Below are 144,179 nucleotides of genomic sequence, written 5' to 3' on the forward strand. Positions count from 1 at the left end.
CTCATGCACAACCAGCCACCGCCTCTTTTTTCGACCTGCCACCGATGTAGCACAGAGGGTCCCCAGCTCTGATGCACTGGCTAGCAGACACCCGTAGAAAGCCATCTACCCACCCGGAGAGGTCTAGAATAATTGTGCTCTCTCTGGCTACGGCTGCTGATGGCAGGCTGCATGACCCGGGATTCAAACCAGTGATCCTTGGGCCATAGTGGCAGCGCCTTGTTGACAAATGACTGTGGAGTGGTTTAGGTGTGCATTTAGCAAGATGCTAACCATAATCTTCCATCTTCCATAAACTCCATCTGAGCTCCAGTTGCAAAAGCACAGAAGCAAATGTCAGGCACTGAGCACGCCTTGGTCGACTGGCTGACTGTTTGAGGTAATTAGTGGTCACCTGCATGGTTCCTGTTACGGCACTGCTTTTGCAATCAGTAGCTGCGAGCAGCTTTTACACAGTAGTTAACAGAAGTATCACATGAACCAAAACATGAAGAACGTCCTGGTGAACAAAGAGGAGATGTGAGCATTACATCAGAATACAGTGAAACGATGTAACAGCATGAAGAACCACTTCTTCACCACTGGAAGATGAACTTCCTGTCAGAACACACGCATACAGAGTTTCATACCATATCAGGGTATGGGATTGCATTACTGGTGTATATATATATATATATATGTATGTGTGTGTGTGTGTGTGTGTGTGTGTGTGTCTGTGTTTGTACAAACATTTATTTTTGCCACAGCTGAAAGTCTTTCAGGTCTTGTATTTGAAAGGCAGTTGAAGGCCTCTAGTTCTGTTCTGAGATGCTCTTGTTTAAGCTCTGTCCACAAATTTATGTGACATTTAGGTTCAGGAGGTTCTGAGAGCCTTTCCAAAAGCTGTAGTTTGAGTCTCTTCAGGTGGTCCATGGTGGATTTTAAGAAGCCATCCTCTTTACAGCTTTAAAAACCACAGAACAGTATTTCTAGTGCCACTGGCAGCAACACAACCCTTGCTTCACAGTTGGCAAGGTGTTTTTTTCATTGAATGCAGTTTCCCAGCTGATTGTGGCCAAGCAGTTCTGGTATGACTTCATCAGCCCACAACATGTCTGGTTTCTCTAGATGTTTTGCATCATGTCTCTCTAAACCTCTCGTAATGTGGTCACAGCTAAGTCCTGTCCTCCTTATGACTCTTCCATGAAGAGGATGCTTGTGCAAGCAACACTGCACCGTGGATCAGTGCACCACCTGCATAACCCATGTGTATTATACATACACACTATATGTCCAAATGTTTGTGGACATTGCTTCTAATATAATGCATTTCAGCGATATTTAAGTTGGAGAGAAGTACTGCCAATACAATAGGACTCCCTGGAAAAGATAAACGTGAACCTATTACCATGCTGCCGAATGCCAGGTGTGGGCTAGAGGGGTATAAAGCCCCCCATCAGTTTTGAGCTGTGGAGCAGTGGAAGAACGGTGTTCTCTGGAATGATGGATGGTGGTGCTCCAGCCAATACTTTTGGAATGAATTGGGGTGCACCCTGAGCTCACTCATGCTCTTGTCTCTGAATGCAATCAAATTCTCACAGCTATGCGCCTCCAACATCTAGTAGAAAGCCTTCTTCCCTGGACAGTAAAGACAGGTCCTCCAACTAAAGCAGGATCATCTCTTTTTTAATACTCTTGATTTCAGAAGAAACAGTAAATGAGCAGGTGTCCCAATACTTTTGTCCATGTCGTGTATGTAATAGCCTATGTAAAAAAAAGCATGGGGAGAAGCCAGACGGCCCTACAGGGTCACTTGGTTTCATGCTGTCATCATTCTGGGGACTTTTGGTTCTTACAAAACATCAAATACACACACACACACACACACACACACACACACACACACACACACACTTTTGCTTTCCTCCTGTTAATGGAAATAGTTAACCATAATGCTTTCAGTTGAACTACCTACATCATTTCACACATATCACCATAACGTAAGTGATACACAAGCACAACACAATAATTTTAGATACATCTACGTCTAAATGTGGTAAAAACTTGCTGGCTGCTCAGAAACCACTTGAGTATTTAAAACAGGTCAGGTCCATAAATATTTGGACGGTGACACATTTACCGCTGTTTACCCTGTGTACCAGAACACATTGGAGTTGGCTGAAATTAAATAACCCCTAAAAATAATTAGGGCTGGCCGAAATCTACACATTTACGGACCTGACTGTACGCGGCATGGACAAAAGTATTGGGACACCTGCTCCTTCATGGTTTCTTCTGAAATCAAGGTTATTAAAAAGAGTTGATCCTGACTAAAAAACTGTCTCAACTGTCTCAACAAAGAAGACTTTCTACTAGATTTTAAGTACAGCATTGCTGTGAGGATTTGATTGCAATCAGCAACAAAACCATTAGTGAGGTCAGGATGTTGGATGGATGATCACCACCCCACCTCAACCCACTAACTTATCCTAAAAGTACTGGATGGAGCTCCACCACCATCATTCCAGAGAACACAGTTCCTCCACTGCTCCACAGCTCAATGCTAGGGGGCTTTATACCTCTCTAGCCCACACCTTGCATCAGGCAGCATGGTGCCAATAGATTCATCATGTTTATCTGGTCCAGAGAGTCCTATTCTATTAGCAGTACTGCTTCTTTACTGGGTCTAGACAAGCTGTGCGTGTGCATTTGCACATCTGTGTCAGCAATGGGTGCAGCTCGTTAAAAGAGGTTAATTATCCACCAACTACAAGCGATGTGTCCAAGCATTTGACTGCATCAGGATGTCCCTTGTGTCCATCTCGTTCTGGACAGTTAGGCCTCCTCCACGGTTTGGTCCTTCGTAAGGGCCCTGTTGCTCCTGGCAACCTCTCAAGTCACCATGGTGACCTGACAAGGGCAGCTGCCGGAGATCTAGGAGTAATTTTGAATCCGAGAGCTTCACAGAACAACTACCATCTGTTCAGGAGAGGAGAGGAGAGGAGGGCAGGGTGTACCAACGTACCCCAATCCCCATTAAGCCGGTAGTTCAGAGTAACCTTGTGTGGGGTGGAAGGTTACCCCATTTTCCTCAGGTGATCCGCCACGATGAGTTTGGTGTCTAAAGCTAGTGTCTCATGCTTACAGTCATTTGGACCAAATTAGGACACCCCATGACATCCCTTTATAATCTTTAACCCCTGTGAATACTGGCAAGTTCATCCGCCAAAAAAAGTAGTTCCATCACAGAAGCACTAAGTGAAGCATCTAGTATTGTTACTCAGCATCCGTCGGTCAGCTGTGACAAGTATGAGGTAAACCTGACGCTCCATGACTTTTATTACACCCTAAAGCTTACTAATCAGAACTACATGCAAAGCAATGGAAACGGGCTGAGGTTTTCCTGTGAAATAAGCCAGGAACCAATAATGGTTCCACAGAGTTTAGGAGGTGAATGCAGCCTTTGTCGTTGCAGTCCATACAGTGGCCACCCTTGGTCAAAATTCTGTCTTTGTGAATTAATAAGTGAGTAGTAGAAGATACGTTGATCTTCAAAAAAAAGGGCATCAAAGTAAAGATAAAAATATGTCAACATTTTAGAGTGAAAAGATTCGGGCGTCCCAAGATAGCCTTAAATTAGCTCGTTAGGCCCTTTAGCTCATTCACCCGCCATCGTTAAGAAAAGGCCAGGCGATGCAAACCTCGTCCCAGCATCCAGAAGCTGTGGGCTCCTCTAAGCAGCTGCCGAGCACTCTGAATATTAACGTAACTGATGCCCACAAAGCAGGAGAAGGCTATGGTCAGGTGGAGGTCAGGTTGAGGTCCAGAAGACTAAGAAAATAGGTAGAGACTGCAGAGACAGAAATGCTGGTAGGCTTGACAAACCAGGACCTTCAGGAGGAGGGGTCATTAGAAAAGAGTCAAGTAATACAGTTAGACGTTTTCACAGGAACATCAAAGCAAGCCTGATGCATCTTGGGAGAAGTCCTATAAACTGACCAAGAGAAAATCAACTTTTGGATGCAGTGGGGGGTGTGATGCAAGATTTCATGACAAGAACACCTTTCCAACTGTTAAGCATGGGGGTGGAGGGATCATGCTTTGGGCTTGTGTTGCAGCCAGTGGCACAGGGAACATTCCACTGGTGGAGAACAGGCGTGGCCTAATGTTCAGGCAACAGTTGTTTACTGTGCTGAAAATAAGCTGCTACGCCGACACCCAGTACAGTGGGATCATGAGTGTGTGTGTGTGTGTGTGTGTTGCCTTGCAACACCTCTGAGTTAGAGAAAAGGAAAGTAGCACATTTCCTTTCCGTTGTTTGAATGCGGATGCACTTTGTCGGCCAGCCGATCCGGTGCGCATCGCTCTGCTGTGACATTCAGCGAGCATCTGCAGAGCCTCGGCCTTCTCTCTCAGGCTGGAGGATTGCTGTTGGATTGCTGCCAAAATACCACTTTTAATGACGGCTGCAGTCTCAGAATGATTCAGCCTCTTCATGACGAGCAATATTTAGCATATTTAACTATGTTTCATAACTAAAGCTACTGAAGATGTCCCCTTATGACCAGCAGACTTTTCTACCTGTTCGGCTCAGTCCAGTTTTACGTAGCTTTAATGTTTTGAACCAGCAGGTCTGACCAGCATAAGAAAAACGTCTGTCTGAGGGCATGAGCAGGAAACAATGAGAGGAACTAGGCCTCAAAAAGGGAACCTATTATTCTTTGTAAGGTGTTGCAACACCTTACTACCTAACACACCCACAAACACTTCCGTCATAGTAGAGCCAATATGTCAAAATGCTAATATAATGCTAATGCTATACTGCTAAACTCCCATTCATTTTAAGATACAATTGGTTAACCCTTAAACACACCAAAGCGTATTAAATACTAAGGTGTATTATTGCAGAAGTAACTACAGGGGCTATTTACTTGGTAACAGAAGGACCACAGGCTTGGGGTTCAATCCTAATGACTACTGGGCAAATAAAATATCATTTTCCAGATTTTTATGATGCTATAATGTCACACATGCAACTCCAAATCTTCTTTTGGTATTAAAAAAACATATTGAACAAGAAGTAAATCTGAAAAAAGAAAAAAAAACATTTTTCCTTCATACAAAAGAAAATTACTACTTTTTAAACCTTCCATTTTTATATAAACATAACGAATTATTCAGCATCTAAGAATCTAAGATTCAACAATGATTTAATTGTATGAATTAGCTTGGAGTTCTGCTTAAGCCTTGTTTTTTCTGCCAGTGTTACGTTGTCCTTACCAGTCTTTCCAACCATAGCTTTAAAAATATATAAAGAATATACGACCCTAAATCAACACAGAGAGTTCTCACTAGTTTTTGAGGAACATCTGGAGTTTTTTTGGGTTTAAACTGTGGAGGAACCATCAAGGCACCTTTTTCTTCTGAAAACCTTTTCTTGAAGGTTCCTAAAAGCAGCTTAAGAGGTTTAATAACCTCCAAACGTTCCCCAAGGATCTTATACCCTTAACAGTGTAGGGTATGATTTTGCCACCTTGAACATCAAAGACCAGCTTAGACCTTGTAAAAACATATATGTATACATCTTTTAGACATATACGTGACATATGTATATGTTTTTGATATATACATGCAAATATAAAACATAGACATGCATATTTAAAATGTATAAGAATTACATAAACATACAGAATTGCTGTATTATACATACAAATACATAAGACATACATATACAAAATTCTGCATGTATAAACTTGCGTATATAAACTAAACATGTATGGCTACATGTAACATGTCTATGGAAACACCACTCTGAGCTCCATTCCAGGATGTCCAAAAGGTGTGACGCGGGCCGTTTACTGAAGTGGATATCTTCATGTAAGCGAGGACGGAGATCAAGAATTTGACCTCATTTGTTTTGGAAATGCAGATTTACAGAAGCCGAAGCCGCAGTAGATACCAGGAGATGCAAATGGTTAAAAGTCAGGCGTGTTATTTTTAGAGAGCGTGTAACTTTAGACCTAGCAGTGGGTTTTATGACTGGCTGTCAGATGTAGGAAGTTTAAATAAGAGACTGTTAGCCATGAGCTGCTACCATAAACTCTTCAAAGCGTATAATAACTTACTTATTATTGAAATAAATTCAAAATGTAAATAGTTATGCTGCTGCAGAGGAGAATTCATAGCTGTAGACCGCTGATAAATCCTCTCCAAACATTTTGTACTTGGAAAAGAAATCGAAATATATATGTGATATATATATATATATATATATATATATATATATATATATATATATATATATATATATATATACACACACACACCCATAAAGGGAGGTAATGTGTATGGAGTATAGAATAATATATAGAATAATCACATTATATATATATATATCTGTGTATATCTGTGTTTTCTAATCCCTACTCTCTGTTATCTGGATCACCAGGTTCAGAAGTGAACACACACCGCCAATCGTACTTCCTGATAAAGATATCCTTGTATAAGCAGGAACAAAGGTATCACAATTTAAGGGCATTTTGCATCACAAATTCAGTGCCATATGAAGAAAGTCAATAAACCTGCATTTGTGGGAGTCTGATTCACATTAGTGGCACATGGAGGTCATGGGACTAACATACAAAGTGGGTGGAAATGCTTGGATTCACCTGGTCTGACTGAACGTATTTCAAGCTGGGGTAGTTTCGCCTGCCTTACAGCTGCCGGTTAACAGTTTTGACGTTGAGCTGTTAGTGTGGTCTTCCACGTTACTTTAATCCAACAATGTTCTCAGCTTTTAGTGTCGTAAAGTAGCATCCCCAACCGCTAATTGATCTGGATAGTGAGTATCGGAGTTTTAGGTTTGTTCTGAGGTTTAAATATATCTGCTATATATATTATATATAGCGTATATATATATAGTATATATAGATATATAACTGCTGTGGAAACAACCAATGTATTTATTTGCACCTAGGCAAAACTACTCTATAGTATATTTTATAATATATATTTTTTATGACCTCTCCGTACAGAGAATCAGTGTGCTTTGGGTAAAATAACAGGGTGGTAAATAGGCTGGTAGTCATTTGAACGTGTATAATAACTTACTCATTATTGAAACACACTCAAAATATTGATATTTACAGTGCTGTAGAACACTGATACACCATTTCCAAACATTTTGTATTTGAAACGCTGTAAACATAAAATATGATCAAATATATGAATGCATATGAAATGTCACATTTCATTCCACAAACATTCCATTCGATTCCAGATGTGCTTCTTAAATCTTAAATAATCCACATGTATATATTCGATTCTATAACGTACATTCTGCAAGCAAGTTTTTTTCCTCCTCCCCCAGGTCAGTGTGTTTTATTCTATAAAAAAATATAACAGGGTGGTAAAAAGACTGGTAGATACAATATTATATACTTGTGTATAATAACTTACACATGATTGAAATACATTATTATTATTATTATTATACATAGTGCTATAGAAGACTGCTACTCCACATCCAGACGTTTTATATTAAGTCTTTTTATATTAAAATTTATATTAAGAAACAGTAAACATACAATGTGATTAAAAAACAAAACAGAAAAAATACATAATATATATATATATATATATATATATATATATATATATATATATATGTTTAATCACATTGTATGTTTATGGTTTCATATGTGTATATATATATATATATATATATATATATATTCAGGTCAATTGCGGTCATATATAAGTATGTATATGTACATACACACATATATATACACACACATATATATATATATATACATACACATACATATATTCCATTACATTCCAGATGTGCTTCTTTATCTTAAAAAACGTATGAAAAAAGTATGTTCTATAACATGAATTATCTGCAAGTCATCTCTTATTGTTTTTTATTTGTATTTTTTCATGACTCCTTTGTAAAAGGAAAATCAATGTTTTTTTTCTAAATAAGATACAATAACAGGGTGGTAAATAGGCTGGTAGTTATAGAGTATTATAAACCTGAAAGTGTAGAATAACTTACTCATTTTTTCTTACTTAAAAATGTATATATTTATGGTGCTATAAAACACTGATACACAGCTTCTAGACTTTTTATATTTGAAACAGTAAAACATACAATATGATCAAATATAGAAATGTCACAAACTCCCTATTCCATTCCAGATGTGCTATTTCAATAATCCATATGTATATCCATATGCAAGCAGTCTCTTATTAGTGTTTATTTCCCCCCTACGATGCCTCTGTAAATAGATCAACAGTGTGTCTGTATGACATCTGAGCTTTTTGTACCTCAACCAACATAAACACTCAGTAAATCTGCTCTACTCTCCATTTCAGTCCTCAGGGTCTTCACGCTGCAGTTCTGAGCTGTCCCTGCTCATCGTTGTCTCATTCAAATCATGGAAAATGATGTTGAATCAGGTGCGGTAGAGCAGGAGTCCCCGAGGAGTGTGACAGAAAGTCACCCATATGCAATAAATGAGTCATTCAGGGCTGGGGGGGCGCAGAATTGGCAGCATGTGTGAGTGTGTTTGTGTAAGAGTGTGGAGCTGAGGGGTGTTTGGGTCCACGCCACAGACTCCTCAGGTAGCTGTGATTTCATTAGCATGTCTCCGTCTCCCCTCACAGCTGGTGACATTTACGCACCCAGAAACGGCACTCACTCGGCTCACTGAGACCTCATGCTGCAGAGACCAGTGGTGTGGGCCTTCTAGTTTGGCTCATTCACTGGACCAGGGATGGGAGGGTGGTTTGAAGGTTCTCACACTGTAACCGTGAAAAACGCGCTGAGATGACGGTGCTGACTCGGGCTTGTGAAAGCCGAGTCTAGACGATGACGACTGCCGTGGGACACAGGCCTAATCTCGCCACATGGAAAGCTGACCGCAGTTGACCGTGTTCAGGGACAGCTAAACCTTGGACTGAACTACGGAAAGCAGAACTACTCCGTGCATCAGGCCATCCTCCCTCTCCACTTCTCCACTTCTGGAGAAGACCCTCCATCACCTTAGGCATGTCTCAGTATCTTGGGATCTGCCATAAAGCCTAAGATGAACAGACACTTGCTTTCTGAACGTCTACCAGGTAGAATGCTCCTGAAGCTGGATTCAGGTCAGCAGGACTCAGAGACCTGGGGTCTAGTCTGCTTTTAGCTGCTGAAGCTGTAAAATACCTAGAAAAACATCCCGGCCCAGACCTAGTTCGTTGAATTTGGGTCAGTATGATGCAATTCAGAATCACAGGCCATGAATAGATCCGAATTGAGGTTATTCTGCAGTATTACAGATACCAGTACGTTGCATGCGTTGAAGGTGCACTAGGGCCTGGCTGATATATACAAATACAGTATACATCCACAAACTTGCATACAATCAGCAAGGAGTCACCCAGAATTTATTAAAAAGAAGTACTGCCGAAATAATTGGACTCTCTGGAGCAGATCAGTATAAACCTATTGGCACTTTGTCTGAAGTCAGGTGTGGGCTAGAGGGGTCCGAGCATTGAGCTGTGTTTTCTGGAATGATGGTGGTGATGCCCGATCCAATACTTTTGGGAAGAGCTGTAGAGTTGGGGGATCTTGACCTTACTAATGCTCTTGTCGCTGAATGCAATCAAATTCTCACAGCAATGCTTCTTCAAAATCTAATGGAAAGCTTTCTTTCCTGGACAGTAGAGGCAGTTACTCTACTGGTGGCTCAGTGATTGGAGCTCCGGGCTGTTGATGACAGGATTTCGGGTTTAATACCCAGGCTTAGCAAGCTGCCACTGTTGGGGCCCTTGAGCAAGGCCCTTCACCCTCTCTGCCCCCCCCATGCGCTGGAGTTGGCTGCCCACCGCTCTGGGTGTGTGTTTGTGCTCACTGCCCCTAGTTCACTATTGTGTGTGTGTGTGTGTGTGTGTTCACTACCACAGATGGGTCAAATGCAAAGGACACATTTTGCTGTACAGTGACAGATACATGCACCTTTACCTTTTACAACAAAAGCAGGATCAACTCTTTTTTTTACCCTTGATTTTTAAAGAAATAATAATAATAAGAATAAATAATAATAATTATTTTTTTTTGTATTGACCATGATTCCATTCATACAAGCATTAAAAGTGGAGCTCATCCAAGAGGGTAAATACTTTTTACAGGCCCTGTAGGTGACTGCTAAGATTGCTAGGATCTTGACAGGATGTAAACATACGTACGTGCTGTTAGTAGTTTTAGTTAGTAGTTTCAATTCTCATCATGCCTCACACCTTTACTTCCCCACCCTTATGTCACCAGGTCGGCCCCAAGGTCAACTGTTCTTATACATGGTCAACAGGTGCTTTCCTTCGGACGAGATTAGATGATGGTGCGATGATGAAAGGAACGTCATTGTCCGGTCCTCACATCATATGTTAACCCTACAAGCCCCTACAAGCTTCTTTCTGGAGGCCTTGGAGAGCTCGCTGGATCTTCACCGAGATCAATCCAGAGCAGACCAGACCAAACATCTGAGGTTTCAATAAGACAGACACCTCCAGAACCCTCCAGAACCATGTTCTGATCATCCGCAGATGATGTTCTGCACTTGGTTCAGACATTTATTCAGACAGTAATGATACATGTTATGATACAAATGATTTGTAAATGACTTTTCTTTTAGTTTCATTGGCTTAAATCTATTACCTTCACCTCAGAGTATTTGTCATATGAAGATCAAGAGTCCAGATGTTTAAATATGTTGTAAAAGAAAGGCTGTCATGGGATCTGCCTTGCTGTGAGCCGTGCTGTTACTAGGTTTTATGAATCCGCTCCAGTACGTATCAATATTGGTACAATATAGTATATTGGCCAGTATATTATATTAAACCTCCCTGATTAGGATGGGCCTAAGCTCAGCCCAGTTAAATGAAGGCTGTCCACTCTGATGTGGGGAGCCTGTGCAGCCACCTACAGGCTGAGATTTTGGATCTTTGCGTACTCCCCTTAAATATCTGCAGGCTCTCGGGAGTGTGCGGGAGTCTGTAATTGGAAGATTAAGGCCGTCAAGGATGTTAACAGAGCTCCGTTTACTGAGAGAACCGAGTTCCGTTGTACAATCAAATGCAAATTGGCTCTGAGAACAGATACCTGCAATGAGACCGCTTCCCTTCGGCCCGAACGCGTTCCGGATTTGCCCGCGAACTGCATTTGTATGTAACAACACGGCCCACGCTGGTCGTTCATGACCCCAATTTGCATTCTCGCTCCTGCTCATGTCCATCCATCTTCCTGGTCGCTGCGTCGTCATGGAAACGGATGGCGGGGAAGCCAAGCTGCTGCTCCATCCAATAGGCCACCGTCAGCAACTTCACGTCCTGGAAGGACTGTCCAATCAGCTGCAGTCCGACGGGAAGGCCTCTGCTTGAGAGGGCTGTTGGTACGGTAACAGCGGGAAGACCTGGGGGAAGAACAAAAGAGGTGGAAATCATCTGTCCAGAGACCTGGACCATCGTCTCCCATGAAATTTCAAACCCGCTAGGTCTCATTCTGACGCTAGATGCCGTACTCTGACCTCAGCTGTGGTCAGAGCTAGCTGTAGATTTTCGCGGCCATGTCAGCAGTTCTTTAAAAACATGGTAAACGATTGAACGGACACTGGGATGTCCGATTTCTAAAATGTGAGATGTTTTTAAACGCCACTCCTCTGCATCTAGGAGGAGTGCGATCGAGGACGCATCGTAATCGGATGACTCGGACCAACATTCGGAGGTGGTCTGAGACACATATGACCATGTTATTCTTGCAGTATGTGAATGCCAAAGCGCCACCCGCATCAACCTCGTCACTGCCCAGCCGGAAAATACACAATAACCGCAAGACCACACCATCCACCGTCCCCACGTCTCCTGTGACCGCTAATTGGATTTCTCACATCGTTTCCATGAGCGTTCCAATCCAATAATTCCAATCCAATCATTAGCGGTCACAGGAGATGCATAAAACGTCTGTGAGCGTGTGAACGAGGCCTAAATCTGTGGTCTGGAGACTACGAGATGTTCCTTGATATTGCCATTAATATCTTTGCGATAATTCAGCACGGAAATACGGATCAACCACTTCCAGACTCTGTAGACTCCGCCCTTTCCATTGCATCTCATTGCCGGACAGTACGTGATTCACATCCGGAGTTACGAGGCTGTGAAGACAGGCCAAGATGCTCGTCTCTGCCTCTCGCCGGGCCTAACTGATGGAATTCGCAGGTCCATCATCTGCCGCTCATCTGCAGTTGATGGACTTCTGTGTCAGTCTGTGATTTTGTGTAAAACTGTGTGTAACATTTTTTAAACTGTTTGATTCATACGTTCCCCTGCTTCAGTGACGCTGAGACTCGTTTAGTTTCGAGCACCAAAAGTATTCGTACACATAAGGACAGGTATGATTTCACAAGTAATTTGAAGAATTTCTAATACTGGAGTTTTTAGTTGTTCAGGTTTAGGGTCAGTCTGTCTCTTTACACAGTGCTCTACATCACATGAGGTCTCATTACAGCGAGAGCTGAGACTGTGCTGAACAGTTGGATATAACACATGTGGGTTCTATCTTATATGCAAATGCCTTTAAAGGTGAAATTAGGAAGATATGCAAAAATAAATAAATAAATAAATCGAAATAAACTGAATACTGAACCGTGCAGTGGAGTGGGCAGCACTGGGCAGCACTGTATAAACACAGGCTAATGACCGCCTCGACTACTGGCTCGATGCCAAACACTCTTTTGGGACAACTGTTCCTCTTTAACGTGGGTGAGCGATTGACCCAGCCCTTAACTCTCCTCCCGATGATCATTCAAGGGTAATTGGCAGCTTCAGAACAATGCTGTTTGCCAGGGTTTGTGTGTTCAGTGTGTTTGGTCAATAGCCAGAACCGAGGGGAGTTGGTGGAGATTACAGTGTGCGATTATCAGAGAGGTCAGAAAGGTCAAGGCAGGACAATAGAGGCTTATCATTAAGAGCAAATTCCTCAGGTTCCCTTCTGGTCATTGCAGGTTGCAGGTTATTGACTGTGGCTCATAATTACACCTTTTATACACCTTTTGTTAGCGCTGTGGTCACTTTTAGCACAAACTAGGGAACTAAATGGTTCTTTTGTCGTGTGGATGTATTTACTGGGGAACTTCATTTGTGTTTTATAACCTTTGTTAAAAGTAGTGGCATAATAAATAATAAATGAAAGATGGAAATGAGAACATGATCTGCTACGGGGCCCACATTAGTTATCTGCAAAGCTGATCAACCTCAAACAAAACAGACAATATGAAAGTCAAATGTGTGATGAGGTGGCATGATAGCGCTCTTCCTGGCAGTAGAATAGCTCATAATGAAGAGCTCAGTGACTTCTTTTTTTTTTTTTGCCCCCTTTGGCACAAGGCAACGCGTGGCATTTGTGCCCTGCTAGATCTGCCCCAGCCAACCGTAAGTGCCATCATTGCCATCAACTCTGAAAAATAGCTCCAGCCTATTCTCCTCCACCAAACTTTACTGCTGCCGCTCTGCAGCCTGGGTTGGTATTGTTCTTCTGGCTTCCACAAACTCCAGATATGTCCACTAGACTGCCAGATAAGTCTCCAGAGTAAAATACAGGTCCATCTCTTCAGGTCCAAACTAATTCATCAGATAAAAAGATAAAAAGATAAGATTCAGACGCGTGGTTTCCTAATTTTGAATGAATTCAAGTTCTAAATATATACAGCATAAGTATTATTATTATGTATTATGTGATATGGGTGTCTTTTATCAATCATTTATAAATAGTTCTGATCAGAGGAGGTGGGTCGGGTCCCCCTTGTGAGTCTTGGTTTCTCCCAAGGTTTCTTCCTCCAGCTCTGAGGGAGTTTTTCCCCTTGCCACTGTCGCCTTTCTTAGGTTATCATGTCTTCTTATGTTGTTGATTTCGTGCCTTTTTACTGCTTACTGATTCTGTAAAGTTGCTTTGTGACAACACTAGTTGTAAAAAGCTATACTTATAAATTTGATTAGGTTTGACTGCTTATAGTCCCTACGTCAACAAGGGGTCCAACGTCTAAACTTGCCCTGTTAACACGTTCACTTCTGTTGCTTTTGGACAGTCCAGCACCTGAAGACGTACAATATGTTTACGCATTTCCAGGCCAATTTCTTTCATGTTAAGTCGTGCGAGTTCGACGAGTTAACACAAGTGCAGTACTTGAGGTTATGGACCAAACGTCTAAGAAATCAGAGTTTGCAGACAGGATGTAGGGTTATGTTTCTATCCATCAGATTCTTTGTCGTCCAGCAACCCATGCCTGAATGTTCTCGACAGGTGGCTATGGCGCCGCAACCCTGGCTGCGAAGCGTGACCCTCTGTGCATCAATCAAACAAACACTGAGTTTCCACTGATCCTGGGTCGTGACGTGTCGGGGGAGATCATGGAGTGCGGGCTGGACGTGCGCTACTTCAAACCAGGAGACGAGGTAAAGCACTCCAGTAGTCCTCAAATTTGTGTGCTTTAATTAATGGGCAAAGCATCTGTGAAACTCACACTTCCAATCTCAAGAGTCTAAAACTCCATTTAGCCATTTAGCAAAAGTAACCATTAGGAATAGTAGTGTGAGTGTACGTGCCTTGCTCGTTATAGCTCCACTGCAGCAGCAAACCATGGACATTTCACTTCTTGTAAGTGACCATAAGGGCCAGCTGTACGCCTGATGGAACGCGTATTCACAGATATACCCTGAGATTTTCAGTGTCTGAATTTTGCTTCTGTAGTTTAGCACTGGAGATACAGGGCTAATGTAGCCAACAAGCAACACAAGTCAGGCTGCACACCTGCAAAACTTGCCTGGAATGAAGTATTATGTAAATATAATACTGTGCAAAATTCAGAGACCCTTTAAAAGGTGTGCTTATACGATCAACAAAAAATATGAGCTTTAAACTGCTGTTTATCTGATGGGGGAAGGCCTGTATGGTCTATCTGGTCAGTCTTGCACGGTTGCTAGGAGTTGCCCTTATTCATTATCAAATGACGTTGGAAGTTCAATAAACGTGAGTGGTCTCCGAGCCCCTCACAGTACTGGAAGCCTGGATCACACTCTCCGGGTGTGGGTGCTGCGTACCTGCCATGTTGACTGGCTGGGTGAAGATGTCTTCCTGGGCACTGCGCGTGCGATTGTCTTCCTGGATGAAGTCTGAGTAGCGTGCTGCGTCGCTCAGCGTCGTGGGCGTGAGTAGCACATCTACACCTGACTGGAACACACGGCGGAAATCTTCTGCGATCAGGCGCCTGATCTGCTGGGCCTTCACGAAATAGCGGTGGTAGTTCCTGCAGGTGGGAACAGAAACGATCGCAGCGGTAAACAGAGCTGATCAATGGGGCCCCCTTTCAAATTGGGTCATAATGGGGCGGTCATAATATTTGGATATATTTGTGAGGGTATATACGTATACGTGCACGCAATCATGGTCTGCGCTTGCACTGTGCTGGTTATAAGCGTCTCACTGTTTCAACAGAAAGTAGTTTCCAGAGAGGACTCGACTGCGGACCACGCTGTTGAAGCCCTCGTGGCGCGTGGTGGCATACAGCGCTTCAGTGGAGCTGTCCACTGTGCTCCGGTGACCTGAGGAACAGCACGCAGAGGAGGACAGTCAGCAAAATGCTTCATCTCACATCACAGTCGTGGAATGGAAGGACTGGCCGAAATGACAATATGCAAACAGAGGCCTGAGGCAAAAGTTTGGGCACCATGCACTGAAGCGATAGCAGCATCAGCAGCATCAGCAGCGTCAGCAGCATCAGCAGCAGCATCGCTGCCACGGCATTAGCATCACTCCTGCGCCTGCTGCCAGCCTGGATCAACAACGCTACCATGGCGCTCACCCACGCCCAGCATTGCTGTCACTGGCCTTGCCCAGCATCGCTGTCACAGCGTTAGTCACAAGCCATGTCCATGAGGTCCTGGCTGCTAAGGGGAGTCCGAGTGGCCTTTCCTCAAATGTCTTTGGGTGTCCAAACTTTTGAATGGTGCGCCTTTTCTCTGTGTGGTTTTTTTTTTTTGTAACCGTTGCGTACCGTACTGGAGGCCGTCGAAGCGGGCCATGTTGGACGCCACCTCGGCGCAGCAGAGCACGTAGTAGCAGACGATGGAGCGCTGTGTATGTGGGAGCGAAACCTCTCGGACCCGCGCCCCAGCACGCTCAAACATGGCTGCCACACGCCCCCACTGCGAAAGAGTCTCAGCCGACAGCCCCGGAGCGTGGTATTCCTGCAGCACAACAACGCAGGAATGTCACGGACAACTGACGTTACCAAAGCAAGGCGAGAACAGATTTGTTCACCAATCTCTATTCCCTGGAAGTGTTTACGGGTTAGTGTTCTGATGCTATCAGGGCTCCAGATGAGAGCTGAGGAGAGGGAAAGCAGATTCGTTTCGGGTCATGGAAGGAAAGGGGGCGGTACCTTTGGAATGCCGACACAAATATCTCGGACATCAAAGTCCTCGGGAAGGCTGGTGGCTGCGTTAGGAGTCTGTACTGTGGTCGAGTCTTTTTCATCGCGGCCCTGGAGGACACCTGCAGAGAGAGAGAGAGAGAGAGAGAGAGAGAGAGAGAGAGAGAGAGAGAGAGAGAGACCTTTAGCACTACACTACAGCAACCAACCAAGACTCTTCCGTAGTGGAGAGCAGGGCGTAACCTAATTTAACAGATATGTGCTTCAGGTCGAGCTCATTAATAATAATAATTTATATAATAAATAATGTATATATATATATATAAAATAATAATCATCATTTTTCCTAGTGCTAGCTAAGCTGTTGCTATGTGGTTGCTATGGTATCCCAGGTGGTTGCTCTGTGGCTGCCATGGTGTTGCTAAATGGTTGCTAGGCTGTTGCTATACTATTTACAAGGGGTTGATATGGTATCCCTGTTGGTTACAATGGTGTGGCTAGATGGTTGCTGTGGTGTTGCTGTGGTATCTCAGGTTGAAAGCTGTGCTTTGTTCCTAAGTGGTTGCTAAGCTGTTGCAATGCTGTTGATTAGTGGTTGCTAGGTGGTTGCTACAATATCCAAGTTGGTTGATGTAATCTGCATAAGTTGTTGGTATGCTGTTACCATGCTATTGATAAGTGGTTGCTACGTGGTTGGTACGGTGTTGTTAGCTGGGTTGCTGTGGTATCCCAGGTGTTTGCTATGGTGTGGACACTAGATCGGTGCAACAGTGTGGCAGGGTGATTACTATGTTTTTTTAGGCATTAGGTTTAGTGGTTGCTAGGTGGCTGGTACGGTGTTGCTAGCTGGGTTGCTGTGGTATCCCAGGTGTTTGCTATGGTGTTACTAGTGAGCTGTGAATGGCTGTGAATGATGAACAGAAGAGGGCCTAGGACTGAGCCCTGGGGAGCTCCTTGCGTTTCAGCTTCACAAAGCCAGTTAGCAGCTTTGGAGCTTTTGGTAATTGGTGAACCTACATACCCAGCACTGTAGCTACATCGCAAACACTCCTGGTAATGATGCCCGGGACGTCCATGGAGTTGACCAGAGGGATGAGGCCGTGGCGGGAGAGCAGGCCATAGGTGGGCTTCAGAGCCACCACACCACACAGAGAGCCAGGGTTACGCGTAGAACCGCCTGTGTCGGACCCCAATGCCCTGAGATGAACACACACACACAGTCGCGGGTTAACTGGGATGCTAATCATTTTTAGGTGCTGCCATGGTGAAGGAAGACCCCTCCTGAAGACCCATTACTCACATGAAGCTGCTGAGAGACGCCACAGCAGCCGCACTTCCTCCAGAACTCCCGCCTGCGATCACCCAATCAGAGTCAGGGTCCTGCGTCTGGCTCTGCTCACGGTAGGGGACAGCGTAACTCCAGGGGTTCCGCACTGGACCGAACACACTATCCGTACTGCCCGATCTGAAAGTGAGGGAGAGCACTTTATTAGGAACGTCACGTACACCTACTAATGTTTGCATTTATCTAATCAGCCAATCGTGCGGCAGCAGCCCAATGCAGAACATCTTGCAGATACAGGTCAGCAACGTCATGGAAATGTTCACATCAACCATCAGAATGGGGTTACACTGTGATCTCAGCATGATGGTTGGGGTCAGAAGTGCTGGTTTGAGTATTTCAAGAACAGCTGACCTCCTGGGAAACTCCTTGTTATGATAGGTCAATGGAGAATGGTCAGACTCGTTGGGCAGCTGACAGAAAGGCTTCAGCAACTCGGATGACCACTCTGTACAGTAGTGCTGAGCAGAAAAACGTCCAACCTCGAGGTGGGTGGGCTACAATTGTAGAAGACCACGTCAGGTTCCACTTCCATCAGCCAAGACCAGAAAGCTGAGGCTACAGTGGCTCAGCACAGGCTCACTTACACTGGACAGTTGCAGCCTGGAGAAACGTAGCCTGGTCTGATGCATCAGGATCTCTGCTGAGGCTCACAGATGGTAGGGTCACAATTTGATGCCGACATCAAGAATCCATGGACCCAACCTGCCTTTTGCCAACAGTTCAGGCTGGTGTACTGGTTTGGGCCTGCTATTACCCGTCATTCATTGCTTAAATGCCACAGCCTGTCTGAGTATAGCTGCTGACCATGTGCAGCACTTCATCACCATGGTTTACCCATCTTCTAACGGCTGCTTCCAGCATAATGCCTCAGTTCTTCAGCTCTTCGGTGGCCTTCCCAGTCACTGGATTTGAAGTTAACGAGATGCCCTTGGGATGATGGTAGAATGGGGGATTCGGTGACGCAATCATGTCAGCATGGACCAGAGTCTCAAGGGTATGGTTCTAACATCTTGTGGATTCCATACCATGAAGGTTGGGAAGGTCTTTAATGCCTAAGGGCTCAATCTAATGATAAGGTCAGAGATTTTCACCCCTGCTACCATTAGAAACTAGTTGTGCAAGCTGACCAGACATAAAAATAATAATAATAAGTGACGTTACCCCATGGCAAACTCGTCTAAATTGTTCTTCCCTACGAGCACGGCGCCCTGGTCCAATAACTTCTGCACCACTGTGGCGTTGAATGGAGGACAATAACCTGCAAACAAACAACAAACACATGAGAAGAGGCAGGTGAGTCAGACAGACCTTCACCGATTGGCCTTCCTTTGTCTCATTATTTGATTACCTCTTAGCATGTGAGACGCACAGGTGGTCTCTATGTTTTCCGTGCAGAAGTTGTCTTTAACAGAGAAGGGAACACCATCCAGTGGGCCGAGAGGTTTACCTGATGACCGCAGACAGACACAAACAAGGTCATACGTTAGAATCATCTCCGTCAGTTCAGTTGCCTCCAGCTCTGATGCACGTTATGTGGGTAGAGACGAGCCATCTACTCAGCCAGAGAGAAAGAGAGCAAGGCCAATTGTGCTCACTCAGGCTCTGGATACTGATGGCAGGCAGCATCCAAGGGTCTCTGTGGTCCCATCTACATCGCAGCTCAGCTGTTTCCACAACCCACTGTTGTAGCAGTCTCTCTACATTGTGGATTTGATGTTTCCAGGGCTTGCAGGTTTTTTCTACATCCTGACTTGGAGCCCTCATGTGCCAGCCGCTGGAGGGAGTGTACTTGTAGTCTGAGACCTACTGGGCTGAGGGAGAATTTCCTCCTGCTCATAAGGACTCTGGGCCAGCGAAGTGAGTAAGTAAGTAAGTTCGAGGACTAAAGGTTTCTCACCCTTACCTGCTGGGGTACTGTGGGTGTCTTGGTGGCTATTTTTGTTTTAATTGATGTAATTATAAGTTGGTCTAGATACTGGACAGTGTCATGCCATAGCTATACAAGGTCACACACCTTGGAGCAGCCTGTGCTCGGCCTCTTGTGCCTGCTTCATGGCCAGCTCCTCTGTGACAGTGATGTAAGAGTTGAGGTAGTGCGTCTTCTTGATGCGGTTCAGGCATTTTCTGCACAACTCCGTGGCCGACAGCCTTCCCTCCCTCAGGGCCACAGACACCTGGGAAGCGTCACACAATTGACATCTCACTGCTTTTTATCTTTTATCAAACCCCAGGCTACGGGACTGCAGCATAGGTTTACATTTGGCACATTCATAAACGCAAGAAAACTCTATATATATATAGCACAATATTCCAGTATTAAAGGGAAACTAATCAAAATTAAAAAAGTGTAAAAGCCGCAATCGCACTTGTCACAAACACGCCTACTCGCCTCTGAAAGTGATCCTGCAGCAGTCTCTTGATTTTTTAATTAAATTAAATACTAGGAAAACACCCTTCTGATGATGCATCTGAAAGGTGGGAGGAGCCTGTGGAAAAAACTACAAACACTTTCCGGCTAGCTAGCTGGCTAACGCTGAAGGAAGCCAGATAGCTAGGAAACAGACCAGCTGATTATGCTATGAGTGGCAACCCCATCAGTCAGGATTTCTTTAATCACCCCAGTAGCTGAATGTTGTGTTTTTTTTCCGCAATGCTTTCTGGGTATTGTAGTACCAGGCCACTGATGTGTGAAATCACTAGTTTAACAGATACAAAACTGATTTCTCAAAGGCTGAGGCTGATGGATGCTGGTTTATACTGGTCCCCAGCACTTGCAACACAACATCTGTTGGTTCCTGCTGGACAACAGCACTTAAAAACACAGCTGATATTGTCCACCAGCACCTTAAGACCAGCTTAAGACCCCCTTCAACAGCACTTAAACGATGACATACTATTTAAGGCTTATGATGGCCCAGATCTAAGCTTGAGGTATTCTCTGTATTCTAGCCCATACAAACTAGCTGAGGCTATTTTCAGAACCACGGACAGATCGAGTAGACACACACACACACACACACGCGCGCGCACACACACACTCCTAAGGGCATCTCTAGGTGGGTCGATTACCTCCTTTATGGTCAAGCCCAGCATTACTGCAGAAAAGCCTGTCCTTGGTCTTATTTACTCTCCAAAGTTCACACCACGACTCCTCGACTGGGCGCTGACATGTTTGCTCCCTGCTGACCCGAGTGACGCGCAGGATTCCTGCTCTGTGATTCGTCGAGAAAGCGCCGAGCCGCACTCTGATTGGCTGAGGCGACGGCGCTGCTGAGCGGGTCAGTCGAGTCGACGCCGGCTAGCTAGTTAGCCAGCTAGCTTCCTTCCTTCCTTCGTCTCTGCCTTTATTGCCATTTTTTAAAGACAAAAGCAGCCAAGACGAGTGTTTAACCCTTCAGAATCGACACACTGCGAGATTAACTAGTGAAATAGCTCACTACCCGAGGCTGTACCTCAGCGAATACGCTCCAGCGGGCAGGGTTTAGCTCTGAGGCTAACCGCTAGCTAGCTACGCTGGCGTTAGCGTTAGCATTAGCATTAGCTCGGAGGACAGCTGTCTCCAAGCGTCAGTTAGGGAGTTAGGCAGTTAGGGACTAAGGGAACAGTAATAAAGTGGTAGTAATAATTTCTCTCAGGTGATGATGCTTGTTTTAAGAAAGGTGGCGTGCGCTCGGTGGCTCAGCCTCCATAAGCTGGCTCGGGGCGGCTCGAGAGCTGCAAGGACGCTCAGCACCTCGGCCAGAAGGAGCACAGTAATGCCCGCCTGGGTCATTGACCAGTATGGCAACAACAGCGAGTTAAGATTCACCCAAAACGCCTTACTTCCCATTATACACTACCCCAACGAGGTCATTGTCAAAGTCCATGCAGCTGGCCTGAACCCCATTGACATAAACATGAGGGGTAAGTGGGACCTTCCTGCATCTTGTTGTGATGTTCGCTAGATAGCTGCTGTTTCCCCACTAATGCATGCATGCATGTATATATGCTGTACCACCATTGGAAGTGCTTGATGAACCCATGTCCATTTCAGAAAAGCAGAGAATCAGTGTGGCTGCGGTAGAAGTAAGTACACTCCTAAGCTCCTGAGACAGCGAAGACTGGCTTGTGGGACAGCTTAGACTGCAAAGAAGCCAAGATCCAGAGCCAGGTTCTGGATTCCCACTGTCCTGCACGTTTCAGCTGGGAGCGTTTCCATGCGAGCTTCATCAGGTGTGAACGCCCACCCAAACATAGTCAGAGTTCATGCTCCTGGCCTTGACCCCGTTGACATAAACATGAGGAGTGAGTGGGACGTCCACCCGCTCTAGCACTGTCTACGGCTTTCCCAGGCATGCGTTAAAGCCTTAGGCCTGGTCTTAGACACGATTACAGGTCCAGTGTTGTCTCACCTTTGACGTGCTCGATCCATTTATAGTGTACAGATGTTCAGCAAGTGTCTGTTTCAGGCTCTTGCAGGATTGTAAAGCTCGGGCACGTCCTAAAAATGTGCAGCTGCAGTTATTCAAAACTGCATTTACTGCAGTTAACCCACCTGCACAACTGGACTGTTCCAAATACACCATCGTGACCAGTGACGTGTACGATTTGTGATGGGTAGGAGGCGCTAGGAAGAGCTCACATGGCTAAAACGTAGGGTCCACATGACTACCCTGTTTCTTTAGCTTCTCCGAGTATATGGCCGCCCTTGGTCATTCAGCACGACCTGTTAGAAGACTGACCGCTGGGGTCTCCTCTACCTGCGTCAGACCAGCTGCCACCCACCAGTCCGACCACCAGGCTCTACCACTGCCGGTGCCAGACCAGCTGCACACCCTCCTGCCACTGCTACCTGCCTAATGGACTCTTAACTATCGGCCACTGTTGTTATTACCACCATTAACCGTCATTACTCTCATTACTCTGACCATCATTACTTGTACTAAACCATCATTATTATATAGACTTATTAGGATTATGCTGCACACCTGACCAGTACACCAGGTTTGATGTCTTTTATCAATCATTTATTAATAGTTCTGATCACAGGAGAAGGATGGGTCGGGTCCCCCTTGTGAGTCTTGGTTCCTCCCAAGGTTTCTTCCTCCAGCTCTGAGGGAGTTTTTCCCCTTGCCACTGTCGCCTTTCTTAGGTTATCATGTCTTCTTATGTTGTTGATTTCTTGCCTTTTTACTGCTTACTGATTCTGTAAAGTTGCTTTGTGACAACACTAGTTGTAAAAAGCTATACTTATAAATTTGATTAGGTTTGACTGCTTATAGTCCCTACGTCAACAAGGGGTCCAACGTCTAAACTTGCCCTGTTAACACGTTCACTTCTGTTGCTTTTGGACAGTCCAGCACCTGAAGACGTACAATATTTTTACGCATTTCCAGGCCAATTTCTTTCATGTTAAGTCGTGCGAATTCGACGAGTTAACACAAGTGCAGTACTTGAGGTTATGGACCAAACGTCTAAGAAATCAGAATTTGCAGACAGGATGTAGGGTTATGTTTCTATCCATCAGATTCTTTGTCGTCCAGCAACCCATGCCTGAATGTTCTCGACAGGTGGCTATGGCGCCGCAACCCTGGCTGCGAAGCGTGACCCTCTGTGCATCAATCAAACAAACACTGAGTTTCCACTGATCCTGGGTCGTGACGTGTCGGGGGAGATCATGGAGTGCGGGCTGGACGTGCGCTACTTCAAACCAGGAGACGAGGTAAAGCACTCCAGTAGTCCTCAAATTTGTGTGCTTTAATTAATGGGCAAAGCATCTGTGAAACTCACACTTCCAATCTCAAGAGTCTAAAACTCCTTTTGCCAGGTAGCTCTTGGAGGCGTCATTAACACAGAGGTTCACTTACTTTTTCTAGCCTGCACTATAGATGGTCTGTAATTGTGACTTGGATAACGATCAGAACACAGGAACTTCCGAAGGCTTCGCCTACTTTTTCTTGCCGCTGCACACATGGCCAGTGCCTGTAGTGTGATCAGCTGCTGCAGACTCATACTTTGAATAGAAAAAGACAGAATGGATGCACATACAAGCTAGGCAGCCTTTAATAACTTGACAAAGGTTAAAGGGGACACACCTGTGCACACCTGTTTAAAATGTATTCCCCCATGACTTATCCAGACTCAACAAGCTAGCTCATATGTCAGGGTCAGTAATAATACTAATAATAATGAGGACCTGTTTGAGCCTCCGGCTGTTTCTTCACATTACAGGTGAACACATGAAGTCATGGCAACGTTTTGGAGTTGGGGATGTGGTGTTAGTGAAGGTCTAGCGCCTCTTTGTTCGGCTAATGCTGCAGCCAGGTGAATGTAGAGCAGGTCAGCCTGATGAGGCATCGCACAAAGGCGTCTCCAGGCGTCTCTCATCCGAGCAGGCTGTGTATTCTCAGTGTCACAGTGGAGGGTGACCTGATTTTGAGGAATGTGAACTGACAGAATAAGAGCAGTAGCTCTCTTTTACAGCAGACACATTAACACTTTAGTGTAGGGTGTCCGATATCTGGGCGTGAGGAACTGAATGGTGCCTGAATAGCTGGATCTTCAGACTAAATGAATGCTGAGAAGTGTATGTTATAGAGTAGTCCTTGAAAGGGAAGGAAATGGGCTTATTTTTTCTGACCATCCAGGTAATCTTCAATTTTTAATGTTAATCAGATCAAGTATTATGTGGGTGACTAGCGAAAGACGTTGACCTCAGACAAACTTTAGGAATATATCAAGGCGTCTAGTGACTGGTGAGGAACTAAGACTCCTCTTGTTGATTCCAGATGCCTTTTAAAGAACAGTAACATTTGTCAGAATAATAAACATAGAAAAAACTAAGATATGCAGTCAGGTCTGTAAGTATTTGGACAGTCACACAGTGTTTGTAACTGGTGACAATAGAACAGTCTAGAACCATCACTTCTCTGGACACTAATATTGTAAATAAATGGTGTCTGTAGGAAGATCCCATCATCTGTCAAACATGGTGGAGTCACTGTTAAGGCATGGATATGTATGGCTGCCAGTTGAACTTGGCCACTGGTGTTTATTGATGATATGACTGTTGATGGAAGTAGCTGGGTGAATTCTGAGCTGAGCTGATAGATGGATAATGACCAAAAATGGCCTGTCAGTGAACTGCTCTTTACGCAGTTGAGCAGGTTTTTCCTTTGCTAAAGACAAAACCGATGGCAGAGAGATTGACAAACAAGCAGCAGCTGAAGGGAGGACACTCCGTATGTTGTGATGTCTGTGGGATTGGCATCCAGGTTTAAAGATAGCATAACATTCACTTTAAATGGATGTGAAAGGAAGGCATAAATTTGCTGTTGTGGCCAACAGTCCACTGTGTTCCCCCTGAGAGTAAGAAGCGGTCATTTGATGAGGTCCCGGTGGTTTCAGCACGCTAAACACTAATTAAACCACTTTATATCAGGTCCACTAACCATGCAGTGCCGTGGGCCTTCAAGATCAAACGGAGTAGTAACTGAATTCTCAGGCTTAGTCTTATGATGAGACCTAATAATGCATTTGGTTGTTGTGATGCAGCTGATGGACTCTTGTATTCTGTTTCTTTTGGCTTTCAGGTGTGGGCTGCTATTCCTCCCTGGAAGCAGGGCAGTCTGGCCGAGTTTGTGGTGCTCAGTGCTAATGAGGTGACGTCAATTAAACCAAGCAATATACTCAGCTGTATGCTCTCAAGTGCTTACATAAGCCATGGCCAAGCAGTATGTACACAGTCAGTGATACTACTGTACAGTACCATGTATGTGTGTATATGTATGTGTGTGTGTGTGTGTGTATATATATATATACACACACACACACACACAGTCATATCACAATATTATGACCACCCCACTTCCCAGACTGTAGTCCATCTGCTTCTCTGCATACTCTTCTTGGTGAACGAATTGATTAATTCAAATTATTATTAAAACGAACTTAAATAATTTAATAAAAACAATTGATATATTTTGTCACTTTTATAAGTGCAACAATCCACTCAAGGCCATGCCTCACAGTGTTTTAACCACCTGCTGTGGCTTATTACTTTATTTTAGTATTGTATGTATTCCCCCCAGTTTTTTAGGCTAACCTTTAGTTCCATAGCCTTTTGTGCTGCAGTTTTCCCTCATAATGAACTCCCCTTTTGTATTGTGCTCTTCCAAATTAGAGCCAATTACCACACGCAAACAAAGGCTCCAGTGTCAGGGTGGTGTTTTCCTATGCAGGCTATAATGAGTCACTGGGCATTGTGTCTTCCTCTTTAATAAAGCATGAGTCAAACAATGAGTGTCTTTGGATGAATCGTGTATGTGTGTTTTTGTATATGTTTGGATGACTCAGGTGTCGTGTAAGCCGAAATCGCTGAGTCATGCAGATGCAGCGTCTATCCCATACGTAGCAGCGACAGCCTGGTCTGCTCTCGTCAACACAGGCGGTCTCAACAAAGACAACTGTGCCAAGAAACGGCAAGTACCCAAATACACTTTGCTGTCATTTCCACCACTTCATTGTCTCTCTGTCGCTTTGACCAAGCCACCCAAACACACAGACACAGTCCATGTCCTCAGTTGATCCACCCAAACCCCACACCACATTTTGTCTGCAGCCCCAGGTTGTCCTGTTGTGTTCAGCCACCCCAGAATCGCACCAAAGCTCATTCCAGCTCATTGTGTCCCAAAGAGCAGCTTCAGAAAGAATTGTAGCTAATAAAAGGCACAGAGCCAGGCAGCTCCCTGATGTAAGAGTCCTGAGAGACAGGACGACCCAACACCGGGACATCCCCACAACACTCCCCCCCCCGGGGGTTTCACTGACCAGCCAAACAACTAGTCTGGCTCTGAGGACGCTGTGAAGCTGGGGGTTAGTTGGTGGTCATTCAGTTTGGAGCTGGAGGGAATAATCGGACAAAATCAAATTCGTCCCATAGTTAAAAGTAAGATAAAATGTAAATTAAATGTAAATAATGTTTAGATAAGTATCTGAAGCCTGATGATATGAAAATACGTACCTTTTATTGCTTTCAACTTTATATATACATATTCATATATACCAGATGCAGAAAAGTACTATGAAAAATTATGAATGTCATTTTTTTAATTCAATAAAAAAAAATCACTCCTTTTATATATGTTTAACGTGTTTCTTATTTTTAAACGCAGTATTCTTATCCTGGGGGGCTCGGGAGGAGTTGGAACCTTTGCCATACAGGTAATGGATGAAGGGTTGGTTTTATTGTCTTGCCACTAACTTAACAGTCTAACTTAAAAGTACATTATCTTAAACATAACATTACGAATTCCATCAGTTACTCAAAGCAGAGCAGTGTAGAAAGTAGCTTTACAACTAAAATGTCTTTTAATGTTAATGAAAGCAGTAGTGCATTTACTCACTGTTGGTGTGATACTTTACCGTTTACAGTAGCTTTCCTGTGTCTTTTAACAGTTGGTGAAGTCGTGGGGTGCCCATGTAACGGTCACGTGTTCCCAGGATGCCGACCGCCTCGTTAGGGGGGTTGGAGCTGATGATGTTGTGGACTACACTTCAGGGCCCGTGGAGACGAAGCTGCAAGCTTTGGAGAAGTGTGTTGAGCTCAGGGCACAAAACATGACTCAGCGCTTGCTGATGATAATCAGAAATTAAGCAGGGCTGGTTGTTTAACAGAGGAGGTGTTGGCCATACAAACCTCTAATGAATCTTTTCACGTCTCTGTGATGGTTTAGGGCTGACCACAGCTTTACGATGCTCAAAAGTAATCTTTTTGTTAGGGCTGCATGATGAAACATACAGACGTTTTCACTAGATGTCAATAATCCAACATGTGATTAATGTATTATTATTAATAATACACATTGTGTCTCCAAGATTGGAGCAAAATAAATGACATTAGTATAATCTGCTTCTGGTAGATTTAGTTTTGTATCAAACTGCAAAAAAGCATCACACATTAATTTAATTTAATATATATACATACATACATAAAGGATAGTTATATATATATAACTATCATTTTCATAAAGTGTGTTGTGAAGGCTTTATAAGCCAGAGTAAACGGAATGAAAAAGGAAGTGAAGTAGTTTTAGGATTGTTACTCTTTATAATAGAGGAACAGTTTAATGGTTTCCCTGTTTCGTTTCAGTTCACCTCACTCAAATCCTCTGTAAATTGCCAGGAATAGTGGTAGATGGATTTTGAGTAAGGCACTTTTTGAACTGTGCTGGACTCCAGACCTCCAGGACTGGAGTTGAATACCCTGCCATGAGCAGTGGATATTGAGGAGAACCTGCAGAGTGTTGACCCTCTGAATTATTATAAAGATGTTTATTATTGTAGCCAAATGTTTGATAAATGGTTAAACTCCAGGCTCAAAATTTTAGCTTTTCCAAAAAGCTGAAACAATGGCTAAACATGCAGTATTCTTACAGGGGCCATGTCACGGAAAAAGAGATCTCTATTTTGAAGAATTTGATGATATAAACATTGGAGAAAAAATGAAAAAATCACCGTATTCACTGCCCAGGTCACACAGTCCACGCCCAGCTGCAAAAACTGCCTTTTTGTAAGGTCAGAAGAACTAAAGCTTTTACATAAGTCTGTTCAGTTCAGCCTACTGAAGGTTGGCTCTGCCATTCATGGTAAAATGATGAGATCTAGACTGGATGACTAGAGATCACTTAAAGCACAGTAGCAAAACAACAGCTTGTCTAATTCTTGGGGATAAGGAGATGGTCATGGTGAACTATGAGTGAATTATGGCTATTTTCGTTACATTAAACCACACAAATGTAGTAAGTGGGCTTAAGGTGCTAGACAAATGCAGGATTTGGGCCCTTTTAGACAAGGGACGAGGTTGTTGGTCAAAGGGTAGCATGCTCTTTCTCTATGATATAAAATATAACGTATAATGATTGAATAAATATATACAATATAATAAATATAATATAATAATAATAAATATGTTGAGAAGCACATGCAGTTAATAATTGTTTAAGAGCATGTTGTGTAAGATTTGCCCTGTATGTGTGTGTATATGTATATAAAAGATCTCCCTGTCTGTACCCCCCAGGTTTGATTTGATTCTGGACAATATTGGTGGTGAGACTGAAAACTGGGCGCTCGGCTTGCTCAAACCCTGGTGCGGCGCTAAGTATGTTACCTTGGTAACCCCCTTCTTGCTTAACACGGACCAACTGGGCCTCGCCGATGGAATGATGCGGAACGGAGTCACCATAGCAACCAAGGCTCTGAAGGTAGCAATTGTCCCAAACCTTTTCTTATAGTGCAAAAATTGGCTCCCGTTGTGCATGGTGTATGAGTGCATGGTGCTGCCTTCATGCTTAGGTGCTTGTGTGCATACACCACACATGTATGCACATGTGTGGTGTAAAGTGAGAGAGAGCTGTGGTAAACCATCCTTTTTCTTCTTCTCATACGGAGTTAAAGAGGCAGATTTGTACCCTATCATCTTTAACTGCTGTGTTCTCCGCCGCCCACCTCCTGGCCACAAAATCCGCAAACGTTCTTTCCGAGAAAACAGGGACCTTGGCTTCTTTCTTACTTGCGTGTTTTTCTTCTTTTACCTCAGGAGTGCATTCTTGCTCATACTCTGGCTCATTAGTGTGTGGGCTTAACGTGAGAGAACTTTTAGATTTAGCTGAAGTTAAGCCGTTAGATTAAATTTGATGATTGGTGTGAATGAATAAGGCAGCTGTTGTGCTTCTCAACAAATCTGAATATGCAGGACGAGCCTGATCTTAGAGTGCTGGGGAATGTAATACCGTGGTGGGGCACAAAATACTGATTTTCAGTTGTAAAAGTACTAAGGATAGTTTAAAATAATGGCTAAAGTAGTGGCTCAATTTCCTTTCCAGAAACGTGGAAAGGTTTCTGTCTTGTTAGCGTTTACAATAATGTTAAAGGTTTGCGATACCGTCAAGCAGAGTTGTCACGATACCAGATTCTTGATTTTGATACCAAGTATAGTATCACAATACTTGGAATACCAAATGTTACACATGCTAATCATTGTTTGAACAACACATGTTTATTGGCTTGAACACAGAAAACCATTCACACCATTGCTGCTTAATTAGTATGTCTGCTTTTTAAATAGCTCATTTTTAATCAATGGGAACTCTCTAAAGGTGCGATTTGAGTCGTGTAGATTTGAGAACACATTGATTTTTATGGACTTCCATATCTCTGAGAGAAGCCACAGTTTACAAATCCCACTGCAAGTGGCAAACATCGGGGACCAAGCACTAGAGCACAATTGCACCGTTGATGAGCAGTGCTTTTAGAGTGACCTCTTTTTTTATTTTTATTTTTTTTATTTTTTGAAAATTAGTGTCTCTTTTTCACTGCTCATGAGTTTTCATATCAGAAAAAGAACTGAAAGTAAGGTAAGTGAGCTTTCAGTACATTGTGCAACTCCAAACAGTATCAGATTTTTTGAAGAATGGCAGCACGCAGGGAACTTTACATTTCTTCTGATAACATCACTGTACTTTACAGTACTGCCCAGGACCGTCTTTCCGATGCTTTTCAATTATGCTTTTGTTGTTTTTTTTTTGGAAAATGAAAAAAATAAAGAAATGAAAACTGAACATGTCAAAACAGTCACAGTAGATGCATGCTGATTTCATGCGAATCAGTGAAAACCTCACCCATAGAAAAACAACTGGAGTATTCTAATGCTCATTTCCAGAAGCATTTTCAGAAAATGCTGGCATTTGCGTGAAAGTGGGGGAGATGTTTCTGAGGCAGGGATTGCCCCACCTCATCGTCAGCTGCCTTTTTTTTTTTCAGATGTTTTCAGATGATTCAGTTTCTGAATAGGTGAACTGTCTTATTTTTCAGACTAGGAATGATTCAGTCTGATTACGGCATTGTGGGTGTAAAGAGAGAGAATGGGGAAGACCTAAAAGGCTACGACTAAATTTATGTCCCTGATTGACATCTCTGGCTGTATGGGGGGGGGGGGGTATGTGCCTTTTTTTGCGAGGTGGATGGTATCTCTGATCTGATCACACTGAGTTAACACCCACATGCATACTTGCTGTAGTGTGGGGTAGATGAATATCTTCAGCAAGTTTGAAAAAAACAAGCAATGAGACCGCAGTGTTTTGTTTTTCTGGGCGTGTGTTTTATCGTTTTAGGAAATTTGAGCACTTTTCAGAGCAGCAGCTTCTTCCATGAAATGCATTTGTCTGTAATATCTCCAGACGTTTATTCAGCACTTTTGAAATGTGCTGCATGTGGAAGATATCCTTGTTACACTTTTGAAAATACCAAATTCTTCTTTTAATTTAACATTTGTTTTAAGACTCTTTAGAGTAACATTGTTCGAATAGCATTCACAGGATTGTTCATGTAGTGTTTTTAATCCCAGTGTGCAAATCAGGGTTGAATTGTCCACAGTATATATAAAAATGTTATTTAAAACTAGCTCTATTTTCTCCACAGTTTGGAGCTCTGTTTGGTATGAGTGTGGTACAACGGCAGGAAAAAACAAAGCAAAAAAAAAAAAAAAAGCTAGACTAATTGAGGTTTCTTTTTAGTTTGGTGCAGTTTGTTCCATCTAGTGCTATATAGCGCCCCCATGAGGGAGGTCATACAGCGTGTGGTTTGGGTAAACAAGACTAAAGTTACAACAGCAGTCCTCCTAAACCGCTACAGCTCCCACAATACCATGCAAATCCGCAGGCTTACAGCTTAAGGTTTCCAGGTAGGAAATGAGCTTGTGAAACAGTGTTTACTGTATATTCTCCATTATATTCATGCAACTGAACGTGCACTGAGCCGTGACTGGTACAAATACACGTAACAGCCGTACAATATACTTTTTTCATATGAGAGAAATACATGAAAACCAATATTTGACTAGACGACCAGCTGTCAAATGATTTTTCCATTTTAATTTCTTTAAGCATTCTTTAAAATTAAGAAGTTCAAACATTAAAAAATAAATAAATGTATTTTGTATTTTATTAATCACCACTTTACTCCAGTAATTACCACCATTTACCCTCAATAGCATGTGCCGTATATTCTCGATATGAATATGTACTGTTGCAGCCCTACAATATACCTTTATTACATGCCTGTTGGGTTGCCAAGTATATTGTACATTTTTCCAGATGACAGAAATACATGGAAACTGGTATTTGACAAGGTGTCAGCTGTCAAATGTTTGATGATTGATTTGATTGATAACTAATATAATAAAAAATAATTGAGAGATGCAGTTAAAGTGTGGTTTACACATTTTCACCCAATTATGAATTTAAGACGCAGAAATCGTTTGGGCTAAGGAGTTAAAAGTGCAAGATCCTCCCGCAAAAATGTGTATATATATAAATAAATAATTAATAATCCCTTCATTTGTTATCAGTGTTAAAAGTGATGCATGTGCCAAATAACATCAACCAACCAACTGGGATTTATTTTTTGTTATTCAGGCTAATCAGAACGTCATGCAGTTGTAACACACCTCGTCACGTCAGTGTTAAAACGATCTGTTTGGGTTCTTGTCGCAAAAACCTGCTTAGGATGCCCAGTTTAGGCCACCTGTTCTATTACTTTTAGTGACTAATACCAGATTTTGAGTCAGTGCTTCCATTTCTGAAGCCTCTGTGGAGGTAACCTCTCAAAGTTAGAGTTTCAAAGTAAGAATTCTCTTCTAAAGAGATTATATTAAATATAATATATAATATAAGAATAAATGAAAAATGAAGGGGAGGCTCCTACATGCCTTTGGCTCTTAATGTGAACTGAAGCTTACTGCCAGAGTATCCGTTTCACTGACCTTTTATTTTATGATGATTATTCATTGTATTATATTAATCACCACTTTGCTGTAAAGGTACTCGGCATGTTGAGTGGATCGGTTTTCAGTGCAAGACAAATGACCACAGTTTGTGAACGGTAGCCTCATGCTTAACTGAAACATCTTTTGGAAAACATTTTTGTTGTAGAAGTGTTCACTGTGTAAAAAGAAAAAAAGACGAAGGATGTTTGTGGGTTTTTTTTGGGCAGGAAACTAAAAGCTTCTACCCGCTGCTTTCCGCCTACTCCAGAAACATGCACGCATCTAAAGATTTTACCTTACATTTAAAAGATGAAGGAAGCCACCTGTACTACAGTCTGTATTAGCAGCACTGCTACTTCTGCTACTACTATACTCCACTGCAGCTTCATAGACGTTCGTGTTTTGTTGGTTTTTGTGTGAAAGTGATGAACAGTTTTGTTGAACTGAGAGAAATGCACAAAGTTCTGCAACATGTGAAGAGACAAGTGACGTAACGTCGCTGTCATGCCAAACTTTTAGTGGAAGTCAGTGTATAGAGATTTTTAGATATTTTCTGAGTCATTTCTGAGCTTTTCTATTGGCCCGTTCATCATGAAATCTTGACACAGTGTAAAAACAACTGCCAAATTGACATAATTTGAATGGAAAAATGGAGATACAGGTTTTTTTGTGCATGACAGTGACGATGAGAAGTCTTTTAAGGATTAATTATACTCCCTTTACATTCAAAAATTAACATTAAGCAAAACGTACTTCTCTGTGTCCTTCACATTGGCGTGGATGTTAAACAGAACATCCTCTAGAGGGCTTTAAACAAACATGGTGTCGGGGGAGAAAGTTGTGTTTTTGTGTTACTACAAAAAAGACAAAAGATGCGAGAGGAGTTTCTTCTTCGCCTTCGTTTCGGTATGGCAGTGGTCGTGTTTCACCTTGAACTGTCGGCTACACTGCCCCCATGATTTCCAGTGGAGCTGGAATCTGTACCAGTAAGCTTTCACAGAACCTGCACAAATATAAACAAAATGAACGCAGAGTACGAACAGAAAGCTTCGCCCGAATCCTTGTCCGTTTTTATTGTTGAGCATAAACGAGCCCGATAACCCACTGATGTCTCATAACCAGCTGTTGCACACATTCCACCCCACCTACCAACCGTACTTCCAGCTGTACTGTCTACAGGGACTGAACAAGCTGCTGAATTTACAGAATGGGATGTAGATGAAGTGAATGGGATGAGAAATGCTTTGTTCAGTGTTTAACTATGAATTATTTAATTGTTCTGTTATTAATCCTAATTAAACAACTATGAACGGTTTGAGTTCCTTGAGTCCCTCAAGGTTCTATTTTAGGGCCTTTGAAACTGATGTTAATTATGGCTGTAATGTAGTTATAAGAGTGAAGAATTGAAGAGTGGGCTTAGGAGGAGGAGTTACATGCTTTTTCTTCTTCTTCTTCGTTACAGCACTTAACCAAAGGCATCCACTATCGATGGGGATTCTTCGCTCCCAGTGGTCCCACTCTGGACGACATCAGAGAAATGGTGGATGCAGGAAAGGTAAAAACTGTGTGAGCGAGTGTGTGTGATTTAAAAAAAAAAAAAAACTCTCCTAACCCTCCTATTTAGCTTTCAATTTGACCCCATTGAATTTTTAACGTATTAAAATAAATGGTTGACAGATTTTTTTGCCTCAAATTTAAGGATAGATATATATATATATATCCTTGGGGTCAATTTGACCCCATCAATTTAAACCTCCAGAAAATTACTATAATTAAAATTATTACCTGAGTTTTAAATTTATATATATGTTTTCTCAATAAGATCAGTGACACCACTAAAAGAGGAAATACTTCAGGCCACACAGAGCCTCATTAGAGAACGGCAAACTGTCTGGTGAGGAGGTGCACTTGGATGTTGTTGTCATACGGTGCAGATTTGACCACACCAAAGATCAGGGCTTCTCAAAGTCAACGCCGCCAGAGACTCACAGGTTTTATATTATTAGTTTTATTGTTTTAATATTTTTATTCCTTTCTTTCACCAAAATCTTTCTGCTGGATTTTCGTGTGATGAGCCGTCCTGCGGTTCTCATGATGTCAACAACCAGTCTGGAGCATTCAGACTCACCAGGAATTGGGGGCGCCTTTGATTCCACACACTGTTTCCATGCAACAAATACTGTTTGGTTGGAGGTTTTCCATTAGAAATGAGGGTGAGACTTTTTTTGTGTTATGCTTTGCGTTATCCAAGGTGCTACACTCTTAAAAATAAAGATGCTGACAGTAGATCTACTTTTGGTTTCCTAAAGAACATGTTTGTAAAAGTGATGTGTGAGGATGACGAACCTTTACATTCTAAGCTATAATAAAAACCTTGGCATCAAATGAAGGTTCTTTAAGCATATAAAAGGTTCTTCCCACTGGCACAACACATGGTTCTTTGTGAAACCAAAGGTGATTTATCTATAGCAGAGGATCCTTTTTCCAGTCCTGGATTTTGTAATCTTTGGAAGGTGTGGCCAACACCGCTGTGTTCCCTTAACTATCAGGGAAAACCAAAAAAAAACAGCACTGGAAACCGGATTCAAGGGCCGGATTGGACGATCTCTGAAGCATTGCTCCAAGAAATTTGTTGCAATATCTTTATTTTTAAGAGTGCAGTAGCAACACCCTTTTAACCATGGATATCAAAGCAACACCTTAGCAACACCCTAGCAACCACCTACAAGAAATCATGCGAAGTAGAAACTGTGTGGAAACACCAAGGCAACCACTTGCAACAACCACTTGTTTCTTTTGGCTCGTGTCAAAGTTTAGATTCACCCAGAGAAGTGTGGACCCCCTGCCCACCCCATTCTCCCCCTCAAATTAAACATGATCTTGAGTAATTCTTGTAAGGTCGGTAAAACTTGCAGCACACAGTCTGTGTAGTTTATTAATGTTGAAATGCTTAAAACTTCAATAATAGAAATATTATGAATAGAAATAATCCATAAAATTTACATGGACAAAAGCTTGTGGGTTTGATTCCCACGGCTGCTCAGCTGCTACCGTTGGGCCAAAGTGCCCCCCCCCTGCATCAGTAGTGCTGAACCTGAGCTCTGACCTGGCTTTCATCCATCCACTTTGTGCCTCATGTCCTTTACCTGACTGGGTTGTCGCGGTCATGAAGGCTAGGGGACGTGTAACGTACGAGCCGAGAATTCCCAAAGAGTTTATTGCCTGCAACTGCTTTTTTCGTCCAGTGAGCTCACGTCTTGATGCGAGAGCGTGTGAATAGTGGGAAATATATTGTGATATATCGTAAAATTGAGGCCACATCGCCGTCACGAGTAATAGCGGTGGAATTAGATGATAGAACAAAATTCTCAGTGGAAAATATGATAACTGTGGGTTGACAACCGAAAAGATGATCATCAAAGGAAGCAAGACGAGGCTGTTTGTGGTTAAAATATTAAAGAGGAAACAAATCTAGACGGTTCTTATTTTGAATAATAATAATTTATTCTTCATATCCGTCACACAAACAGACCATTTTTAACCAACTTTGAACAGAATGTCAAATACAGTACAGCTAGAGTGGAACACTGTTGATGGGTGGGGTGGGATGTGATGTGTGCAACAACTGGTTATACAGTATTACTGTATGGGTTACTGGTCACTCTCATGCAAAATCCTTGCATTGCCATCTTTGCCGTTTCCCACATTTGAACATAATGTGAGTCTTGCATTTGTTCTATGCTCTGTGTCAGAATTCTGACGAATGAGCCAATAGAAATGCTCCAACCATTGTGTCTTCCATTGGAAGTTAAGAAAGCGTAGGTTATAAATGGGGAGCTCCGCTCGCTGGTTAAATATGAATTTTCTCGAGTTCTCGTAACGCTCAACACTCCGTTTATGGAGAAAGTCAATGAAAAAAAAGGGCCGATCGGCTTGCTGCTTAGGCTGTGCCTGTAGGGGAAGCCCCTCTTGATGTGGAGATCTATACAAAGCCGGTAAATCAGGTGTTTTTCAGCATTATTGAGCGGAATGCTACAAACTATTCATGAGGTTTCTGTCAGATTTTATCTGTGATTTTAAAATGTGTTTTAATGTGAAATTTCATTTGAACCGGGCGACAGTATCAGTGCATACAGTGCTAGAAACCGCGTAAGCAGGTTGTGACAGATGTGTGATGGATTACTCATATATAGCAAATTTAAGGGACCCATGGGATGAGTTAGTGCTGCATGTCCAAAAGGGTCAGGCTTACGCTGACTACACACTTAATGCTATAAGGTATAACCTATATACTAAATCTCAATAGTGTGGGTAGATGCGTTGCTATACCCACATACGTGACTGCACGTTTTTCAGCCACTGTTGCCGCTGCACTTGCATCGCTATCCGACTTTTTTTATTTTTTTATTTTTTATAATTGTCCCAGGCGTGAGTAGCTCATCCCTTTCCGTTTTGCATTGCATTGTGGGATAAGAGTGTCTTTTGTAACCACACTCAAAAACTGACCGATTCTGATGATGCTTCTTAGATACTTTTATCTATACTATACTACCTACTAAATACTCACATGCTAGTTAGTGTTAGTGTTAGTAATTATGAAGGCGTCTGGGACGCACCCTTAGTTTTCCTTTAACTGTTGGCATCGTAGCTCCAGTGCAAAACTGAAGAAGTCAGACTTCAGACACCAGGCGTTTTGTTGTTCAGCTGCATTTAGTTGGTATAAGGGTTAAAATAAAACCATGGGACCGTTATCTGATCTGAACTGAGACCAGTTGTCTGATTTAACGAGAAGCATTAAGCTAATCAAATGGTCCGAATGATTGATTGGTTTTGATTCCGCAGTGCAATGAACTCGTATCTACACCGTACACAAGGTCAGAAATAGCAATCGGCCGAGAGGGAGGGGCAGATGAAACGGGCTGGGGATTGTGTGACTGACAGTATAGGATGGCTCAGTTGGAATGCCGGCATAATCCCAGCGCTATTCCTGCTAATCGGGCCCTTTTGTTCCAGCGTGTCCCGGTTGCCCCATTTGCGTGAACGGCAGTGGAATGTTGCCTCCGTCAGGTCGTTCCAGCTCCAGTTCCGCCATGACATCATGACTGCGTTCTCCATGAGGTGATGAGGTGATGCCACAGGCTGATAACACCACGGCCTCGACGCTATCTGCTGGGGCAGTTGTTGTTTTAGACTGCAGGGGAGTCACTGATATCTGGCCCTCTGTCTTTTACGCCATTTGCATGGCTGTTTTTCCTCTGTTGCTCAGGCACAGCTTCAGCCGGAGTTCAAGCGATGGTCTGGACGGATCAGTGTAATTAATGATGCTACAAATGAAGCGCTAATGAACGTGCCACCTAATGCCTCCCTTTTTTTTTTACATTCATAGTGCGGAAATCTGCTAGTGCAAATGTTTGTGGACACCCCTTCTAGTGACTCATTCAGCTACTTTTAAGCTGCACCCGTTGCTGACACAGATATGCAAATGCACACACACACACACAGCTTGTCTAAACCTTTGTAGATAGAATAGGACTCACTGGAGCAGGTAAACATGAGCCTATTGGCACCGTGCTGCCTAATGCCGGGTGTGGGGTAGAAGGGTATAAAGCCCCCCAGCAGCGTTGAGCTGTAGAGCAGTGGAACAGTTTTCTGAGGAATGATGGATGGTGCGCCGTCCAATACTTTTGGGATGAGGTGGGGTGGTGATTATTCAACATCCTAACCTCACTAACACTTTTCTTGTGGCTAAATGCAATCAAATCCTCACACCAAGGCTCCTTCAAAATCTAGTCAAAAGCCTTCTTCCCTGGACAGTAGAGAGTGTTACTCCAACAAAAGCAGGGTAAACACTTTAATACCTTTGATTTCAGAAGACACACATGAGCAGGTGTCCCAATACTTGGATCTAAATAATCCCTGTAAATTTGTCAGTATTTTACCATCATCATCATCATCATCATCACCACATATAAGATCATCAGAAGTAAATATGATGGCTGTATTTGTGCTGATTGCATCTCTACTGGATTGAGTAGAAATGTAGAAAAATGAGTGAATTTATCCTTTAATAACTTAACACTAGGTTTGAGACAGGTATGTGATGTAGGTAATTAGGGTGGGGGTTGGTGGGGGTCCTACATTAGACTTGTTGCTCCAGGACAAAACTACAGAAGCAAACTGTGGTTGGGAGTATTGTGTTTTTGTGAACAGTGTTTGACTCCAAATTTGAACAAAAGCCTCTGATAAGCAGATCAGATCCACCTGAGGTTCAGTAGAAGAAATGATGTGTAAATGTCAATTTCTTCATCATTTTACTCTTTCTTTCTCTGATTCCAGCAGATTTAGTGTCGGCGTGGCTTTATTGATCTATATTTATGTTGTGAACTGATGGAAAATGTCCCTGAATTAGTTCCTCGCTGTCGTTCTGCCTGACCCTGGATTCCTTTCAGTCTCTCCTTCTCGTTCTCACCATTGTTCTTCTCTCCCTCTCTCTTCAGATCCGTGCCGTCGTGGAGGAGACGTTCTCCTTCGCTCAGGTGCCTCAGGCCTTCGAGAAAGTGGAGAAGGGCCACGCCCGTGGAAAAACCGTAGTTGCCATTACCAGGGACCAGCAAGAGTGACCATGGCAACAGGAATGGGAGAGATGGTAATGGCATCAGATATGTCACCCTGGAAACAGAGAACTGCATGCAGGTTTTTGAGCACAGATGACTAAGGATGTCAATGACTAAGGACTGTAGGCTGTATTTCCTGCTATACTTTAGGCACTGTCAAGGGTCTTAACTCGCCCTTCGCTGCCATGATTGCAGGTGTTTTTACACTCTTAATAATACAGAAGGTACAAAGGGTTCTTTGAGTGATGCAGCAATTTGGCCTCCTTTTTGTGAAAAGGTCTTCAGGTGTAGATTTCTTGAACATGTCTCTTCTGCAGAATCACTCAAAGAACCTGTTGTAGAAGGGATGTCCAGATCCAGTCTATGTTCAGCATTTTTAATGGATTGGCCATCGGCTTTTAAAGCCTGATCCACTTCCGATACTTTTTTGTTGTGGCAAAGCGCCCTCTGGTGTCCTTAAGTTGCCATTAACAGACAAGATGCTCCGAAACTGCGGTAGACAGAGTTAATTAGCAACATTATTTTTGTAAACAAACTAAAAAAAGGGCTTTATTTGAACTGATAAGTGTGGAGATGTTTCCAGATAGCAGCCAAATTTGCAAATTTTCTGCTTGTTTACAAAAATAATAATCCAAAGTTGGCTGCTAACCGGTAACGTCACCGCACTGCTCAGTGTTTATTAACAGCACATTCAGGTAAGGGGGCTGTATTGGCTTGTGTGAACACAAAGGTCAGAATTGGGGACTCTGATTGGAGAGAAACTTGATCGGGACATCTCTATTTTGTTGCACCTTTATTTTTAAGAGTGTAGTTGCAGTATATGGGGGGGCAGCAAGACCCCTTACCATTTCATTATTTCAATTATTTCTGTGCACACATTTCACCTTGATTAAAGACAGAGTTCTTTAATCAAGTCTAGAAGTTTAGCACTTTGTCAGTAGCCTGGGTCTAATCTGTGGTCTAGTCTGTTGGGTATTTGAGCATTTCAGCATGACTCTTAATAAGACTTATGGTTTCCATTGAACGGTGTAGAATTTTATGGTCAGTGTCACAACTTAGGCTTTTGCAGGGAGATGGACTGTAAATAACTGAAATGACTATTTATCATGCAGGGATTTCATATCTGCTGTTCTCGGTGGTCCTGCTGTAGGTGACCTAATAATGACGTTGACTTAAAAATGTCAAAAGTACGAAGCAATGAGGGAAATATAACATTTTATTGCTAAGAAAAACGTAACAGTTATCTTTACAGTGTCTGAAAATATACAACAGGCAAGTCTGCATATACTGAAGTGAACCATGGAGTGTAAGAATAGGAAAATAAAGTAAGGCACCTTAAAAGAGAAATTCGATTCCACCAGCTGTGCTTCTTTTCAATCTAGACCTCATTTGGAGTTTAACACTGACGCTTCTAGTCAATGGCAGCTGACGTATTCATTAGCAAGTGCATGTGTTGTGGAAACGCTCCAGTCTCCCCTGCAGTTACGTTCATAATGAGTGGTGTTTGAGTGCCACCAGTGGCTGTCTTGTGGTACTACACATCTGACATTCATTTATTACAGGGCTGTGTGTCCGTGGGGAGAACTGGACTCTGAGTGTTTTAAAAAAAGAACATTCTCAGAGGAACTGAGAACATGGAAATAGGACAGACTCCGGCTGTAACCAGCAAAGTCTTTACAACCTACATTAGCAGGCCTTCAACAACCTTGATGTAGTCCTTGGACTTTAATGAAGTCTGTGAAGTGCTGAACCCCTTGACATGCTGTCTGGCATGTAGCGTTCCTCACAAAGTCTCGAAGTCTTTTGCTTCATAGAGCCCTGCTGTGGCCCTGCTGGAATGGTTGAAGTTGTTGTCTAGTCCCCCCTTATGGAGCTGCACCACACAGCCCCATAGGTGGCGTTATTGCACTGGCCTCCCTCAGCTTGACCTCTCCAGTTGTAGAGGTCAGTCGGTTGTATGTCCAGCATCACAGGATTTCCACTGTCCACCGCTGATTGGGCTTCCGCTCATCAAACGTGTTCAGGATCACCTGGTTTTTGTCGTACTGTTGACCACCTGCACGAAAAGACGGGTTTGCATTAGATTCTCATTTTTTATGTAAACAGAGAAACTAAGAAAGATCAGTTTAACCTAAAGAAACTACAGGAATAGGTGAAACCGAACTTTACGCAACAGTGTAGCGCTCCAGAGTACTGAAGCGTGGTCACTATGATCAGAGGGTCGCCAGTCTGAATCCCAGTCATGCTGCTAGCCATGGCAGCCAAGAGAGCACAATTGGTCTTGCTCTCTCCAGGGTGGGTAGATTTTCAATCAGGGATCGCACAACCTCTCAGTGCACCCCTCACACTCATGTAGGACAGTTTGTCCACAAGCGAAGTCTGAGACACCTCAGCAACAATCACCCAGTAAAGATTTTCCACAGATTTAACTAGCTCTTTATATATATACACATACATACACACACACACACAGGGTGCCAAGCACTTTCTTAGTGACAGTGCCTTGGGCCGCTCCTATTACTATTGCATAAAGTTTGGCTTTACCTATGACCATAGGGTCACCGGTTCGAATCCCAGTCATGCTGCTAGCCATCAGCAGCCTGTTTGCATACTATTATACATTATTATAATTTTTTTTGGGTAAATTATAGGTTAACAGTGGGTTATTTATTTAATACACTTTTTACTTTAAAGACAGTCCTGCTGTTTCTAATAGGATTCTACTGGCAACAATAAGTGATATGAATAAATTGCATTACATTTATGGCCTTTATCTGACGCTCTTATCCAGAGCGACTTTACTTTAGGTTACTCGCATTACAGAGGAGGGCCAGTGTAGTTAGAAGTCTTGCCCAAGGACTCTTATTGGTGTAGCGCAGCTACGGAAAATCGAACCCCAGTCTTCCACATGGTGTGGCAGCTCAGGGGCAGGTAGTGGTGTTATTTGTTGTGCCACACCAACCAGCTAGTTCTAACAGTTGCTAAAAAGTTTGGTAAACTGGTCCGGGCATAAATACGTCAGTGCAGTTCTATTAAGTTTGAGCCAAATTAAGACTGCAATAAACCGTGAAACCACTAAAACCTTGAAAATACAGTCATTAAACATTTGTGGTCATACCGCCCAGCCCTCAGTAACCATGAATTAACTGTATAAAGGGGAAAACGAAAAATCCGCCAGGGCCAGGTAAAAATTTACTGCGCTTTGCTGGGTAATAACTCCTCACTGCAGGCGAAAGGGGTTATCTTTGCCCTGAGCCGAGCAGCAGGGAGTTCACAGCACGCTAAATTTCAATCAGGGATCACGCAACTTCTCAGTGCGCTCTAAACACGCATGACTGCTCTCTCTGCACAGGTCATTGCTAACGGGTGCACTGGTGAACCGGTTTCTGGGTGGAACCTGTAATGGATTCACATACTGAGACACCCCTATTCCCAGCAGTTTCTATTAATTATTTAAATGTTAATGCAGAGATATGATGCAGATAATTACCTTTCAACTGAATTTGCTACTTCTCACATTTGTTCAGATAGTATGGATTTACTTCAGGTTGAATTAACAGCATTTAGCATCAGTTTACCAGACCTCTTACTTTCTACAGGCACCCGCCCTCTCTTCACACTTCACCCCGCCTACAGGGTAAGCTGTAATGTCAGACCTTTAATGTAAAACCTGAGGACGTCCTGCCCATTTCTCCCCTTACTGCTAATTAACAGATTACGGACCTCCATCGCCACCTGCTGGTGCATGATGTAAACATTCAAACGCATTACCAACTGTGGCCACAAGATGGGGATAAGTGCTGGATAAGTGTTTAATAAACATTAACTACAGCCCCTTTGCTAAAAGTGCCAAAGCCGTAAGACAAGGTGTGGCTGCAGTAAAACTCTCAGGGTGTGTTCTGAACCCTGTCACCAGCCTCATTATCATCATACCAAGGCTGCCTTCACAAGAGGGAGTGATAAGAAAAACATACAGCTACAGACATGCCCAGTACACGTGTTGGCCTATCCTCCTTTTGTTTCCGTCCTGCAGCCTGTCGCTCGCTGTCTGGCTCTCAGACGTGCAGTGTGCGATCTTTAGGTGTGTGAAAATGTGAGCTCAGTGATGATCCTTTCAGTTTCCTTTATTAAGAACTTTCACTTCCCCACACTTGCATGTCTCTTTCTTACCCCATAGGCAGGATTAATTTGGGGGCCGAGCATAAATACGCCAATGCAGTTCTATTTAGTTTGAGCCAGATAAGGTTCCCCAACTTTAATACATAAAAGATCTACATCCAAATATCACCACACGAATCATTTACCACTATAGTGCATTTCTAATATTAGCCGTGGCAAAAAAAAAGCTTGACATTGAATGTATACTATAATGGACAGATGTATTGGGACACCTGCTCATTTAATGTATCATCCGAAATCAAGGGTATTCAGGTCTATCCTGCTTTTGTTAAGTTAAGCTGATCTGCATATAAGTTGTATTTTCTTCAAACTATCCTGACTGAGCCTCAAATCTTGATAAATTAGGCGTGGAGCCACTCAGAAATCAGTGTGCTTGCTTATTATTTTTTTTTTACTTGGGGTTGGGCTGTGTGTACACCAGCCATAATTGAGCCTACATATTCAGAAGGGGCAAAGCTAGCTAGAAGCAGGAAAGTATACAGAAACTCTTGAAAGAGTTACAGTTAGGTAGCCTGTGATAGCCAGCAAGAGCCTAACCACTAAAAGACTAAGACACTATATGGACAAAAGTATTGAGACACCTGTCTATTCATTGTTGCTTCCAAAATCAAGGGTTTATCTTGCTTTTTTTGGAGTGACTCTGTGTCTCTACTGCCCAGGGAAGGTTTCTGTTAGATTTTGGAGGAGCATTTGATTGCATTTAGTGACATCATATTAAAATACAATCAAAATGGAGCAAATTGTTGTTTGTCAATACCAGGTGAGAAAGCGTCTATGAAGGGACTCTATAATAATAGTGATAATAGTGAAACTGGGCACCTTTTGCTTTAAACTAATCTGCGAGTTCACACCAGATATATGAGCACTGCTGTTACCATTAGTCTGTCCTATCAGGTGTCCTATCACAGGTGAGACCAGTGCTGGGCGCTATGACCTTAAATCAATATTCGCGATTAAAGAGACTATATGTGGAACCTTTCATTATCTCAAATTAGAGCCGGTCAACTGATTCATTCATAGCCAATTTAGATCATTATATTCAAATTTTTACTCATGGTTTGATTTTTGCCTTTTTTCCTTCCTAAATAGTTAATTTCTAAAAATGCTTTATTTAATGTGGAGTAACGGTCTAGCTGGTGTCAGCCTGGCAGAATCCAGGTGAGTTCAAATGAAATACTGTGATATAATCTGTGTCTCGACAAGGCCTTAAAGTCCTGTAACTTCACTTACCCTTAACCTCCAGCACCAGGTCAGGCTTGAGATTTGAGCGTATGAGGCCGTCCGCTGTGACGTTCCAGAACTGGTTGTCTTTGCCGTGTTCAGGGGAGATGTTTAGACGTCCACCCGCCATCATCACACTGCCCGACGTCTCTAGACAGCAATCCTCCAGCAACTACAAAACAGAGAGAAGAGGGAGGCCGGTCAGTGCTGAATCTACTCACATATACCTGCTCACCAAAACACCCCTCAAATTTCAAAGCTGGAGGCAGTCAGATCTCGAAAGCCTCACCTTAATTCCCCTTAACTTTTTTAAACCCGTCTCTGCCTTCATAAAAATGTTCTCTGGAACACCTACAGAGACCTGCCTCATTAACTGCCTCTGAAACATGAGCTTGTAGGTACTGGCAGCATGTCTGCGGATGTAGACCCATTACAGCATTTGGCACAAGTTCAACAACATGCTTTGCGTTGCGCAGATTTAAATGTTTTATTTATGCCTGAAAGGAAACTGTCTGTTAAGCTGCAGTATAGTGAAGTTGAGCCGAGCCACAGTTCACTATACTCTAGAACGACTAATTCAGCAGCTCATTCAGCCTAAAAAAAAAAAAGCAGATGTGGCCGATCTGGGCAGAAGTGAAATCACAGAGGAAATGACTGCAGAACCCTGTGTACATTCAGTCATATCTGATCTGGGCTGAGCGTTGCATGACTGGAGCACCCTTGGTTTAAGTACAGACGGAGCGTACCTTGCAGCGCAGCAGTCCATCCTGGTAGAGCCAGACTTGTTCGTCTCCTCCGGTCTCCTCTAGTACCTGTACCCTCACCAGCTTAATGTCGTCCAGCGGCCCAGACAGGGACATCACACAGCCGGTCTCCGCGCTACGCAAGCGGAAATACGCGGGCTTCTGCTCAGACAAACACACAAAATATCTGCAGCTTTAGACGCTGTAGTTACCGATGTTTAAACATGCTGAATAATAATAAAAAAAGCAGCAGTTCCCAATCCCATAGTTTACTGCAGTGGTCCTTCAGGGCAAACTGGGCAGGTCCTGGTCCTGTTAAGCCCTGAACAGTCATGCACATCATTATCTCCACTTCAGAGGTTTCCAGTCTGTAGAGATGTACTCTCTGGAACAGCCTGGCAATACTTCACTCAGCATCTCACACACCCTGGAAAAAGCTTAACCCAGAGGTTCTCAAACTGGTCCTAACAGCCCCCTGGACAGTCTGCATTTTTGCTGTGCCACAATGTGTTGGGATAGAGAACAAACGGAGCAAGAATGCGGGTCGCGTGGGCGGTGGGGGAGTGGGCTGGGCTGGAGGACCAGTTTGAGAACTACTGGTTTAATGTTTGCTTGGTGTGACCCACCCAAGTGTCGAGCTGAACGGAGCATGACCAAACCGTTCCAGAGAGTGCATCTCTACAGTACGGGTAACCAGTGAAGTGGAGATAATGATGTGCATTCCTGTCCTGGACTGAACGTGCAGCTGTACCTGCTGAATCTGCCCTGCACTACCGCCTGAAGTTCCCACGTAATGACGCTTCACACCTCGGCGCACAACCATCAGTCAGCCCTGTCAGTCTAAGCGGACACTGGGCTCACACACACACACACACACACACACACAGCCAGAGATCAACCTGCATAATTAATCAGAAATGTGTGGAGAAGAAAAGCAGATGGCATCTAAAACATGTGAATTTCTGGAAACTGCTGGAATCTAAAACATTTACACAATTCCCACAGAGCACGACACCCTCTCATCAGCTTCAGAAATCAGGAGATAATTAGAGACACAAGGCGACAACTTTGATTTATGAGCTGGAATGTGGGCATCTCCAATTTCACAGCGGTGACAGAATTACAGGAAACAACAACAACTGCATTAATCCTCTTCTTTTACTTTTGATTCTACTAGTCTACTAGTTTTACTGGATTATTAGATATTAGATTATTATTATAATAATAAAAAGCAGAGACTCAAGAGCTCAGGCCTCCAAGCATACCAGCATTTCGTAAATGAGGTCACATGCACACACATTCACAAGCTGTCCTGTGACTCATCCAGACTGTTCAGTTTGTGTCACACTTCAGGACCTCATTAGTTACAGTGAAGGACAAAGTGCTGTAAGAAACTTTCCACAGCTATTAAAAGGGTTTGTGGCACAGGTCCGTCACCATGGGCAAAAAAAAAAAAAAAAGGAAAACGGCATATAGGAGTAGATCAAGAACACGTGGTACCTGCAGTAATGGACGCAGAGATCCGATCTGTTGCCAACCACTGAATTTCCGCCAGTCGCCAATTTCACTGGGCTGGAGTAAAATCTGACGGCCATGGAAGTTCTTCCCTTCATATAACACCCACCTGCAAACACATTACAGCCAAATTACTCCAGTACTCAAGATCACTTACATTAGTAATTACATTAACTGATCATTTTTACAATGAAAATATGATATTACCCAAAAAAATACATGTTTTATTTATTAAAGTGACTTTACTATTATTATTATTATTATTATTATTATTATTTTGGCAGCCCGGATTGTGTTTTATCAACCCTGCCACCCGAAGGCCCCCATGCAGGCCCTTCAAATTATCTTTCTACACCCAATATGCCAGGGTCACGGCCAGCCACATCTCCACTGCGGCCTCATAAACGTAGAAGTGCGATATTCACACTTCCACCAGGCATTTAGTAAAGCTGCAGCCCAGCAGGCTGAGAACGTGGGTTCTGTCCCACCTCATAACACCCTACTACTGTATTCCAGCTTCTATAATTGGTTGTTGGTTAAAAAACTGGACTGTCAACTAACTGAATCATCATTCAGACTAATTGTGTTTTTTTCTGCCAGCAAATTGACAACTGGCAGTCGTACATAATTAAAATAAACATTAAAGGGGAATTCCTTTATTTTCTTTTCTGAACCTCTACATAATTCTGCCACAGAGATGTAAACATGCTCATTCCCTGTGGTTTGAGACGCTGCATTGTAGAGAATTTCTCTCTCACACCAGGTTTCTCTAAAATGGAGCATTTCACACCAAAATCCCTCAGAATTACTTCTCAATCTAACTGATTTACTCTCCAGAAAATCGGAGAATTTGCTGGAATTCCCCTTTAAACCAGACTTCCACTTCTTCATCAGCAAATTACAGACCCAGGCTCCGTAATTACTGACAGAACAAGGTTCGGCCACGTTTGAGGGAGCGAGTGTGTGGAATTTTCCAGGCAGTGTTTGGATATTAGGAGCCACTCACATTCCTCCGTTCACCAACAGGGACTGGACCCGCCCATCAATTCCAGCCAGCGACAGGCTGATCGCTCCGTCCGTCAAAACGACCTTCCGCCCCGTGAAGCTCAGCTTACAGAAGAGCGTGATCGAGGGAAGAGAGAACTCCTGCCCCGGCAGAGGAGGGAAGAAAAGCAGGAGAACAGATGCTTATGATTAGAACCAAAGACCACGTGGGTTCTCCTAAAACCTCTTTGTTTGGTGGAACAATAAAACTGCTGTGCAGACGGACGACCCCGACACGTTTCATCTTTGCTTGTGGCATTTCTTTTCCTAATTTGTCCACATCTCTCTCCCTCCCTCCTCTCCCTTTCTTTCACTCTTTCCACCCTCAACCTCTCTACCCACTCGTCTTCTTCTCCTCTTCCCTCTCGGCCTCTGATTCCTTCTCTTTTTAATGTCCAGCTCGCTCTTTCTCCTCCTCTTCCACTCTCTACTTCTCTTACTCTTCTTTTCCCATTCCCATCCCTTCTCCTTCTTACTTTACTTTCTCTGCCTCTCATCCCCTCTCACTTTCACTCCCTCTTCATCCATCTTTTTTTCCGTCCCTGCCTCGCTCGTTCCTCCTTTCCCCTTTCCCTCTCACCCTTACTTCTCTCTTTCATTCAGTCGTTCCCTTCCTCTCTCTCCTTCCCTTTTTTTGTCCCCATTTCTCATTCTGTTCCCTTCCCCTCTCTCTGTACTCACATGTCCTACAGTGTGTAGAGACTGGATGGCACAGTCTGGTCTCAGGCAGCCCATAGCCTCAGTGTCTCTGTATTCTCCTTCCTCCAGCACGTACATGTTCTCCGTAAACTGAGGCCCTTCAAACGCCACCCAGCTGAAACACAACACAACACAACACACACACACACACACACACACACCTCAGTCAATCAGAGCATGTAGTCCATCATATAATCCATGTTCAGTGTCTGAGCTTTGCTTCTTTAGTTTTCCTCTGGTTGACAAATAGGATCTCAGTTGTGTAGTCGTGTGTGTGTGTGTGTGTGTGTTTGTGTGTGTGTTCTGACACTCCGGGACAAATGCTCAGACAAAACGCAGGGATAAAACTGCCTGCTACGTCTGTTCAGGTCAGGCTGTGTTTCCATTTCCAACCATGTCTTGTTCCATACAGTTTGTGCACAAAATCAGCGACTCATCTGCAGAATTACTGTCATGTAAACATAGAAATTCCCTCCAGAAGACCAGATCGATCTCCTGATCTTAAACAATCATCGGACTCATCTGTGCTCCGTCAACCGACACAAAAAAAACTGCTGTTTATTATTGTGTCTGACAACACGACAACACTGCTGCACCTCCTGATCTATCCACCTGATCATCCATTAAAGCTCTTTGTGACGTTTGTGTTGGACGTCCGGCGCTAGAGCGGATCCACTGATACGGAGCGCAGCCTCAGCGATGATAGACAGACAGTGAGCAGCAGTGTAATACGCTCGGTTAGAGGAGAATTTCGCCTGAAGAGCTGCGGTGGTACAAACCCAACACGGAGAGATCGGAATGCCATAGAACTGTCCGACGCTTTCTAAAGAAGAGAACCTGTTTCTGTGGTACTAAAAACATCCACCCAAGCATCCCTACGTCTGAGCGTATTGTTTGGTGGAGAAGAAACCAATACCAGAACATCCTCACCCAGAGAAACGTCTCCGGAGCAGCGGACGCTTCAGCCGTTTTGAGGCTCTTAGGTAGGTAGATTAGCTCTTAGGCTAACGTCTTACCTGACAGCCTCACAGGCACCTGATGGGCCCAGAGCTTCATTCTGTGGAGTTCCCCCTCCACCAACTGGTAAGAGCAGGCGTACGGACGTTTGTGTGGATGCTTTAAACCATAGAGGCAGGTTCTCCTAGTCTGTAGACATGGGGTTTCAGCCTGTTGGCATGATGGGTTAGCATAGCTAGCTACTTTATGATCAGTGTCCACAGCAGTAGCTACTTCACACTGCATTCGATCTGAATATGATACGACTGTAAACCATCTGATGAGCGGAAATTCTACCGCAAATGTGGAAGAAACGAACTCTTGCAGGTGGGCGTGGCAGAATAAGGTGGGCGTGGCAGAATAAGGTGGGCAGGCTTATTATTCAGCTGTCAATCCAGAACCCTCTATGAACCCTTAAGTATGTAGTAATGAGAGTCAGGAAGGGGTGAACAGTGGCTAATACTGGTTAAGGTGTTTGTTGTTTTTGTACTACATGAGGCTCACCTTCCAGCGAGAACCTTACAGGAACGTGGGCAGAACCCGTCCGGCAGGAACGCCAAACTCTCCTCTAGAACCACAACCTCTCCCTGGAAGCCAGGCTCAGAGAACAACTGGATCTGGAACCAGAAAGAACCAAAACAACTACATTAATTATACCATACACTCCACTTTACCCTCACTGGCCACTTTATTAGAAACAGCCATCCCACAGTTCCACTTTAAAGGAGCACAGTCACTACTTACTGATGTGACACAGTTTTACTGAGAAACCATCACATTATTAGTTAGCATGACATGAAACACAGGCTCACCTTAAATCTGGGTAGCCCTCCGGTCTGATCCTGCAAGCAAATTAATATATATATAAATAAATAAATACATACTAATCTAATAATACTATTTAAATATGCATCAAGCCAGTAGACCGAGGAGGATGCTGGTTACCAGAAATACAGGCTGGAGGGAGGAGATTTTGTGGTTTTGAGCACCCCAGTCCTCCGGGCTTCCGTACAGACCTTTCTCCAGGACGTACATCTCGCCAGAAAATGCAGCGTTCTCAAAAGCTACCCATCTGAGAGAGAGAGAGAGAGAGAAAGAGAGAGAGAGAAACCATTATCTCAAGTGACATCACTCAACCTAAAGCGATATTAGGTTAGAGAAGGAGGCTAAGGACCAGAACATTGTGGGTTCAATCCCCTGGACCAGCAGGGTAAGTAAAAAAGTGGAGAGTGAGGGAGCAGCACTTTCTCCTTCCTCAACATTCACAGCTGAGGTGCACTTAGTGTTCTCTGGTTTGATGGTTGGCGCTCCATCCAATACTTTTGGGATGAGGTGGTGTGATGATCCTGACCTCACTAAAGCTCTTGCTCCTCCAAAATCTTCCCAGGACAGTGGAGTCAGTTACTCCAACAAAAGCAGAATAAACTCCACCACTGATTTCAGATGTCCCAATACTTTTGTCCATATAGTGTATATCAAAAGTATTGGAAGCTTAAACCCAACCAATTAGCACCGTGCTAACTGCATGGCTAAAGTGCCGCACCCTCAGCTCCCACTGTGCTGAGGTGTTCAGTAATCTCGAACAGACTCACTGATGTGGGTTTCTGACACCGCAAACGACACACTGAGGCCCGGGGTATAAACTTCACAGCTCCAGTGCAAAGCTGAAGAAGCAAAGTCTAGACCCCAAACATGCCTCGACTGATCCTCTACATTCGGGGAAGTCTAATTTTCTGGCTGTTGCTCTTCATGCTGCTGGATAACACTCAGTCCAAATCACTGTGACTGTAATTAAGCCATAAAGCTCTTTCCACAGGCTGTAAAGCGCTGAACTTCCCTCAAATCAGCGGAGCGCCGCTTCCTTCAGTTTAACACAAGCCTCTGGCAAACGCCTCACTTCACTTCACCTTACAAACATATAAACAAATACTTCTAACAGCCAATCAGACACCAGCTTGGGCAGGAAGGCCTGGTATATAAGCCAGGTCTGTATAGAGGTGTGCAGTCAGCTGGGTGTCATCACTGGTAGACACTCTACAGGTAGTTACAGAGCCAAGAGGGCTACCAGTGAGAGTCTGAGGGCGTGTCCAATGCACAATCAGGTGTCACTGCAAGTTAATATGTGCATCTCGGAACAGGATGTTGCATAAGAGTGCATGTTAGAGTGTGCGTCAGACATGCTTGTTGCCTCTTTGACCCCTTAAGCTCTAAACCTAGGGCTTAAGATCCCTACTCGGGCCTATCTTTGCATTTCTGACCTTGTGACACATTTACGACTGACTAAAGCATACATGAATAAATAAATAAATGAATGTTAACCATTAAAAACAAAGGCAGGGATGAAGGCTCACTCTTTAAGATGGCAGTTCTGGTTTTACCAGGCTTCAGTAGCACTTAAACATAATAAATTGAGGAAGAAATGCTTATTTTAATTTTGGCTGAGTAACAACTACATCTGCTCACAAGTATGAGCGAAACCATCATATTTCACAGTCCTGGTCAAGCCAGAAATCACAGAGCCTCAGTGGCTTGAACCGTTAATGGAGTTCTCAAGTCCCAGTGTAACAAACAAATGCCCAATTACCTGGATTACCTGGAGCCCTAAATTTACGACACCATCATCCGGTGACCTGGATATTCAGATTCAACACAAACTAAAAAAACCCAAACCAATAAAACCTTCCTAGAGTTCATCAGAGTGTATAAAAGCTGGGGGGGAAACACTCATCTCCAAAAAGTTCAGCTTCTTTGAGATCTCAGAAGAATGCCTAATTGATAAAAGTTCTTCAAGTCTGAACAGATCGCGCCGAGTCCAGAAGTCCTAAAGGGTTAACGGTTAGACTGATTGAGGAAACGAGCGGCGCTCGCTGCAGGATATGTGCCGCCTCATCCAGCCTGTACTGCAGTAAAACCACACCTTTTCTGCTCCACCCTCCCCTCCAGCCTCCGCGTCTACGTTCCTGAAGAACAACAACAATAACTAACACTTCAACAACAGCGAGGACTCGTTAGCGCCAGGCAGTCCTACAGAGCAGCTCGGGGGGGTGATGATCTGTAGGGGTTCTGACCCGAGCTGCAGAGCTGAACTGTACTAAAAACATCCTGAACTTTTATGAAGCTCATCCTGTTGTGCACACGGCCGGCCTCCTGTATGAACCAGAAACGGAGGCACGCAAGAATGATCTTATCTCTGTGGACAGCTGTACATGTCGACAGTTAGACACCTGAATGAGAGATTTAATACTTTCCCTCAAGGCGGAGGACAGAGACACTGAGGGGACGGGGAGAAAGGACGAGAGAAATGCTCAGGTAATAAAAAAAAAGGTAATCCAAACCCATTGGATCCTGTCCTGCCGTAAACCCCCTCTAAATTCTGCTGCGCTCCTCCTGACCCCTCGTGTTTTTCCCTCCCTTTGGCTTTCCTTCCTCTTTCCCATGTATTGAGATGCCCAGTTCCACCCGTTCCATCCCGATACCGCCAGACCTGGCTCTCCGGACCCAGATCTCTGTAGAGCTGCTTTTAATTGACTGAACTTAAATTAAACACGTACAAATCATATCAAACAACAAAGAATAAAAAAGGAGATACAAGGTTTTTGTGGAACAGCAGCGATATGTAGCAGGTGCATAAAATAAGGGCAGTGTGAGAGGAGCAGGACAGATACTCACACTCCGGACAGGACTTCTGCTGACTGGCTCTTGGTGCCGTAGCCAGTGTCCTCCATGACCATGACGGGCCCCAGCAGGTCCACGCTGAGGCTCCTCTCCGCGAAGTCTCGCTCACTGAACAGCTTGAGGTGAGGAGATACAAATTCCTACAGGACCGAGAGGGGGGGTGTCAAAGCAGAAGACAGACGGACCCTTATATTAAAACCCTTATATTAACATGCGGGCCTTGTGTTACGGTGGGTGTTCGAGCTGCGGGGGTACTTACAGCATGTACGGGCCGGATGGAGCAAAGGGTGTTCTCCAGCCCTGCCCAATCGGAGCAGTCGACGTATTCGCCCTCCTCTAGAATATACTGACGGCCCTCAAAACCAGGCTCTGTGTAGCCCACCCATCTGCATCAAACAGACACACACAGAGAGAGAGAGAAAGAAAGGAAAGGGCGAAATCAGTGACAAGGGAAGCAGTAAGAAGGATCTATGACTGTCTGAAGTCTTCACTGCTGTGCCCTCCTCAGTGTCTCAGGATCTTTCCTTCTCCACATATTTCCCAACACAGTCCCACAAGCTCTCCAGGGGGTTTAAATGTGGTGACTGTGGTTGTGTTTCCAGGATAATACCTGAACCTCCAACACACACCATCCATCGCTGGAGGAGTGGTGCGGCATTGTCAGAATCTCGTTAGCAAATAAAGGATTTTTGTGGTTCTCCTTTACGTAAGGCAAGATTTCCCTTAAAGGATCTTCCAAAGCTAAACATCAGTGTAGGACATGTGAGCAATAGGAGCAGTACTTTTGAAGGCCAGTGCACTTCCACATCGTCACAGTCCTGACAAATTTTTCACTTTTTGTCCTAATTTCAATCTGACAGTTGCTCTTTACTTTGTATCAAAAGTTTATGATGGATGGACCAATAGAAATGCTCCAAAATGACTTGGAATAAAATCTTTTCCCATTGACTTCCATTGAAAGTTAATAAGGTTCTTTACTTTTGGAGCTGATATTTTGGAGGTACAAGGTTTTTGCGTGATGCTTCAATCAGATGCACTTTGTAACACCTGCTCCTGATTACGGTCGCTACTTTGTTTAGGAAGGACAGGATTTCTAGAGAGCCGTATTTCTGAACAACCCCAAGTCCTGCGTGAGGAGCGACAGGTGTGCTGAACTCCCAATGGAAAGAGTCCTGAGGACCAGAATTGGGAGATCCTGCTCTGCATCACCGAGCCAATTCTGCCACAAACACAAATTACAGGCTTCCTCTGCAGGTCTGACGAGGTTTTGCATGGAGCACATGCTCAGCTCAGGGCTCTCATTCGCTCTAGAGGTAAATCACAGAACACCTTGCAGTGGTTAACGAGACATTCACTCACAGGCCGCTGAGTATCTTCATGGAGCCGACGGAGGTCAGTTTCTTGTCCTGGACAGCGGAGGAGAGGTCTGCACTCTCGCAGCTTTCTTCTGTATCTTCCTCCTTCAGGTTCTGCTCTTGCTCTACCTCAGCTATCTCGAAAACATCCCCCTCGACCTCCAGGCAAGCTCCTCCGAACAGAGGCTCCTCATACAGCAAAGCCTGTTGTGGGAGAGCAAAAACAAGACAGAAGGCAAATGATGGGCAGAGTCAGGTCCTGATTTTATAAACAAATGAAAGAGAACTCAGGAGATTTACACCCCTCACAGGTCCTCCAGATTAAGCCACTGTGCATTAAATTCTTGGGAAACCTCGCCTGTAGCCATCTTTTAAAGATTTGCCCTGACAACGTTTACAATGGACACCAGTTCAGTCCAGTCTGTGCCTGTCCAAAATACGCGGAATGCTGGGAATTCCAACCCCAGAGCAACTCCCCGAGGCAACAGAGCAACAGAGCAACAGAGTAGCAACCCTCAGTGAAGCTCGAGCAGGACTCAAAACTGGAGCTCAGAAGTCAGCCGTAATTTAAGACTCTGAGGTCACCGTCTCAAACACAGGGTTCTAGAGCGGAGGCTTTTCTTTCTAAACACACTTCAGCTCATGTTTAGAAGCGTCAGAAACTCGAGCCATCTGGACCACCGTAGACAGACTGTAATCTAAGGTTTAGGGACCAGCTTTTCAGTCATGTTTTTCTCGGCCGGTTCAGAAAAACTTCCAACTTCAGAAGACTAACCAGTTTTAGACCCTGTCCACACGTATTTGTCTGTTTGTGAAAACAAGGGATGTTCTCTATGCCTCCAGCAGAGGTTTTGAAAACATTCCTATCCAACGAGAATGCAGACACAACCCTAAAACGCTCAAGTGAGCATGTATTCCCCCAGCCAGAACGTCAAGACTTAAATACAACGCAAAGCTGAAGCACATTTTCTAACAACAGTTTCTCACAGTGTTGAAACAGCAGATGCTGTTTGTTTGTATGTTGCAGTGGCGACACCGTAGGAGTTACTGAATCATTTATAGTCGACACAGAATCTTTTATAGTAGATTCAGCATCACTTATACTGTACACTGAATCATTTAATAGATTCTTATGCATTTATAGTAGATACTGAATCATTTAGAACGGATTCATTATTTATAGTAAACACTAAATTATTTATAGCCGTTACTGAATCATTTATAGTAGATTCATTATCAATTATGGTACACATTCATTTATAATAGATTCTTATTCATTTATAGTATACACTGAATCATTTAAAACAAGGCCATAATTTATATTAATTACTGAATCATTTATATCCATGAATGAACCCTTCATAGTAGATTAATCATCTATATAATTTATTGCAGTTACTGAATCATGTATATTAGATTCATTTATAGTAAACACTAAATCATTTATAATAGTTAATGAATCATTTTTAGTAGCTACTGAATCATTTATAGTAGATTCTGAATAATAAATCTTAAAACTCAAACTAAGCCTTAGGGTTTAAAGCATTAACTATGGGTTGCAACCCAGTCTGAATTGAGGGTTGGCAGATATGTGACTCAGTCTGGTGCTGAATTTAGGCCTTTTGCTCTTCCCAAATTCATGAATTAAAAACAATATATAAAACAACAACTCAAGTGTCATATTGGGGTCCTCACTGGATCCTGTGTTTATTCAGCACATTGTGAGGTTAGCTAGCTGTAAAGACTGTAGTAGAGCCTGTTAGGGTTCACTTTTAGTCATTTTCAGTTAGTTTTTTGGAGGAGGAACAGCAGTGTTTGTCACGTCCATGTACCGAACTCTCTTAATTCAACTATTCCAGGATAAACACAGCTTTCCAATCTAAAGCAGTTTTTTGAGAGATTTGGGCCTCTGGTATACGACCCACTCAGATCGGCATGAACTCAGCAGCGCAGTCTCTGAATGAGCACTCGCTTAAACCGCCCGTCTCCTTTCAGCCTTTACCAATCCTGAAGAATCTCCTTCAGCTCTGAAAGGCCTTACAGGACGTCCTGAGAGCGCGAGTGTGTGGGACTTCATGGAGTTAGAACAAAGAGACTGCTGACACAAGCCAACACAGAGAGCTGAACAGCTAGAAAGGCTGTCTGAGCATGCCCAGTTCAGACTTGCTCAGGCACCTGTAAGAACAGGCACCTCTTTCTTAGTCAGTACACTGCGAGTTCCTTTGAAGACACGTGAAGAAAACCGCACTTTAATGACTGTGATGTACAAAAGCTGCTGCATCGACATTCATTATTGGGCAACTTTCATCAGGAACATCGTTAGGAGTTGCAAAATGAAGGCAGCTTGTGGCATGTTCAACATCTCATAGGAATGAAGTGAAAAGTCTGATTACCTTCAATTCTTTAGGATTCTCCACTTTTATACCGCCCTGAAACAGAGAGAACAAAACACTTTTACTTTGTTATTTAAAAAAAACAAACAAACAAAAAAATATATATATAACTGTCAAGTGAATAAAAATAAATCTGGCAGTTGTTCTTTACATCGTGTCCATTTTCATGATAAACGGACCAATAGAAATCCTCCAAAATTACATGGTATAAAAATCTTTTTATATTAACTTTAATTTAAATGTTTAATTTAAATTTAAAGTTATGTTTTAAATTTTTTTGTGACAATACATTATTCAACATAACTTACAAAACACAGATTTAAATGTATTACATAAAGATAATTTATTTTAGATTATTTTCAATATTTCAAGAATTTTGGCAACAACAAAAAGTTATTTAGGAAAATAACGTCCAGTAATTTAAAACTTATGATTTTCTAGTAAGTTCTCTGCAATTTGAGTGTCACTTCTGAAAAATCTTCTGAAATATTAAATATATCTATAACTTTATTCAGTCATTTTAAAATCATCTACAGCTGTTTATTATCCTCACGACCTAAAATACCTTCATTTTTAATATACTTTTATTTTTCCTCTTACTTTTTTTTTTTACTGCTTTCTATGAATTAATTGCAATTATATAAACTATATGAAATTATGTGTGAAGTTGCCTTAAATAAAATATATACATCCCCATATATATCTCCAAAACAATAACTTTAAAAGAGAAGGCAAAAACATTCCTAACTTTTAAAGCATCTCTGTGTAGCATTTTTACCTTAAAATAGCAGCTTCAGATAGTGCTGTGCGATATGACCCCAACGAGTAATTAAATATTTTTCTCAATTATGATAAATGAATTACATTATAGAGGCATCTTATTTAATCTGTTCTATACTCAGCTGACTGGACAGGGCAGAGTCACATGACTACACATGGAATAGTATAGAGACATGAACAGAGTGAGGAAAGTAAAGAATATAAGTAAATAAAGAATAATTTTTTTTTTTTTTTGCTTAATTGCCCAGCCCTAGCTTCAAAACCATGATGCTCCGCTGACTATAACAGAGAGAATAGCATAGCTGTCGTTAACGGCACTATGTAACTCTGGTGAAGCGGGCAGGATAATCCTCACCAGAACTGCATAATGCTGCATCAGCAGAGTCAAAATTATGTAAAATCCTCCAACATCACTCTTCCTGACTGTAGGGGAACCCAGGAGCAGGAACTGCCAATTCTCCATAAAGCTGCTTTAAATGTAACTTGATACAAAATGAGATTTTATTGAATATATTAGCGATTATTTTAAGTTATTTTGATCTTGGTCGATCAATCATGAAATATTTACACAACGTTAACCACATTTGGGATAAGAGGGGATAGAATGGTTTACATGAGACTATCAACTTGAATTTTGTGAAAGCAGGAGGTGCACAGCCAGGGCAAAAAGCGCACCATGATGGTCATCATTTCAGTAATTCCAGCACAGGGTTACCATTTTGAGTGGCCTGAGCGATCCAACGAAGGGGGCGGGAAAGCCCCAGGACTCGGGGCAGGGATACTCTCCCATCTCCAACACAGACAGCAAACCCTGGAAGCCGGGGTCACTGAAGACAAGCCAACTACACACAAACAAACAAACGAATGAATATTTAAATAGCTGTTTATTTCGTTTAAATACTTTGTGGCTCTTTTTTTAATACTTTATGACTATTTGTATCCTGGTTCCACTAAAACACACTCTTCTTTACTTGGCCAGTAAAGGCACTGGCAGTATGTCACATGCTAGGATTTCAAAACTTCTAGAAATGTCAGCAATAGTAGCTCCTCTCTGCAGTTCTGAAATCCCCCACTGTGGTTTTAATCTGGGAAAAAAGGGCTTGAAATCAATTCCCGGGTGAATACCAGCCATTCTATTAAAAAAAGAAAAAACGAGACACATGGAAACACGAGGAAAGCATTTGTGCCCATTGTAGAACAGCTCAGGAATAATACTATCCCATAATAGAGCACTTTAACTTCAACTACTGATGCCATTATCTATTATCTAACAGATTTTCCATTAAATTTCAGAAGAAGACACTTCGACCTCAATCAACACAAGAAATGTTCCCTCTAATCGAAAATCAAAATCCCTGCCCAGGCAAGCACACCACACCACCCCACCACACCACCCCACCACACCAATAAGAGTCCTTGGGCAACACCACATTCACCTTCCTTCATCTCCCTGACATCTGCACATCTGACTCATCTGTACGTCACTCAGGAAAGGAGCATCAGACAAATGTTGTAAATGTATAAAACCAGCTTGGTCAAAGTAAATGCCTTAATAATGGGTTAACTCTACAGAACCGGACACTGTAGCTCATCTCCAGCTCCACAGAATCAACCAGCAGCAAACCAGTCTAACAAAAGCAACACCAAACTGGAGCTCCAGAGCCAGGGCTTCCCCTCGAGAGCCTCCGCTGTGACGAACAGCCACAAGCTGTACGAACCAGAGCAAAAGCAAAATTCTACAATCATGAAAAGGTTAGACCACTAACTGTGGACAAAAGTATTGGGACACCTACACACACACACAAGCTCCTGTGGGTGTAACGACATCCCAATCTGAGGGTGAGGTATTGAAGTATGGGCCCAAGAAAGAAAGAAAGAAAAAAACCCACTAGCCTAAATAATGATTTGGCAGTATGCACTATATGGACTAAAGTATTGGGACACCTACACACAAACTCCTGTGGGTGTAAAGACATCCCATTCTGAGGGTGAGGTATTGAAGTATGGGCCCACATACAGGTTTTTCAAGAAAGACCCCCCCCCCCACCCACCCACTAGCCTAAATAATGATTTGGCAGTATGCACTATGTGGACTAAAGTAATGGGACACCTACACATACAATGACACCTACACAGAATGACATCTCATTCTAAACCCATAGGCTGTATTAATATGGAGCTACCCCCCCCCCCCCCTTTGCTCTAAGCTCTACCAGCAGCAGCAGGTCTGGAGCTCTGCTGCAGTTATTGAGTCAGTTGGAGGCTTTTCTGCACTCTGCTGTTCCTCCTAAACTCTTCCACTATTCAATAATAACACCACTCACAGCTGATGGAGGAAGATCTAGGAGGGAAGGTCTAAATTTCTCCAGCTGACTTGTTGTAGTTGTTGTTGGTGCAGCGGTGTCTCCTATTACATACAGAACCACGCTGGAGTTCAGTGAGCTCTTCAGAACCTCCCGTTCTTTCACTGATGTGTGGAAGAAAGGCAGACTGCAGCACTAGGGTCAATAGGACTGAATGAAACACCTGAATTTAAGGTGTTAAAGGGGTGCCAATACTTTTATTCATATAGTGTATGCAGTTGCCATCAGGCATAAATCTTGTGTCTTGTAAAGAATATCAGTGCCAGCTGTTTCCTACACAAACTATTTGCATAAAATCTCTTCATAAATCTAGGAGACAGCAAGGAAAGCTTGAGGAAAGCTTTTGCAGTTTGCAGGAGGCTGCAGTTCATCAGCTCTGTGGACTAAAGTGTGGTGTGGTTTTGCAGTTCTTGCACTCCAGGGCCCCAGAACCACTTTGGCGCTGCACAATAACGTCTCCAGACAGCGGGCTCTCTGGCTCAGACACGCACTAGCAGGCCTGCAACATTCCAGCGCTCCAGAGAAAACAACCCTCGCGCTCTCTCTCTCTCTCTCTCTCTCTCTCATGCTTGTGTATGTTGTGGTATAGCCAACAGTGCCCACAGAGTTTTACTGTTACACTGAAGCTCAGAGAATCTGCACCATCTACAACCTTCTGGTTCTGAAACCCATGGACATCCAATCATGAGAAGTAAGGGATTTAGTGACGGATTGTCTCACACTTGATTTTCAGTGTGTTTCAATAATAACTATAATAGCAATTAGTGACATTTACTCAATACAACATGATCTCCAAGACTTAACAAAGAAAATGTGAATCCTACTGCTTACACAACAACATGAGCAACAGTCACATGTATCCTTCTATTACGGCACTGGCACGGCCAACTCCACCCAAAACAAGGCGCTCTGTGTGTTCTCATGCAGCTACAAACAAACTCTGAGCACTGAATAAAGCCTGATGTTGTGCTTTGGGGAATGAGGTCTATGTGAAAAGGCTGAGGACGACTCACACTCCAGAGTAGACCTTGATGGAGCCGGTGCTCTGAGGAAGTCCATATGAGCAGACCTCGACTGTGTCGTCGCAGAACTGCGAGACTCTGCCCATTCCGTTGGGCTCTGCGAACAGCTCGATCCTGGGCAGGCTGTAGTCCTGGGAGATAGAAAACGTAAATATGTGTTACAGATTTATGTAACAGAACAGCTGTGAAAAGATACAACAACAAACAAACAAACAAACAAACAAACGTCCTAAAATTTCCTAAAGGAAACACAAGCTGCAGTAGTTCCCACTTCCAAGCAGTTGCTAGACTGTGGTCACAACATGGTCACTAGGGTGAAACCTTTTGGTATGGTATCCCAGGTGGTTGCTATGGCATTGCTAAGTGGTTGCTAAATAGTTGCAAGGTGGTTGGCAGATAAATGCTACAGTTTAGTCGTTTAGTCGAAGTTTAGTCGTTGTTGGGGTGATGCTACAGTATCCAAAGAGGTTGCTAAGGTATTGCTGGGTGGCTGCTAGAGTTTTGCAACTGAGCTGCTTATCGGTTGCTATGGCATTTAAGATGTTTGCTACAAGGTTTCCAAGTGGTTGGTACATGAAAGCCATTGTGTAGCTAGGCAGTTATTATGATGTTGCTTAGTGGTTGTTGGGGTGTTGCTAGATAGTTGCTCAGTGATTGCTAGGGAGTTGCCATGGCTTTACAGGTGGTTGTTAGGGTTTTGCCAAGTGGTTGGTGTGGTACCCCTAGTGGTTGGATTGGGTGTTACTTGTGTGTCGGTACCTTGGTCAATCAGACAAACAATCCAATGTCGGTTTCTCGAAAACCACAGGAAAATTCAGCAGAAGGGAGAAAATTTATATATTCATATAAAATAAGCATAAAATAATAATAATAGAAGAGAGAAAAGAATTTATACATTTAGGAAAACTGAAGAAAGAATATAAAAATGAATATAAACTGGAAAATCCACTGAAAAGAATATAAAACATAATATTGTTGCACTGTTGCTTTGCATTATACAACTATACTAATAATCACTATTGATTATTATTGTAAACATAATTTCTCAGAATTAACACCATAATCACGAAACTCAAAGCCTGTGTGCAGCAACTACCCACAATCCTGCACACATTTGCTGCAGGGGATGTTTTTTCTGAATTCAATGATTCAGTTATCCTTCTGCACTACAGCTCCCGTTTTAGGCCCAGCCTTAAGCTGGATAGACTTATGATGCCTTTAGCCAAAGCAGAAGCCTCTTCATGGACTTCTTAAACCTGGAGGACTGTCATAATGGAGTCACAGTGAGTCATTAAACCAGAACCTGTGCAACTCATTATCTAATCCAGCGCTAACAGCCTTCACACAGCACTGAGCACTCAGCAGGCTCTCCACACATTTCAGAAGCGTCTGAAAATCCATCCTGCCCACGGTAAATGTCATTTTATCAAGCAGGGTGGGTCAGAGCCAGCTCCCCATTTAAACCGCCCCTCTTCACAGCAGGACAACACTCTCACCTCCTTCTCAGAAACCTGGTGAACATTCCAATTCAGGGATTCAGGGTTTGTGAAGGTGTGGGATTGGAGTCTCTCCCCCAAAAAGTAAACATGTCAGCTAGCAATAGTAGCAGTAGCTCCTCGCCAGATCTCACACTCCAAAAATATCAAACCTCAGTGGCAAACAGAGGCTGCTCGAGTTAGGTCTTCAGTTCTGGCCATGTTCATATTCACAGTATTCACAGTCAGTAACATATCTAGAACTTGGAGACCTGGGGTGATGCCCTTTCCCATCTTAACATTGGCCCAATCATTGGTAAATGTAATTGGACACATTAGGGCCTTCAGCCCAGTTCCTGAAGACCTACCCAATGAAAGAGCCCATCTAACTGCATCTACCTAAATACCACAGAAAAATAATCCTGACTGGTCAATGGTCCATTTGGTGTTTCTAGGTCTTTCCAGATCTTCACCAAAACCAAATGAAGCAAAAATATTACTGTAATACTTGAGTTTAGAAACAATATAACTGATCTATTTTGGTCGAATTTATATAGAGAATTAAAATAAAATCTTAATATTACCAGAATCTACTTGTAGTTCCTAGAAATCAGGAGGCCTTCCCAGACCTAGAAGGACTTCAAAGTTCCCCAGTGCCTAATCTCAAACTCGGTTAATTGAGCCATTCTTGCACTTAACTTTCCTTAATTGTCTTTTTCCTCAGACTCAACTGCTCTCCTCCTCACAATCCCAAAATGCTTAGGAAAGTGTGCATACAATACTCAATCTATAAACACAACCGTCGCCATGAAGTTCTGATGTTCCTGAGGTTCTTACCCTCACGGCCAGCCGAATGGAACCGATCACAATGGGTTTGGTTGGGAGCGGCATTCCGTTTGGCCCCACTTCCTGGCCAGGGTCCGGCTCTGCCCACTCGTTTACCACTTCCGTTGGCCCCTCCTCTAGAGCGATGCTCCGTCCCTGGAAACCTGGCTTTTCGTAAAGCAGCCAGCTAGATACAGAGGGTGGTGGTCAGAATTAGGGCTGGGCGATATTGGTAAAAATACTACATCACAATATTTCAAGCCTTATTTTGCGATACATGATCAGATCAGATCAGATCAGATCGGTAACGGCAGATTCTTATAAGCTACTATTCAGAGACTCTCCTGTACTGAGTACAGCGATTTCTACTCAACATCTGCTGCTCTTCATCTAATTAAACCAGTCTAATTACACTGTCTGTAATGAAACCTGCAGCTGATCCGTGTTTATTAAGCACTACCTGTCTCCTCCATCGGTTAAGACAAGGCAGCCTTGACCTTATTACTTCTACTAGGCCATTTTCTGCCACACTTTGCTTCCGAGAAAGAGCACTCTTACCATCCTCTGACGACCTTGAGGGAGATGATGGGGGACAGCTGCAGTGAGGTTGCATCCTCTACGTCCCTGAACACCTCGTACGTCTCGCCTCCAAACTGAGCTTGCTGGAAGATGACCAGCTATTGGGAGACACGAGATATCCACATTTTTGCTTTACTCTATCGGGATGTTCATGGTTTGCCACACACACACACACACACACACACACACACACACACACACACTGTACTGCTTCTTTCACCTGTTCAGAGAACTACTTACAGTCCTCAAACTTACTACAGTATAGTAACAGTCAAAACGTAGCATATCCTCTCCCCGAAAAGAGAGAGGATACCTTTCCAGGACATCCGTACCTTTCCAGGGCGTTTGTGAAAGCCTCTTGGTGTTGATATCTGCAAGAGGAAAGGGCAGAATTGGTAATGCATTAAAATTATAGTGCACAATTATAGACACTCCCCAACTTTACTCCCCAGGTGTCCCGAGAGTTACTGTAGTGCCTGTCGAGGGAAGCATTTACAGATGCCATGTCTGAACAATAAAGAGAAGCCCAGAGGGTCTGCATTCCTCTGCTCTGAGGTATGATGACTCATGATGTATGAAAGTACAGAAGCTTGGGGACAAGGCAGGCAGTTACGCTCAAATATAAACCTTTCCTTATCAACCTTATAGAGGAATACCATTAATACCTCCCGTATTTGTTTTCCAGAAATGCGAAAAGGGCGCACCTCGCAGAATGCGTCAAGCTCACGCTTACCTGTGGGAGTGTTGGAGAAGGTAGCTTGGCCTGGGTTGGTGGCTTTTGCTGAGAAACTGGTAGTTCTGGGAGCTCTGGCAGGCTCTTTTGGCCCAAACCGGCAGCTTTGCCTCCCAATACCCCAGAACTTCCACCCACTTCCATTGGCGGCAGCAGAGAATGCGTTTCTGAGCTTTGAGAACTCGCTGTGGTGGCTTCCTTGTCTTTCTTCAGGTACTTCTCCAGAAAATCAGGAAGTTTGACTTCAGAGAAGCTTGGAATAGGAGGAGGGGTGGACGGGCTTTTCAGTGAATCACCAGACCCACCCTTGAGCGCACCTTGATCCGGCAAGTTCTCTTCCGCCCCCCTTGGCGAGAGGACAGGCTCAGATGGAGTCACTGGGCTCTTCTCTTCTGGCGTTGGAACTTGTTGTGATGGCGTGGTGGGCGATACTATTCCAGTTGGATCAGCTTCAGCCTCAGCTTGGTTCCTCCTTAGGTTCCTCGAAGTGCTCACAAGATTGGACAGAATGGACATTTTTTCTAACCGTGATGTGATCTTTCCAGAACCTTCAGTGGCACCCTGATCTTCGCCGCTTGGCTTCTCCTCGGCAGCCTTGCCTTCTTCGTTTTTGCCTTGCCCTCGTCGGGAGGAGAGTGCTTTGAAGAGCAGGCTATCTTCAGCCCCCACGCGCTTCGGGAGCGGTTTGGTCCTGGCTTCCTCGTTTTTCTTCTTGATCAGCATGGCCGGAGATGGATCTTTTGGGCCGGTGGCCTTCCGCATCCCGAAAGTGAACTCCTCAGGATCGAAGGTCTTCTCAAAATGATCTTCTTTGATGGCTGGCATCGCAAAGGCAGGGGTCATCATTCTGGTTTTACCATGCTTTTTTGGAGGAAACGAGAACGGCGAGCAGAGCTCCTTGATGTTGCGAATGAAGTCCTCAGAATCGTCGGAAGTGTCCAAGATGCTATCATCGCTTGCCGAGCAGTTCATTCTTCTCTCCATCTTATTGTGCTTCTTCTCGAATCCTTGATCCACGTCAAGCCAGCTGGATGGAGCGTCCTTACTTTTTGAGAGTTTATTAGAAGCCAGCGGAAGGTCCTGGGACAGAATCTGTTGGGTTTTTTTAGTTGGTGGTGGTGGCAGTTTCCCAAATGGTGCATCATAAGCTGACCCAGGGATCCTATTCTGAGATTTTGAGATGTCTGGTTTATGTTTCTGGCTGGTTTTCATACCATCAAAGGTGCTGGTTTTCAGAACTTCAACACTCTTCTTACCCACATGGGTCATCACCTGCTCTGTGTTCTTGAACAGGCTCTCCTGGTAAGGAGCGAGGTTGGCTTTCTGAAGATGCTCCTCTTCAGTAACGGACTTCATCGCCTTGCTAACTGGCTTCTTCACACTGACCTCATCCTTCTTTGCACATTCTGCGGCTGCCGATTTAAAAGCATCACCAGCTATTTTAGGATCTGATGGCTTCTGTAATACTTTTGGTTCGTCTTTACTCTCTCGAGATGACGCATCAGTGTTTGCCCCCTTGTGACCAGCTTCCTCTACTTGAACATCAGCAGCGGCTGTGGTTTTCGATGAGGTTTCTGCATTCGCTGCAACACCATTTACCACAATGTTTGGTTCCTCACAACCAGCTTTCGGAGCGGCCTTGGATGCACTCCCCTGTGGTCCGACGGACTGCTCCGAGCTCCTAGTTTCAGGTTCTTTGGCTTTTTTGTGCCCACTGGCTGCTGGTTTCAGTGCTATTTCATCCATCTTGGCAGCCGTGCTTCTGTCCTTATCTGCGACAGATGCTCCTGAGGGAGTTCCCTCTTTGAAAAGACCTGGTTTTGTTTGGATTGGCTTATCTGATTGGACAGTCGTGTCTCCGGAGATGTTTCCGTTCAGTCTTGCCTCTTGGGAAACACTGGTTTCTGGGGTTGGTTTGCTTTCCACCTGGTCAGATTTTTCTGCAGGGAGGCCTTGGGTTGAATTACCAGCCAGTACACTTGTACTGCTCTGATTCTGTGTGGAAGCAGCGGTCAGAACAACCAGACCTTGCGTCTCTTCTGCCTTTAATTTCAGTTCTGGTGGGTGAACTGGGGAGTCTGCAGTGTGCTCTGTTGATTCAACACTCTCACCCTGGATCTCTTTAGCTTTGGTCTTCTTAGCATGTTCGGTGGTCTTCGTACTCAAACCCTGGTCGGTCTGGCTCAGTTTTCTTTCAGATTTTTGAGTGTTGGAGGCTGCAGAACAATCCTTGTCCTTCACACTCGCTCTCTCCTTTCCTTCAGCCTTGTCCACCTTCGGCTCAGACCCTTGAGGTGCAGCAGCCTTGACGTCTGCAGTATTCTCTACACTCTTACTCCGCGCATTCTTCATCTTCGCAGTTTTGCTCACTTCCTGTTCAGATGCTGGAGTTTGATGCTCAGCGACCTTCAGAGTCATGCTCTTCTCATCTTTGGCCATTTCCACCTTCTGTTCAGAAATCTGAGGAGGACTCGTCAGGCCTGCCGTGTTCTCCATGGCCTTACCGCTTGCGTTCAGCATCCCTTCAGCTGTGTCCGTTTCTTGGTTAGATGCTTGAGTAGGAGTCTGCGAGTCTGCTGTACTTTTGGAGGTCTCCAGATAGCTACTCTCCTCGTCTTTGGCCTTGTCCACTGTCTGTTCGCACACTTTAGCTGAAATCTGCAAATCTGCTGTAACCTTCATGCTCATCTGCGTTTCCTCAGTTTTACCTTTGCCCTTTTGTCCAGGCATTTGACGTGGAGCCGGCAGGTCTGCAGGACGCTCCACTGGTGGATTACCCAGATCGGTTTCACTCGGCTTCCTGGCAGATGTTCGCACAGTGGTCTTCGTGTCAAGCTCCTCGTCCTGCACACTCGAAAGCTGCGTTTCATTCGGTTTGTCCGTTTTCTGCTGAGTCTTCAGATCTGCTGTTTGCTCTACTGACACCTTCTGCAGGTCTTCAACTGGCTTGATCTGCTGCTTAGATGCTGGAACTGAAGTCTGGAAGGCTGCAGCACGTTTAGTGGTCTTCACCGCCTCTTCGTCTTGTTCGGTGGTCTTTACAGTCGTGCTCGGCGCCTCTTTCGGTTTCTCCGTTACCGGAGTTGGAGGTTGCGGATTCGCTCCTTGCTCTGTTGTCACGTTCTGCTCTTCTTCAACTTGCTCAGCCTCCTGCTCAGATGCTTGAGGTGGATTCTGTCGGGCTGCGGCCCGTTTGGCGGTCTTCACCGTCACGCTCTGCTTCCCTTTGTCTTGTTCGGTGGTCTTTACAGTCGTGCGCGGCATGTCTTTCGGTTTCTCCGTTACCGGAGTTGGAGGTTGCGGATTCGCTCCTTGCTCTGTTGTCACTTGCTCAGCCTCCTGCTCAGATGCTTGAGGTGGATTCTGTCGGGCTGCGGTCCGTACAGCGGTCTTCACCGTCATGCTCTGCTTCCCTTTGTCTTGTTCGGTGGTCTTTACAGTCGTGCGCGGCATCTCTTTCGGTTTCTCCGTTACCGGAGTTGGAGGTTGCGGATTCACTCCTTGCTCAGCCTCCTGCTCAGATGCTTGAGGTGGATTCTGTCTGGCTGTGTTCCGTACAGCGGTCTTCACCGTCACGCTCTGCTTCCCTTTGTCTTTACTCGCTTTCTCTTCAGATACTTGAGGCGGAGTCTTGGAGTCTGCAGTGCTCTCGGTGCGCTCAGTCACACTCGCGCTCACGCTCAGCCCCATTTCATTCTTCTGTATTTTCTGTTCCGTCGGCAGAGTCGGTGCTTTCTGGTCTGTGGTAGCTTTTGCAGCTGTAGCACTCACGCCCCCGAGCTCCTTATCCTCCTCAGAGGCTTGAGCTGGAGTTTGCAAGTCCACGCTCACACTCTGGTCCTCTTCGGCTTCGTCCACATTCTGCTCCGCCGCCTGAACTGGAGGCTGCGAGTCCACAGTGTGCTGTACTTTTCCCTTTTCCACCTCTCTTCTATGTTTAGGTTTAGTGGGGCTTTTCTGACGTGGCGCTGGTATGCTGCTGCCTGCCTTCGGAAAATCGCTCAGCTCCTTCACGGGTCTTTTCAGTTTAGCTTCTGGTGAGGCCTTCGCCACAGCATTCCCAGCAGTTTGGTCACGTTCAGCCGACTGGCCGGGACTAAGAGGACCGTTAACTGAGGATGAATCATTATGCTCTAGCTGGGCATCAGAGCGTGAGGGTTGCCAGAGTGAGTCATCTTCTCCATGGTCAACTTCTTCCTCCGGGGGCTGTTTTGGAGCGTTGGGCGATGTCAGGCGAGGCAACTTACTTCCTGTTGGTGATGCATCGGCTTTGTGTTTTTTCGGACTTTTTGTCCTGGTGAGGTGGGTTTCGTCTTCAGCCTTTGCGCTGCTCGGCTCTGTTGGAGAAAGAGGCGTGTTCTCAGCTTTGCTGAGAGATTTAGGGCTTTTATTGACGGAGTCTGTTGATTTCTGTCTGGAGTCAGTCGTCTTTTTGGCTGAAGGTGACGAAGGCAACCTACTCCTGGGTGCCAGAGGTTTCTCAGCTGCAGTCTGTGCCTGTATTTTGGACTTCACACCTTCCTTAGGGTCACTAGATTCTTTAGGACCTTCTGAACTTGCAGGTGAAGAGTCGGTTTTGTCGTCAGTGCCAATGGATTTTGGTCTGCTCTCCTTCTTTGGCTCTTGATCTTTGGTCTGAGGAGTCTTTGGGGCTTGGTTAGTCTCTAAACTTATGCTTACCTCATCCCAAACAGGCGACTGGGTTTCACTTTTACCTGACGGCAGGGGCGGTTGGGGTTTTGTAACAGTTTTACCGGAGCTGAATTTTCCTCCCTCTGCCTGAGCCATCTCGAGTGTCTGCAGTGGAGAGGAGGACTCAGGTGACGAGACCTTTTCTAGGGCTTTCTTTGGTTTTGGTGGTACCTCAGGGGCGGTCTTCTTAGGGATTTTGGACTTGTCTGTGATCTTACTGAAGGCAGCAGGCTGCTCTCTTGTTGTGGGTGATCTACTTTCTTTTCTCTCGCTGCCATTCTGGGCAGCCTTTCTTGTGTTTTCCTCCTTCGGGGACTCTGCGTAATTTGTAACTTGACCCACTGCCTGAGCCTTCGTTTTTGGTGCCACTGGTGGGGCTGAGCTCTTTCCAGTACTCCCTCCATTTGATCCACTGCCAGCTTTCTCCACACGTCTAGACACTGCGGCTGAGGTTTGCCGACTGCTTGCAGAAACCCTGAACTGTCCCTTGAATCCAGGCATTTCCATTGAGTCCGATCCCTCTTCAGTGTCTAGGATGTGATCAGAAAGTTCGGTGGGTCGCTCTGCATCGTCGTCAGGTTGCTGTATTGTATAGCCCTCCTCTTTCACAGAGACGTCGTTGCTTTCTTCTGCAGGGTCATGTGACTGCTTGATTTCCACAGTCACGTTCTTGGGGTTTGGCAGACTGCGGAGAAAAATAACAAAAAACATAGAGAGAGCCACAGTTTAGCTGAGAAACAGGTATGGATGTGATTAAGGACGGAGAACGGTCCCGTTCAAAACGCTCAGCAGGGATTTGCAAATGGAAAGTGAATTTTAGGACCCCCCCCCTTTCAAACTGCTACATGTTCAGAACACATAAGCAGGCTATAAGCTACGCTACACAGCGACTTGCCCAAATTGATTCACATGGGATTAACCCTCTGAAAAAACTTGTAATGGAAACACTTGTAATGGAAAGGGTGGGATCTACAGATTCAGTTCATTACATTGCCAGACTGTACATGCCTCACATACAGAGTTACGAGGCTGTAGCTGTGTCTAACTGGCGGATTCGTGTGTCCATCATCTGCCTTTCTTCTGTAACTGGTGGATTAATGAGTCCGTCTATGGGTTTGTGCGAGATTCGTCTAATAATAAATATTGGATTCAGACATTTCACTGTTTTTAGTGAAGCTGAGACTCTGGTAAACCCACTTCAAGCACCAAAACTATTTGTGATTTCACAAATATGATTTCACAAGAAATATAAAGAATTCCTAAAACTAGACTTCAGTTTTTCAGGTTTAGGCTCAGATTCTCTCTTCACACAGTGCTCTAGGTCACATGGTCTCTAATCACAGAGAGACCCTGTGTGGGTATTATTTTATATGCAAGTGCCTTTAATTTCAAATCTGAGGAGATATCGTTGCTGTCCAATGAAAAACATGCATCTCCAAAATGTCGGGTTTACAGGAGATGGAAAAACTTTGTAACTTTTAATGGAAGTCAATGGAAAAAGATTTGAATCCAAGTCATTTTGGGTCATTTCTATTGGTCCAGAATTATTCACACGGTCTACAGGGCAGCTTCAGGGCTCCCCAAAAAAAAGTTGAAAACTAAAAACTGAGACATTTTTCATTGGACAGTGAAGATTTGCAAAAATTGAGACCCCCGAGGTTATTTTTACGACTGCTAACGTAAAAGGTAGCAGAATTCGTACAAATGCAGGAGCCACGGTCTGTAAACATGAATGACATGAAGTATTTGGACGGGACTGAAACCACTGAGAAACTCTAAAACTAACCCCGTCCCAACAGGGCCTTAGACGCCTTAACATTTCTACAGCAGCCTTCATACAACTGTGTAAAATTAAGGCCTCCAGCCTCACATTGTGTCAAGCACATGTAAATAACGCAAATGCTCACAGACTTATTAATAAATAATAATAATCATACAAATTATTAATACAACAATAATATAAATAGAAAGAGCTTCGGAACGCGTCTCATTATGATCGACTCTTTTGTTTAGGAAGCCTAGGGAGGGACACTCCCCCACCTCATTTTAATGTGGCCTTCAACAACAATCCACACAGTTTCCCCAACACACAACAGAGTATCTGTGGAGACCAGTGACACATCTCAAATCCTCGCACCGAGTCACTGGAGGCAGTCGGCGTAACTGTAATCATACATAAACCATGACACATTCGCCTAAAAGTGGCCGAACTGTAAAAGTAGCTGAAGTGTGTGTATGTGTGTGTGTGTCCTTTCCTCTGCATCAGTCCCACACTATCTGTACAGTTACACCTCCCAGCTCCCAAAACTTACACGGGTAACAATACCCAAAACAGAATGCAAATGATAAACTGTGGATCAGAATTAGGCCAGTTTAGACATGTGTGTTTATATAATGGCTGATGAGTCAGACGGTAACAAGCAGGCCTGTGGAAAAGCATTAACCGAGGTCCACTTACCTTAATTTACTTACCTTGTGATGGTAACAGCATAGTGTTGCACAGCTAATAGGGAGCACATTCTTATAAGCAGGGATGTACCTGATCCAATCAGAGTCTCCTAATGCGGAGTATTGATGCCCATATTGATCCGATCCGATCACGATCATGTTCGTATAAATGATCCAACCTCAGTTTGGATAAGATGAGCTGCTGATTATTACGGATATATATTTTTAACATTAGCCACTGTTCCACTGCAGGGCTGAGCGTTTCCGAGGACGATGGGTAAGTAACCGTTCCGGTGGTTTTTCCATGGAACGTTTACGAACTGGGCCAGGCCACGTTTACTCAGCACGGCTAGCTGACCATGCTTGGGGCCACAGAAATGTTCAGTGGGAGGGCGGGAATCCGGGGTCTTCGTATTTATCGAAAATATATGTACAAGAGTAGCTGTTCTAGTTTAGCCTCTTCGACTGCACTGAACATTAGCGTAGCATAACAAAGTTCAGTAGGCTTGAGTCGGCTACAGGCCTCGTCCAACATTGCAAGCACTGCGATTAGCACGGCCCACCTGCTCGACTACGTTCATGCCGCGATTTTGACACTATATATCGTCTTTTAGCGAGGACCCCGGCTATAGCTATCCGTTAGCATAGAGCTAACTGCATCCAGAAGTCGCTACACAATGCTAACTTATGAATTACGGCTTTAGCGAGTTACAGTAGCCAGTTACATTAGCCTTGTAGCTGTATCTGTGTGAACACTTCCGGGTTCTGGTTTAGAAACACAGCAAGTGGAAAAAGAACCGTGCCAATGGGACCATTGGGATCAACTGGACTGGGATTAAAATAGCCAGTACCCGATCCATTAAAGCAAGCCTGGATCAGCTCCTGCTCCTTCGGATCGGACTGGGACGTCCCTACTTACCCTGCAACGATCTTGGTCGTGAATAAATACATGTACAGGGTTACAGCAAGAAGCAGCATCTACAGATGCTACATCACATCTATTCATCCACATAAAGTAGACCTCTCCCAAGCAATTACCATGACGTCGCGTGTATGACAGAGCTCATAAGACTATTATTAACACGCTGTTTGCTTTCTATTTTGGTCTATTTATTCTACATAGCCACTGTCCTGAACCCATGAAAAGCCTGGAGGCCCATTGTTCTCCCCTCATACAAAAATCATGGGAAGCTGGAGATCATGTTGCACACTCGGATCTCAACCGGGCCTGAGGAACAAAAGCATCATTGCACAGACTCTCGCAGTACAGTACAGTACAGAGCAGCACATCACAGGTTCACTCACATTCTCACTGCAGATTTCTTCTGGCCTTGAGACGTTACTACATCCAAGGTCGCTTCTAGAGTCGGCTCTTCCTCCTCCCTGTCCAAACTCGTCCGCGAGGAGACCCAGACCTTCTTGGCAAAGAACTTCTCGCTCTTGGACAGCTTCACGCTCCTGCGTTTCTCAGGTTCTGCTGAGTTGATCTCCAGTGAGGCCTGAGACGTGGGAATGGACGACGCCGGCTCGAAACCTGCTTCCAGCGGAGGGAAGGGGGCACTGCTGCTGTCCGTCCCCAGCACAGGCGAGCTCTCACCTGGGCTGTCTGGAACGGGAGTGGCCAGCACAGGTGAGTCGCTCCCTTCCTCCTCCAGGTGCGTTTCCACCCACACGGCTTTGTGTACCTGCACGGGCGAGGGCGAGGCCAGGGAGGACCCCTCCTCCGCCTCGGGGGATGAGATTTTGGTAGGACTGAGCGCCTCGCGAGAGCCGTCGCTCAGCTTGCGCGACCTCCTCCGGCCTGCGTTTCTCTTGCCCATGCTTTCGCCGTCGGCCTGCTCCGAAGAACTCTCGGAGCTCGACTCGTTTCTGGAGCGCGAGCCGAGGGTGACCCCAGTTAGAGCCGTGTAATTCCCTTTACCCCTCAAGAAGGTTTTTAGGACCGTCTTTTTAAGTTCTGGCTCAGCGGCTGAAGACTGGGGTTCAGGGGGACTCTTGATGGGAAGCTCCACACATTTCTTAATCGTCTTCTGCGTGATCTGGCACTCGTCCCCGTTGGTCACGCTGGTCTCCTCCAGGAACACCTGCAATTTCCTACTGACCTCCTTTACCAGACGCTGAGTCTTCGGGTCTTCTCCGCTCTCAGGACGGGTCACCTCCCTCACGCTCCCGCGGCTGCTGCTTTCGCTGTCGGCGAACGGCAGGTCTCCTCCATCCGTCACAATGGAGGCCACGCTGCGGGTGCTGGGGCTTCCTTTAAGCCTGACCTCGGAAACGAAAGCCTGCTCTCCGTCCAAACTACCCGAGGACTGCCTCAAGCCTGCGGGTGCCTCGGGAGCGCCGGGGCTGGTCGCTTGGGACCCACTTTCGTCTGCATCTTGGGACGTCGCCCTGTTCTTTCGTTTCTTCGAGAAGAATGTGGCGACCCGGTTCAGCACACCTGCCTTCTCGTCTGAATTCTGCTGAGGAGAGAGAAGAAAAACAAACCCCGTTAGACATGTGCCTCGTTCACCGAGGAGGTGGCATACCTGGAAACCGTCCAAGCCGTGGAATCACAGCTATTTTTCCAACGTATGTGAATTCCAGTGCCAGCTCAACTGCAAAAGAACCGTCAACACTGCCACAAACATTCCCAGCGTTGGGGGGTAGACTAGCTCGGCAAAGACCGAGACATCTCCAAGGTTCTGCCCAGAACTGAAACTAAGCAAGAAGAAAAATATCTGTGTGGGTCATGAGGTTCCCCCCTGAGCCCCAAGCTGGAGACGACTTCCCAGCACACTGGAAACTTGACAGCCTGCCATCTGAACCCGTTAACGGCACGGAGGAGCAACTACCTCACAACGGAAACACTGGGATATGAAGTTCTCAGCCTTATCCGGCCGGCCCGTACTCCGGCGTCCCACCGGTTCTGCCTTTACAGTCCACCTTAAGAGCTACCCCATCAAGACCGGCTGTGTGATCAAAACCAGAACCCTTGAGAGATCCCATCACAACCCCAAAAAGCTTTACCTCGCAGTGCCACGTCTGCAGGCGCTCAAACTCCGGCCAGGTTCATAAAGACAGGTCCGAAGAAGTCAGAGATGTCAGAGAGGCGAGACATGTGCTACGAACCCAGGCCTACCTGATCTGCTCACTTCAATAATTCACTGTCTCTCTCTCTACCTCTCTCTCTCCCTCTCTCTCTCCCTCTGTACCGCTCCTATCACATTAACCCCAGCTGGATTTTTTCCCCTACCCGTTTTCGGACAGTGTGCCATAAAAGGCCAGCTTAATCCCGCCTCCTACGCCGGGATTGGCTGGGATTGGCCCGCCTCCCACACTATAATTGGCTGGGAGTGCTCCACCTTCTTCACTCAGATTGGCTCCCAACACCACGCCTCCTAAACTACGATTGGCTGGAAATATCCCGCCTTATCCCACGATAGGACAGTCATGGAAACTTTTAAAAGTTTCAAGATTTTTTTTTCCTGCACGCTGATTGGCCAGGAGCATCTCTAGTCGTACCGCTATTGGCTGGCTGCTTGAACACGGAGTAGTGGAACTCGGCGCGCGGGGCGGGGCTTGCCTGAATGCAGGCGGGAAAGCGGTACCGGATGGGGTTGCCAGATTAGTCGCTCTCAGGAACTGCACGGCGGAAACGGACGGAGCTTGGAAATGCAGACGTGTTGGTCGTGGTGTTGAATATCTGGCAACATAACACAGATCGGCGGTGTTCGTACAGCGGGGTAGAGGTTGAGAAATGATCAAGAAAAAATACAAATAAAAGAATAAAAATGTTAAATTGCGTAAAAAAAATAAATAAAAAGTATTATTCTTGTTTAAAACGATTTGATAGATTTTACAAGTAAAGTTCAGAAGATATTAACTAGAAGAATATGAACAATATGGGCAGTTTCAGCTCTGGTACGCGTGTTCGGGTCTGGGGGGTTTTCCTGGACTTGGCAACCAGCAGGCATGGCCCTGGCACTCTCCCTGGAAAATGTCCCTCAGTAAGCTCGACAATGCACAGCGTCCCTGCCAGGGCTGAGAATAGCCCACTCCCTAAATTAGCACATTAGATTAGAGGCAGGAATGTCAGACAAACCTCTGGTTGTATTAAACTCACCATTTTTACATCCGTCGCTGAAAGAAACCGGGTCAAATCCAGTCAGGAAGCCCCGGACTGTAAACTTCCCAAATCGAGGAAACCCCCAAACACACACTCACACACACTCACACACACACACTCAGCTCTGCTCACATCGCTGACAATGATGAATTAATCCCTGGTCATTATTACCGAGCCGGTGTGTGAGAGAGAGAGAGAGAGTGTGTGTGTGTGTGTCGAGTCCAAACCGCTGACAAACTTTTGATGAAGTCGAAAGTAAGTGTGTGTGTGTGTGTGTGTGTGTGTGTGAGTGTGAGAGAGAGAGAGAGAGAGAGAGAGAGAGAGAGAGAGTAGTGTTCAGCAGCCCAAGCATGTCTCTCAGGTAGGGCTTCATACAGAATACCTGCAGCTGTTGCACAACCGAGGGACAAAGTCAAACACTGCCCCCAGTGAATCACACGCTTACAGAGGTAAGGAAACGGCCCTGAGCCAAACTGCCACACCCTGCTGCCTCACACAGCTGCCCCTGCCCCTGCCCCTGCCCCTGCCCCTGCCCCTGCCCCAGCCCCAGCCCCTGCCCCAGCCACAGCCCCAGCCCCTCCGGACACCGACCTGACTGAGGAGGAGGAGGAGGAGGAGGAGGAGGAGGAGGTTAGCATGCAGGGCGTGGGTAGGAGAGTCAAACCTGCCCCAATGATCAATTATACACACATCACAGTCACCCACTGAGCTAACCCTGATTCTTTAAAGGGTTTTATCTGAGTGATTCTGAGAGGATTTTAGACCTACATTCATTTTTATTCAGCTCCAGACATGACAGAGTTGCATGCAAATAATTACTTTAATAAAAGTACAAAAATATTAAAAATAAAATCTACTGAAATCTCAAAATTACTCAAAAAAAAACATCTGAAATCTCAAAATTACTCAAAAAAAAACATCTGAAATCTCAAAATTACTCAAAAAAATCTCAAAATCTCAAAATTACTCAAAAAAACATCTGAAATCTCAAAATTACTCAAAAAAATCTAATAAAATCTCAAAATTACTCAAAAAAACATCTGAAATCTCAAAATTACTCAAAAAAATCTAATAAAATCTCAAAATTACTCAAAAAAATCTAATAAAATCTCAAAATTACTCAAATAAAAGTACAAAAATACTAAAATAAAATCTACTGAAATCTCAAAATGACTCAAAAAAATCTAATAAAATCTCAGAATTACTCAAAAAAAACATCTGAAATCTCAAAATTACTCAAAAAAATCTAAAAATCTCAAAATTACTCAAAAAAACATCTGAAATCTCAAAATTACTCAAAAAAATCTAATAAAATCTCAAAATTACTCAAAAAGATCTAAGAAAATCTCAAAATTACTCAAAAAAACATCTGAAATCTCAAAATTACTCAAAAAAAAAAAAGGAAATCTCAAAATTACTCAAAAAAATCTCAAAATTACTCAAAAAAACACCTGAAATCTCAAAATTACTCAAACAAAATCTAATAAAATCTCAAAATTACTCAAATAAAAGTACAAAAATACTTTAAAAAATCTATTGAAATCTTCTCAAAATTACTCAAATAAAAGTACAAAAATACTAAAACAAAAAAAAATTATTGAAATCTTTCCAAAATTACTTTCATTAAATAATATAAAACTGAGCGGACGTGAGTAGGTCACCGAATCTATCCAGTTTACATACATCACAGTCAGTCACTATAATTGAGGTCAAATTGAGTTGAAAATGTAGTATTGTGTTTACATACAAATATTAATTAAGCTACTAAAGGCTAATAAAACTGTAGAACATGCTGAAGTGTGCACTCTGAAGAACTTACTTTCACTTAAAAATCAAAAACACATGTAAATTGACCAGGGGTGTCCAAACTTTTGAATATGGCTGTATATAGAAAACTCTTTTACTTTGGCCTCTGAAGGTGTTCTGTGGTAGCTAGCATCAAGAGTTAGCAACAGATCCTCCTGTACGTTCGGAGGCGGGGCTTCCATGCACTTAATCTTTAAAATTTGGGCGCCCATGATTTCTGGGTGTCCTTCCTCAGAGCATGTGTGGTAGGTGCTGACCACTGCATACCATAAAAGACCCGTCTAATGTTCTGGAGATGTTCTGACTAGCTGTTGGGTGGGGTGCCGACCTTCATCCAACACCAACGCTCCAATCACTGAATGCAATCAAATCCTTACAGCAATGCTCCTCCAAAATCTAGCAGAAAGATGGTCCTTCTTCCCTGGACAGCAGAGACAGTCACTCCAACAAAAGCAGCTTTGAACAGAAGAGGAACCTCTGGAGAAGGCACCCAACCCAAGTCCTTAATAAACACACACCTGAGCGTCTTACAGTATAACACGCTGTATTACACCCAGCCAAGCTCACTCGCACGCACGTTTCATAGACTGGTTCCAATGACCTGAAGTGAAGGCTCAGATTTTGGGAGATCCCACTGCAGACCAGGCTGACAGGACTCCTTTGTTTCGGACATCCTGTTCAAACACGGCTCCACGTTTTCTCCATCCTGCTTCATAAATCACCCGATCCGACTGACATCATCTACCAAACAGCTCACCTGGAGGTGGATCGCATCTCTTCGGAGACAAATCGTAAAGAAACTGAAACCTGCAGGGACAGAGGACACGCTTCCCAGACTCACCTCTCTTCTGGACGGCTGTTCACCGCGCCGGCTGGCACTGGTCAGAGTCTTAGTTCCTTCTTCCGTCCCGTGGCTCACAGCTGGTCTATACTGCTAGTGTACGTTTGGTAGATAAGGGACTAGCGCGAGAGCCGTGGACTGAGAGACGCAGAGACGGTAGGTAAACAAGGGAGGACTCGTGTTCGTAAGGGACAAATCCTTATACTGACTCATAAGACATTTAGCTGTCACCTCAACACACCTCAGTAATGACACAGGCCTCATAGTCAGCATTGTTTTTAAGTCAGGACAGGCCTGAGGAGCAGATAGCAAGGGCTGAGCGCCAGAGGTGAGGAGTTCCAGGCATGTCTTTAACCAGGTTGAAGGTAAGACGGCGTTCGTGAGGCCAGGTCAGGTCATTGCAGGTTGTTATGAGAGGCTTATGTAGGTGTCATGAAGCCTTATGAATGCTGCACTATGGTAAAGCCTCACCTCCACCTCCAGTGGACCAGTGGTCTCCAACCCTCCTCCTGGAGAGCCACCACCTTCACGCGGGTGTTGCCTCCAAGCCAAATCCACCACCCCTAATGGGGTGGATTAGGGTTGGATCCAAAGTTCAAAACTAAGCACCTCGGTGCAGCCTATCACTGTAAAGTGGGCGGAGAGTGGGCGTGGCTTATGCTATGAGGCTTCTACGGGTTGGTGTCCGAACCTCCTAGTTCTACGAGGTTGAATACGTGGGTTACAGCAGACTGTCCACAGGTAGCAAAGGTTGGCACAGGCATTACTGTGCCGTGGGACAGGCAGACAGCAGTCAGTGGGTCAGCCTGAAGTAGGTCAGTCTCAAAGCTCCAGCTGGGATCCGGTTACCTGTGTCTTTCACCAACACAGGACATTCAACACCGCCCATTTACTGTTAGTGGCACCAGTGGAGCCACATGGGTTAGGAGGCAGTCTCTGGGGCCATCTACTGGCAACTTAAGGGAAGTGTATCCAAGCAATGGGTTTACGCCTGAAGATCAGATCAGCCATAACATTAAAACCACCTGCTTAATGTTTGTTGTGTAGGTTCTCCTTAGTGGAGAACAGCTCTGACCCATCAAGGCATGGACTCCACACGACCTCTGAAGGTGTTCTGTGGTAGCTAGCATCAAGAGTTAGCAACAGATCCTCCTGTACGTTCGGAGGCGGGGCTTCCATGGACTGAATCTATAAACTTTGGGCGCCCATGACTTCTGGGTGTCCTTCCTTAGAGCATGTGTGGTAGGTGCTGACCACTGCATACCATATAAGACCCGTCTAATGTTCTGGAGATGTTCTGACTAGCTGTTGGGTGGGGTTTGCGATTTTTATCCAACACTAACGCTCCCATCACTGAATGCAATCAAATCCTTACAGCAATGCTCCTCCAAAATCTATCAGAAAGATGGTCCTTCTTCCCTGGACAGCAGAGACAGTCACTCCAACAAAAGCAGCATAAACTCATTGTTAATACACTTGATTACGGAAGAAACAATGAATAAGCGGGCGTCCCAATACTTTTGTCCATAGGCTCAGGTTATGATACGGCTGCGATTAGAAACCTCTTGTAACCAAAGCAAATGTTGAAAAAGCCACATGACGTGCGACGATGAGTCTAGATGCAGAAGTCAGAAGAGTGGACGGAAAGGTTGTGCGCTGGTGAGTCACCATCCTCCCTTCTCTCGACTTTCTCTACATCTGGATGGCATTTTCTTCTGAGCCTGCAGCCCACACTCCCACACTCATCCATTTAGCATAATAGCAGGTCTGTTCTTCTTGGAGCTCAGTCTGGTTTCCCGCTGCAGGCCGTGTGTAACGGCCCTGTAGGAAAGGACTGAAGCTGCTCCAGAAATGAACACAAGCCTAATTACAGTTATTACCCATCAGTGTATTAGCCAGTGTTTCCATTATTCTGTCTGCTACGCTACCGGACAAAGGCTTGGGAGGAGCACTGGATTTATAAAAACACATGAGAAGTGTATTAGGTGCATTAAGGTAACGGACAGTAGTAGTACAGTAGTAACACACAGCAATTAAATTAATTAACAGAAATTAATTTAGCACAAATACGGAAATTAATTTAGCAAAAATTCAGAAATTCATTTAGCAAAAATATGAGAATTGATGCAAAAAATATAGAAGTTCATTTTGTGAAAATACAGAAATTAATTTAGCACAAATACGGAAATTAATTTAGCAAAAATTCAGAAATTAATTTAGCAAAAATATGAGAATTGATGCAAAAAATATAGAAGTTCATTTTGTGAAAATACAGAAATTAATTTAGCACAAATACGGAAATTAATTTAGCAAAAATACAGAAACTAATTTAGCAAAAATACAAAAATTAATTTAGCACAAATACGGAAATGAATTTAGCACAAATACGGAAATGAATTTAGCACAACTATGGAAATGAATTTAGCAAAAATACGGAAATGAATTTAGCAAAAATACAAAAATTAATTTAGCACAAATACGGAAATGAATTTAGCAAAAATACAGAAATTAATTCAGCAAAAATATGTGAATTGATGCCAAAAATATAGAAGTTCATTTTGCAAAAATACAGAAATTAATTTAGCACAAATACGAAAATGCAGCAAAAGATTTCTTTTTTTGCAAAAATACGAGAACTCATTTTTGCAAAAATATGAAAATGTATTGTGCAAAAATTAATTTAGAAAAATACACAGAAATTAATTTAGCAAGAATACGGGAATTAACTTATGCAAAAAATATGGAAATTAATCTTGCAAAAATACAGAAATAAATGTAGCACAAATACGGAAATGTTGCAAAAATATGGATTTTGTGGAAAATGTGTACATTTATTTTTGCTAAATTAATTTCTTTATTCCTTAATAATTTTTGTATTTTTGCAAATTTTGTATTTTTTAACTACGCCACCATTGTTTTGCTGGTGCATTCCGTCTATTCTAACTCGTTTCCATCCATTTTAATCAGCACACACGTCTGCGGACCCTCCAGCATTCTTATTCAAATCAGTCTCGCTCGTTTCCTGCCAAACTTGTCAGTTGTGTAGTCTGTCAACATGTGACTCGAGATAAAGCAGCAGCCAGGTGTGTGTGCACAGATCTACAAGTGCTGTCCACAGGGCGTTTGGGAAGTCAGGGTTGCATGTGCAGACGGTCCGAGCATGTTAGGAACAGCAGGAAGTAAATCCTTGAGCTTTTCATCTGGAATGACCTGGATTGAACAGCTTTTAAAATGTGATCTGGATCCTGATCTTCTTTGAAGCCATAGTGACAACGACAGCAGAATTTACCAGAGAAACCAGTGCTAATGTACAACACTAGAGCTCCTCTAAGCAGCAGGACGGGACTCTTAAAATGCAGCTGAACTGATGCCTACAAAGAAGGCTATAAAAAAGATACACTGGACAAAAGTATTGGGACACCTGCTTACTTGTTGCTTCTTTTGAAATCAAGGGTATATATATATATATATATAAAGAGTTTCTCCTGCTTTTGTTGGAGTAACTGTCTCTACTGTCCAGGGAAGAAGGCCTTCTACTAGATTTTGGAGGAACATAGCTGTGAGAATTTCACTGTATTCAGCAACAAATGCGATAATAACCACCCCACCTCATCATCCACTGCTCCACAGCTCTCTAGAAGACATGCTTTTAAAAGCTTACCTAGGTCCTCGGACTGTCTCGAAGCAGAAAGTGGACCACTGTCTCTACACGAAGCTGGAGATCTGTGGGTAGAAGCTTGGTACTTGGTACTTTTTCCAGCCTGTGGCTTACAGTGAGTCACTACTACCAGTGTACACACACATGGTAGGACCTCTGCTTAGAGACGTGTAGGTAAAGAAGGGAGGACACAATGATATTCAAACTGAACAAAATACTCAGCACTAACCTCAGCATACCTCAGTCCTCCATATGGTCAGCATGGCTGGAAGGTGGGCTAGGTAGGTTCTAAGTGGGCCTGAGCTCTGAGCGGGTTTGTATTTGTGTTGTTACTGGGACCCAGCTGGGCTTCGCAAATGAGCCCCATCGTCACAGCCCACCCTGATCTCACATGGGTCCCATCTAGGCCCCAATCTGGTGCCATCACTGATGGATGCTCCTGGTGGGCATCCAAATGTGTGGCCAACATGGTTCCCAGCTGGGTCACCCATACAAGCCCCACATGTTAGGACATCTGGGTTAGCTGGGAAGTGACCTCAGATGCCAGCGTAGTACAAAGAGCACACTGCCTGCACTGTAACATGAGCCTGTGTTCAGTCAGCTGCCCACAGAATGGAGCACTGCCCTGGCCTCGGGCTATTTCAAACCAGTCCGCCCTTTTCCACAGTACAGCAGTGCCACAGAGACACGCACAGAAGCGTGCTGATGAAGGCACGGCTGTTGTTTGATGTAGCCTGTGTTTTGCTTAACAGGAAATGTCACACTGATGAGATGATTGATCCACAGAAGCCATCGGCGCCCTCTTGTGGACACTGTCTGCGCGCTTCCATGGCGGACTCATTTTCACATAAGATAAGCTTTCTTGGAAAAGATGAGTCAGTGTTAAGAAGAAAGCCCACAAGCCATAAACACAAGGGTACGTATACAACCAAAAGCTGCAGAATGCCCTCAGGGCCTAAAGGGGGGCGGCATCTTTCGGTGCTCCGTGGCACAGTCTCTAGCTGTGTCCCAATTCAAGGGCTGCATCCTTCAGAGGCTGCATGTGAAGACCGATTGCATGACTGCGGCATGACTAGGCTGTCCCGTCCCGTTTCCAAGGCTTATTTGTATAGGTCACGCCCTTGTAGGTGACCAGAGCATCCACAGTAGAGCAGACCGCGGGCGGCTAAGGCCATGCCTTTGTAAACGGCGTCCTTCGAAGGATGCAGCTCCTGAATTGGGACACAGCTTCTGTCCTAACTAGTTACAGAGCTACGAGGTCTTAACAGACGCATGCTCTGGCGTCTGTGGATTGGAGATGCCCGTGTGAACAGCTATTGGACTTGCATGGCAAACGTTCACTGCAGATGCTCCTTTTGCGCCCCATAAACCACTGCAGTGCTCGTTTCCATGCATTGTGCCAAAGATTCACACGAAGTAGCTCCCTTCAGTTCCAGTCTGCTCCAGTTTACTTGGCTGAGGATGTGAAGCTTTCCTGGAATACTCGCTTACATGTCCCCTTGTTTTAACAGCCTCAATCCAGTCAGATCCAGCCCAGTCTTCCATGAACTGGGCCTGCTGTTCCGTATTGAGCCCTGGCATTAGGGTCTACTGGTCAGTATACGAGATCTACCATGGCTTTTGACCTGCTCTCAAGCAGACTTGGACCTCTGCACCCTACAGTTGACATCCTGGAAAGTAGGAGTTGTCAGTGTGCAGGAACTGCCTCGGGAGACTGGGCTAATCCTTACCCTGACTGGGCATGTCCAGGGAGTTTATATATGTTCGACTGTGTAGAAATGACTGTAGTATTATTTTTATTATTATATATTATTAAATGAGATGACACTAACAATATAATGATATGTTTACATTTATAGCATTTGGCTGATCCAGGCACTGATCCAGGGTGACCCTTACATGTGAATCATGTTTCACGGGTAGGAGAAGGCAGTGTGGAGTCTTACCCAAGGAAATCAAACCCTAGGCAGGAAGGGGAAGACAGTGTGGTTTCCCATTATGCTACACTACTACTCCACTAACCATAAAAATATACTAAAATGTATAATGTAAATACTATATGGACAAAAGTATTGGGACACCTGCTCATTCATTGCTTCTTCCGAAATCAAGAGTATTAAAAACTTGTGTCTCTCATTGCTTAAAACGAGAACTTTAGTGAGGTCTTTATACAGGGGGCTTTATATACCCCTCTACCCCACACCTGGCTTTATAAATGGTCTCAGTAGGCTCTAGAGAATCTACAGGGACATAGATGTGCAAATGCATGCACACAGCCTGCCTGTGTCAGCAATTAGTGCAACTTGTATACAGAGCAGCATAAATGCTTTCATTCTATAGGGGGTGTCCAGAAACATTTGGGCATGCAGTGTATCATCACACTGCAAAAAACAGCAGCTTCACAGGAGAAGGACAAATCCGTCTTAACTTTCAATGGAAGTCGATGCAAAAAGGTTTGATTCCCAGTCGTTCTGGAGAGTTTCTATTGGTCCGTTCAGCGTGACATCATCGTGACACCACGGAAAGAACAACAGTGCAGTACGTCATACCGTAAAATACACACCAGCCGTTACAGGAGTGGTTATACATCAATCTTTCACGCCTTTTCTGGTGACCCCCCCCCCACACTCCCCTCCCCTCCGCTAATAAAAATGCTATGAAAGGTTGACATTCCAACCGAGGATTTGATACACCAATAACTGTGAAGCCCAGCCCTGCTCCTGCTGATCTCTGCTCTGATAGCTCCGGGGTGGCTTCACTACTACTACTTCCAAAGCTGATAGGCAGAAAACTGGGCGTACCTTCCGCTGCCGTCGAGTGGGGGAGGCCGGGGTGGAGGAGTAGAGGTCAAGGCTCATCACTGAGGTCGCCTCGGAAGGCAGCGTGGACCAGGTGTCCGCCATCATCACGTTGTCCTCTGTGCGGATGCTCAGCTGGTCGAAGCTCCTGTGAGAGAGGACGCAAGTCATCAGAGATGATGGACTCTGGTTGGTTACAGGGTATAGGTCACTATGTTTTCACCATGTTCACACAAACCCGTCCAAATGTTTGTGGACAGCCCTTCTAATGAATGCATCCAACACACACACACACACACACACACAGCTAGACTAGTCCCTATAAAAAAAGGTACTGCCAATAGAACAGGCCTCTCAGATGCACATAAATATGAACCTACTGGCACCATGCCTAATGCCAGGCGTGGGCCGAAGGGGTATAAAGTCGGCCAGTAAGTATTGAGCTATGGGGCAGTGGAAGTGTGTGAATGAGCAGGTGTCCGAATACATTTGTCAATTTATTGTAGCTAACAACTTGCCCCACACAGTCTTCCCTCCTCCTTTTTTTTCCTCTCAGGAGTTCTACCTCATGCTCTTGGGCTCTTCTTCCTGCCACTGTTGCCTCCAGCCCGCAGCTTGCTAAAAAAAAAAAAAAGGCTGTGCCCAGTTTTCTGGAGAGCTCCATTCTTTGGGACACTCGTTGTCCAAACTCAGTTGAGGTACAGCTCAGTAGAACAAACCCTCCCTGGTGTCTGGTACTGGGAAAAGCCCCGTTCTGAACGTATCTGGACCGAATGACTCACAGTTGTGACCACATGGGCCCAAAAATATGCCACCGACCTGAACTCTGTTACGCTGGAGTAGCATTATTTGGACTGCGTGAACTGAACACCTCGTACCCTGCTTCATTTCAGCCTGTGACTGACATGACCTTTACACCACGCAAGCGGCATTCCGTCCTCTGAGGTGTGTCTGAGGCCTTTCAGACCTAATGAGTCAGCATTTACAAAAATACTCAAGCATTACCAAAACACTCCAGGGCCTCATTGCACTTTCCACTGTTCAGCGACGCTCTTTTAGTCCTGTATCTCTCACTGCGCTCTCCTGAGATGCCATCTCCTGAAAGGAGGTGTGAGGACCAGGTGTTAACTGGAGGAGTTACCTGCAGAGGGCACTAAAGGCTCACAAAAATCCAAGTCTCCTGGGTTTCTCACTGAAGGTGGTTCCTGGAGCGAAAAGAAAGGTCTTGAAGAATGATCATCAACACAGGCCATGGCAAGCCTTTGCACTACAGCGGTCTTCTATACTGAAGACTGTCCCTCCAGGGACTTTCTCTATGAAAATGGAGGAAACACAACAGCTCCATGTCTTTTTCCTGTTGATTCCTGTCCCGATCACCCTCCTGGACTTTGTCTCTGCATTGTGCATTACGGCTCACCTGCTGAAGGTGAGGAATGCAACAAGGGCCCAGATTGGGACACTCCTGCCAGGGACCTCTATTCCTCACCTATATTCCCAGGGTCTTATGTTCCCTCATGGATATTTCCTGGGATGCAACCCTGAGAACACAGCGGCCTGGGAAACATATATGTTCCAATTATATACATTCAATAAAAATTACAGTCAATAAAAAGTTAGGACACCCTGTGAAAACCTAATAGCTGGTATTTCCCCCCACCCAGTGTTTCCTACAGTGATCTACCAGTCTCTGACATCAACATGGAGAAAGCGTTTCCCACTCCTCCATACAGAAGTCTTTCAGCTGTGGCACGTTTCTGCTTTAGCTTTTAGGCAGATGCTCTCACATTTCCCTCAAGCTCCCTCTGATACAATAAAGGATTCATTGTGGAATCTACATTCGAGAGCTTTCCAGACCCTACTGCAGAAAACCAGCCCCAAACCATGATGATATTTCCACCCCCCCCCGCCCCCATGCTTCACAGCTAATATGGGTTCCTGTGTTCAAACGCTATGTCTGGTTCACGCCAAACATGTCCTCCGTTACAATGTCCAAATAATACAACTATGGATTCTTTAAACATACCCAACATACAGTGACTCCTACAGGCCGTCGGGGCACTGCCAGGGATTTTGGCCCCCAGGAAAGTATATTACACTGGGCCCTACAACTGAACAATGTTGCCAAAGCACTCCCTTAATACATTTTTAGGCCTCTTTCAGTCACAGGCCCTTAGAATCGTCCTAACTCCCCCCCATATGACACCCCAGCCCATAAAGGCCACTAAAATTAACCTTCGTATCTTAGTTGCTACCTGATGGTATTTGGAGATATGCCCTGAGGTGACCCCTATAGCCACAAACCTGACCTTAGTAGCTGTTTCAGTTTCAGTTCCATTAATTTAACAATTACACTCATGTTTTCACTTGCTAAACTCTGTAAAAAGCCAAGCTACACTTAACTAATTAGCCCTGGCTTCCAATGGTTCCATAGAAAAGAGCGATTACAATGGTTCCGTAAAGAGCCAGGTTTGTACCAGAGCTGTGTGTGAGTGTGAAGAGCTCGAGAAGCTGGCAGGAATGTCTACCATTTTGAGAGAAAACTACACAGAGGACTGTTGCTCAGTCTCTGAGTGTTATGGGTAAAGTATGGGAGTCATCTGAACATGTCCATGTACTGAAGGGGGCGAGCCGAATAAGGCTTTTAGGTATATTGTTGGTGTTGCAGCACAGCTGAGCACCAAACAGCAACCCGAGGCCTTGGATATCATGCCCAAAGAACAAACAGTGAATGCAAATAAACCACTCAGGGCTTTCCACGGCTGGCGGCATCACGCTTCAAACAAATCCGTTTGAATAGCAAGAACCAACAGGTGTTTTATCATCTGCGCAATACAGAAACGAGAATCGAAAAGTTTGTGGACGCCCCTTCGAACGAGTGCATTCAGCAACTTTAAATTGCACCCATTGCTGACATAGATGTGCAAACACACACAAACACACACTAGTCTAATCCCTGTAGAGAGGTATTGCCAATAGAATAGGACTCTCTGGAGCAGATAAAAATGAAGCTAATACCAGGCGTGGGCTAGTAGAGGGGTATAAAGCCCCCCAGCATTGAGCTGTGAAGCAGTAGAAGAACCGTGTTCTCTGGAATGATGGTTGGTGCTCCATTCAATACTTTTGGGATGAGTTGGGGTGGTGATCATCATCCAACATCCTGACCTCACTAATAACCCTCTTGTCGCTGAATGCAATCAAATCCTCTCAGCAATTCTTCTCCAAAATCTAGTAGAAAGCCTTTTCCCCTGGACAGAAGAGACTGTTACTCCAACAGAAGCAGGATCAACTCTAGCCTTGAATGCTGGTGCAGGTCTGATGCAGATTTTGGAGCCACCTCAGCTCAGGAACATTCCTCCGATGCCACCGTCTTTGTATTGAACACCCAAACAAACCTGAAATAGGAGCTAAATTAGGAAACAAACCACGCAGGACGCTGCCGGCAGCCTTTGAACGTGGATAATGGGTTCAGTAATGATATGGGCGTAACCTAAACTACTGTAGAAATCATGAGTGCTGAATAAGAAAAGCAATTACTACAACCTCCCGGCCTACTTTACTTATCTCTCTCGCCCTATCTCACCCAGGCAAATATGCTTCAAGCATAAGCTGAAGCACACAGCCGTGGCTTGGTACTCAATCAGTACAGTACAGTAAACAAGGTTACTCTTGCTTGACCATTTTACTAGAAGGTCGATGCCCCACCTGGCTGGTGTACAGTCGAGAGGCCGTGGCCCACCTGTTTAGTAAAGTCGTGGTTCGATTCCGACCACAGAGCCACCGGTTGACGACCTCCCGTAACCACAGAATATTAGAAACACTGATGAACAGAAATCAGAGCCGTTTCTGATGTAAATACAGCTGCCGATCCTGATGTAGCCTGTTGGTTCTTGTGGTCTTATTGCGCAACCACCTGGGTTACCACAGCAACTGCCCAGTAAAACCCTATCAACCAAAAAGCAACACCACAGCAACCACTTACAATAACATATCTACCACCTTGCAACAGTATAGCAACCATCTGTAATACCATGTCAACTGCCTGGCACTAAAGAACGCCAAAGCACCCTGCAACCACTTAGCAACGTCATAGCAACCACCTGGGATACCTTATCGACCACTTAGCAACATCATAGCATGAATGGTTTTATGAATTTCTGTAGAATAAGTAAACAAGGCACGGAAGGTAAGATACGTAACACCACAGCAACCGCTTAAAATCGCATAAACTACCATCTTGCAACACTATATCACCCATGTAGCAACCATCTGGGATACCATGGCAACTGCCTAGCAACACCCTAAACCCTAGCACCCACTAAAGAACACCATAGCAACCAGCTGGAAACAATCAAAGCAACCAAAGAAAATCCAGCAGAACCACGGGCCAAATCCAAAACTATGGATGTTATGTAACAGTCTTGATTCTTTGTTTATGTAAACCCCCAAATTTACATAGACCCCGCCCCCTAACGAAAGCTCTAGTGAAAGCTGGTGAAACAGTAAAACGCGGCAGTAACTTCAGGAGAACTTTTCCTTTGCCGGAGGAGCTCAAACTCGGCACGCGACGAAGCGAAGGAGGCTAAAAGCTAACACTCGGACTGGACGACCTCAGCTGAACCAAACTGCAGCTAAACACACTTCAGAAGGGGCAGCACCGGATCACTTGTTTACTGGTAAGACTCCAAAGCCAAGAAAGCAAAGCCCTGGGAAGTCTGAGAGGGCAATGCTATAAGCTAACCCAGGTCCAATCACGCCCCCTGTGTGACCTGTAGAAGTCTGCACCTCTGTGCAACTAGTAAACATGGACAACACATCACATGCTGCAAGCATGACTGTACACACAGTGGCTCGATACGTGGTAAGCAGTGAGTTGTGCAAACTGAAATATGAGCTGGAGAGGGACCAGCCTGTGACTAAGATCTCTCCAGCTTATGAGTCAGCCCATAAAGGCTGCAGGCCAGAGCCAGCTCACACAGACTCCACAGAAAGCCTGGCTCGTCAAAAGCGCCGGCCCAGACAAAAGCTCCTGTTTATTTAGCTAAGCTGTTGACTTCCATGCAATCTACTGCTATTGTGGAGTGTTGAGTACAACAGATCCCGTCAGGCCTCTTAAGAGCATTTCAGGTCAGTCTGCTGGGCCCATCAGTGAAAACCGCAGTGCAACATCTCAGAGACGGGCCAGAGCAGCACAGTGATGCATCATACCCACATCAAATCCCACTATTTTGCTCCAGACCGGTGTACAGGACTTCTACGGACCAGAACCCCTTAACACCATACAGGCATACAGGTTCTGTAGATGTAGCAGCTGGGCCTGTGGATCCTGAACACTCGTAGGTTGCCGAAGCACTATGGTGGGACACCAGCACGAATAGCTCCCACAGTTCTGACTGGGCCGCATCGTCTTTAGCAGCGAATCCAGGTTCTGTTTGGGATCCGGCGATGCTCAGGTTCGAGTCTGAAGGCCTTGTGGTGAGGGCTTCCAGCTGCTGGTGTGATCGCCAATCGAGCATCTATGGGAACACCAGCTTCGGCCACCTACGAGCGCCCAGGATCCCCAGGCCCAGCTGCAACATCTGTGGAACCTGTATGCCTCCATGCCGCCCAACCGTCTCTCTTCCAGGCTAGTGGTGGTCCAACAGGGTCTAGTACCTAGAGCATTATGGAGTATTTACATAGCCTATACACTAATTCCTGTGGACTTCTAAGGCTTAGCCCTCCTGGCTCCACTTAAAAAATACCTGCATACTGACCTTATTGACATGGATTCCACTCAGACATCCCTTATCCTGATCAACACTTATTGACTATAAACACCTGAAAGCTACTTAATACCATTTACACATAAACACACACTCGCATCATGTGACCAGTATTCTGACTCTGAGCTGCTGACTTTGGAAGCCGCAGCTAAACCCCTGTGGCGTCGCTCCTGCCTCTGCTGCAGCTGCTCGCACTTTTACGACCGCACATCTGTCCGGTCGGCAGGTAGGTGAGGCTACATCTCTGGGGGACTGAAGGCTCGACTGGGGTCGACGTCATCAGGGAAGGGGTCTTTCAAACATGGACAACATGTATTTGCTCACGTGTACCGGGGCGTGCAAAAGTTTGGGCACCCCCAGTTGTAATATGTTACTGTGAGTACTGCGATGTGTAGGTCAAAGGAGTATGAGCGCCATGTTATGTTTGTGCAGGGGTTGCTGCACAGTAGAACAGTGCACCCATGGTTGGGGGGAGTGTCTGCTCAGTAGGTCTACTGGCCCTCTAAGGTTGCTATGAGCAGGATATCCTGCCCACTGGTCTACTGGCCCTCTAAGGTTGCTATGAGCAGGACATCATGTCCACTGGTCTACTGGCCCTCTAAGGTTGCTATGAGCAGGACATCATGTCCAATGGACTACGGGCCCTCTAAGGTTGCTATGAGCAGGACATCATGTCCACTGGTCTACTGGCCCTCTAAGGTTGCTATGAGCAGGATATCCTGCCCACTGGTCTACTGGCCCTCTAAGGTTGCTATGAGCAGGACATCCTGCCCACTGGTCTACTGGCCCTCTAAGGTTGCTATGAGCAGGGCATCATGTCCAATGGACTACGGGCCCTCTTAGGTTGCTATGAGCAGGACATCATGTCCACTGGTCTACTGGCCCTCTAAGGTTGCTATGAGCAGGATATCCTGTCCACTGGTCTACTGGCCCTCTAAGGTTGCTATGAGCAGGACATCATGTCCACTGGTCTACTGGCCCTCTAAGGTTGCTATGAGCAGGATATCCTGTCCACTGGTCTACTGGCCCTCTAAGGTTGCTATGAGCAGGACATCATGTCCACTGGTCTACTGGCCCTCTAAGGTTGCTATGAGCAGGATATCCTGTCCACTGGTCTACTGGCCCTCTAAGGTTGCTATGAGCAGGACATCATGTCCAATGGTCTACTGGCCCTCTTAGGTTGCTATGAGCAGGATATTCTGTCCACTGGTCCTGTACGGTTGGTATGAGCAGGACATCATGTCCACTGGTCTACTGGCCTTTTAAGGTTGGTATAAGCAAGATATCATGTCCACTGGTCTACTGGCCCTCTAGGTTGCTATGAGCAGGACATCATGTGGACTGGTCTACTGTCCATTTAAAGTTTTTATAAGCAAGATATCTCATCCACTACTAAGCCCATTTCTGCGAAAGTCCTCAGTCTAACCATCCTCCACCATTCATCACAGTCCAGGACTCCCTACAGCCCGAAGATGAACTTCTACCAGCACTCTCATTTCATCAGGCATGAGAAATCACTCTTACTGCACTTCTGAGCCTCTCACCATCGAAATGAACCGACCTCGGATACTCCCAAACGCACATAAACAAGGCCTGGCTGACTGAGCGTGAAACAAAAGGAGCCTTATTCCGCAGGGCCTCTTCAGGCCTCTCGGGGAGTGTGTCCTGACCTGCACAGATTGTGTCAGGAAGAGTAGCTTAAGGAGCTGCTTGTCTGGATATGATTTCTGACCTGAACGCCTCTTTGAGGGCGAGAGATATGCAGCGCTGGAGCGGCAGGAAGGCGTGTGAGAGTTTAGATAAGTGACGGTTCTTCACCTGAGACTGTGTGTGTGTGTGTGTGTGTGTGTGTGTGTGTGTGTGTGTGTGTAACATCAACCAGTCTGAGGAGAGGGAAAAGCTGTGTCAGGAGCAATGAAGGAGCTACAGCAGGTTCTTTGAGCGATGCCATAGAAGAACCACTGAGAGATGTGTGTGTGTGTGTGTGTGTGTGTGTGTGGAGAACCTTTAAATTGGTGAAGCAGCTTTACATCAAGAGTTCATTAAAGCCTCTAAAGGGTTCTTCACCCTTTTTTAAAAGTGTAGCATCATTAGACCTGATGTACTGGGTGACGTGTCCCTAGTAAAATCACAGCGGTAAAAGTCAATATTACCCAGAACTGCTGAGCAGAACTACAGGACATGATACACAAATTCACTTCAGGCACTACATTTCCCATAATGCCCAGTGTGTCCTTCCAAAAGACTGAGCAGCTAACTGATAGCTCACTGCTGTACGTTTTGGTTATAGCCTCTTATCAAAGGAGAGGGGTGGGTTTGGATCCTCCTTGTGAGCCTTGGTTCTCACAATTGGGACCCGACCCGTCCTCCTCTGATCAGAACTATTTATAAATTATTGATAAAAGTCACCAGCATAGCTACATATCAAAGCACTGAAGCAAAGGGTATTAATTAAACTTGCAAAGGCATCAGTGTTGTTAGCATTGGCTTTATTTTTATGCTAGCTAGTTACGGGCACTGATGACACAGGCTTGCAAAATACCTGCGTTTTTTTTTTTTTTTTAATGCCAGCTGTGCTGCGGTTATAGCTAACGGTGCTAACAGTGCTAACACCCCTTTTATTGTACATAAGGTTACTAATTTCATTCATTCAATTCATTTATTCTATTTAATAAGCTGTTCATCTGATTCGTTCAATCTATTTTGTTCATTTTGCATTTATTTATGGAATGATTCGTATTTCATTTTAAAGCTACTAAAAGTTTGTTAAGACAGACAGACAACAGAAATACGTTTTTTAAGTTTTATATCCATATTTTATGCATATTAAATAACAACTGAGCAGAAATATGTTTGTATCTAGTTTTTATTATTTCTATTAAATGACGACTGTAAGGTTACGTTAGCATAGGCTTTATTTATGCTAGCTAGTAACAAAGGCATTGATGACAAGCTTTCGAAATGTTCTAGCTATAGTTAGAAATAAAGGAAATATTTCATAATATTATATTATTATTTCGTAATATTACTAATATAATAATAAGGAATAATATTTACTAACATTATTATTATTATAATTATTAATATTATTAGGCAAGCAGGGGGGTACAGCTGTACGCTCCAGTACAACCAGTAGTCCAGAAATGCCCCTGGAGCACAGCGTTCCTCCGATGATGGAACAGAAGAACCTCGTTAGTAAACGAGGGCAAAGCTGATCTTCTGAGATTCACTGATTCGGGAATCACAAGAGTGACAATGAGGAAAGTCCAAATGGAGGAAGCGACAATGAGGAAGCCCACTCTAAAAATAACACCGACAGGCAGCAGGAAAGTAGGCCCACTAACAATACCGAGGTGCATCCCCTCCTTGTGCAAGAGCATAGCTCTGCTACTGGCTAAAGGCTAAGCTGGGCTTTACGAAACACTGAGTCACGGTGTGAGGATGAGTGGGTCGCCAGAGTGCCTCAGAAGTCAGAACTCAATTACAAAGGATCCCATTGAGCTGGACCAGAGTTTTCTTCAACGAAGGTGATCTGTAAAATACGCAGCGTCAGCACATTTCTACACTGGAATTTATACATTTGTATTGCTCTATTAAAATGTGGCAACAAACCAGGTGGTAGTAACAAGGATAATCGGGCTGTAAGTGTATGCGGGGTGTGCGACAGGACTCAGACGTTGAGAAGAGTACAGTACAGTGCAGTGGGGGTCTCGCTGGATGTGCAGAAAACTGGTCACAGAGCAGATGGTGATGATTGGCAAAAAGGAGACCGTAGTGTGAAGGGAGTAGCCGAATCTGAAGGTGTATGGAAGTGTACGGCCATACGGGCCTACCATTTTTTCTAAGGCTGGCTATCTCACGAATAAACCCCCTATTACCAGCATTTGTTGACAGACTCCTCTTCTTGGTTACCCTACAGTTACGTTAAGCTTGATTGCCATTTATTTTTAATAATTATAATAACAGCGCTACAGCTTTGTTGAATTTCTACAGTTCATTTTATTGTATATTTACATAATTAATAAATGAATTAAGTATTTATTATTATTTAAATTGATCGCCACAACATCGTAAACACGACCGACATCCGTGTGGCCTGAAGCTAACCCTATCAGACCCTACTTACAATCTATTTAGCTAACTAACCACAAACTCTCCCGACTGGACACCCCGACAACCCAGAGGGTATTACATAATTACATAAAGTAATAAAGGTCAAATTACAGTCTTGGAAGCTATACTAGGCTAAGCTAGGCTATCCTACGTGGCTCCTGTGAGCCGTCACCAATAGGAAATCCCCGCTGAAGTCATCTCTCTCTCTGTAATTACTCCATTAACTACCTTTCATAATTAAGCTCAACCATGCGGATGCAGCCGCCAAACGTGACGGATCTGCCCCACCTTTGTATGCACAGCAGAGAAATCCAGCTCCCTGCTTTAAAGGTTAAACGCTAAAAAAACGCTGCCTGGTTGGATCGAATGATGAGCGACTCAGCACAGCCTGTCTGACCAGACAGCACAGTCCATGTGCCGGGGTGTTCTTTTAAGTGTCGACACCCGTTACACAAGTCAGTCAGACGCAACAGGAACGTCAGCTTACTGAGACTCATACTGACCTACATCCCGGCCTCCGCGGACCTGTTTGGTAAATAAGCAGAGAGCATTTCTGTTGTGGAGCAGCAGAGCTGAACCTGCTGAACCTCCTGAACCTCAGTGGGTCCAACAGGTAGCGTTCACTGCAGAACTGTAGAATTAATAGAAGAAGGGAAAAAATGACAGCATTTATTGAGTATTCTAGTTGTTACGATATGGACAAAATCATTTTTATATACACTATAAAAATGATTTCTCCTGCTTTTGTTGGAGGAACTGTCTCTACTGTTCAGGGAAATGCTGTGAGGGTCCGACTTGCTCCCCCCACACAAGCTTACAGACGGAGGATTTAAATCTGGAATTTACTGATATTTCGTGAAAAATCATGTAATCTTGAGTAAACAGAGCCGGCTGCTGTGCGGATTTTAGCTGGGCACCACGCTGGTCAGATAGGGTACGTCCTGCTATTTGCTGTGATATGTGGATGATGTCTGTAGTTTGCTCCAATCCTGAATTATGAGGCCTATCATACCTGCAGCATGGGAAAGCGAGGGAATCTGCCCTGTGGATCAAGCCTAATGATCCGATACTCGATCCAGCTAATTTGGTTAGTATCGGGGCCGATATCTGATCCTGGTATCGAATCGGTGCATCCTATATACAGATGGAAGCAGATGGCAGAGTCATAAATACAGCACGTAAGTAACACTGGGCTGCCGCGAGGAGTGCACTGGATAAATGAACCAAAGCACTACTGATGTGTTCAGAAGCTGTGTAGCTCGTCAGGAATACTCTTTGCTGAAGACAGAGCTCAGCCTGCCCTGTGCTCTGTCACGGCTCTCCAAACTGAACTCACCGGTTTGTCCTGAGCCACTAATACAGGCCTAATGTTTAGTGGCGGGTTTATGAGGTCATCAGGGAACAGAGGTCCCTCAATGTAAAAATACAATGTGCAATACCTACCCCCCCCCCCCCCCACACACACACACGCAATTGTCGATAAATAATCGGTAAATAATATTGTTATTGCTTTTTTACGTCTGTTATTTACATTGTGTATATAGTGGTGAACGGTCAGTGACGTGTTGTTTGAAGCAGGAAAACTTCTGAAGCTACTTTGGCAAGAACCAACAAGAACTCTGGACAACTGGGTCAGAACATCTCCATTCTCCGGTATGCAGTAGTTAGTACCTACCAAAAGTGGCTCTCTACCAAGGCTCACTAATGCTAATGAAGGCCCCACTTCTTCACAACCTTACAGGACTTTGCTGCTAAGGTCCTGGTGCCCGACACACCCCACAGCAGGACACTTTCAGAGGTCTTGTGGAGTCCATGCCTCGAGGGGTCAGAGCTGCTGATGTACAGGAGATAAACAATAATGTACATGGGTAAACAAATCAGGATCTTCAAGCTACCCTTAACAACCCAGACCCCTCCCAGTACTTGGGACTACGTCATAGTACACGCGCTCCACGACTGCTGCAGGTTCAAGAAATAAACATCACGCCACGTCAGTGCTGGTCATCGTTTGCATAAAACAGGAAAAACAAGAGACAAGGAACAGCACAGGTTCCAACACAGTCAGCTGATGAGCTGATTTCCATATTACAGATAATAATCAGAGGTGTATTTGACTGACTGAGTAAAATTAGGGATGTGCCATCATATCGGTATCGGCAGGAAATTGCTTTTAGAAAATATCGGAATGGGAATATCGACAGATATCGACAAATATCGGAATATCGACAGATATTCAGATCTGACTGAGATCTCAAACCAATGTTTGAAACTAAGATGTGTTTATTGAATCCTACCAGGAATCTGAGAACAGGGTGCATTCATTCAATTTTTCTACTTATCCACTTGGTCAGAGGAGTCCAGGGCATGCCCAGGATCACTGGACATAAGGCAGGAAAACCCTGTGGTCAAAGTATATTCCAATCATTCATCTTCTTATCTGCTTTTTCCTGGTCAGGAAAGTCCAGAGCCGACTCAGAATCACTGGGCACAAGGCAAGAATACCCCAGTTCAGAAATACCCACCAAGGCAGAACCACTCACCCAGGATTATTGGGCACAATGCAGGAATACTCCCTGGACAAGGCATCAGTCCACCTCAGGGCATCACACACACACAACCATTAACCTAATGAACTCCAACCTAGACAGCAAGTTAACACAGCAAGTGTGTGTTTTTAGGAAGTGTGAGGAAACATACCGAACGAAGACCGAACCCACAACGCCCTGGATCAAACCAACAAGGCAGCTGGAACTGTGCAGCGCACACACTGCCTGCCTGGCACTGGCCACCACCAGTTATACATTTCTCCGTAGCGCTATTCCAGGTGAATCCCAGGTACCGGATCAGATATTGGAATTCCCATATTGGTGCGCCCTTATTGAAATCCTTACTAAAAGCTAGATACAAGAGTACAAGCCATTAAATGGTAAGTTAATGGTTTTACTGGTATTTAATGGTATTAAATGGCGAGCTAAGATGGAATCCAGTTCATCCCAAGACATCTAAAGTGCTTTTCCCGATTTTTTGGACAAGGAATACTGGCTCTTACTCTAAAATACTGTCACTTAATAAACACAGCTCTATCTTGCCTCTCCCCTTTCCTTCCATTTCCACCCCCTGCTCCCTCGTTCTCTCGGGAGTTTCAGCACTTCACTGGCGCAAGCCCGTAATCCTTTACTCACTCATCAGTTGAGCTGGTTGGAGATTTATCCAAATAGGATGTAACAAAAGAGGCTGAAAGCTCCGCCAGTGTGGAATTGCTCTGGGATTTAGAGTGAGTGGCAGATTCAAGCTCTAGGTATGCAAGTTGCTGTGTGATTGATCTGCATATTGAGCAAGGTGGTGTTCTTTACATTGTGTAGGTCCTCAACATGCCACCAAAACAGCTCTGATCCACTGATGCTTGGACTCCACAAGACCTCAGAAGGCATCCTGTGGTAGACATTAACAGCAGATCCTTTAAGTCCTGTGAGTTGTGAGGTGGGACCTCAATGGATCACATCAATAACCCTGTTGTTGTTTACAGGTTGTCCTTCCTTGGGGCCCTTTTGTAGGTAGGTACTGTTGTAAATGCTGTGCTAGGAGAGGTATGTTTCTGTCCAGCACGTGTGGTCACATGTGTAACAGATATACGACAGTCCTGATAATCCTGTTCATGATGAGAACCTCTATTTAGATCTTTCCCAAGCAACACCAACAGCTGGCCCAACCTAAACGGCAAAATGGGTATTTAAGAAAGAGTGTGTCTCAGATGCAAGTTAGATCAGACTGAACTTGGACCTGGACCAAAGCACTCATCAGTACTGACCACTGCATGCCAGAAACATCCCACCCCAAGACCTGCCGTACCGGAATTGTTCTGACCACAATCGGGGGGGAAATCTCCGAACAAACAAGGTGGTGATTAGGACCAATCACAGTCAGGGGGAGGTCTCAGAACAAACAAAGTGGTGAATTTGGACCAATCACAGCAAGGGGCATGTCTCACAACAAACAAGGTGGTGATTAGGTCCAATTTCAGTCATAAGGAGGTGTCAGAAAACAATAGGTGGTGATTAGGACCCATCACAGTCGGGGGGAGGTCTCAGAACAAACAAGGTGGTCATTAGGACCCATCACAGTCAGGGGGAGGTCTCAGAACAAACAAGGTGGTAATTAGAACCAATCACAGTCAGGGGGAGGTCTCAGAACAAACAAAGTGGTGAATTTGGACCAATCACAGTCAGGGGGAGGTTTCAGAACAAACAAGGTGGTCATTAGAACCAATTACAGTCAGGGGGAGGTCTCAGAACAATCAAGGTGGTCATTAGAACCATTCACATTAAGGGGGAGGTCTCAGAACAAACAAAGTGGTGAATTTGGACCAATCACAGTCAGGGGGAGGTCTCAGAACAAACAAAGTGGTGAATTTGGACCAATCACAGTCAGGGGAGGTCTCAGAACAAACAAGGTGGTGATTAGTTCCAATTACAGTCAGGGGGAGGTCTCAGAACAATCAATCACTGGACCAATCACAGTCAGGGGCATGTCTCACAACAATCAAGGTGGTGATTAGGACCAATTCCATTCATGAGGAGGTGTTGATAATAGGTGGTGATTAGAACCAATCACAGACAAGAGGAGGGCTCAGAACAAACAAGGTGGTGCATAGGACCAATCACAGTCAGGGGTGATCGATTAAAAGAGCAGAATCAGCAGTTTTGACAGAACATCAATGAGACACAGTCGATATATCATTCACCTAAGATGACAGCATGCTTCTGTTACTGCAGGTGAGCTCTGGTGCCAGGTTGGAGCGTTAGATCTTGGGTCATCAGGGCAAATATTTTTCCATCGAGGCTGACCGCATGAGCCAGGAACAACACTGGCCTCTTATTGTGCAACATCACTCCTCCTTCTTCTCCTCGGTAGGATAAACACACACTCGCTCTTGACAGCAGGTGTGGCTGAAGTGATCGCTGAAGGTGCAGTTAAGCAGAAGACTCATGATTTGCTCAAAGATCTACTGTAAACACGTCAGAGCGATGAAGCAACACCTCCCTGCAACAGCTGACCTGCCCTGATAGCCTGACTTCAGGGTATTCCTCAACATGCTGCCAGTTCACCCACCCATTTGAGCTTGCAGAAGGGACTGGGCATCCCAAAAGGACTGGATAGGCCTTCAGCAGTTCCACTGCTCCACAGCTCAATCCTGGGGGTCTTTATACCCCTCTAGCCCACGCCTGGCATTGGGCAGCATGTTGATCTTTCTATGGGCAGTACTTCTCTACAGGGACTACACAAGCTGTGTGTTGGTGTGCATTTGCACATCTGTGTCAGCAATGAGTGCTTAACTTAACAATAGCTGACAGGCATTCATTAGAGGGGGTGTCCACAAACATTTTGACATGTAGTGTATCTCTGGTTGTTGCTAGGGTGTTGGTATGTGGTTGCTTTGATGTTGTTAGACGGCCTCCACGATATCTCAACCGATGGCTGGTACATCATGACGGCGTAAGAGGATGTGGGCAAACTTTAGCCTGTATAGTTCCACCATACATTTGTGTTGGGTATGCAAGCTGTATGCGACGAGTTCAAAGGAATTATGGAAATGAAAATAGTGAAATCTTAAAACTGTGGGGCGAAATAGCAGAGAAAATCCAGCAGAAGAAAAATAAGATAACAAAATAAGGTAAAATTGCTTAGAAATTGCTACTAATTAATCAATAATGAAATGAAATATTTTAAAAAATGAAAAAGAAAATCATCAAAAGATACATTTATACATTATATACATCAATAAACTCCAAACTCCACCCCAAATCAGTCAGGCCCAACAGGTTGAGGCACTCCTGGGAATTCCACCTTGGCCCTCTATAGTATTACAGAGACTGCCCCAGAGATAAAGCACCTAGATACGCACTGATAAGCAGTGGAAGTGATGATAACTGAAGAGGCTTAGATGACTTATGGTTGTTTTTGAAAAATAACAGCAGTGACACAGCAATGATTTACGGCCCATTAGAATTCCTCCCTCAAAATCCGCGGAAGACAAGCGTCCAGGCTTTTTTCTGTCCTGGCACCAAAGTGGTGGAACGAGCTGCCCCTGGATGTCCGAACGGCCGAGTCGTTTGCTGTCTTCAAACGCAGACTGAAGACCCACCTCTTCAGAGAGTACTTGGACGAATAGTTCTATGGTCGCCTTATTGTATTGTGTTTAGTAATGTCTAAGCTTAGAGGTATCCTTTGTATTATTAGTCTATTCTAACTAGCTAAGGTTTTCTTGGGTGAATAGCAAAGCACTTTGTAAGTCGCTCTGGATAAGAGCGTCTGCTAAATGCCGTAAATGTAAATGTAAATGTAGAATTCCTCCTGATCTTCAACACCGTTGCTACCTCCTGAACTTTGTATCTCCCACATGGCAACTTTACAGGAGAAGAGAAAACACGCCTCAAACTTTAATGGAAGTCAATGGAAAAGGATTTGACTCCAAGTCATTTTGGAGCATTTCTAGTTGAATTTGGACACGATGTGTAAGGAACAGCAGCCAGATTCATATTACGACAGTCACAAAGCGAAAAAATTATGTTTTTTGTGGGACAGCAACGACATGCAGCATTCTGACACTGACCACTGATCCCAACGGAAACGTCTGAGAGTTTTTCTGAAGGAATATGACAAGTTTGAGCTAAGCTGAGCTTCCTTACTCTACAAGTTGTACAAATTCAGCACCGAATTGACATTTCATGGTAGTAAATTAGAGGTTTCTCTTGGGTATAATAATAATAATAATAATGATGATGATGATGATAATGTCCTCTAAAGAATGTGTTCGACCAGATCAAACAAGTAAATGCAAGAACAATGAAAACTCTCCGCATAAACAGCGTAATCAAAACCAATTGAGACACGCGGTCCAGCCCTACCTCTCAGCAGTGCTCGTGCAGTCTCTGAGCATAAGCTCTTTATTTCTAGCTCTGCTCTACAAAGCTCCTCGGCTCCTCGGCTGCTCGTACTTGGCCGCAATCGTTTCATACGATTACATAACCGCGCATTACCCCAGTGGCCCAATGGAAACCATTCCAGTTCAAGGCAGAGAACAGCAACAATGGGTCCCTTTTCCAGACACGTCCAGGCTGCAGACGGTAGACAGTCTACAGTCCCAGCACTGCGACTAGTGTGCAACTCCCACTGCGAGCTTGTGATAACACAAGACTAGGCCTAAACTGTGCCTGGAGCACTAGAGCAGAACTACCAGAACCGGCTATCAAGCAACCGCCTGAGAGCCATTTCTGAGCTCAAGATATGAGGTTCTGCTAAGTCTTGTGCAGAAGGCCATCTCTTCATGTGCATTCCATTAGCATGACATGCCCGTTGCATATGGGAACATGCAGACAACCCAAAAGTTGATGAAAGACAAAGAGCTTTTTCAGAACAGCCTTCAGGACAAGGCTTCATAACCGCGACAGAGTGATAATACTGCGTGTGGCTGCTGCTGTTGGCTGTTCAGTCGGTAACGCTTTTAGGGGCTGGATTTCTAAAAGCTTTCTCAAGAAGAATTGAGAATTGAACAATAAGAAGTTCATAAGAATGTTCTTACCATCACTACAGTCGGATGGTCCGCTGTAGACGCTCACCTGACACCTAACTACATATCAACTAAATATCTATTAGTGGAACTGAACCCTAATCCTAACCCTTACTTAACCTTCCCCTTTTAAGGTTAGATTAAAGCTTTAGGACAAGGTTAGGCTTGGGTTTTAGGGTTGAGTGAAGGGTATGGTTAGGCTTGGGTTTTAGGGTTGACAGAAGGGTAAGGTTAGGGTTAGGTTTTAGGGTTGAGTGAAGGGTAAGGTTTGGGTTAGGCTTAGGTTTTATGGTTTAAGGGTAAGGTTAGGCTTAGGTTTTAGGGTTGAGTAAAGGACATGGTTAGGGTTAGGCTTAGGTTTTAGGGTTGAGTGAAGGGTAAGGTTTGGGTTAGGCTTAGGTTTTATGGTTGAAGGGTAAGGTTAGGCTTAGGTTTTAGGGTTGAGTGAAGGGTAAGGTTAGGGTTAGGCTTAGGTTTTAGGGTTGAGTAAAGGACATGGTTAGGGTTAGGCTTAGGTTTTAAGGTTGATAGAAGGGTAAGGGTAAGGTTAGGCTTTGGTTTTAGGGTTAACAGGAGGGTAAGGGTAAGGTAAGGGTTAGGTTTTAGGGTTAACAGAAGGGTAAGGGTAAGGTTAGGCTTAGGTTTTAGGGTTGACAGAAGGGTAAGGGTAAGGTTAGGCTTAGGTTTTAGGGTTAACAGAAGGGTAAGGGTAAGGTTAGGCTTAGGTTTTAGGGTTGACAGAAGGGTAAGGGTAAGGTTAGGCTTAGGTTTTAGGGTTAACAGGAGGGTAAGGGTAAGGTTAGGCTTAGGGTTAACAGAAGGGTAAGGGTAAGGTTAGGTTTAGGTTTTAGGGTTAACAGGAGGGTAAGGGTAAGGTTAGGCTTAGGGTTAACAGAAGGGTAAGAGTAAGGTTAGGTTTAGGGTTAACAGAAGGGTAAGGGTAAGGTTAGGTTTAGGTTTTAGGGTTAACAGAAGGGTAAGGGTAAGGTTAGGCTTAGGTTTTAGGGTTAACAGAAGGGTAAGGGTAAGGTTAGGCTTAGGTTTTAGGGTTAACAGAAGGGTAAGGGTAAGGTTAGGCTTAGGTTTTAGGGTTGACAGAAGGGTAAGGGTAAGGTTAGGCTTAGGTTTTAGGGTTAACAGGAGGGTAAGGGTAAGGTTAGGCTTAGGTTTTAGGGTTGACAGAAGGGTAAGGGTAAGGTTAGGCTTAGGTTTTAGGGTTAACAGAAGGGTAAGGGTAAGGTTAGGTTTAGGGTTAACAGAAGGGTAAGGGTAAGGTTAGGCTTAGGTTTTAGGGTTGACAGAAGGGTAAGGGTAAGGTTAGGCTTAGGTTTTAGGGTTAACAGAAGGGTAAGGGTAAGGTTAGGCTTAGGTTTTAGGGTTAACAGAAGGGTAAGGGTAAGGTTAGGCTTAGGTTTTAGGGTTGACAGAAGGGTAAGGGTAAGGTTAGGCTTAGGTTTTAGGGTTAACAGGAGGGTAAGGGTAAGGTTAGACTTAGGTTTTAGGGTTGACAGAAGGGTAAGGGTAAGGTTAGGCTTAGGTTTTAGGGTTAACAGAAGGGTAAGGGTAAGGTTAGGCTTAGGGTTTAGGGTTAACAGAAGGGTAAGGGTTTTAGGGTTAACAGAAGGGTAAGGGTAAGGTTAGGCTTAGGTTTTAGGGTTAACAGAAGGGTAAGGGTAAGGTTAGGCTTAGGGTTTAGGGTTAACAGAAGGGTAAGGGTTTTAGGGTTAACAGAAGGGTAAGGGTAAGGTTAGGCTTAGGTTTTAGGGTTAACAGGAGGGCAAGGGTAAGGTTAGGCTTAGGGTTTAGGGTTAACAGAAGGGTAAGGGTAAGGGTTTTAGGGTTGACAGAAGGGTATGGGTAAGGTTAGGGTTAGGTTTTATGGTTGACAGAAGGGTAAGGGTAAGGTTAGGGTTAGGTTTTAGGGTTGACAGAAGGGTAAGGGTAAGGTTAGGGTTAGGTTTTAAGGTTGACAGGTAAGGTAAGGTTTTAGGGTTGAGTGAAGGACAATGTTAGGGTTACATTCAATAGACAGTCGTTTACATTCAACTTATAGTTCAGTTACATTTGAAAAATGTTCAGCTGAATGTTAGCTGAATGTCAGGTGAGCATCTACGATGCATCTACAACAGACCATCAAGTACGTGAGACTCATGTTCATTTTTGAAATGCATGCACAGCTCACAGTGAGAGCTAGCCAGGCTGAAGTACAGCCTCCAGACAGCGGGGTTAGTTTTATCACTGTTACAACCTATGCCTTGCATATCCCACAAGGCAGTCTACATAAAAATAGCACAGACACCCTTATAAAATTATGCTAATATAGTTGTCCAGGTTTTTAAATAATCAAAAAATTGGAGGGTAAAAAGGCTATAAATCAATTAATATAGCTGTAAACAGCAATACGTGAGGACCAAGCACTATCAGCACAATGAGGTCTAAAGTTTTTGTATGGGGCCTTGTTGACATGACCAAAAATGAGAAGGCCTCACAAGGATAAAGATGGATTTGCAGAGAGTGATCTTTATATTAATTTATATTAAGCTTTGTATATCTACAGTAACTACACACTACACCTAAAAGCATAAAGAAATGAACTCTCTCTTTCACACAGCCCCCTTCACAAACCCTCACAACCCACATATGCTGCATTCTAACAACCCACAGAGGCCAGAGAAACTAGAAATACGCCCTACTTTAACTAACCAGCTCAGAGAGACCTGAAACAGTTAAAGCTGGAGAAATGATTGGAAACGTTAGCCTGGTAGCCTGGTAGGAAAGTCAGGTAAGTAGGCAAAGAAAACAACATCCACGTCCAATCCAGCCTTATAAATCCACTCGCTGATTGGAGGCGTCCAAGAGAAACCTGGAGGAACCGAGCTCTGTTCTTCAGACTAGCTCACCGACAAGATCTCACGACTTTCTTTCTTCAGAATGAGAAGCTCCTGTTTCTCCTTTTTACTGGATTTATGTCCACCTGCTTTATCTGTTCTGATGAGATCTGGAGCTTCTACAGTTAAAAACCCTCTCGCTGCTCAGAGACATGCTTTAAATAATGTGCTTTGGTGCCTGAAACATCTGCACAGTACTGTAGATATAGCCTACAGAATTCCACACTTCTAAACTGTAGCATGACTTTGAAAGGTAGCATGCATACGATAAATCCTGAAGCAGCCGGATGGATTATATGGTGTAATTCGAAGTTTTGCTGAAACGTATCCAGTGAAACCAGTGAAGAAAAAAAGAAAAACAGCTCTTACAGGCCTCCAGGAAGAAAGTGCTCTGAATTGCAACATGTTAGCTCAGGCTGGCGTTAGCTACAATCTCCCCCCTTAGGCAAGAGAGCGAGCGCACATCAGAGGCGTGCAAAAAAAAACGAACCAATACGGACTTGGCATCTGCATGGCGGTTGCTTATTTTCCTTATTTTCCTCGTTACCTTGGCAAACCCAGCGCAAAACAAAGCAAAGACTGGCAGTGGTGAAGCGGCCTTGTGTGGCTTAACCGTGCCAGATGTGGTGGAGCAACTGCAAAAAGCTGTAGCGTCACGGATGCCAGCGCCTCAACTTAAAAACACCATGTGCTTTTTATATCTGATCAGATGAAACTACTAAACCGAGGCTGTTCTTTGTGCTGTGCGTAGTTGGGCGTAGTTGGGCGTAGTTGTGCTATACACACTGATCAGCCGCTGATCATGGACTCCACAAAACCTCTGAAGGGGTCCTGCTGCTGTGGTATCTGGGACCAAGACGTTAGCTAGCAGCAGATCCTGGGAATGGTGAGGTGGGGCCTGCATGAGGTTGCCCATGACCACGTCGCTCACAGGGTTCACCAGTTGTCCTGCCTTGGAGCACTTCTGGTAAGCACTGACCGCGGTGCATACCGGGAACACCCCACGAGACCTGCCTGAAGATGTTCTGACCCGGTCGTCTAGTCGTCACATGTCTCAGACCCTTCTAACTGCTTGCACCGATTGCTGACACAGATGTGCAAATGCACAGAAACACAGCTTGCCGAAACAACTGCACTCTCCAAAGCAGATAAACATGAACCTGTTGGCACCATGCCAGGCCTAATGCCAGCTGCGGGCCAGATGTGTATAACGCTTTTAGCGATGGAGTGGTGGAGCGGTGTTCTCTGGAATCATCCTATACTTTTGGGATGAGTTGGGGAGTTGGCGGGGTTGCGGTGGGGTGCTGCTCATCCAACATTCGGCACCTCACTAAGGTCACTCTTGTTACAGAATGCAATCAAATCCTCACAGCAATGCTCCTCCTAAAATCTAGTGGCAGGTCTTCTTCCCACTAGACAGTTACTCCAACAAAAGCAGGATCAACTCATCATATGAATGAGCAGGTGTCCCAATACTTTGGTCCATATAACCCATTGGAACCGGATCAGCAACGGTTATTTGTGTAGCGTCACTTCGGTGGTTTTAATGATATGGCTAATATCTGGGTTTGCTAATGAAAGTATCATCAGTCAGACGTCCGTTTACTTGCGGCCACAGCTTAGGAGAACCTCAGAAGAACGAGCTAATCAGATGATTAAAAACTGAGGGGGGAAATTAATCTCAGACAGACTGAGATAAGCTAACTTGCTAGCGTTTGGTTGTTGCGCGCAGCTGGGTTAGGGTTAGCATGCTAGTTAGCCTTGGCTAAGCTTCTCTGACTGAAAAGAGAGAGAAATTGTCGGTTTCCTCAACTAAAGAAGCGAAATTCGGACACTAAATGTGTTTAAGTTGGTGTTCTACATTTAGCTTAAGAGGGAAAACTGTGTGTGTTTGATTTTTAGCTGAAAAATCCCCTCAGAGCTGCTACACCACCACCGCTAGCTACTACATCTGCTCAGGGGAATTAGCTTCAATTAGCATTGTAGCAAGCTAAACCCCCGTCTCCAGCCTCACTGGCAAGCTCCCAGAGGTGTTCTCACAAAGACGCTAGGCTGCATTTTAGTTCCTCACTACCACCACCACCACCACCACCACCCCCACCCCTCCACCACCCCCACACAAACACACCCTGACCCCAGGCAACTTCAACCGCCCTGCTTTAGTCATGCATGGCTATATTTCCGTCAGATCCGTGTCTCATCCGAGCGGAGAAAACAAGTGAAGGTGTGTGTGGACGTTACGTGAGAAACTGCACTTCAGCATCTTTCCTTAATTATTATTTTACAGTATTTTATTACGCCTCATATTTCTATTAAGACGTTCAGTCCAAGTGAACTCCTAATGAATCTCAAAGCCCAGGAGGCTCTTCTCTTGCCAATTAGCCAAGCTGATAGGAATCATACGCTATCGGGCACATATTTAGTTTGAAACTACACTATGTCCAAATGTTTGTGGACACCCTCTCTAAGGAATGCATTCGGCTAACTTAAGCTGCACCCGTTGCTGACACAGATGTGCAAATGCACACATACACACACACACACACACACGAACAGCTAGAATCTAGAAGTATTGCCAACAGAATAGGACTCTCTGGAGCAGGTAAACATGCAGCTATTGGCACCATGCTGCCTAATGCCAGGCCGGGGCTAGAGGGGTATAAAGCCCCCAGATTTGGCTTTCTCAAGTCTTACTGGTCGGTGTGTGTTTAGCTCCAGTTTGGAGCCTACCGTGGACCCCTTCTGCAGCCAAAGGCACTGGAAAATCTGTGGTCACGAGGCCTGGTTTACGTAGTAACCCATGTTCCTATAGCTGGCAGAGTCTGGATATAAAGTCTACGCTACTTTGACAAAAGTATTGGGACACCTGCTTATTCTTAGATTTTTTCTGAAATCAAGGGTATTAAAAAAAAAGTTTTTGTTGAAGTAAGTCGTACTATCTCTACTGCCCAGGGAAGAAGGCTTTCGACTAGATTTTGGAGGAGCTTTGCTGTGAGTATTTTATTGCATATAGTGACTAGAGCGTTAGTAAGATCAGGATGTTGGATGATCACCACCCCACCTCATCCCCAACACCCTGACTCATCCCCAACACCCTGACTCATCCCCAACACCCTGACTCATCCCAGAAGTACTGGATGGAGCACCACCATCATTCCAGAGAACAAGTCTAGTTCCACTGCTCCAGAGCTCAATGCTTGGGGGAGTGAGTGGGTGGGCAAAGCTGAAAGCTAACCGGCTAAAATCTCTTCAGCACTAAGGTCACTGTGTGAGAACACTGGTCAGTTCTGATACCGTTGTTTCCTAAAACTCTTTATATTACACACATGGTTCAATCACGATAGGCCGTCCCGAGCTACACACACCAATCCTGCAAGTCAAGCCTTTGAGCAGAGCGCCTTCAGATTTGAATTCTATGCAAATGTCCTCAATGCAGGTCAAACGTACCTATATAACTGGAGGCGCAAGCCGTTGGGAATTCTGCTCAGGCTGTGCGTTACACGGATTGCTACATGCACCCACACCTTCAGCCCAGGCTTTTTAGCCCAGAGCTCTTTTCAGACCTGTTGCAGTTCATGTTTGGGAGCAAATCCTTGAGTAAACCAACAGGCAGGATCATCTCAGTGACAGGTGCTTTTTTTCAGCAACGGTCTTCCTTTCAAAGCCCTGCTTTCCAGATCTTAGCATGAGACACAATAACGAGGGGATATTTCCACTGTGTACACTCTGTGGCCACTTTATTGGAAACCCTTGCCTTGTGGCTCCACCTTGCTAAGGTATTGATGCACAGTTTGCGTTAGCCTTCCTCTTGACCAGGGGTGGGCAACAGGGGCCGGAGTCCAGCATAGTGTGCTAGTCACTGGCGATTAACTGATGGGTTGAATCAGGTGAGCACAGAACCTGTGCAGGAATTCGGCCCTCCTGGTTGGAGGGTGGACCTTCATCTGTGATCAGTTTCTGACCTCAGAGCAAGCAGTGCTTAATTGGATGTGCCAGCATCACACAAACATGCTGAGAACGTTCCATGCTGAGAACGGTCCACCACCCAAATAATGTCGGGACAACAGTGGTCCTGTGGTCTGCAGTTTTATACCTGCCAGCTAAAGGTCACATTTGTGCAGGAGTCGCTGCACAGTAGAACAGTGCACCAGCACTTCAGGCTCTACATGCTAACTCTCTAAAGGTCTTCTGCAGTCAAACGGGGGTTCTGATATGACTTGCTAACAATCCTACCAGCAGTGACTCTCTGGTTGTAATACAACAAGCTACTCTACAAATCTGCAGTCGTACAAATTACCCCGCCAGGGTGACATCAAGTCTTTGGTAATGTTATATATCTATCTATAGGTTCCAGTATCTGCCTGACGTCTGTCTGTCTGTCTGGAGAGTCGGATTACTTCAACATAACCATCACGGAAACATGATATGTTCTACAATTAGAGTTCTGTGTAACTTAATTAATCCAAATCCCCACCCAAGCCCTGGAGAACTTTGCAGTTTGGCTGGCTCTGACACACCTGACTCGGTCATGCAGATTTCTCCTGTGTAGTATCCTGAGAATTCAACCTTTTCTTTCAGGGGAAGCCATCCATCCATGTTTGTTCACTTCCTTATCAACACAAGGCTTGACTACTGCAACTCTCTCCTGGCTGGTTTTCCCCTGCGTGCCCTCGGGCCCTTTCACTGATCAAGAATGCAGCGACGCAACTCGTCTTGTCTTCTATCTTAATAAGTTCTGCCATGTCATTTCTCCACTGGGTTTTGTTTACTGGCTTATTGCAGCTGCCTGCAGCAGTTTCAAACCCCTGACGCTGGCCTACAAAGCCAGAAGAGGACCAGTCCCTCCCTACCTGATGGCAGGGTTCAAAGGCCGACGTCTTCAAAGTCCGACTTTTCCCGTTTTCCCCCCAAATTTGCTCCTGCCAATTAACCCACCCGTTTGTAGGTCCACCTAGCACTGGCAATGCTCCTGACTTGGGGGCTACGGACATTGACGGGCATGCCGGCACGCTCGGAGTAAAACACCAAATCCCCAGCGCCACCGCACCAGCTAACAGACGCCTGTGCCAGCCAACATCGCTTAAGAGTGATGAGGGGGGAGAGAGCGCCATTTACCCACTCGGAGAGAGCGTGGCCAATTGTGTTCTCTCGGACTCCAGTGGCGTAGCTCAGGATTTGGCTTGGGAACTTTCCTTGACCTTGACCTTCATCCTCTTAAGGCTGCAGTCAGCCCTGTTGCATGTGCACTTTTTCCTACCACATGTCCTCCTTCCAGGCAACTTTCCACTAATGCTTTGATGCAGCGCTTGAACAGCCAGCCTTTTCGGCAATGACCCCCTGTGATCTGAGGGTGTTGACGATCGTCTTCTGGACAACTAGCAAATGATTGTGGCTACGTGTGCTGAACGAGGCCAAGAGATACACAGTATTTATACTGCTTGACTAGTAATTTTCCCAAACTCCAAATGAAATGTTCTAATGTTCTTGGAACATTATCGGCAGTGCTTCATCAGACAGCGACAAAACCGGGGGTTGTCAACATGTCCATATATCGAACGGGCTCTAATCTGTATATTTCAACACGCCGAAGCTCAAGCTGCGCTCAGACAGAGCGGCTCCTTCGAATACTGGGAAGAAACGGAGAAGAATGGAGGTCTAAAAAGACTTAATGCTGGATGCTTAAACGTCTACTTCGTCTTTTGTACACTTTGGTAAAAGAGAACGCCGATGGATAGTCAACCACCCTCCTCACACACCAACCAAAATGGGTGGAGCAGTAACTGGTTTAGTGGCACAGTAAACACGCACGTGGCCAACAGACAGGCGCAAAATATTTGCTGGTAATGTTTTTGTCAGAAGCAGTGGCACGAGCAGACCTGCTACTCTCCCCATTCCACTCGAGCTCTCCGCACCACATCCTGCTGCTTCTGCAGGCCCGACTGCACTGCGCCATGCGGCATAGCGCCTTTCAGTTGAGGACGAGGGGCGTTAACCCTTGAGGGAAAACTTTCCACATGTTAGAATAACACTGTACATAAAGTATTATATAATATCAGATAAAGCTATACAGTGGTATGCAAAGGTTTCGGCACCCCTGGTCATAATATTTGTAACTGTGATAGTTCGGAGTGCCATGCAAACCCACAATCTACCTCAGGAAATAAAAATAAGCTTTCAAGCCACGTTTTCTCTTTGTGTACATGTAAACTGGTGCAGTTTCTGAGCCAGTAGAAAACGTCAGTAGCAGCCCGGCAGTGTGAAACCTACTCCTGAACACGTTGTCTATAAAACAAACAGAACAGGCGATGAAAGGCGGTTGCACGAGTAGCACACATCCGTCAAACCAGATAGAAATCGAGAGGACGTGGATCCTTATGTTTCTGATATCCTGTAATCTACCGAAGCATATAGACAGTGGGAAGCAGTTCTCTAGGAATGCTTCAGAAAGCCAGAAACCACAGCATTTGACAGCAAATCGAGTCTTGATTTGGCCTCTGGGCATCAAGGCAAGACGGAAAGCTGCAGGTTCCGACAGGTTGCAAATCCACACACGACAAAGAGCCGAACATGTCGGCCTCCACAGACCGCCACAGGGTTCCACTCGTGACCCTGCAGAGTGAAGGGCTTGGGAAACGTATAGCAGATGCAAAAATTGGATGAATAGTCATGCAAAATATTTGTACTGTCATGCAAAAACCTGTATCTCCAAACTGGCAGCTTTACAGGAGAATGAAAAAACAGCTTAACTTTCTATGGACCTCAATGCAAAATATATATATATATATTGTTTTCAATAATTCTGCAGCATTTCTATTGGTCAGTTCGTTATGAAATCCTGACACAATAAAAAGACCATCTGTCAGATTCACATTACGTCAAAAATTTGGACTCCTCACAGGCGGGGATCATTGTAGTAGAGGGAGGGGCTGATAGTAATCTTAAAAACATTGCCAGGAGACCATATTTTAGTTTATTAAAAAGAAGACACACAGGTATCCACCGCAGTTAGGATGTCGTGACTGGAGGGGGTTCAAGCAGGCTAGGTTAAACTGATGTAGGAGATGATGTAGTCATATAGGCTATTAAGGCTATTTATTGGTCTTGCTAAATGAGTAAGGGTTTGTTTCCCGTGTCCTGGACTACAAAGCATCCTCAATAGAAAATTCTGCCTAGAAAGGAAAATACAGTCCAGAACTAGGCTTAATCCCTCTCTGGGAAACCAACCCTAAACATGTATGTATGAGGGTTTGAGAGGTATATTCGCCTTCACATATACACACACACACACACACACATACAGCCACGGCACTACAACTTAGGCCTACTTGAAAACCACCTCCAGGCACGACATCCTAACTACAGTGGATACCCGTGGGTCCCTTTACATGACAAGCCTAGCATTGGTTCAAATGTTTTTCCGATGATAATCAGCACACGTCCAACCTTTGACTGGTACTGTATATTAGTCAAAATACAGTGACACTTACAGTAGCCGCACTATTGGTCCAATAGCTGGACGAGCTCGTATCACGACAATGAAATATCTGTAGCACATTTTACACAAATCTTTGCCAACTTGGAAAAATGGAGCTGGACCGACTGCATAGGGAAAGAGACAGCCTCACGGTTTCTCTCTGCAACACTGCAAACCTGTAGTGCCATGTTTTAAAAACTGGAAAATGGGGATTTGAAAAATGATTCAATATACAAAATAGGAAAACAATCAAACAACAAGTAAAAACAGATAAATAAATAGAATAAAACGTAGCGGGCTGACATCCAATCAGGAACTTCCTGGCATTTTACTGTTTAAACAGTTGCTATATGCTGGTGGTTGTAGGTTAGGAAAGCGCCAGGTCCCCAGCTCCACCACACCAGCTAACAGAAGCCTGTGTTGGCCAACATCTATGTGGGGATGAGGGAAGTGTGCCATTTACCCAGAGAGAGCACAACTGACCGTAGCCCGGCTGCTAACGGAAAAGCAGCACGGCTCGGATTCAAACTCAAACAGGTTCCTAATTATTGATCAAATCTGTCATTTTTACACATTCATTGGATCAATACTGAGAGATTGAGGTAATACAACCAACCTCTCCCAACATTTCATACTACTTCAACTGTCTAATAACCTTAGACGTTTAGTCTGATCTGCTCTTGACTGTTGAAGTGGCGAAGAGCTCTCTGAGGCCTTCAGAAAGAAGGGTGTAGATGCAGGTGAGTCTGGGAAGGGGTCCACTGTCCGCTACATCATTTACAAGTGCAACAACTGCCAACATGGCCACATCAGGCCGTCCTAGCAAGTTCGGTCCGAGTTCAGACCTCAAGCTGCCGCAGTACAGCATCACTATCAGAAAGGCTATCTTCACACAGCAGGTAAAAGTGGGCCAAATCTGATCTTTTTCGTCATAGATGATGATGTTGTTGTTATCTGTGTGGCCGTGTGAACAGCAAACACACTGAATCTGACCATTTCAGGTCCGATTCGGGCCACTTTCATGGCCTGCAACTGTTCAAACGTCAGATCTAGGTCACATTATAAAGAACAGTGAAGTGTGAACAGCCTAAACAATTGGATTTGCTGAGAAAATGATGTTGAAGATGTTGGCCGCCTTACCTGTTGTGTGACCGCACAAGTTAGGATATTCATGCTAGGTGTTGCTGTTAAAAGAAACCAGACAAGTTTGCCAGAGAACACCAAGACTAAGACCAGGACTTCTGGATCCTTGCACAACATCCTAAGCAATAAACCCGGTTCTGATGGCGCTCTGTGCTCTAATAGTGCTGATTATGCTGAAGAGTGTTGCGTAACTCAACACCAGAACACAGCATTACATTACCCCATACACTGCTTTCCCTCATCTGACACACCTGATTTGGCTCATCTGGTATTTCTGGTGCTATAAAGACCCGCATGTGTTCATTCAGGTGCACGCCACCATGACTTTGACGGGAGTCATTTCAGGCAGCTTCGGGGGCGACGATGATGATCACTGTAAGCAAAGCATTCCTGTCAGACTGCAAGAGAAGGTGTTAAGGGCAATTAAGCAAATTGGCCTTTGTGACTGGCTGCTTCACCTGAGCAACTCCTAAACAACATCCGTATACATCCATCCGCCATAACATTAAAACCACCAACACCAACACAGAGCAGGTCGCCCACAGTGCCACAGCTCTCTGACCCGTTGCGGCACGGAAGGTCCTGTGATAGCTGGCACTGAGACATTAGCAGCGGATCCTCTTGGGTGTCCTTCTTAGGACCACGTTTGGTAGGTACTACTTGGCACTGCGTACTGGGAATGATGTTCTGACCCAGTCGTCCCAGCCATCACAGCTTGGTTCTTGTCACAGTGGCTCAGATTCCTATGCTGGCTACTCACTTGCTGCCTAGATAAGGTAAAGGTAAAGGTGCACGTAAATGTGTCCTCCGCATTTAACCCATCTGGTAGTGAACACACACTCACACACACACATCTGTTAAGGGCAGTGAGTACACACACACACACACACACACCCAGAGCGGTGGGCAGCCAACTCCAGCGCTCGGGGAGCAGAGAGGGTAAAGGGCCTTGCTCAAGGGCCCAACAGTGCATCGAACCCACAACCCTGTTATCGATATCCCGGTGTAGATGTAGATGCTACCCCTTGAAAGGTGCCAGGATAGGGTAGTAGGGCTGTAGCTATATATTTGAGAAAGTTGCAAAGCACTGAAAACTCCAAATATCTTTAATTATCAATGAATAAACACTGTTTATCATACTGGTATAATGCTGTTATTGTGTATACAAGGACATATAATTCATATAATATTAATATAATTAATAAAATACGTTTTTAACGTTCAAATACATGTTTAAATATTTATTAGAACAAATAGTAAAAATATGCATGTCAGTATTTCTAATTCTCCGTTCCACCTTAAATGGTGCAGCAGTTGCATTCTGGCGCCTGAGGCGCCAGAATGCAACTGCTGCACCATTTAAGGTGGAACGGAGAATTAGATGCCAAACTCATAAAAATGTCCTCCACTCACATTTGGCTGGAAATCGTGTCGAAGTCGTCCATACTGTTGAAAAACAACGGGTCTCTGACCTCCCTAGCTGATTTCTTTTTGATCCTCCATGACCCGAACCGTCTCTTCTTCTTATCAGCGGGGCTCGTAGGCAGCCCGTCCGGGCTGAGAGGCTCCGGGCTCGGCGTGCCATCGAGCGTCTCTCGGTCTCGGCTCTCCTTATCCTGGGACTTTGACTTCACGAAGAGCTTCCTCAGTTTGGACGCCTTGGACACGCTCATTTTTCACAGACGTTTTGTTGGAAGAAAGTTTGAGAGATTTATGAAGCTACAGCTTGAAGTGGGAGTGTGTGTGTGTGTGTGTGTGTGTGTGTAAGCTACAGGTACTGTGGTGGTAACTAGCTCATATGCAGAGGAGGGAACTTCCACTCACTTCATTATCAGCCAGTCAGGCACGAATTGTAGGATTTCTACGATCAAATGCCAATATTTTCACTTATTATCGAGTTTATGTGAGATTATATGAATAATTAATACTTAAAAGTTTAATTTTAGTCCCTCATATGTTTCTTTTGGATGTTTTGGCTGCTTTGCAGTTGCTAATACACCTTTTATTAAATAATTTGTAATTAATCTGCTAATAAACTATCAACTGTTTATGTTAAACTCATTTATTTGTCTTCTAATTCAATGTAGATTAGGCACTATAATTGTGGCAGAGTAAAATAAATAAATAAATAAATAAATAAATAAATAAATAATTCACTGTCACTATAGCGCCCCCTTGTGGGAAAATGAGCGAAGAACAGTTAGGGGAAGTACAGAGTCCATTCAGCTCCATTAATTTGGCCGGCTAGACATTTAGTTTTCAGGACATTTGGTTGATTTTGTAGGATTTGTAAGACAAAATGCCCAAATTATAATTTAGTTTAGAGATTTATGTAATAAAATGAATGCTTTTCCCCCTCACAGTTAGCTGCCAATTAAATTTTTAAAGAGGCATTTTTGCTGACTGCCTGATTTGTTAAAACAAATGCCTCTTGAAGAGAGAACATATGTACATATACATATATATATATATATATACACACACACACACACACACACACACACACTATATATATATATATATATATATATATATATATATATATATATATATATATATATATATATATATATATATATATATAGATAGATAGATAGATAGATATATAAACAGCATTTTACTAGTCCTGTAAATAAAACAGCTTTGCTACCGTTGCGCTCAGAGGGTAGATTACATGTTATTTATACTGAAATATGGATTACATCTCCTAACAAACTAGCTCTCATTCTCTCACCCCTCCCTTATCTCTCAGCCCAATGACTGACCATTAATTTATCTCCCAAAAAAATTGATGAATCTTTTTCTCTAGTAAAGCTTCCAAGTCCAAGCTTCGTCATGTCCGAGCCTAAAGTTCTCTAAACTACATTGAGAGACCATAAGAAAAATAATCAGATTCCTCTAGACAGTTTATTAGTTATTGTAATTATTATATTTACTTGATCTCCCACCCACAAATTCAAGCATGTGATAGCTAGCATTTAATTTGTTAAATTATAATTAATAGCAGAATATTGTGAATAATACATAGTGAATAATTACATTTTAATTGATTAACACAACTACATTTCACATTTAGACCAAAAATAAAATAAAATAAAAATGTAATTAAATGAAAAAAAATGTACTTAAATTATTTTAACATTTTTATGCATCAGAGCTTATATATCTGAACTCCACTTGTGGTAACATGAGGATTTGAACAGCTGCTCAGTGTCTTCTAGAGTTCTCAATAAACTAATGTAGACCAAGATGAGGGTCTAATGTTGCCAGAGTAAAAATCCCCACCATCGCACCACCTTGTGGACAAATCAGTGTAGAACAGCTTCAAGAAGCAACAAGTTTGTTTCAGCTTAGCTAGATTTTGATGGCTTTGAACATTCAAACACTGATATTTTTAGTTTAGTTTGTGATGAAAATGTATTTTTCCTCCAATTTTAGTCCCTGAAATTTAGCTCCCAATTTCTTTGTCTGTTTTTAACTGCGTTTTGTTGATGTATGTTTTTATTTGTGCTGAGCTCCATCTGTGGCAACGTGATGTTTTGGAACAGCTGGTTAACTCCTAGTACAGCTGTCTCTTTTAGTTACCATAGAGCGTAAACAAGCAGTAAAAACACGATGCAAAATAATTAATAAACTGTTTACATAAATCTGATTTAAATACCTTTAAAATCAAAAATGACCAATATCAGCTAACTACAATGTTACTTTAGCGCCACCAAGTGGACAAAACAATGAAGAAACATTAATTTCAGCTTCATTAGATCCAGTTTGTAAGCTTGTACAGAAGCAAATGTATGATTCATCTTCAGCCAACATTCAGATAATCGTCTCTTGCCGGTTACAGGGCTCCTGTGATAACACAGTAAAGGCAGGACAGGTTTATGTAAGTCAAGTTAATCACAAGGCAAATAAAGTCCACATACGTGAGTCATAGCTGCCAGCAGTTTATTGATGAGAGCAGGATGGCATATGGCAAACATGCAGCGTTTACATGGTCAGTGTGAACCCTGTGCTTTGGGCAAACACAGGCTGATGGAGGCTACACAAAAACAACAAAAAAAAGGCACAAAAATTGGACATTCAGTATCTCGGACATCAGAGGAAGAGGAGAACGCCTTTCCTCCTCTTCCTCACGGGACAAAATCAAACCGAACGAAACCACGATACAACACCGATCCTCAGAAGGCACCGGATTCAGTTCAGAGGATCAGGATTCACAACAGATACAAACAAACAAACGAATCGCTTGTGTAAGTGAGCCGAATTGCTCATTTGATTCCCCGCCTTCATTTACTGTAACTGCAGGTTAGGTTAGAAGCAGTGGTTCTCAGTCTTCCACTCTGAGAACCCCAAACACTGCGCATTATAGGATTCTGTGACTTGAGAGTTACTCTCCTCAGTTATGTTTCTGGGAATTTCCCAAAGTTGGATTTCTTAGTTAGCTGGATAACAGTGGAGATCTACCAGCAGAAAGGCCATGGGTCTATATAGAACCACAACTCAGTACCCTTTGAATAAATTACATGGTTCTTCCCCATGACAGAAAACCTGCTGTATATGCTTTATTTTTGAAAGGACCATTAAAAAAGGGGGTTCTTCAGGACAGTGGTCCTGGGAAACACCCTACTCTGCACATTTTAGTGGCATCCAGCTCCAACGCACCAACACGGGGTAAACATTGGAACATGCTGGACAAGGGGTTCTCCAGGACCAGGGTTGGGATGCACTGCTCAATAGCACCAATAAGGGTTCCACTATTGTTAAGAACCATTTCGTAGTACTCTAAAGAACCGTTTTTGCCAAGAGTTTATCAGACAGGCTTCTGACAGGAGTTTTCCCAACATGTTTATAACTGAAGCCAGCGGGCAGTTGCTTCATTATCTGCCCATTTAGCTCTACTGTAAGCGAACAGTGAACCACGTACAGGAAAATGCATGTAAAATTGCGGTCCTTGGTAATACCCTTCACGCTGTATTTGCAGCCGAATCTGTATTTGGCCCTTCCCTTTACATTCTCTGGCTACCTGAGAAATCCTGCTCTGTGAAATACGGTACAGCCCTGATCTACACTGTGGGCACTTATCTGAATCCAGTAGCAGCTTCAGTGTTGGCAGTTGTGCACAACGCCTGGGTCAGTCTTCTCTCGATTAGAAAGCTGGTTGATAAGATCAGCTGGTGTTGCGTAGAGTTGTAATGAGTACCTGCGGACTCCTCAGCCCTCCCTGCTTCTTGCTTTCTAACCTACACTGTGGAAGAAGGAGCACAGAGAGAACTTCGTAAACTTCCTACAGCACGTTTGGACAAGTCTCTATGTATTCTGTATTTTTCTTTATGCACATCTTGTTTATTTCCGCTCACAGAAACCTGCTGAAAACCACGGCTACGAAAGTAAATGTTCAATATAATTTTTTTTCTGTATTTTAGACTTGTACTGCAAGGCTGGATGAGACGTTACATTTCGCACCCATAAGAAAATGACTAAGGCCAGAGGTGTCGCCTAGTATTAAAACTCGTGCCTAGGAAAAGCCTCCACTCTGCTACATTCAAATCCATGGATGTATAAAATGCACGTCAGTCTCTGAAAGCTCAAAAAAAAAAAAAAAAAATCTCGAACAAGCCTGCTGCTAACAAATGCGTCTTAAAACAGCCTTAAAACTGATGCCAAACAGAACCTGTTCACTTTTTTTCTCTTTTAGCTAAAATAAAGTCTTTAACTGATACATTCACTAACTAGAACTCCTAGTATGGAAGTAAACAGTTTGGGGGCAAAAAAAAAAAAAAAAAAAAACTAACATGACTGACCACTGACCCCAGATACAGTCAATCAGCTGGGACACATTTGATATCTGACAACGGGAGATGCTAGGCTAATGTTGCTAACAACCATTGGGCTTAGACTGTCCCCATCTTATTGTGGACAATGTCATTTCAACAATTACACTAAAACTCCATTCAACTTTATGCAAAAGTTTATTTTTGTGTTGATTTCTGCCGTAAACATGCAGTTTTCAGACGTTTCATAGACATCTGAGTGTGAATTTACAGAAATTTGATTGCAGAGTGTCCAAGTCCAGTATGTTAGTATTGTTTGCCTAGCATCTCATTCATTTTAAGCTAATGAAGCAAACATGTCTGATTAACTTTATCTAGGGTCAGTAGTCAATCATACTCATTAGATTTTTTTTTTGTCCAAATCAAACCCCTGCTTTAAATAACAAAATCAAAACTGAGCCCATTTGGCTAATTTGCTGGTTCCTGGGTCTCTCCTCCTCACCTATTCCTAATCGGCTGTAAAGTGTTTCACCCTTAGCGAAATCTCCATCACTCTGACCTCACTGTCCCAAGACATGAGCGTCAGCTTTAGAGAAGTAGTCATAACTACCAGTTCACCTTAATTCATGTACTTCTAATAATGAAATGTTGGCCCCACTTTGTGTGTGATTCAAGTAAATCTGTATCCATTTACTATCAACACTGCATATGAGGTAGGTCTGAAACGGGGGGAAAACGTCCATGTCAGATCCTACGAGAGCCTAAAAGATCCTACATAGTTTATTCCCTTCATGATCTGTCCCCCTTCTGAGGACAGTAAAGTTTTTGCATGGTAAAACAGCCCTGACTTTGTCAGGTGAACTCTCCATCATCATCATTATCGTCTTTAAGTGTGTCCATTTTCTGATTGGCTTACATTAGCCCTTCGCCAGCTTATTGGGGAAAATGCCAAGTGGGCGGAGTTTAAATAAAAAGTTAGTAGGAAGGTCACTGCTCCAATAACAAGCCAAAAAAACAAACAAAAACAAGACGCCATTTGCAAACTTCATGTGCTGTCGGAGTCTGATAAGGTGAAGCGGTCAGTGCTCGATCTAGCGCTCTCAAAAAATAAACACTGGCGCTTCCAACACTGTTCAAATGCGCTCGATCAGAAAACAAGAAAACAAACGAAACAGGAACAGCTTCGAAATGCTTACTTTGCAAGCCTAGAAAAGACGTTTGCATTATCAGAAATCTTTGTGAGAAGAAACAGCTGGTGGATCTGCTCCTCTGCTGCTACGTGGGACGGGGGAGAGGAGTAGAGAGATGTGGGTGTGCGAATAGGTTTGAACAATCCTGGCTAGAACCAACAAAGCTCAGACATGCTCACAAACTCCTACATCTCAAGCTCGTGGCGTTTATACTTCAATGTCTCTTGAAAAAAAAAAAAAAAAAGAATAACTGAAAAAGGAAGAAATGCATGAGATACAAAAGTTTGTCAAGAACCACTTTGGATTACACCGACAATAAATGCAGTATCTTAAAGAAGTGTATGGTTATAAGGGACATGGGGGGGAGAGGGGGGAAATCATGCAGTGGGGGAGGTTTACTCTAAAGAAAGAGAGAAGGAAAAAAAGAAGTCCGTAGTTATTTTTCTCTCTCATGTGGGGGAAAAAAACAAACAAAATTCAGTCCCAGTGAGGGAATTTGGGGTTTGCTGGAAATTCATTGCAAGGCATTATTTGACCAGCCTCTTGGCTACGTCGGCGTAAGCAATCTCAATCTCCTTGTCGCTGGGGCAGGTGTTGGTGAACTCTTCGCGCGTGTATGCGTTGCTCAGGTAGCCCCAGATACCGTTCATGTCTTTAGGGATCTCGAAGCCTCTGTATTTCTTAGCCACCACCTGTTAAGAAGAGAGAAAGAGAGGGGGAATTAATACAAATGTATGTAGCTTAAGATTAAGATATACACAGTTTATGGCATTTAGCCTCTGCATTAGCTCGTTACTAGGGAGCACACACCTGGAGCAGTGGACAGCCACCTCAGTGCCCAGGGAGCAATTGGGGGACGCAAACTGTGCTGGAGTGCAGCCCCCGTTGGCCACCCCTGGTCTAGAACCATACAGTGTAGCACTCTTTAAAACTCTCTTTTAGATTGCTTACTTATCAAAATGCTAAACTTATGGCCATCCTCTGTGCGTCACCATATTACACTCAGATTAAAGATCTGCACTGGCTCCCACTCGCCCACCAACTCACTTGAGCATTTATAAGCCCCACATGACCCTGCTATAAACTACATATACAGACAGAACTGCTGTCTCCATACTGTTCACCTGCGTCAAGTGTGGTGATCAACAATTTAACTGTTATTGCTGTTACAAGTGAATGGCTAGACAACTGCTGCCTCTTCTCGACATGAGTAAAAGCATGCCTAGTGCCCGGTCGCTAATCCATGTTCAGTTTTTTATTTGCTGCGAACACTGATTTAAGGACTGGAGCAGCCTGACCATTACATCATTTCTCCTCAGTCACCTTGACGATGTGCAGTTTGGGCAGCAGGTTGCAGTCGGCCAGGGTCATATCATCTCCATCCAGAAACTTGCGGCTGGACACCTTGATGTCGTCCATGCTGTTGTGGTCGATCTCGTCGGGCAGTGGCGAGCGCAGGTACTCATCAAGTTTCTGGAGAGTCTTGAGCAGGCCTCGCTCCAGAGCTACACAAACATCACACACACACACACGACTGCTTTAACAATGCTGCAGTCTCAGCACAGAGCCAAATACACACGGCCTTCATAGCTGATACATTAAGAAATCACCAGCTGTGTTCATGCCTTTACACAGAGTCTTTCCAGGAGCTGGTCAGAGTCTAAAAAAACAGACTGTTTAATTCACTTGTGTGTACACAAAGTATATTCAGTCTAAAAAAAGCATTATTTTTTGAGGGGAGGCTGAGAAGCTAGGTGGGATGTTTTCTGCACAACTGTACATCTAGTCTTCATTTATTGCAGGCCTGATTAAATTCTAATGAAATAAGCACTGTCTGACTGTCTGATTTGATGCCAAAAGCTCTCTGCGGTTCTAGTCGTCATTACCACAAGAGGGCACCATTTTTGAAGGAGAATGCCTCATTCTTCTCCCTTTACTTACATTAAGCATTTTAACTTATATTATATTGTCATGCTACCATCAAAACAATCATTTTATGAACACTTAATAAACATCATGATGTTTCAGATGTCCTTTATAACAGTATTTTCAAACCCTGATCCAACTAATCAGCTAATTAAACCATTCATTTGAATCCCTGCTCGTCTGACTGGTCAAACACACACACAAAAAAAACAAACTAAAAAGAACACTGAACCAACCCTCACTCTTTAGGGGCTTTCCACAATAGCTCCCTGGCCTACTAGTAAATTTTCCTGAAGCTAAGACGCAGACTGGTGCCGGTGATGTTTGTCGCTTTTTATAGAGCATCATGTAAACCATGAGGTGCGTCCTGGCTGTTTGGTATGTAAACTATGGGTGACGGGAGGGTGAGGCAGAAGCAGGCAAACAGAACTTCTATCCCTGCCAACTTTACTGTTCCAGGGCCTTTTGTTACAGCCAGAAACGGAGCAAAAGGGTGGCATAACCATGTTTCTGAGGGCAGTTGTGCACATATTTCACTTGAAAAAGGAGGATTTGTTTAACAGGGCTCAGGTTGGCGTGCATCTTCCGGCTTTTGTACAGTTTTTGCTATTCAAATATCTCCATTTGTTTACAAATAGTATTCAAATGTCCCAGCATTTTATAAAAGACCATGGTCTGCATGGCCAGGCCACTGGAATGGGTTTAAATTTAGTACTTACTTGGATATGTTTTGAATGCTCAATCACATTTATTTTATTTCTTATTCCAAACACAAATTATTCTAATACTTAAGAAAACAGATACTGAATTGAATATAGAATTCAGATATATGTATTAGTCTGGTATTAGCCACTCCATAATATATATATTATATTATAATATAATATAAATAAAAGCCCTATGAAGTTTGTGCTTGGTGGACACACTAACCTTCATTGGCATCTGGTTTGGAGTTTTTGATATAAGCAGAGAATTTGGCGAATATATCCATTCCGGCCGTGTTGGACTCCGGGTGTCTGGCGCCGAGTTTGGAGTACCTGAACACAAACAGGAGCAGCTAGCAGTTTAATAACTAAACAACTACTCGCAGAATAATCTGTGGTATGCATAAAGAGAGCGCACACACTCACTTGGGTGGACTGAGAACATCCTCCAGAAACTCTTCGATCTTGTTGACGTCGGTCTTCACCTCCCCATTAAATGTGATGAAAGGAGGGTGTGTTCCTGGAGCTAAATTCTGAAGATCTGCCGGTTTTCTGTTAACAAACATGCATTAACAAAAGAAATTAAAACAAAAACAGAGCCAGCCATGTTCGCAAATAAATGCAATGTGTTAATTTACGTGCACATGCATCCATCTCGATTAGGGCCACAAAATGTCACTTTGTGGTTCTACAACACTCTGATTACGCTGCCTATTTAAAGGCTGGTCTACATTATCAAGGACGAACTGATTAGAGGCTTAGTTCATTTTTAAGAAGGCTGATATTGGTGATATTGCTTAACAAGCTTAATCTTTCATTAATTTACACACTGTGCAACCCCTCTTCTCATGCACGGCTATATGGTACTGATGGGTGAAGTAGCCACACTATTAACCCAGTTGTGCACGGAGAAGCAGGTCTACTCCAAACAGCAATTACAGCCAAAAGGTTTTGAATAAATAAGTGGTTAGTCTGGGCCAAGTGCACATGGGTCAGGATTTAGAGGAGAACTGCCCCTCGACAACAGCCACGGCCCTCTCCACTGAAGTGGCCATTTCCAGAAGCCTTGTGTAGAGCCCAGCAGTCAAACACTACAATACAAAAAGCCCATCACATGAAAGTGTGTGTGTGTGTGTGTGTGTGTGTGTATAAAAAGTTCCAGATGTCTCTGCAGAGTGGGCAGCATTCAGCACATATAATGAAACTCTGATGAAAGTGCAGTTTGCCAAATCATTATGTAATAACCAGTAATCTACGGACCACAGTCAGCAGGAACACACTCAAACCCAACAGTCCGTCTACCCCTCTGTACCTCCGACAAGCACCCCACCTCCACTTTACACCTGCAATGTAAAGTGGGTTTCACGCAGGCATTCACTGGAAAAATGTGGTATATTAATGAAGTAGGTTTATATGCAAATTAGCGTCTCTAACGTTACATGTTCTCATATTTAAGAGCTATGAGGAGCTCTATAATCCACCAGGGGGCAGCGCTGAGCCCGTAACTTTAGTCCAAAAAAGAAATTTTACTATAACAAAACAAGGCAATCAATCATGCTCACCATTAGTGCTGGTCACAGATGGAATTGCCCTTCGCCTTTAACCCATCCTTACAGTGAACTCGCACGCAAAAGTGAACAAACACACACAGTGACCATGAGCACATGTGCTCGGAGCGGTGGGCAGCCATCGCTCAGTGTCCGGAGAGCAGAGAGGGTGACTGACCTTACTCAAGGGTCCAACAGTGGCAGCTTGCTGAGCCTGGGTATCGAACCTAGGTATCGAGCCTGGTGCTCCAACCACTGCCCCCCACCCCACACACTGCTATGGATACTTCCTAATACTGGGGTACACGTCAGAATACCTTGGAATACTTTACAATACTGTGGTAGAGGTCATAATATTAAGTCATACCCCACAATACTGTGGCGCGCCTCTTTGAAGCTGTATCGCATTTCACGCCAACTTAAACCACAAAGCCTAATTAGTTGGGTCTGAAATTTGAAGTTTGTTAATTGACAAACTGAAGAGCAAAGGTAAGCCAGATGTCGCCTCATATAGAGTTCTCTCTCTCTCTCTCTCTCTCTCTCTCTCTCTCTCTCTCTCTCTCTCTCTCTCTCTCTCTCTCTCTCTCTCTCTCTCTCTCTCTCTCTCTCTCTCTCTCTCTCTCTCTCTCTCTCTCTCTCTCTCTCTCTCTCTCTCCAGTTTCAGCAGCTTCAGAACCACCCATTTAGAAAACCTCTACAAAACTGACCTTTAGCTGAGCACCACAGTACAAACGATGAGCACACAGCAGGTCACTCGCTGTAGATCAGCTCATTATACTCACCTAAGTAACTAAGTGCAATAGGAAAGTAAGGAAACTTCAGCCGAGTCTAAAATGTTGGGCCCCTTGAGAGCTGGAATCTCCCAGAAGGCCCTGCACTCTGGAACACTCTGATCTTACCAGCCAGCTCCTGGCACAACAACAGGAAATTACCTCACGCCTCTGGCATGAGCACAGGAAGAACATTCAGCCCTGCGACAGCACTAAGGAGGAGAGGATTATACGTGTGTGTGTGTGTGTGTGTGTGTGTGTGTGTGTGTGTGTGTGTGTGTGTGTGATTCTTCCTTTTAGCTGTATCTTTACTTCAAACACACAAAGAAAACGTCCTAACGCAGCTCTAGAGCCGCGATAAACTTCCTGCAGTGTCTGACTCTCCAGTCTTTAGCAGGAGCCTCAGCATCCAGAACTGAAGCTGGTTCGGTCATCTGAGCTGCAAGCAAGACACACTGAGGCACTGTGCTTCATTTCAGCAGGAAAAAAGGACAATCCAACAATGTATCTTTTGTATTTAACAGTGCCATTAAGCCCTTAACACAATGACTACTAAAAATGATCATATGTGGAAACTCACACTTAATGAGAAGGAGCGAGAGCATGTGAGAGTTATTTAAAGTGGTATACAGCAGACTTTAACACACCCAGACACTCCCACAGCCTCTTCCTTGTGTGAGATTCAGCAGCAGTAGGGAGTCTACAGGCTCAGGCTTTTTAGGCTGGCTCTGAAGGGAGGTGCGTTTGCATACCTATGAATATGTTTAAATAATTTTAGTGCTCCCATGCTTCGTCCACAAACAACAAGGCTAAACGCCTTGTTTCACATTTTAGCAAGTCGCTCGGTTCAGATTCAGCAGAGGGAAAAACAAACAGGCATCTAGACGAGGCCTGCTGAATAGCACTGGAGCCAAGTGAGGCAATTGACCCATTTGGGTAGCCTCAACTGCTCCTGACTAATCTACTGACCGTCTGGCGAAATTCTCACCATTTCTCTCACTTGTCCATTTATTTCACAGGTGCTTTCCACACAGGAAGTCAACCGCATGTCAATCACTATGGTAAACAAAGAATGGTGACCTGGCTTTCACTTTTGTTTCACTCCACAGATTCAGTTTGGCAAACAGCTTGGATAGGTACTGGATTTTATATGGGTGTCAACTGCTAATTGGTCAATTAGTCAAGGGCTTGTTGAAAGCCATTCTAGAGAAAAAGCATCTTCACTGAGAAATCCCAGCTCTGCTGTGGCCAGCCAGGGGAAGGCCTACACCAATTAAATTAAATAAATATGAATAAAATATTGAATAAAACGTTTAAAAAAGGAATAGTTGTCAAAAGTCAAACGCACATGATTTACTGCTCCATATCTGACGTTATTTCTTTAGTTCAAACAGGAGATGCTAGGCTAATGCTGCTAACTAACAATGAACCAAATCACCGGCCACCAATCTTCTAAAAAGCACACCCAAACATTTCTCCACCCACTCCAACATGGCATGACTTCATACCAGCTCATCAAGCCCTGTATTGCCAACAGAATAAGACTTGGAAGCCAATCAATTAGGAATTTGGAAAATGTGGAAGCCAATCAATTAGGATTTTGGGCATGCACTTCCCAAGATGAGATGCAGACAGAGCAAGCCCAGTGCTTGTTAGCAATATTAATGTCAAAGTTCAAAAATAAATGATAAACACGGCGCAGGCACCTACCTCTTTAGGTCAACAGTGGTGACGTTGAAGACCACGCCCTTCAGCCAGAGGATCATGAAGAGACGCTGGGAGAATGGGCAATTTCCTATACTCTCCCCATCACTGCCCGCCTGCAACACAAGCAAAGAAATAAATAAATGAGGGCACACGTTTAGGATGGGTGTAAAAACACACTGGTGCACTGAACAACTTGCATTCAGATGATTCAGGACGATCAATTACAAAAACATTCAATAAACTGTTCAGTTTTAAGTCAGAAAAGACTTCCATATCCCCCTATTCCACTGTTCTGTCAATAGCTCCTTCCATAGCGCTTGCTGTTGTTCAGGGGAAAAAAAAATTCACCTCTCCTTTCAATTATTGCAACATCCTCCAAGAGCACGCTCTTCTACTCCCTGTATGTTTGCTATCGCTGTGGTTGTACTCCATATCTATAGATCCACTGTCGCACCCACAGTTCCAATGGCCCCTGCCCTTGTTCTTGGAAAAATAAGGTGGATAAGCAGCAAGAAAAAGGGAGAACTGGAGAACAGGGTTGTGGGTGGGTGGGATTTTAAAGACATGCGACAAAGGTGATGGATAAAAAGTGATGCTTGGTAAATCTGAACTTGGGCAATTAGGGCTCTGTTCTGTACAGTGCTTAAGCATGAGGGGACATTGGTCATTTGTTAATGGTTGGACACATGGTTGCTTTGATGTAGTGAGAATACACAACAGTTCACCATCTTCACTGAACTTTTCCTATACTCTACATAACCAAGCACCCCCTCCCTCCCTCCCTCCCTCCCTCACTCCCTCACTCCTCACTCCCTCACTACAACAGAGTGCCAGCCTCTGAGCTGGTAGGAGACGATAAAGCAACAAGCCAGGCTTCCGACAGCAGAGGCCTCCCTGCTCTTTCCTCCCTCAGCCTTTCACTCCATCATCAGATCAGATCAGAGCATGAGCTCATCGTTACAACATGAAATCACACTGAAGAAAATCAACCGCAGCTTCTAGCAGACTCTCCTCAGAATCAGCCTCCTCTCTCGTTCACTCTCTCTCTACCTCACACAGACTATGTCTCTCTCCTCCTGCAGTGTTTCAGCGCGGATCTAGACTGGAATGTACTGTATATAGAATACTGTCTGTCTGAACGCTTGCCAGCAGCTCATTACTCTGAATAGGAGTTATGCCACACAGGTCACTGTAGGGGTCAGAGAGAGACACAGAGTATAGTAAGAGAGCGAGCAAGGACAGAAGCAGTCTTCTTAAACAAACTGGTAGGAATGTTGCAGTTTGACCTTTTCACATATATAATAAAGATTTAAATGAAAGCGTTTCTTTATGTTTACGTACACACTAATTAGAAAGAGCAGAAAATAAACCTCATCACAATATACCACAATAAAAAAAGGTCTCACAAAGCGAACAAGTTGGTTTATCAAGGTGTCCAGATATGGGTTGAGGCACTATACCGTAATATGACAACTGATTGTTATTATCCCATGTACAACTGCTTAATGTCGGCGTTGGTTAAAAGGTTTTTTCTACAGTAAAAGTTTTTTATAGCCGGTTTGATTTTTTTAAGAGAAGAAGTAGAAGAATTACAAGTAATGTAATGTCAGAAAAAGGATATGAAGTACTGCATTAATATGAAAAAGGCATTTAAATAAAAAAAAAAGATATTAATATCAAGCTGCTACTGCTCTCTATAGTAAGTTATTGTGCTTTCTGTCAGTTCCTGCCCTGCCTGTACAATAGAGACAGGCAGCAGTGGCTCAATGCCCCTCTCGTGAATAGGAGACTTTGTTTCTAGAAGGCTCTCTCGCATTCTAGCTCCCTTCATCTCTCCCAAGCTCCCTCCAGTATCTCCAGCTCTCACAGACACACCACACGCTCCTTCACCCCAGCGGTGGCTAACTCAGGGTGGCATGTTTGAACTGCTGTGACCTGTTTGCCATGTGAGTAGAGATAGAACACAGCCTTTCCCAATCACAAACCCACACCAACGATAAGGACAGGATTACTGCCACATTCTGCATTCCTTCCTTCATAAAACACCTTTCAAAACCTGCTGCGACGTTAATAGCTAACGATGAGAGAAGTGTGGTCAGAAGAACAAGAATATTTACTGTTCATAGTAGACTATGAAGCACCTGACTTGCTAATTTTCTGAATTTTGCATTTGAACTGGTAAACTCCCTGATCTGAACAAAGCAGACTGGACTTTTAGCTCCCGTGGGTCATTTACACTTGCTGTAGTCAGATGGCAGTCAGCTGTGGGAGAGTTAGAACCTGCTAATATGAGCCACAGTATGAGGTGACTCAGGTTAAGGTTGAGGTTGACCAAACTTACCAAAAATTGGCTGAGCAAGTGGACTTGGGTGGTGAAAAAAGTTCGAGTCTTAAGGGTTAATTAGAAAAGTGTGCAGAAGCCAGAACCTCCTGTATAGCACCTGTCCATCAAAGCAAACTATTCGATAGGTGCCTAGAGAGTTGTACAGGCACTGTGACTTCGCGTAGGCAAATATTTAAGGAATATTTCGGTGCATATTTCGGTTCTCCAACTTGGTATTCAGTTTCCTGTTTAACAAGCCTTTTTTCTGAACATCTGAATGGCCTAGAACCACCGTATAAGGAGGTTAGTGGGGTTGCTAGATCACAGGACACTACAGTGAGTGTAGCAGGTAGTTGATCTCACACAGAGAATGAATCAGTGAACATGCCGGTCAGGAGGCCCTGAGTCACTGTTGGAATCAGAACGACCCGTCCCGTCCTGCAGAGCCAAGGTAACAGTCTCCTTAGTGGACATGCGTCCAGGAGTGTTAAAGACCATCAAAGCAGACGAAATTGAAAAAACTAGGTAGTCTGCATCCAAATGTTCATAGCAGCACTAAAAGCACAGGAAGATCCAGAGAAGCTTGAAGGCAAAAGAAGAACGGCTGGAAAACAAGTTATTGGAAGTTGGCACAAAAAGTAAGATGTGAAAAGACGTCACTCAGCTTAAACTACAGTCTTTTGTCCCCCCTGTTCACACACCTCTCAAGTGCAGGTTTCTTATTCCTCAATCTCTCCTTCTTCCAATCAACGTCCCTCCCTTTCTGCACGGTCATTCCTCTGACCCATGACATCACCCCTCTTCCCCCCACACACCTTCTCTCGCTTGTTTCACTTTCTCATTGTCCTTTCCCCTCTCCTGCCGGCTTCAACTCCCATACTCTTTCATTCGGCCTCTCGGTTGGCCCTCTTCCCCTCTCCTTCGCCCCTCGCAGATTGGAGAAGAGGAGCTGAGAAAGCATTCCACAAATTTCCGAGCCAGCATCCTTGGATGAGACTGTTTAGGTCTGGTCGAGATGACCAAGGCCAAGCATTTCCTGCGAGACAGCTGGCTGCATTCAAGCAGACACATGCAAACATACACCAAGGCCTCAGCGCTCCCTGCTTTAAATGTTGAATGCTTACTTGAGTGTCCCAGGTCACAAGAAACAGACTTCCGAAATCAAAGCTGGACATGAAGTGACTGTTAATCACAGCAGCAGCAGCAGCCCGGCAATTAAAATCTAAACTAAAACGCAGAGAATCCAAGCCGCCAAATCAGGAGTCTCTCTGCTGTGACTCTCAGCTCAGCTTGCATGGAGACAAATCCCTTATTGAAAAGTCTGGCTTTCTCCAGTTTTGTTTTAGAACAAAAGTTGAAGAATAAACTGGAATACATTAGCTAAACTTGGAGGCAGACTTTACAGTAAACACCACTCAGCAGGCGTGGCGACTGCCTGACTGCTTCTACCACGTTTGTATACATTCTACTGTAAAGTTGCTGTTTAGGACATACAAGGTTTACAGATCATCGCTGTCGTAGAACAACTACCCTTGTTCTGACGAACGGCCATGTTTTGAGCCTCCTCCACCAATCACTCCAACCTGAAACAGTCCTTTGTAAGGTCCAAGTGAATGATCAGGGCTTAACTGCTGTGGGTAGAACGGAGGGTCATACCACAAAGCAGGATTTGTCAGTTCAGCCAAATAACTTAAACCAGGTACTGGAAAAGAGCTGAGGCACATTACTATTGGACAATCCTTGAATTTGGGCTTGAGATATCCCCTTGGTGGATGTGTACATGAACTCAAACACATATATACACACATACATTTTATTTTTATATATATATATATATATATATATATATATATATATATATATATATATATATATATATATATATATATAGGCGTTTTCAATGCAAATTTGGTTTTAAAACACCCGACATCAAAACAAGGGGGTAAAAGTTTGGGGTAGGAACATGTTTGTGAACCTTATTCTTTGTAGTGGCAGTCAGGAGTGGAGAGGCAGACTGGTCAGGGGCCAACAGACTGGGCCTGCGCCCCAAAAACTGCAGCAGCATCTGCTCGCTCAATAGCCTCTCACAGAGGGAGAGTTGCCACATTCACACTTTCTGGAAAAGCCTCTCACTCACACAGCCATCTGGAAGAGCATCACACACACACACACACACACACACACACTTTGTTCGACACCCCTGAAAAACATGTAATTCACTCACAAAAAAGAGCGCGAGAGGGGGAGAAGGAAAGCGTGAAAGCACACACCTTATATGGTCACAGCGAAAACTCTGGCAACAACGGAAAGTTTACTCACAGTCCAAAGAAAACATGTCTAAAACTGGCAAAAGGAGACTCAACTGGGCCTGGGAATCAGTCATTTTATATAAATGTAAACTTAAATTATAGGATAAATATAATAAATATAATTATTGATTTAAAGCAAAAGTTTTAAAACGAAAGGTACTTCCCTCGTAGGCCAAATACAGAATCAGCCAAACTAAGTAAACCTTTAGTTCTTCACTTATGATAATGCAGAAGCTTAGACACCAATTCTCAGACTTCAGGATGTGGCAGAAAACAGACAGGCTTTCACAATTATGCAATTACAATCAAATATTTGATATTTAATAAATTAACTGATACATGCTCAAAAGAACAAACAGACTCTTCTCGAACATACCCCCCCGCGCCCCCGTTCACTGATCCGCGGGCACAGTAGCCCGGTTGCACAGTTGCGTGGCGGAGACAGTGAGTCATGCCGCTCTCTCAGCTGCTCGAGTGTGAGTGTGAGCTCATCCCATCCACGTCACTGCGGATCCAACAGACCTGAATGGGGAATGGAGTTCCATCTGTGTCTGACATGCTGTGGTGTTGACAGGACCCCACAAATAGACTACTCCTTTAGGAGGCTGTTCCCAGCAGCAGCAGCAGCAGAGCTCACTGTACAGGACTTTCTTACAGTGTTGAGCTTGATTATTAATTTATTTATTTTTCACTGTGAAAACTACATAGTGTGTGCTTTTGGGTGTTTAGTCCAGCCTTCTAAAGTGTGAAGCTAAAATTAGCACATCAACTCTTGAAAGCTCTCAGTCCTAATGAGGGGGAGTTTCAGACCACAGCATTACCCAATAAGGGAAGAGAGACAGGAGAGGGGGAAAAAAAAAACAGGGACACAGAAGAAAGGAGAGACTGAGAGCAGAATAAGGAAGAGATAGACAAGAAGAGTGTGAGCAGGCGAGTTAAAGAGACAGAGAGACATGAGCGAGAGAGACAGCGAGAGACAGAAAGAAAGGCAAGAAAAGGGGTGAGAGATGAAAGAGTGAGGCAGACAGCAAGAGAGGAGAGACAGAGCAAGCTAAAAAGAAAGCGAGAGAGCGAGTGTTTGCAGCTTGACATTAAAGGAATGTCCTCAGAGACCCTCTTTTCAACATCTATGTGTCAGAGAAGCAGAAAGAGTGTTGCTCTCAGAAGTCCAAGTGTGTGTGTTTGTGACTCAACACACACACACACACACACACACACACACACACACACACACACACACACACACACACACACACACACACACACACACACACACACACACACACACACACACACAATTAGTGTCTGTGTGTGAAATATGACCAGGCTGTGAATAAACAACAGAGAGGAGTAAAGTAGACAGTCCAAGTCAGGCTAAGGCTAACTGTCCTTGTTAGGAGCAGGGAGGTCATTAATAAGGGCTGAGCTATTAATAAAAATAAATAAATAAACAGGCAGACATTTAGAACCTCTAATAGATGCCAATCTTATCCATGCTTAATATTTAAATTTCTGTTCAATTATGTTAGTTCTATTCCTTCTGTGCATGTTCATGTACTGCCCCCTTTCAAACAACGGGATGTAGTCCTGCGAAACCACTGGGGCCAGTCTGAATATGGTAGCAACATGGAAGACAACTCTCAAGCAGCCTATATAAGAATTCATTCATCATAATCGATATAAAATGTTCAATTAATCATGAAACTGATTTAAGGTCATTTCGCCCACCGGTAGACATATATATATAAAATATATATGCTATGAAATCATTGTTGGCATTATCATCCTCCTCCTTCTCATCCAAAGTTCCATCTAACCACTGCCAGCTCATCTAGGAAATAAGAACAGCAATTAAACAAGCTGTAATCCAGAATCCTGTCCCTTTCAGCTGAAGTGGACTGCTACACTGCTAATGTACAGGCTGTTTTGCCCTTCACTTTATAACTCTGGCCTTTCACATCCACTCTCCAGCTAAATTTAGGGAAATTCAGCTCAGCAGGATCCCAGGGGGTTTTGCCTTAATGCCTCTGATCCTAATGTGGGCTAACCCAGGCGAGCAGACTGTAACTCACTGTATCAGCAAAGCAGGAAAGGCGGAACTTCAACTTTCAGGCCCAACAAGCCCAATGTTTAGTCTATGAGAGCGCTGTACCCGTTACACAAACATAAAGGAGGCCTGCAATCACTCTGATGGGAGTAACACCCCAGCAGCTAGGCCAGGCCAGGGGGTTCTCAAACCATTTGCAGCCAGGGACAACAGACCCCAACTAGACTGATTTTAACCAACTGATTAAATAGAAGGATAAGCCCCCCCCACCTTTGAGCTGTGGAGCAGTGTTTTCTGGAACGATGGATGGTGCTCCATCCAGTACTTTTGGGATGAGTTAGTGAGCTGGGATGAGGTGGGGTGGTGATCAAACATTCTGATAACTGCTATAAATAAATAAAATCAATACGGTGATTGAGAATCGATGCTAATTACATTATATTGCGATACTTCTACAAATAACATTCTCTGCCACTCCTACTGGTTTCTGAGTTTGATGTAAACGAGAAAAGACTGTATTTTACAGTTTGCGATGGACACAGATGGAATTTGGCTTCCGCTTTTATCCCATCTGTACAGTGAACACACGAACACACGCACACCAGTGAAAAACACAGTGGAGAGTGAACACACATGCCCAGAGCGGTGGGCAGACATTGCTGCGGCGCCCGGGAAGCAGAGAGGGTGAAGGGCCGAGCCCGGGTATCGATCCCACAACCCTGTAATCAATAGCCCGGAGCTCTAACCGCTGAGCCACCACTTCCTTTACTGTACGTTATTTACCAGTATTCTCATAAGCTTTTTTATATTTTAATGGTTATATCGCTACAAAATTCCATGAATAAAGAAAACAGAAAACACTGTCCAGGACAGTTTTTGTTGTATGTAAACTAAGGTTTTGACCCCCATGGTACTGGATAACTAGCAGCTAAGGGTAAATGTTGATTTTGACCATGGAAAAGGTTCATCAGCAAACATTAGCAGCAATCTTATAAATTATCAGAATTTAGTCTTCTCAAAACCTTCACGATGCTCCAAGAAGCTACACACCATTTACACAACTAATCCAAAGAGGCTGTTTGTTGATTGAAGGTTCATGCAGTTCTTAGAAGCTCTGCTGACCCTGAAACACTCATTTTTTTTAATGAATACTGATCTGAAGACCGCAAGATCTATGCAGCGACCACGTCAACTGCATTTGACAATTAGTTACTGTCAGTCATAGTATCCTTTAATCTGACCTTATCCGAATAATACCAGCAAACGAATAGTTACCAGAAATCAAGCTGTTTAAAACCTTGACCATTTTCAAACCTGGCCCCGAGAGCTGTTCATAAGTAGACACTTCTATAGAGTCACGTCTATAAACACAGACAAGGAGGCAACACAGGCCCCAGTATAGACTCCTACTGTTCCAAAAAAAAACTCAACACTGTGGAAACAGTCCCATAATGTTCCTTCACATGGCCTGACAATAGCACATCCCAGCCTGATGGGTCATCAGCACACATTGCATTCCTCACTCGTGTCCAGCACACCCACACGACCTTGCTTGACTTAGAACATTTGCTGCAGTGCTGGACCAGCTGAGCAAACACCAGTTGTGTTGTTGAAATCAACAAAAAGCCCAAGATGACGGTTTGTTCCAGAAGACACAGCGACAATCAACTCGAAGGTTCAGATTATACCTACTGAGACATACTGAGGTCAAATTAAACATTAACATCAACACTCTACCCATTTACCCAACAGTCAAGAGCCTCTGGAATGTGTTGCACCATACCCAAAGCACTTGGTCTCAGCATGGGACTCAGCAAGGGCCCCAAACCTGACATAGTAACTTCTTTGAGACGCCCTGGAAAAAAAAAAAAAAAAACAGGGAGTGTACTTTCTGCATGGGGGCGCGAACACACGTAAATGTCCAAATATGACCAGTCTAACCATCAGTGGCACACCCAGAGGCAGAGACGCTGGACGTTTCCTGCTTCAGATGACTGAATGACCACTCATGCTGCTGTTCGTCAGAAGCTAAATATAACCAGGTCATTCAGAGTCAAAGGTTCCAACTTTTGAAGTCAAGACCGTGTACATCTGTCTGAGGATGCCTCAAGATGCTCAAACTCTTTACACCTTCACGTTTCTGGAAACTGGCCTACTACTAATCACGCAGTTCTGAGAAATTCTGCTGACCTCCAAATACTCTGATTAGGTTACACTTCACAAGCCACAAAATAAGCTAACCCAGACAAAACCAAAAACACTATGGCATCACTCAAAGAAGTCTTTGTAGTGCCTACATTTTAAGGCTGTACTTGCACTGTAGTCTTTCAAAAGCTTAAGGAACCAACCGAAGAAACATTCACACAAAATTCAAATAGATAACCAGACAACACATCTGACAGACCTTCTATCATCAAGCAGAAGGACTTCAGAAAAGCAAAACCAGAGCACAAAGTTGGCGCTGCCATAATATCAGCAAAAATAAAAGTCAACAAAATGAATTTGTAGATTAATTTTGTCCAGGAAAGGCAAACCGCCAAACTGACAATGTGGGGTAATGTTCCTGTACAGTGTCAAGTACAGAAAGATTCAGCCCTTGCAGGTGAGGACACTGGGACATAGGCGTATCATGCAAAGTGTTTTTGCAAATGTACCACTGGAAACCCAGGCTAACATGACCAAATGCAGACCTCTGTTCAGACTTTCAGGTGTGAAAAAGCCCAAAGAGCCCCCCTCGAAGGTTGACTCATTCCCAACACATTCTTCTAGCACCTATGTTATTCTCTGGCTCCCTGTTCCATTCCCTCCCTTCTGCCTTTAACCCCCCCCCCCCCTTCCTTTGTTTTCTCGGTTATCCTCACCCCCCCCCCCCCCCCCCCCCCCATTCCTTCTCTCATTCCTGACCCAAGTTTGACTCATTTCCTGTCATTGGCTTCACAAGAAATGCCTCATTAGAGCAGAATTTCCTCAGGAGAATGTGGGGGCGGGGGGATAGGAAAGCTCATTTACAGTGATGAAAGATGAATGAGGATCCTTACTCGTACTCAGCCGAGGACTAAGGAAGACAGCAGAGCGTTTGCTGACAGGACAAAATAATAAATTGGAGCATTTGTAATCCAGAGCTAGCTGGCCAATCAGCAGCAGCTTTCAGAGGAGAGCTATGATGGAAAAGCTTGAAATCAGTTGTGATGTGACGTATTGGTCCAGGTAGGGTAACTTACTCAACAAAGTCAATATTAAACACCGTGACATGTGGGCGATAAACAAAGGCACAGAGAAGCTTGACCAGTTTGATGAGAATATGGATTTGCGTAAGGGAGCACGAGACTGTAAACAGAGCCATCAGAGACGAGCTGGCTGATTAACACACAAAAGACACCGTGCATTTCTGTACGATTCCTGCCTTAGGCCCGACAAAGGCCTTCTAGCTTAATAAAGCTGTGTGTCTGCCTTTAAACCCAGAAGAAGCTTGTAGGTGTTGGCCTTCACTGCAGGGAGCCTGTCCTTGCATTTCTTCTTGAAGGACATGCTCTTACTCTCTTCCCCTCCTCTCGTTTCCTCTGTTTTGTCACTGTGTGTGTGAGACACACGTCTCTCGCCCTTTCTCTCTCCCCTACACCCCCAACCCCCTTCCATAATACCACCAATGCAAGACAATAATTAACACAGACCCCATGTCCCATCCAGCTGACAGCACAGAGAAAAGTCGCCTTTTCAGCTGCTCATCTGCTGATCTACCACTTCTCCATCACGTGCTGTAAAGAACACACTCATAACTTGTTAAAGAACAGTTTAATTATTATTGAAGAAAGATCCCTCCTGACGCCCTTAGGAACATCGCTACCATTTGTAAAAGCATTGCTGGCAATAAAATGTGAGGCAGAAGCACTGACTGAGAATCATGCTTCAACTCTTACATTCTAATGAAGACAAGGGGGGTTACAAGAGGACTAGATCCTAGTAGTGTTCTCCAGAAGCGTTTAAAAACAGTGTTCAGGTGGCAGACCCTCAGAGCCACAGCGGAAGACATGGTATCCGGGTTAAAAACAGCCACAGCAGCTGTCAGGGTGGAAAGGGCAGGTCAGGAAAGTAGCAATAGTAGCCAATACAGTAGCAATACAGCAGCCTAGCAGTCTGTACAGAAAGTATTAAACCAATATTAAGCTAGTATCTGACTAGGACCTCGCTAGCATCTTAAGTATCAGGATTCTATCTGGATAAGGCTACGTCACATAAAAATGTGAGTGTACACACACCCATTAGGCTTTTAAAACAGAATTTAAAATCAGATCACTCCAACCACTTCAGGTGGTGGGCCAAAATGCATTTGAATCGCACGTTCCAGCAATGTAAACGCATCCAGCACAACCCTCCCCATGCAGTATGTCGCTGGGCACGTTAACAGGGTCCTTGAGTAAAATAATCATGAAGGACGACCGCATGTGAAATTGCGAATTTCAAGACAACAACCATCTTTTGCACCGTACAGGAAGAGTGAACGGATAAACAACTGGTTGCCTCATTCTGTCCCACATAGCAATCGGATTTAAGACTGAATAACCAGAGATGCATTTGACTTCCCAGTGTAAACACAGGGGGCTAAAATCTTTTCAGAATACTATTCAGATACTAGTTACATGAAGTGACCCGGTGAAACTCTAGGAGCTCCAGACTTATGAAACAGAAACAGTGGCACAGCTGCCCAAGCGTCAGGCCAATCATTGGGAGGTTGCAGGTTTGTTCCCTGGCCACAGCATCCATAAGCATGTCCCAGAAAGCAAGCATGGCTTTGTTCTCTTTGGGTGGGTTGGATGGCCCACCACCCACAACCTCCCCCATAACATATTGCCAGAGCAAGCATCAGCAGTTAGCTGATGCAAGCAATTTAGCAGTTAGTGTTCTCCTCCAAGCGTGTCCAGCTGTCCAATGACATTGTGTTGGCAGCATAAATAAAATAAAAAAAAATACATAAAGTGTGGTCCTTCATGCGACACAGAGAAAGCACATGCTAGCATCGTGAGAAAGAAGAATCCCAGCTAGTGGGAGAAAAAGTTAAAAGTTTAACTTTTTAATTTGGGGTAAAAACTAAGGTGAGTCAGGGCTCAGGATCAGCCATGCTACAGCACCCCTGGAAAAAAAAGACCTCCAAATGCCTTGCCCAAGGGCCCAAACAGTGGCAGATTAGCTGACGCAGGGATAGATCCCAGCTTTCTAACCTCAGGTAAGTCTTCTTGAGACTGTGGAGAGTTTGCCATTTTGTCTCTGAGGGTTTTTTAGCCTCATGTTTATTCATTTATGCAAACTAAGTCTCCAGGCACATACACAACACAACACTAGGAAAAGCACAGAGTGCCTTTTTAATGGCACACAATCACTCCACGTAGGGCTGAGGCAAATTCACATTGCAAAATGACAACAGTTATTGTATTATAATAACCAATAAGAAAGATCAACCCTTCAGTTGCTACACAAAATTCAATAGGCTTTACACTTGTCTCCTATAGAGGCCTAACATGCTTCAATATGGTCTACATCTACAACTGAACTAACAGTACGAATTCCCTTTGGTCATAAAGAGTTACGCATGTTGCATCACCGTCCCCCATCAGAGATACCAGACCATTCAGCACAAGCTGGTCTGATGACTCAAACAATAATTAATCCAAAAGAGCCAATCAAAAGGAAGCAAAGGTTACCGCCCTGACCAGCACAGGACGAGAGCACACGCCTGGATCAATAAACGGCCACTGGCACCGAAACCAGACTTCAGTCGTTCATTCCGTCCCTGAAATAAACATCGTGGTTGGCATAGTAACGTGGCTGGAGACGAGTCAAACATTGGGACGAGGCCCGTACTGTCAGGAGTGTCCTCATGACTGGGTGAGTCAGCAGCCATTGAGCTGCTCTTTGCCCTCGTCTACGCAAACACACCAGTCTGTCGTCTCCAAAACAGCAGCAGCTATTTAGGATGGGAGGACGACGCCTCTTTTTCCACACTTTTGGTCCAACTAGAACAGAACTCCAAGGTAGATTCTCCTTCACTTCACATTTCTGTGAGAAAACCTCCAGAACAACAAAACTACATACTAACAACAAAAGAATGGACCTCTAAGAAATGAAGGTGCATCAAATACTTCTTTGAGCATTGCCACAGAATAACCACTTTGTTCCATTAAGAACCGTGTTTGTAAAAGAGAAGCAAGAGAACCTTTAAATAAACTTACCCAAAAAAATGCACCATCTCAGGACTGGACCCAAATATTCGACTTCAGAATCACTTGGTTTTATGAAGAACCATGTCTGTAATAGAGGTTAAAAGCTTAAAGAACCATCAATGGATGTAAAAAGCTGGGTTGTTGATCAAGTGTTGGTTCTTTAAACCATTAACCTCTATTACAGACATGGTTCTTTGGTTCATGGTTCTTATGAAACCAAGTGGTTCTTCTATGGCATCTCCCGAAGCACCACTGGAACCTTTATTGAAGCAAAACAAAACCAGAAAACTCACTTAATGAACAGCTATCTGAAGTCGAATATTTTGGTCCAGGCCTGAAATGCAACATAGTACACAACTAGAAGGCTCCGTTGATATTTTGTTGCACAGTGCAAGTACAAGAACTGAGAATCTAGCTGCATTCAGACACTAGTAATTAGAATCCCAGACTCGAAGTGGGCTGGAAACACTATAATGGATGCAGACAAAATCTGATTATACACGACTGAAATGAAACAGAAGCAGTAGCATATTTGAAGGCACTTATACCAGATGCATCAAGTTATTTATTTTCTGTGATGACTCCACAAGACCTCTGACTGTCGTATCTGGCACCAAGAAGTTAGCAGAACATCCTTTCTGTAAGTACTGCAAGTTGTGAGGTGGAGCCTCCATGAATCTTGAACATTACTGAATCATTGGGTGCGCACAGAGCCGTTATAAATGAGGAGACCGGTGGTCACTGATTGAAATATGTGAGAGTTCTAGTAACGTTCAACGTGTCGTCTGTTTATGGATAATTTCCAACCAAACCTGTCTGATGTTTTAGAAGATCTCAGAAGTGTCTCAGATTCTTTGTCTTGCCCATTTTTCCTGCTTCCAATAAAACCAATTTCAAGAACTGACTGAAATATCCAACCCCTTTCACAGCTGCCATTGTAACAAGGTGATCAGTTTCATTCACTACATCTAACAGTGGTTTTAATGTTCTGGTTGATATCTGTATACACAGCAATGCATCTCCAAACAGGAGCCCTGTCATGGAGCCATGCTGGGCGTCCATTGTGGCAAACTGACGACGAGGCAGCCAAGCCCAGCCTTCCCATCCAGCATTATCAGCTGTTTCCAGGGGCAAGGTTTGTGTGGTTTCCATGGCAACGAGGAGGCCTGCCCTGCGGTCTGTACAGCGGCGGGGTCTGAAGCTGAGGCTGAACTGCAGCAGGAACAAAGACACTCGCCGGCAGTCGTTCATAATGAATAATGCACACGTGTACCGGAGGCAGGGCCAGGAGGAGAGCTGTGATCACTGATAGAGTCCTATTGCAGCACAAGTGTAAACAAAGAACCGGTATCCTCTGTGCACGAAGGAGCATGAAGACAAAGACACAAAGGGAGAGCGAGCTACAGCGTGCTGCAGATGTTCTACAGCGCTGGAGTACAATATGAGCTTCCTGTCCTATGAAACATAGTCTTTATATAGTCACGAAAGTCATGATCACATTCGAGGCGATTAAACCTTCTATTTATAGCCATGAGGTCTTTGCTCCTTCCTCTCTAAATACAGCAGTGACTAAAATGTGATGACCAAGCTCTTCATATCCAATCGTTGCCCAGTCCATTGCAATGCAGCCAGCAAGAACCGCTGGAGAACCACATCAAATCTTAAATATCTTCAGCATGAGTCTGTTGCAAATGCAGTACTCAAAAGCAACCAAGAATTAATCAGCATAAAAGAAATTAGAAAGAAATTGACGGATACTCCAGACTGGTCACCTTCTAAACATTCTCATAAATGTGCTTCTTGTTGAACCAAGTTCCTCAGACTCCAACTGAGCATAATTCCCACCCCAACGTCTCATATTCAACCTGATAGTCAACCAAATATTTAACTGCAGGCTGAATGGGAGTAGGAAAAACTGTAAATTGAGCACTACTGCAGTTTGGGAAACCTGCCTCCATCTTTTCAAAACCTCAACTCCTTCTCATTTTTTTCCACCAGCTGCTCTTCACATTTCTTGAGGATTTCTACCCAATTGCCCTCCCTCATTAACTTACATACTATATCCCACTTACTAGTCAGGCCTCCCCATCACACACAATGTGAACTGGGAAGGTGAAGGCTAGTGCTTCAACCAAGTCCGCCAAGAAGCTCCACCACATCTTTTCAAGCTACTGGTACAGCAGCTCAACATGCTTGGAGATGAACCCTGACTGCCAATCCTGTTACAACGTCTTAATTTACTGCATCTGCACAGCCAATAGGAGAGCAGTGGATGCATCTGGAAGTTTCCACCATCATGAAGGAAGGGCTAGTTTGAAATAAAACCAGACTGAAAACCCATCTTAACGAATCACGCAAGGTTTAGCTTGGAAGCAGGTATGGCCCCCAAGCTGGTCTTCCTAGTTTGTAGTAACCAGCATTGAAACTAGCTAAGAAGAGCCTTAGAAAAGCTTGAAAGCCAACATGCCGTTTGCAACTAACCTGTACACATTTGCAGACCCTTGCTGCTGAGAGTGCCTCCTACTTTTGCTTCCAACCAGCAAGCAAATTCCTGTAATACCACTGTACCGCCTCAGCCCATCCAGAAAAGCATGTCCTTTAGGGGTGGCTCAAAGCACAAATTACTCTTCCTGGTTGTAGAGGGAGCCCAAGAGCAAGAAATACCCACTTTCCATAGCGATGCTTAAAATTTGGTTATTGGAACTGGAAATAATTCACTTATCTAAAAGACTGCTAATATATAACCCAAAGCAGAGAATCAATGTTCTTCTTGTGATCGATATCAGCAAATTGTACAAGTCATCATCACATACTACTGGGCAGATGTGCTCATGTTATTGCACTCTAGAGTGGACCGTATTTCTGAACCCGTCTGTCCACCTTATATATAAAATCTATGCATTAAAAAAAAAAAAAAAAAACAATGTGGACGAGGGTAATCTGTTTTGTGCAGCTGATCCTTTTTATTAAATCCAGTTCAATGTTTCTCAGTGAGATCATCCACAAACAAGGATTACATCACCTCAACAGACAACTCAGCCCATCGTGAACATGTGTTGTACTTCCTTAATTGAATTCAGACTCTCCTCCACACTACCATCCTCCCCCTCTCTTCTCCACGCCCTCCTTCCTCAAACGCCCCCCCTGCTTTTCCCACTGTTTCTCTATTCTCTCCGGCGATTTCCCGCTCTTCCAAGATCGCTCCCCTGGAACACAAAACAAAACCGGACCACAGACTCCCAGCAAGACAGCATTTGGGCTTCTGCAATGACCAAGTGTGGGGGGTCTTGACTGTATTGACTGTTTTTAAAGGAGAATCCCAAACACTTCTCAACGTTTCTGTAGAATTCAACTGTTCACTGATCTCTTACCGAGAGTGACTTCACGTAAAATTGAAACGTGAAAGTAAAAGGTCAGATCTGTTCACAACAGTGTTGTCCGAAAAAAATTTAATGGCTAATGTGTAAAGCTTGCAAGAAAAAGAAGCTTGAGTCCTCCTGAAACAACTTTCCCAACTCTAGTATTTACACCACTCTCGTTTCTTGGTTAATACTGGTGATCCAGTCTG

General features: G+C 44.2%; 4 protein-coding genes across 8 annotated transcripts in view; 1 reads left to right on the plus strand and 3 right to left on the minus strand.

Moving 5' to 3' along the window:
• Window positions 1-10,544: 10,544 nt before the first annotated feature.
• Window positions 10,545-21,082, minus strand: qrsl1 (glutaminyl-tRNA amidotransferase subunit QRSL1). 2 transcript variants are annotated; one of them, XM_072690014.1, is made up of 11 exons: window positions 20,863-21,078; window positions 19,808-19,967; window positions 19,142-19,240; window positions 18,955-19,051; window positions 17,749-17,913; window positions 17,470-17,645; window positions 16,458-16,570; window positions 16,071-16,263; window positions 15,501-15,618; window positions 15,118-15,323; window positions 10,545-11,438 (listed from the first exon to the last, which is right to left on the minus strand). In XM_072690014.1, exons 1-11 carry the CDS (start codon window positions 20,884-20,886, stop codon window positions 11,221-11,223), a joined length of 1,569 nt encoding a protein of 522 aa, XP_072546115.1. In that variant the 5' UTR covers window positions 20,887-21,078; the 3' UTR covers window positions 10,545-11,220. The 2 variants fall into 2 exon arrangements, with proteins under 2 accessions (XP_072546115.1, XP_072546116.1); XM_072690015.1 differs by having other exon boundaries at window positions 11,355-13,641; window positions 20,863-21,082.
• rtn4ip1 (reticulon 4 interacting protein 1) lies at window positions 21,062-48,130 on the plus strand. Of its 2 annotated transcripts, XM_072690018.1 has the most exons (11): window positions 21,607-21,696; window positions 21,827-22,005; window positions 23,343-23,494; window positions 25,365-25,433; window positions 26,128-26,252; window positions 26,946-26,994; window positions 27,229-27,365; window positions 28,850-29,033; window positions 34,056-34,148; window positions 39,091-39,239; window positions 47,892-48,130. In XM_072690018.1, the coding sequence occupies exons 2-10, from the start codon at window positions 21,990-21,992 to the stop codon at window positions 39,211-39,213; spliced, it is 948 nt and encodes a 315-aa protein (XP_072546119.1). In that variant the 5' UTR covers window positions 21,607-21,696; window positions 21,827-21,989; the 3' UTR covers window positions 39,214-39,239; window positions 47,892-48,130. The 2 variants fall into 2 exon arrangements, with proteins under 2 accessions (XP_072546118.1, XP_072546119.1); XM_072690017.1 differs by lacking the exon at window positions 21,827-22,005 and having other exon boundaries at window positions 21,062-21,696.
• crybg1a (crystallin beta-gamma domain containing 1a) lies at window positions 40,406-115,586 on the minus strand. 3 transcript variants are annotated; one of them, XM_072690007.1, is made up of 22 exons: window positions 115,516-115,586; window positions 85,159-85,303; window positions 73,250-74,403; window positions 64,805-70,181; window positions 64,404-64,442; window positions 64,051-64,169; window positions 63,505-63,679; window positions 61,184-61,323; window positions 58,523-58,649; window positions 57,028-57,063; window positions 54,639-54,838; window positions 53,539-53,665; window positions 53,274-53,419; window positions 50,550-50,676; window positions 50,417-50,446; window positions 50,109-50,221; window positions 48,591-48,723; window positions 47,872-48,011; window positions 46,851-46,974; window positions 45,354-45,512; window positions 44,617-44,779; window positions 40,406-41,263 (listed from the first exon to the last, which is right to left on the minus strand). In XM_072690007.1, exons 1-22 carry the CDS (start codon window positions 115,545-115,547, stop codon window positions 41,175-41,177), a joined length of 8,895 nt encoding a protein of 2,964 aa, XP_072546108.1. In that variant the 5' UTR covers window positions 115,548-115,586; the 3' UTR covers window positions 40,406-41,174. The 3 variants fall into 3 exon arrangements, with proteins under 3 accessions (XP_072546108.1, XP_072546109.1, XP_072546110.1); XM_072690008.1 differs by lacking the exons at window positions 85,159-85,303; window positions 115,516-115,586 and adding an exon at window positions 79,171-79,235; XM_072690009.1 differs by lacking the exons at window positions 85,159-85,303; window positions 115,516-115,586 and adding an exon at window positions 74,954-74,986 and having other exon boundaries at window positions 73,250-74,406.
• Window positions 115,587-118,030: 2,444 nt separating this feature from the next.
• Window positions 118,031-144,179, minus strand: part of clic4 (chloride intracellular channel 4) — a 27,662-nt gene continuing 1,513 nt past the window's right edge. Inside the window, exons 2-6 of the mRNA XM_072690020.1 lie at window positions 127,721-127,830; window positions 124,120-124,245; window positions 123,920-124,026; window positions 122,387-122,568; window positions 118,031-121,755 (exon numbers count right to left, since the gene is read on the minus strand). Coding sequence (XP_072546121.1) covers window positions 121,591-121,755; window positions 122,387-122,568; window positions 123,920-124,026; window positions 124,120-124,245; window positions 127,721-127,830 — 690 coding nt within the window. The 3' untranslated portion in view covers window positions 118,031-121,590. The remainder of the gene's footprint in view (window positions 121,756-122,386; window positions 122,569-123,919; window positions 124,027-124,119; window positions 124,246-127,720; window positions 127,831-144,179) is intronic.

Source organism: Salminus brasiliensis, chromosome 10, assembly GCF_030463535.1.
Source record: "Salminus brasiliensis chromosome 10, fSalBra1.hap2, whole genome shotgun sequence".
In the NCBI taxonomy this organism is placed as follows: Eukaryota; Metazoa; Chordata; class Actinopteri; order Characiformes; family Bryconidae; genus Salminus; species Salminus brasiliensis.

Bases quoted from the DNA above. Each gene is read 5' to 3' on its own strand.
- qrsl1 (XM_072690014.1), bottom strand. From the start codon at position 20,886: ATGCTGGGCTTGACCATAAAGGAG. The intron at 19,241-19,807 runs GTGTGTGACCTT...TGCGGTCATCAG, and splicing joins CGAGCACAGGCTGCTCCAAG to GTAAACCTCTCGGCCCACTG. The intron at 19,052-19,141 runs GTAATCAAATAA...GTTTGTTTGCAG, and splicing joins TGCGTCTCACATGCTAAGAG to GTTATTGTCCTCCATTCAAC.
- crybg1a (XM_072690007.1), bottom strand. From the start codon at position 115,547: ATGGACGACTTCGACACGATTTCCAGCCAAAT. The intron at 64,170-64,403 runs GTACGGATGTCC...GTCTCCCAATAG, and splicing joins TTCACAAACGCCCTGGAAAG to CTGGTCATCTTCCAGCAAGC. The intron at 54,839-57,027 runs GTAATCAGACTT...CTCCCACAACAG, and splicing joins AGAATCCTAAAGAATTGAAG to GCTTTGCTGTATGAGGAGCC.
- rtn4ip1 (XM_072690017.1), top strand. From the start codon at position 21,432: ATGATGCTTGTTTTAAGAAAGGTGGCGTGCGCTCGGTGGCTCAGCCTC. The intron at 23,495-25,364 runs GTAAAGCACTCC...TTTGGCTTTCAG, and splicing joins ACTTCAAACCAGGAGACGAG to GTGTGGGCTGCTATTCCTCC. The intron at 34,149-39,090 runs GTAAAAACTGTG...CTCTCTCTTCAG, and splicing joins AAATGGTGGATGCAGGAAAG to ATCCGTGCCGTCGTGGAGGA.